Genomic DNA, 144179 nt, shown 5'->3' with positions numbered 1-144179 from the left:
CTAGATGGTGATGATGGTTGTACAGGGTTACTAGATGGTGGTGGTGGTGGTGGTGGTACAGGGTTACTAGATGGTGGTGGTGGTGGTACAGGGTTACTAGATGGTGGTGGTGGTGGTACAGGGTTACTAGATGGTGGTGGTGGTGGTGGTACAGGGTTACTAGATGGTGGTGGTGGTACAGGGTTACTAGATGGTGATGGTGGTGGTACAGGGTTACTAGATGGTGGTGGTGGTGGTACAGGGTAACTAGATGGTGGTGGTGGTGGTGGTACAGGGTTACTAGATGGTGGTGGTGGTGGTTGTACAGGGTTACTAGATGGTGGTGGTGGTGGTGGTACAGGGTTACTAGATGATGGTGGTGGTGGTGGTGGTACAGGGTTACTAGATGGTGCTGGTGGTGGTACAGGGTTACTAGATGGTGGTGGTGGTGGTACAGGGTTACTAGATGGTGGTGGTGGTGGTGGTGGTACAGGGTTACTAGATGGTGGTGGTGGTGGTGGTGGTACAGGGTTACTAGATGGTGGTGGTGGTATAGGGTTACTCGATGGTGGTGGCGGTGGTACAGGGTTACTAGATGGTGGTGGTGGTACAGGGTTACTAGATGGTGGTGGTGGTGGTACAGGGTTACTAGATGGTGGTGGTGGTACAGGGTTACTAGATGGTGGTGGTGGTACAGGGTTACTAGATGTTGGTGGTGGTGGTACAGGATTACTAGATGGTGGTGGTGGTGGTACAGGGTTACTAGATGGTGGTGGTGGTGGTACAGGGTTACTGGATGGTGGTGGTGGTGGTACAGGGTTACTAGATGGTGGTACAGGGTTACTAGATGGTGATGGTGGTGGTACAGGGTTACAGATATTTTATAGTTCAGTGTTATTAAATTCTGTGCAGACAACCACCAACCACCTCTCTCTTCTCCTCACTGCCCGTTAGCGACCCACAAGCCCCTCTCGGTACTTAACAGCAGTAGCAGTAGCAGTAGCGCACGCACGCAGGCAGGCAGTTAGGCAGGCAGGCAGGCACACACACACTGCCACCGTCAACATTCTTCTGATCCAGGGAACAGGAAGTGTGTTTCGTACAGCTGAATCCTATCCATAGGGACGTGCAGCCATTTCATGTTACAGCCATGTCAATAAGTCCAGCTCGGTTAGACTCATCCTAAATGACACCCTATTCTTTATACAGTGCACTACTTTTGACCAGGTCCCACAGGGCCCTCATAGATTCAGCCCTTGGGGAGGAAGTGAATAGTTTGCCTTGACTCAGGATGGAGTTGTGGGTTCTCTTCAGACTCTTCTGAAGACAGTGAGTGAAGGGGCAGATGTTGAATTTTGAGACAGAACACTAAAGGGATCGGAGGAAAACGGGATGGGAACAAGATTTATGTTGAGTTTGGGATATGCATGTAGGACAGGATTCAGCTGGAGAGGAAGTGGATGATATATGCCTTAGACCCAGGGTGGCTGTATGAGTCATGGTCTTCCAGACTCTTCTCTCAACAGTAGCCTATGTCAGTGTCATTGAGCTGGCTGGCTTGGTGTTGGAGTCTCCTATAGACGAGCAGCAGCAGTAGAGGCTCTAGATCCTCCCCCTATAAGACAAAAGTCTTTGTTAGTTTATTTCCAATCAGGATGTGATTAATGGAGATGTTGACTAGGATTTTACCCCAGCTCCCTGCTCTACTCCACTGTACCCTTTGTGAATGAATACACCCCCTACACCCCCATCAGGCCCTGTCCTGTTAATAGTACTAAATGACTTCCTGTCTGTGTCCTCATTACCCCCTCATAGTGAGGTGGAATTACATTACTCTGAGTGTGTGTGTCTGAACATGCAAGATACAGAGCTCGTCTTTCATACAGATACTATCCCCCTCTATACACGCACACACACGCACACGCACACACACACACACACGCGCACGCACACTCGCCTGTTTCCTGTCAGCTGTTGTTCCTCACACAGAGAACTGCCATGATCCCATGTATGACAAACATGTCTCAGATACACACCACTACTGAACCAATCTACTCTGCTGTCCTAAACACACACCACTACTGAACCAATCTACTCTGCTGTCCTAAACACACACCACTACTGAACCAATCTACTCTGCTGTCCCAAACACACACCACTACTGAACCAATCCACTCTGCTGTCTCAGACACACACCACTACTGAACCAATCTACTCTGCTGTCCCAAACACACACCACTACTGAACCAATCTACTCTGCTGTCCCCGACACACACCACTACTGAACCAATCTACTCTGCTGTCCCCGACACACACCACTACTGAACCAATCTACTCTGCTGTCCCCGACACACACCACTACTGAACCAATCTACTCTGCTGTCCCCGACACACACCACTACTGAACCAATCTACTCTGCTGTCTCAAACACACAGCACTACTGAACCAATCTACTCTGCTGTCCCCGACACACACCACTACTGAACCAATCTACTCTGCTGTCCCCGACACACACCACTACTGAACCAATCTACTCTGCTGTCCCAGACACACATCACTACTGAACCAATCTACTCTGCTGTCCACGACACACACCACTACTGAACCAATCTACTCTGCTGTCCCCGACACACACCACTACTGAACCAATCTACTCTGCTGTCCCAAACACACACCACTACTGAACCAATCTACTCTGTTGTCTCAGACACACACCACTACTGAACCAATCTACTCTGCTGTCCCAGACACACACCACTACTGAACCAATCTACCCTGCTGTCTCAGACACACACCACTACTGAACCAATCTACTCTGCTGTCCCCGACACACACCACTACTGAACCAATCTACTCTGCTGTCCCCGACACACACCACTACTGAACCAATCTACTCTGCTGTCCCAGACACACATCACTACTGAACCAATCTACTCTGCTGTCCACGACACACACCACTACTGAACCAATCTACTCTGCTGTCCCCGACACACACCACTACTGAACCAATCTACTCTGCTGTCCCAAACACACACCACTACTGAACCAATCTACTCTGCTGTCTCAGACACACACCACTACTGAACCAATCTACTCTGCTGTCCCAGACACACACCACTACTGAACCAATCTACCCTGCTGTCTCAGACACACACCACTACTGAACCAATCTACTCTGCTGTCCCCGACACACACCACTACTGAACCAATCTACTCTGCTGTCCTAAACACACACCACTACTGAACCAATCTACTCTGCTGTCCCCGACACACACCACTACGGAACCAATCGACTCTGCTGCCCCCGACACACACCACTACTGAACCAATCTACTCTGCTGTCCCAGACACACACCACTACTGAACCAATCTACTCTGCTGTCTCAAACACACAGCACTACTGAACCAATCTACTCTGCTGTCCCCGACACACACCACTACTGAACCAATCTACTCTGCTGTCCCAGACACACACCACTACTGAACCAATCTACTCTGCTGTCCCAGACACACATCACTACTGAACCAATCTACTCTGCTGTCCACGACACACACCACTACTGAACCAATCTACTCTGCTGTCCCCGACACACACCACTACTGAACCAATCTACTCTGCTGTCCCAAACACACACCACTACTGAACCAATCTACTCTGCTGTCCCAGACACACACCACTACTGAACCAATCTACCCTGCTGTCTCAGACACACACCACTACTGAACCAATCTACTCTGCTGTCCCCGACACACACCACTACTGAAACAATCTACTCTGCTGTCCTAAACACACACCACTACTGAACCAATCTACTCTGCTGTCCCCGACACACACCACTACTGAACCAATCTACTCTGCTGTCCCAAAAACACACCACTACTGAACCAATCTTCTCTGCTGTCCCCGACACACACCACTACTGAACCAATCTACTCTGCTGTCCCAGACACACACCACTACTGAACCAATATACCCTGCTGTCTCAGACACACACCACTACTGAACCAATCTACTCTGCTGTCCCCGACACACACCACTACTGAACCAATCTACTTTGCTGTCCTAAACACACACCACTACTGAACCAATCTACTCTGCTGTCCCCGACACACACCACTACTGAACCAATCTACTCTGCTGTCCCCGACACACACCACTACTGAACCAATCTACTCTGCTGTCCCAAAAACACACCACTACTGAACCAATCTACTCTGCTGTCCCCGACACACACCACTACTGAACCAATCTACTCTGCTGTCCTAAACACACACCACTACTGAACCAATCTACTCTGCTGTCCCCGACACACACCACTACTGAACCAATCTACTCTGCTGTCCCCGACACACACCACTACTGAAACAATCTACTCTACTGTCCCCGACACACACCACTACTGAACCAATCTACTCTGCTGTCCCCGACACACACCACTACTGAAGCAATCTACTCTGCTGTCCCCGACACACACCACTACTGAACCAATCTACCCTGCTGTCCTAAACACACACCACTACTGAACCAATCTACTCTGCTGTCCCAAACACACACCACTACTGAACCAATCTACTCTGCTGTCTCAGACACACACCACTACTGAACCAATCTACTCCGCTGTCCCAGTCACACACCACTACCCACCCAATTGTCCTTGCTATCACAGACACACACACATATTGTGGATCCAGAGTTACCTATCTAACAGAACACAGAGGGTGTTTTTTAACGGATACCACTGTGGAGCCAGAGTCACCTATCTAACAGAACACAAAGGGTGTTTTTTAACGGAAACCACTGTGCTTTTGGTTCACCAATATATTTAGTCTGCAAAGACTGTCCAAACCTTTTTGTGTTTTTTATTCAGAAATACTTTCCTAACCCTAAAAAACATACAAGAATATATATATATATATATTTTAAATCTACCAATTGGTATTTAAAAGGAGACAAATATGCGTGTATTTACATGGCTTCCTGTCATTGGTCCCTAATATTCTTTACTTAGTCTGTTGAGAAAATTCCAATTAAAGGTACACCAAATTTAAAGGGATGGCTTTAGATAAAGGTACTGAAATACCTATTGAATGAAAACTCCATGAGAAAATCTGTTGAATTACAACGCCTGCAAAGCCGGTTACGCACCTGCGTAAGGTAAGTCTGAATACCAAATACTGAGAAGTGTGTAGGAAAGGTGTGCTTAGGAAAGGTGTGCTTAGGAAAGGCGTGCTTAGGAAAGGCGTGCTTAGGAAAGGTGTGCTTAGGAAAGGCCTACATTTGTTGTTCCTGAAAGTCTGAATTGGGCCCGTAATGAATAATGTGGTAATTGAGCAAGTTAAGGAGACTTATCTGCTTGGTATGACCCTAGATTGTAAACGGATTTGGTCAAAACATATTGACGCAACAGTAATGTATTTATTTAACCTTTATTTAATTAGGCAAGTCAGCATGTATGCCCAAAGCAGGAGGCAAAAAATATATATAATTCCAGTGCTTTATCAATTGACCTTATTTTGCTTACCGTTACTTTGGACAAAATCAAGACGTCAATATTCTTATAATGCTTTCTGAATAACAAATCGTGAATTACAGCTCTTAATTTCCAATGGATCTCAGCAAATCCTACAATTAACTTGATTATATATCTTTTTTATTGTTTGATAGCCTTAATATGTGTTCATCACAGTCTGTGTATGTAGACTGTCTATGTGTTCATCACAGTGTGTGTATGTAGACTTTCTATGTGTTCATCACAGTCTGTGTATGTAGACTGTCTATGTGTTCATCACAGTGTGTGTATGTAGACTTTCTATGTGTTCATCACAGTCTGTGTATGTAGACTTTCTATGTGTTCATCACAGTCGGTGTATGTAGACTTTCTATGTGTTCATCACAGTCTGTGTATGTAGACTTTCTATGTGTTCATCACAGTCTGTGTATGTAGACTGTCTATGTGTTCATCACAGTGTGTGTATGTAGACTTTCTATGTGTTCATCACAGTCGGTGTATGTAGACCTTCTATGAGTTCATTACAGTGTGTGTGTGTAATGTAGCCTTAATATGTGTCTGTGTGTGCTGTATGTATGTTTTATCTGTTACTACTCACGTGAGTTATATGATGTGGAATAGAGTTCCATGTAGTCATGGCTCTATGTAGTACTGTGCATTTCCCAGTGTCTGTTCTGGATTTGGGGACTGTGAAGAAGAGACCCCCCCTGGTGGCATGTCTTGTGGGGTATGCATGGGTGTCCCGGATTTGTGTTCAGCTGTTTGAATAGACAGACACTTCAATGCCTCTCACAAAGACAAGTAGTGATGCAGTCAATCTCTCCTCTACTTTGAGCCAGGAGAGATTGACATGCATGTTATTGATGTTAGCTCTCTGAGTACATCTAAGGGCCAGCTGTGCTGCTCTTTTCTGGGCCAACTGGAATTTGCCTATGTTCTATTTTGCAGCACTTGACCATATAACTGGACAGGAGTCCAGGTGGGATAAAACTAGGGACTGTAGGACTTGTTTAGTTAATAGTGATGTCAAGAAAGCCGAGCAGCACTTTATTACAGACAGACCTCTCCCCATCTTAGCTTGGGGCTCCCGAATGGCGAAGCAGTCTAAGGCACTGCATCTCAGTGCTTAGTGGCATCACTACAGACCCTGGTTTGATTCCAGGCTGTATCACAACCGGCCGTGATTGAGAGTCCCAAAGGGCGGCGCACAATTGGCCCAGCGTCGTCCAGGTTAGGGTTTGGCTGGGGTAGGCCGTCATTGTAAATAAGAATGTGTTCTTAACGGACTTGCCTAGTTAAATAAAAGTTAAATAATATTATTTATATTAATCTATGAGCGGAATTACCTCAATTAGCCACAAAATCCCTAGTTTGAAAGTGACTGTTTTTCTAGAAGCTGTGCTGCACCATCTCCCCTACATTTTCCCCCACGTGCGCCAGCTGTCCAGCAATTAGAGTTCAACCAATGAGCTTCAGCCTCTCGCCGTATGAGTGACAGCTAGTAATAAGCATATGATGCACCCACAGCAGAGCGAGAGAAAGAGCAATGACGCGGTGCACAAATCTGAACACATATGCAACGTAGTACGCAATTTCCGGGGACCACATTTTGGCTCGTGAGCCACAACTTTCACTATCTTTAAAAAGTATACAAATGTACCAGAGAATCTCTTTAACCTCAATGTCAACTTGTTATAACATCGCATTGCTGTTTTTTGTTGTATAGATCATGTAATTGGGATGTTTTCAGTGTATTTTGATTGTAAAAAAATAAATAAATGTGTGCACTAAAATTACAAAAAGTGAACTGGAATGAACTGATTGACTCTGACAGCCCTAACACATCCAGTATACCATACATGACATACACTGCTATATACTACTAGTACACAAGCATGTGCTATCCCTCCAGCACACAGTGTACATGCATGCACAATGCTCTCACAGACAAGGGGCAACGTCCTCCAACAGACCATAGATCATTGTCAAGGGACAACGTCCTCCAACAGACCATAGATCATTGTCAAGGGACAACGTCCTCCAACAGACCATAGATCATTGTCAAGGGACAACGTCCTCCAACAGACCATAGATCATTGTTAAGGGACAACGTCCTCCAACAGACCATAGATCATTGTTAAGGGACAACGTCCTCCAACAGACCATAGATCATTGTCAAGGGGCAACGTCCTCCAACAGACCATAGATCATTGTCAAGGGGCAACGTCCTCCAACAGACCATAGATCATTGTCGTGGATCGATGATCGTGGACTTCAGGAAACAGCAGAGGGAGCACCCCCCTAGCCACATTGACGGGACAGTAGTGGAGAGGGTGGAGAGTTTTAAGTTTCTCGGCGTACACATCACGGACAAACTGAAATGGTTCACCCACACAGACAGCGTGGTGAAGAAGGCGCAGCAGCGCCTCTTCAACCTCAGGAGGCTGAAGAAATTCGGATTGTCACCAAAAACACTCACAAACTTTTACAGATGCACAATCGAGAGCATCCTGTCAGGCTGTATCACCGCCTGGTATGGGAGCTGCTCCGCCCAAAACCGGAAGGCTCTCCAGAGGGTAGTGTGGTCTGCACAACGCACCACCGGGTGCAAACTACCTGCCCTCCAGGACACCTACACCACCCGATGTCACAGGAAGGCCAAAAAGATCATCAAGGACAACAACCACCCAAGCCACTGCCTGTTCACCCCGCTATCATCCCGAAGGCGAGGTCAGTACAGGTGCATCAAAGCTGGGACCGAGAGACTGATAAACAGCTTCTATCTCAAGGCCATCAGACTGTTAAACAGCCATCACTAACATTGAGTGGCTGCTGCCAACATACTGACTCAACTCTAGCCACTTTAATAATGGAAAAATGGATGTAATCAGTTTATCACTAGCCACATTATATTATATAATGTTTACTTACCCTACATTACTCATCTCATATGCATATACTGTACGCTTTACCATCTACTGCATCTTGCCATCTGATGTAATTAAATGTATCACTAGCCACTTTAAACAATGCTACTTTATATGTTTTCATACCCTACATTATTCATCTCATATGTATATACTGTACTCTATACTCCATCTACTGCATCTTGCCTATGCCGTTCGGCCATCGCTCATTTATATATTTGTATGTACATATTCGTATTCATTTACACTTGTTTACATCTTTACACTTGTGTGTATAAGGTAGTTGTTGTGGAATTGTTAGGTTAGATTACATGTTAGATATTACTGCATGGTCGGAACTAGAAGCACAAGCATTTCGCTACACTCGCAATAACATCTGCTAACCATGTGTATGTGACAAATACATTTGATTTGGTCAAAGGGCAACGTCCTCCAACAGACCATATATCATTGTCAAGGGGCAACGTCCTCCAACAGACCATAGATCATTGTCAAGGGGCAACGTCCTCCAACAGACCATAGATCATTGTCAAGGGGCAACATCCTCCAACAGACCATAGATCATTGTCAAGGGGCAACGTCCTCCAACAGACCATAGATCATGGAGGAATGCTGGAATGAAGACTCTCAGCCAGTTTGTGATCAGAGTCCTATAGCTCCCCCTACTGGATTAACGCTTTAACAGCTGGGAAGGAGATCACCATGAGCTGGCACGTCTACACTACATCTACAGGGGTGTTGGGCCAGTAACTGAAAGGTTGCTGGATCGTTCTGAGCAAGGCAGTTAACCCACTGTTCCCTGGGGCGCCAAAGACGTGGATGTTGATTAAGGCAGCCCCCCCCCACCTCTCTGATTCAGAGGGTTAAATGAGGAAGACACATTTCAGTTGAAGGCATTGAACTGAAATTAGTCTTCCACCTTTAACCCAACCCTTCTGTTGGCCAGCAAGTGGGAGGGTTTTCAGAGGTTAAAAGAAATGTATTCGGTATGCACAAGGGAACCACACCTGCAAAGCCCATTACAACTGCCTAAGGTACTGAATGGGGAACGGGAAATACCTAACCTGGGGGGGGGGGGTTGGAGACCCCAGTCTGCCCCTGAAGTGTCTCCAGGAGGGCATGTTGAGACAACCCCTAGAACCTCCTGTCCTTCCCCTTATCTCCACCCTTTCCACATGGACACTCCTTCTTCTGGACTCTCTGACTGGTGTTCAGAGACAACCCCTAGAACCTCCTGTCCTTCCCCTTATCTCCACCCTTTCCACATGGACACTCCTTCTTCTGGACTCTCTGACTGGTGTTCAGTGACAACCCCTAGAACCTCCTGTCCTCCACCTCATCTCCACCCTTCTTCTGGTCTCTCTGACTGGTGTTCAGTGCATCTTTAACCATTAAAACACTAGGACTTCTACTAGTCTCCTCTTGCTGTGTGTGTGTGTGAGAGTCTGGTGTGTGTGTGGTGATAACTTGTGAATTGTATCCCCGTCTCTTACTGGTTCTCCCTAACTGGATAGTTGTACCTATATTTGAACTGCCACTTCTTTTGGAGACCACCACATGGGGATGCTCTTTCTCAGGGTGAATAGCATGCTACATGTTTCTCAGATTTGATTCTCTCGAAAATCGGCAGACACACAAGTCAGTCTATTGAATGTTTATTGACAGAATCAATGGGGTGAGTATACTTCAACTGATCAAGCTAGCAGACAGAAGTTGATCAAGTTCTAAATTAATAGTCCTACGGGTAAAAAAAAAATTACTCCAAGGTCAAGAAAGGTTTATCAAATCAGACAACAAAAAGAAAAGCCTAAATATAAAACAAAAACCTTAATTCAAAGTTTAAAAAAAATACATGAATTTAATTCTGAATGATTTACTGTACATAAAAAAATTCTGGTCCAAAATGGATCTTTTCTCAAAAACAAGGACGTTTTTCTTCTTAAAAAAAAAATAAAATAAAAAAATAACAGAACCCAGCTTCTGTTATTTAAATTTGCTCTTCACTCACAGAAAATGGTTACATAACCCTGATTAAAAAAAATATTTGTTAATACAAAATGGTTCATTTCTTAAACGTGTATGTTTGTCTTCTGAAGGAAAATGAGATATTTACGTGAAAGCCGTCATCACAAAAAAGATGAAAAGCTTCAGAGTAACTCACAACCGACAAGATGCCACAATCAACATAAAATTCATAACAAAGTATTCTGTTTGTCATCAAAAGACAATTGTAAACTAAGACTTTTTTTGCCAATATGGGAGGTGGATTATTGGAGCACAGCCCCTTAAAAAGCAGTGATCCACTAGAATCAGCAGAGGGATGATTTGTTTTTTGAGTGTATTAAGGGGGGGGATGGGGGGGGGGTCGCAACATAATTACAAATCATTTGTAGACTGAAAATTGACAGCAAGAAGACCAAACAGATATACTATTTAACTTAAACTTAATCATTTCAAAGCTTGTTTAGATTTGTATACAGTCACATATATCCCTCTATTATGCGTGGGAATACTATGGAACAGATTTCCAAAATTAAAATCACTTGGAGCGGATTCATTTATATCTAGCTCAGAAAACTTGGGCCGGTAAATAAAAATCACCCGCGGGACACCAGTTGGGGAACCCCCCCCTACGAGCCAAGCCCCCCCCCCACTTTAAAGTAGCAGAATCTTGGTCCTCTTTAGTATCTCATTATTCCTATCATTTTAAACAAAATTATCAAGAAAAATAATCTAAAACTGCACCAAAAAAAATGAAATACATGAAAAAGAAAACATGCAATGAAAAAACCTTTTGAAAAACAAGGAGTAAACCACATCTTCACAAAAACGTGGATTCAGAGGCTCACAAAATACCAAACTAAATTATATACAAGGTACTATAACAAACAAAAATGCATAACAACTCAAAACAATGTCGTTTATTTTCCAGGAGTCCAATAACCCGAACCCTTCCTCTTCTAGTCAGGTCTACTCAATAATGACCGTTAACCTAACTTGAGATCTGTGAACACAACTCACATTTTCACAACTCTCCCAATTAAATTCTCCAACTGAAAATCTCATATTTGACATTTTCAATACATGAAAGTTACCCATGCATATCTGAAGTTAGGATTGGACCCTACGAGAGCTGACAAACAATGACAATCATGATTCACTCCTGATGATAAAATGTATCTTCTCCAGAAGTCAAGGATGTGGTAGACCGCATCTGCCGAGGACAGGAGACGAGACTCCATCTCTTTCTACATCCTCATCTTCTCTGTCCTCTCTTCACACTTCCTGTCCTACTTTCTCCACATCTCTGTTGTCTCTGTGACCCGGTCTGCTCTCGTCCCGTCTTCCGCTCTAATCCATAACTACAGTCTCTAAAGTGCTCCAATGGAAACTGGACTGACACAAAAGACACAAGTGCCTCCAAAAAAAATACAAAACAAAAACGAAACAAATTAAACAAAAATGAAAGCAAATAAACATCTGCACCGAACGCGTTTCTCCAAATAAAGGGAGGGAGAGAGAGAGAGAACATATGTGTGTGTGTGTGTGTGTGTCATAGCGTCCCCTGTCGTCATCTTCAGTACTTTGGCACTTTGGTGTAATCCTCAGTGTGTATGCTCTTACACAGCCCTATGGACAGGATCATACCCAGGAGCTGTAGAAAGCAGAGGTTAGAGGTTAGGGTAACAGTATCACTACATCTAAAGCCTTTCAGGAGGGTTCTCTCAATAGCTGTGATCAGTGTACGCTCCCGTAGCAGGAAGTGTCTACATACACTGAAAAACAAGAGCTGCAGTCTTGGAAGTCACACGGATTAAGTCAAGAGGTCAGAAGCTGTTTCTGACAGGCTTTTATTCCTCTTAATGATAAACATCTGTCTGGCTGAGAGACCTGCCTGACAGATTATGTAGAATGTATGTGTTGTTCTGGTCCAGTAGAATGTATGTGTTGTTCTGGTCCAGTAGAATGTATGTGTTGTTCTGGTCCTATAGAATGTATATGTTGTTCTGGTCCTATAGAATGTATATGTTGTTCTGGTCCAGTAGAATGTATATGTTGTTCTGGTCCAGTAGAATGTATATGTTGTTCTTTACCTCGATGACGGCCACTCCCAGGCAGACCCCCAGGATCACTCCAACGTTGGCAAACAGCCAGCTCTCTACACTGGAGTTACAGCCCTGAGAGACAGAGAGACGTATATTAAACACAGTCCAATATATTAACAGATGATGGTGGTGTTTAGTGATGTTCATGTTGCAAGTAACTCAGTTATGGAGTCAAACACTGTGACCATATTTCAATGCCATTTGAAGTTGACACAGACTTACGTGGAGTACTGATACATGTGTAGCACAAGTACTATGAGAAGCCTCTCTGTAGGAGTGTTCTCTTAATCAATCAATCAACCAATCAATCAATCAACCAATCTTAAAACTAATATAATATATATCTGGAGTATTTCTCCTGTCTTATCCGGTGTCCTGTGTGAATTTAATTCTCTCTTTCTTTCTCCCTCAGGACTACCTGGACTGATGACTCCTTGCTGTCCCCAGTTCACCTGGTGGTGCTGCTGCTCCGGTTTCAACTGTTCTGCCTGCGGCTGTGGAACCCTGACCTGTTCACCGGACGTGCTACCTGTCCCAGACCTGCTGTTTTCAACTCTCTAGAGACAGCAGGTGCGGTAGAGATACTCTGAATGATCGGCTATGAAAAGCCAACTGACATTTACTCCTGAGGTGCTGACATGTTGCACCCTCTACAACCACTGTGATTATTATTATCTGACCCTGCTGGTCATCTATGAACATTTGAACATGTTGGCCATGTTCTGTTATAATCTCCACCCGGCACAGCCAGAAGAGGACTGGCCACCCCTCATAGCCTGGTTCCTCTAGGTTTCTTCTTAGGTTCCGGCCTTTCTAGGGAGTTTTTCCTAGCCACCCTGCTTCTACACCTGCATTGCTTGCTGTTTGGGGTTTTAAGCTGGGTTTAAGTACAGCACGTTGAGATATCAGCTGATGTAAGAAGGGCTTTATAAATACATTTGATTTGAAATTTGATTAATATATAGAGTGTTCTTACCCTGTTGTAGACGGGCCAGTGAAGTGACTGTGCCTCACAGAAACCACTGTCAGAGGAGGAATCACCCTCAACCAGAGACACGTTCTGGCAGGAACACGGGAACAACAGCTGGGAACTGTTCACTACGACAGCATTACCATGCCAGTCCATATGACCACTCCATCCACAACACTCCATCTGGAGAGAGAGGGGGATGGATGGAGGAAAGGAGAGAGAAGATGAGAGAGAGGGAGAGAGAGAGCGAAAGGGGAGACGGAGACAAAGCGAGAGAGATGAGAGACAGAAAGCGAGAGCGATGAGAGAGAGTGAGAAACAAAGTGAGAGAGAGGTAGAGAGGGGGGAGAGAGGTAGAGAGGGATTAGAGGTAGAGATAGAGATAGAGGGAGGAGGGAGAGAGAGCGAGAGAATGAGAGCGAGAGGGAGGGGAGGAAGGAGAGAGAAGGGGGGGTAGAGATAAAGGTGATAAAACAATGGTGATTAAAGGTTGACAATAATAGTGAGGAAACATGTCCAGAAAGAGAATGGAAGAAGGGGAAACCCAAGAAGTCCAGTCGTTTTCAGATAGATTAACGCTGACTAGCAACCCTATACTGTAAGTATTGCTTTACAATGAACTAGGACAAAGAAATGTTCACGCTGCTGAAGGGGTTTACAAGGAGCTGAGAGGTGAAGTATTCTCCACTTCCTTTGTTTGAAATAACTTTTCCAGACGGACGGAGCTTTAAGAGCTTGGCGTAAGGCCTTTGTGTCAATCCATTTCTAACAGCTACGGTTTGGCTCCACTTAACAATCCATTTCTAACAGCTACGGTTTGGCTTCACTTAACAATCCATTTCTAACAGCTACGGTTTGGCTCCACTTAACAATCCATTTCTAACAGCTACGGTTTGGCTTCACTTAACAATCCATTTCTAACAGCTACGGTTTGGCTCCACTGAACAATCCATTTCTAACAGCTACGGTTTGGCTCCACTGAACAATCCATTTCTAACAGCTACGGTTTGGCTTCACTGAACAATCCATTTCTAACAGCTACGGTTTGGCTTCACTGAACAATCCATTTCTAACAGCTACGGTTTGGCTCCACTGAACAATCCATTTCTAACAGCTACGGTTTGGCTCCACTTAACAATCCATTTCTAACAGCTACGGTTTGGCTCCACTGAACAATCCATTTCTAACAGCTACGGTTTGGCTCCACTGAACAATCCATTTCTAACAGCTACGGTTTGGCTTCACTGAACAATCCATTTCTAACAGCTACGGTTTGGCTTCACTGAACAATCCATTTCTAACAGCTACGGTTTGGCTCCACTGAACAATCCATTTCTAACAGCTACGGTTTGGCTCCACTGAACAATCCATTTCTAACAGCTACGGTTTGGCTCCACTGAACAATCCATTTCTAACAGCTACGGTTTGGCTTCACTTAACACTCCATTTAGATGTCTTTTACGACTGCGTCAAATGACACCAGTGTAATTTCTGTACAGAGAGCCTTATACCAAGCACTAGACTACTTACATCAGACCGTTTGTTTCACTTCAGGTAACTGACAATTCTATGCAAATGAACGGTCAACATTCATTGTATTTTATTACATTTTACACCACTTGCCACTTTACCGTAAAACTACAGGTAATGTTAAATCTCTTTTGGTCGACTGGTGTGTTGACTTTTGAACTGGTTGAATTGACCTCCGTTCCAAGTCAAAATAACACCCCTTTTCCCCTCTTTGTTCAAAATGGTTCGAGTTAAGGGAAGATGATCCTAGATCTGTGCTCCCAACTCACCGTCCTCTGTATATAATCCCAGGCCTGCTCTGTGGTGCTGTTCTTTCCAGGGTAGTTGCTTAGGATCTGGGTCACGATGTTGGACATCTCCTTATTTAGCTGAGACAGAGAGACAGAGAGAGACAGACAGAGAGAGACAGACAGAGAGAGACAGACAGAGAGAGACAGACAGAGAGACAGACAGAAGGGGGAAACCAGTCAGTAAACCAGTCATTCAATGAGTCAAATCAGACAGTGATGGTTTCTAAACTACTCTAAAAAAGTTTCTAAACACAAACACAAAACCTGGAGAGAAAATACAATGCCCAGAACTAGAGATACAAATCAGTTGAATAAATCTGAGTAAATTCCTGGAGAGAAAAATCCCTGATCATTCAAAACTAGTATTGTTTTGTAATGTGTAGATCTTATGGCCCCCACTCATCTCTGACCCCTCCCCATTCCTTCTCTGTTGAAACAGGTCATATAAAGTGCTGTTTTTGTCTCCTAAATGGCACCCTATTCCCTTTATAGTGCGCTACTTTTAACAAAGGTGCATAGGGCTCCAGTCAAAGGTAGTGCACTATATAGGGAATAGGGCTCTGGTCTATAGTAGTGCACTATATAGGGAATAGGGCTCTGGTCTATAGTAGTACCACTATATAGGGAATAGGGCTCTGGTCTATAGTAGTACCACTATATAGGGAATAGGGCTCTGGTCTTTAGTAGTACCACTATATAGGGAATAGGGCTCCAGTCTAAAGTAGTGCACTATAGAGGGAATATGGCTCCATTTGGGATCAAGTTTTTTCTGCCACCCTAAAAACTTTGAGGTGTGTGTCGTTAAAGAGCAGAACCACACGAAGTTCACGTTCGATGGTTGTTGAAACACGTTTTGTTGTGAACATTTATTGAACCAGGAAGTCCCATTGAGGTCAGAAGGGAGACCTGGCATGTCTTCCTATGGTGAGACAAGGGCTCTCTCAATGAGCCTTTCCACCATTCCTCGCTTCCCACCTCCTCACTTCCTACATGCTCACCTCCTTCTCAACCGTATTGGAGGAGAAGGTTCAAGGTCCCTCCCTTCTGACCTCATTGTCTAATGCGTTTTGAGAAGGAAATGAGGAGAGTGGAAGGGAGGAATCGACGGAAAGAAATTGAAAAAGAGCGCTGGCATGTCCTTCTGTGGGGAGACTCTAGCAAAAGTATCAGGCCCCAGCGACAGGCCCCAGCGACAGGCCCCAGCGACAGGCCCCAGACGTGGTTAGCTACATGATTTGGACATGTCTGTTGTGTTGAAATGCTTAGTTAGAGTGAACAGAGTATTACTGAGAAATGTGATATTGTTTAAAGTACTGAAGCAACATGTAGAGTCTTGAAAGTCCACTTGGCAGAGAGGCTGCTGCCGCTGGCTGATGTTGAAAAATGTACGAATTGCAAAAACATTACTGAAGCTGGAGACGCATATCTCCCTCACTAACTTTAAGCACCAGCTGTCAGAGCAGCTCACAGATCACTGCACCTGTACATAGCCCATCTGTAAACAGCCCATCCAACTACCTCATCCCCATGTTATTTTTTATTTTTTGCTCCTTTGCACCCCAGTATCTCTACTTGCACATTCATCTTCTGCACATCTATCACTCCAGTGTTTAATTGCTAAATTGTAATTATTTCACCACTACGGCCTATTTATTGCCTTACCTCCCTAATATTACTTTATTTGCACAGACTGTATATAGATTGTTCTATTGTATTATTGACTGTATGTTTGTTTATTCCATGTGTAACTCTGTGTTGTTGTTTTTGTCGCACTGCTTTGCTTTATTCTTGGCCAGGTCTCAGTTGTAAATGAGAACTTGTTCTCTACTGGCCTACCTGGTTAAATAAAGGACTTGTTCTCTACTGGCCTACCTGGTTAAATAAAGGACGTGTTCTCTACTGGCCTACTTGGTTAAATAAAGGACTTGTTCTCTACTGGCCTACCTGGTTAAATAAAGGACTTGTTCTCTACTGGCCTACCTGGTTAAATAAAGGACTTGTTCTCTACTGGCCTACCTGGTTAAATAAAGGTGAAATAAAAAAAATAATACATGTTGGATCCAGACTTCCAACGATGGTTCTATTTCAGATTCAAAAAGCAGGAAGCAGCAGGGATACATCAGGGATATGGCTGTCCCAAATGGCACCCTCTTCCCTATATAGTGCACTACTTCAGGGATACATCAGGGATATGACTGTCCCAAATGGCACCCTCCTCCCTAAGTAGTGCACTATAGAGGGAATAAGGTGCCATTTGGGACTCATTCAATATTTGGGTCTGAGTGGTGAATTCCAGCTTTACGGCATTTCCTAGTCAGATGGTTCCCTTCAGGTCCTCTGGGAGAGACAGACAGTGTGTATGTGTGTGTGTGTGTGTGTGTGTGTGTGTTGTTGAGGTGGCTGAACCAAGCCATTGAACTATCCTATCCAGCCAGGATGGGTTCTGTTCCATTCCAAGTCTATAGATTCTGCTACAATCTGCTAGGTCATTCCAAACCAGCTAGAAACTTATAGAAGGTGTGTGTGTGTGTGTGTGTGTGTGCGCATGTTTCTCCAATTATCCACATCGGTGTTTACACATCTCTCCAGCTGGTGTGCGTGTGTTCCTACCAGCAGCAGTCACCCTCTCTCTGACCCATCTTCTCACTCACATACACACCTCTCTCTCTCTGACCCATCTCCCCACTGACAAACGTATCTCTCTCTGACCCCTATGCTTACTGCCCCTCACTGACAGACACACACCTGGCCAGGCTTTCCTCTGGTCCTCCTGGGGCCAAGGCCTCCTAAACAACAATAACCACCACTACACTAGTGCCCTGCACTTTTCATAGTGAACAACAGTTGGCACTGAGATACCAAAACACTGCTCAATCAGCTTGACATTTACATTTACATTTACATTTAAGTCATTTAGCAGACGCTCTTATCCAGAGCGACTTACAAATTGGTGGATTCACCTTATGATATCCAGTGGAACAACCACTTTACAATAGTGCATCTAAATCTTTTTTTGGGGGGGGGTTAGAAGGATTACTTTATCCTATCCTAGCTATTCCTTAAAGAGGTGGGGTTTCAGGTGTCTCTGTCAGGAAGAATGGGCCAAAATTCACCCAACTTATTGTGGGAAGCTTTTGGAAGGCTACCCAAAACGTTTGACCCAAGTTAAAGAATTTAAAAGGCAATGCTACCCAATACTAATTGAGTGTATGTACACTTCTGACCCACTGGGAATGTGATGAAAGAAATAAAAGCATAAATAAATCATTATCTCTACTATTATTCTGACATTTCACATTCTTAAAATAAAAAGTGGTGATCCTAACTGACCTAAGACAGGGAATTTTTACTAGGATTAAATGTCAGGAATTGTGAAAAACTGAGTTTAAATGTATTTGGTTAAGGTGTATGTAAACTTCCGACTTTAACTGTAAGTTCACTTTAACCGCAAGCAATTCAAAATGTTTGGCTTTGGTCATCGAGAGAATTTCAGGTGTTAAACTTGGATTTGACAAATTGCGACCCCTCCTCCTCTACTCATCCGATCCGTTCTAAAAATGTTGTACCCATCAATAGAAATCGGGTTATGACACCGATTTCCATAGCCAAGTTTCTGATAAAACCATTGTCTGCATTTGTCGTATTGGCCCATATTCTAAATCATGTCTATTTTTGGAAATAGACTTCTGACATTAACATGCAAGAGGCCAAAACCTGCTCTGGTTTTTAAAATCCTAGGGAGCCGGTAGAGATTGCATGGTATCTACCGGCCCAGGGTTTGGTCCCACATTACAAGAGATCAATAATAAAAGCATAACATATATCTCAGTTGTCCAATGCGTGAGGACTTGGCGGAACCAGCACCATTGTACATTTTTTGAGATTTTGGAAGTATAAGTGTAAGTCCACTTGTGTTTGAGAGTGGTGCAATTGCAGAGAGAGACCAAGTTCCTGGTGGTATTGACATGATGGTCTCGTCAGAGTGTTAGCAAATTGTAGGGCATAAGGCGAAGATAATTCACTCACTGACATGACACCGGATATGTCCCAAATGGCCCCCTGTTCATTTCTTTTGATCAGGGCCCGTAGGGATAAGGAATGGCCCCCTGTTCATTTCTTTTGATCAGGGCCCGTAGGGATAAGGAATGGCCCCCTGTTCATTTCTTTTGATCAGGGCCCGTAGGGATAAGGAATGGCCCCTTGTTCATTTCTTTTGATCAGGGCCCGTAGGGATAAGGAATGGCCCCCTGTTCATTTATTTTGATCAGGGCCCGTAGGGATAAGGAATATAGTGACATATGGGAAACAGCCTCTCTTTGGGCTTGTCAGGGTTTTTTATTATCAGAAACTCATCTTAGCTAAATGAAACCAACAGGGGGAAATTCTTTACACTGTTATTGACAACCGACACATACAAAGTCCCAGAGAAGCTGGGAACACTTTTTATTCCATGGAAATCACTGTCTTTTCTTGGAAGATGTGCTCCAACACAGTCATGTACAATGTACAGCACCAGTCATGTACAATGTACAGCACCAGTCATGTACAATGTACAGCACCAGTCATGTACAATGTACAGCACCAGTCATGTACAATACCAGTCAAAAGTTGGGACACACCTACTCATTCAAGGAGTGTGCAAAGCTGTCATCAAGGCAAAGGGTGGCTACTTTGAAGAATCTCAAATATAAATATATTTTGATCTCTTTAACAATTTTTTGGTTACTACATGATACCATATGTGTTATTTCATGTTGATGTCTTCACTATTATTCAACATGGATATGTTGTTCTGGTCCAGTAGAATCTTTTTCTGGTCCAGTAGAATGTATATGTTGTTCTGGTCCAGTAGAATGTATATGTTGTTCTGGTCCTGTAGAATGTTGTTCTGGTCCTATAGAATGTATATGTTTACCTTTACCTTTTACCTTTTAGTCATTTAGCAGACGCTCTTATCCAGAGCGACTTACAGTAGTGAATGCATACATTTCATACATTTTTTTCTCCGTACTGGTCCCCCATGGGAATTGAACCCACAACCCTGGCGTTGCAAACACCATGCTCTACCAACTGAGCCACACGGGACAATGCAACAACAATAAGAAATAATACAATATAAGAACACGACCAAAGAAAATGGCTCAGATTAAACAGAAAATAGAAGCAAAGATAAAATGTTATGTGCCCAGTCATTATGAAACCACTACTTCTACTGATGCATTTCACATCAGCGATCTTATTGTATGATAACTGTAAATATGTTGTTCTGGTCCTATAGAATGTATGTGTTGTTCTGGTCCAGTAGAATGTATGTGTTGTTCTGGTCCAGTAGAATGTATGTGTTGTTCTGGTCCTATAGAATGTATGTGTTGTTCTGGTCCTATAGAATGTATGTGTTGTTCTGGTCCTATAGAATGTATGTGTTGCTCTGGTCCAGTAGAATGTATGTGTTGCTCTGGTCCAGTAGAATGTATGTGTTGCTCTGGTCCAGTAGAATGTATGTGTTGCTCTGGTCCAGTAGAATGTATGTGTTGCTCTGGTCCAGTAGAATGTATGTGTTGTTCTGGTCCAGTAGAATGTATGTGTTGTTCTGGTCCAGTAGAATGTATGTGTTGTTCTGGTCCTATAGAATGTATGTGTTGTTCTGGTCCTGTAGAATGTATGTGTTGTTCTGGTCCTGTAGAATGTATGTGTTGTTCTGGTCCAGTAGAATGTATATGTTGTTCTGGTCCAGTAGAATGTATGTGTTGTTCTGGTCCTATAGAATGTATGTGTTGTTCTGGTCCTGTAGAATGTATGTGTTGTTCTGGTCCAGTAGAATGTATGTGTTGTTCTGGTCCAGTAGAATGTATATGTTGTTCTGGTCCAGTAGAATGTATGTGTTGTGCTGGTCCTATAGAATGTATGTGTTGTTCTGGTCCAGTAGAATGTATGTGTTGTTCTGGTCCAGTAGAATGTATGTGTTGTTCTGGTCCAGTAGAATGTATGTGTTGTTCTGGTCCTATAGAATGTATATGTTGTTCTGGTCCAGTAGAATGTATATGTTGTTCTGGTCCTATAGAATGTATATGTTGTTCTGGTACTATAGAATGTATATGTTGTTCTGGTCCAGTAGAATGTATATGTTGTTCTGGTCCAGTAGAATGTATATGTTGCTCTGGTCCTATAGAATGGATAAATACAGCTTTTGGTAGCGTGTTCTGACTGAAAGTAAAAAAGGCGTAATCAGTCTCAAAACAAGGTGTAGTCAAGGGTGTAGTGAGTCATTTTCTACAGAACAGGTTGTGTTCAGGCGGGTTCAACATCCTGGAATGTTCAGGTACACATACACCGTGTAGAACAGACGTTGGCAGGTAGTCTAGTGGTTAAGAGCAGCGGCAGTTAACAGGTTTGGGCCAGTAACCAAAAGGTCGCTGGTTCGAATCCCCGAGCTGACTAGGTGAAACACTTGAGCAAGGCACTTGACCCTAATTGCTCCTGTAAGTCATTCTGGATAAGAGTGTCTGCTAAATGACATACTTTTGGTATTTCTATCTGCTACATTCAGTAATTTTCTCTTTCCTGAACACGACCAACAACAGGTGTAAACAGGAAGTGACATCACTCACCAGGTCCTTCTGGAAGTAGATGAGTACACCGGCTGCCACCTGACCAATCAGAATCAGCAGCAGGCAGGTGAAGTACTGGGGAAGAAGAGAGGATCATGGGATATGAGATGACATCGCCGTGGCAACAGTCCATCATAACAATGCATAAACACATCCACCCAATCCCCAACCCACATACCAGACATCCTCACCTGCAGTATCATTCTGACATCAATACCCACTTGCCTTCAAATAGAAATGCATTATGTATTCAACTATGTATGTAAATAATTGACTAGGATGTGAACTTCCAAACAAAAACTACAGTAGTAACCCTGGAGAGAGGATCTGATGTTGCTACAATATCCACTGGACCAGCCACAGGGCTTTATGTTGCTACAATATCCACTGGACCAGCCATGGGGCTTTGTGTTGCTACTACAATATCCACTGGAACAGCCACGGGGCTTTGAGTTGCTACTACAATATCCACTGGAACAGCCACGGGGCTTTGAGTTGCTACTACAATATCCACTGGAACAGCCACGGGGCTTTGAGTTGCTACAATATCCACTGGACCAGCCATGGGGCTTTGTGTTGCTACAATATCCACTGGAACAGCCACGGGGCTTTGTGTTGCTACAATATCCACTGGACCAGCCACGGGGCTTTGTGTTGCTACAATATCCACTGGACCAGCCACGGGGCTTTGTGTTGCTACTACAATATCCACTGGAACAGCCACGGGGCTTTGTGTTGCTACTACAATATCCACTGGAACAGCCACGGGGCTTTGTGTTGCTACTACAATATCCACTGGAACAGCCACGGGGCTTTGTGTTGCTACTACAATATCCACTGGAACAGCCACGGGGCTTTATGTTGCTACAATATCCACTGGACCAGCCACGGGGCTTTGTGTTGCTACTACAATATCCACTGGAACAGCCACGGGGCTTTGAGTTGCGACAATATCCACTGGACCAGCCACGGGGCTTTGTGTTGCTACAATAACCACTGGAACAGCCACGGGGCTTTGTTCTACTACAATATCCACTGGACCAGCCACGGGGCTTTGTGTTGCTACAATATCCACTGGAACAGCCACGGGGCTTTGTGTTGCTACAATATCCACTGGACCAGCCACGGGGCTTTGTGTTGCTACAATATCCACTGGAACAGCCACGGGGCTTTGAGTTGCGACAATATCCACTGGACCAGCCACGGGGCTTTGTGTTGCTACAATAACCACAGGAACAGCCACGGGGCTTTGTTCTACTACAATATCCACTGGACCAGCCACGGGGCTTTGTGTTGCTACAATATCCACTGGAACAGCCACGGGGCTTTGTGTTGCTACAATATCCACTGGACCAGCCACGGGGCTTTGTGTTGCTACAATATCCACTGGAACAGCCACGGGGCTTTGTGTTGCTACTACAATATCCACTGGAACAGCCACGGGGCTTTATGTTGCTACAATATCCACTGGACCAGCTACGGGGCTTTGTGTTGCTACTACAATATCCACTGGAACAGCCACGGGGCTTTGTGTTGCTACAATATCCACTGGAACAGCCACGGGGCTTTGTGTTGCTACAATATCCACTGGAACAGCCACGGGGCTTTGTGTTGCTACAATATCCACTGGAACAGCCACGGGGCTTTGTGTTGCTACAATATCCACTGGAACAGCCACGGGGCTTTGTGTTGCTACAATATCCACTGGACCAGCCACGGGGCTCTGTGTGCAACTCCTCCCTGTACAGTAGCAGTAGTTTGTAATGCATTCACACTAGCATACACTGAGTGGACAAAACATTAGGAACACCTTCCTTATATTGAGTTGCACCCCTTTTGCCCTCAGAACAGCCTCAATCGTCGGGGCAGGGAATCTACAAGGTGTTAAAGCGTTCCACAGGGATGCTGGCCCATGTTGACTCCAATGCTTCCCACAGTTGGGTCAAGTTGGCTGGATGTCCTTTGGGTGGTGGACCATTCTTGATACACACAGGAAACTGTTGAGTGTGAAAAACCCAGCCCCTGTTGCAGTTCTTGACACAAACCAGTGTGCCTGGCACCTACTACCGCGCGTCTGTGCGTGCGTGCTCTGTGCGTGTGCGTGCGCGCTCTGTGCGTGTGCGTCTGCGTGTGTGTGTGCTCACCAGGCCCAGCAGACAGCGGATCTCGTAGATAGCCCCCAGGCAACCCAGGAAGCCCATCAACATGGAGAGACCACCTACACCTATCAGGATGTAGGAAGCTATCTTCAGCACTGTGGAGGACTCTTCTGTAGAGAGAAACAAGCACACTCTCAGGTTAGCACATTAGCATCGCTATGGTAAAAGCCATATATAGGCTAGCATTTTAGCATACCTACAGTACACCATGGGGGACTCCTCTGTAGAAGTGGGAACAAGCAGACTCGTTAGCATATCTGCTGTGAACACATATAGGTTAGCAGTTTAGCAATCGACTACTGTGCAGGCTTGTATTTAAGCAGTCTGATGTAGGCTATACACAGGCTAGCATTTTAGCACACCTACTACACAGTGACAGGCATTTTAGCCCATTCATCCCTTAGCAGACACGATGTTCTACCTCACGTCTGATAGATACAGACAGACATCTTCCTCTAAGGCAACTCATTCCCACAAAACCAAAAGGGGAGCTGATCTCACACCAACATATCTGTTCATGGAAACAGTTCTGTGAATTCTGGCTTCTATTTTAATTTTTTTTTAATTTTTTTTTAAGTATACTGGAGCCAGAGAGAGATTAGGTCTGCATTTCAAATGGCACCCTTTTCCCTATTTAGTGCACTACTTTTGACCAAAAAGTCCACTAAAAACAGTTAAAATATTGTGCACTATATAGGGAACAGAGTGCAATTTGGGACATAGATTGTCTGGCAAGAGGAGGAATGATATATGTTACTCTGAGGACACTGTTCTCAATGTGTGTGTGTGTGTGTGTGGCACTGCCAAACATTCTGAGGCTTTCAAAGGAAAGAGAGAAGCATGTTTCTGTGGATCACTCCAGAGGTCTGGAACCAACACTGTGCCATCATGGAGGCCCAACTCTCTGCAAAGCCCAGAAACCACCACTGAGACAGAGAGAGAAAGGACAGTCAACCTCATCTAAAGTCTTTAGTTTAAGGAGACGTCCTCCTTGGAGACAGTCTAGCTCCTGAGATACCCAGAGGTTTTCACTATAATGGCAGAAACATCTGGCACACCATGCATATCAAAGTGTTTCTGTCAGCGTACTGTAGTGTCACAGTACAATGAAATACTTACTTGCAAGAAATGCTTATGCAAGATGTGAGACACGGCCAAATGTATATGGTCAGAGACAAAGTGGAGTAAAAACACAGAAAAAACTATCCTATTTAATACTGTGATGAAATAGCTGTTAGTGCTGGTTAGTGCTATACTCTAGCATGTGACTATTATGGAATACAGGAAGTTCAGTAACGCCATGCTGGCTGATTTCTTCTTCTTCTAAGTGGGATGACTGTGGCAATATTACTGAAGGAATATGTAAAACGCTGGTTGGTAACCCTCATTCCCAGCAAAAGCAGTTTAACAAGACACGTATCTGGTTAATAGAGACAGACCCTGCAGCACAGACAGAGAGGAACGGCTAGAGAACAGATCTTCTCCTCATTACCATTCCTCTAACGTTGGAACAGCTAGAGAACAGATCCTCTCCTCATTACCGTTCCTCTAACATTGGAACAGCTAGAGAACAGATTCTCTCCTCATTACCGTTCCTCTAACGTTGGAACAGCTAGAGAACAGATCCTCTCCTCATTACCGTTCCTCTAACATTGGAACAAGTCCAATAAAACGGCTAAATGAATGGGTCTGCTACTCTGCTTCTGAAGAGGGTTAAAGACCTACAGGAAGTCATCATCATAGCTAGGTTATAGGGCTCCACTAGACTAGAGCAGTCATATGTTGTAGTGTGTTGACTTTGAGGAACGTTGAAGAACGTGCTGTGAGGTTAACGCTCCCCTCAGGACTCCACTGTGGGTGTAGGAAGTGGCCTGGGACCCCTGCAATAACCCCCGGACACACACACACCTCCAAACTTTTAAATCGTTAGGCACCAAACAGAATTTAAGTAGCTCAAGAAAGAGATAGTTATTTTATAGTTTAGTCTCCCATTAGGCCTATATGAATCCTATATAGTTTACTCTCCCATTAGGACTATATGAATCCTATATATACTGCTCAAAAAAATAAAGGGAACACTTAAACAACACAATGTAACTCCAAGTCAATCACACTTCTGTGAAATCAAACTGTCCACTTAGGAAGCAACACTGATTGACAATACATTTCACATGCTGTTGTGCAAATGGAATAGACAACAGGTGGAAATTATAGGCAATTAGCAAGACACCCCCAATAAAGGAGTGGTTCTGCAGGTGGTAACCACAGACCACTTCTCAGTTCCTATGCTTCCTGGCTGATGTTTTGGTCACTTTTGAATGCTGGCGGTGCTTTCACTCTAGTGGTAGCATGAGACGGAGTCTACAACCCACACAAGTGGCTCAGGTAGTGCAGCTCATCCAGGATGGCACATCAATGCGAGCTGTGGCAAGAAGGTTTGCTGTGTCTGTCAGCGTAGTGTCCAGAGCATGGAGGCGCTACCAGGAGACAGGCCAGTACATCAGGAGACGTGGAGGAGGCCGTAGGAAGGCAACAACCCAGCAGCAGGACCGCTACCTCCGCCCTTGTGCAAGGAGGAGTAGGAGGAGCACTGCCAGAGCCCTGCAAAATGACCTCCAGCAGGCCACAAATGTGCATGTGTCTGCTCAAATGGTCAGAAACAGACTCCATGAGGGTGGTATGAGGGCCCGACGTCCACAGGTGGGGGTTGTGCTTACAGCCTAACACCGTGCAGGACGTTTGGCATTTGCCAGAAAACACCAAGATTGGCAAATTTGCCACTGGTGCCCTGTGCTCTTCACAGATGAAAGCAGGTTCACACTGAGCACATGTGACAAACGTGACAGAGTCTGGAGACGCCGTGGAGAACGTTCTGCTGCCTGCAACATCCTCCAGCAAGACTGGTTTGGCGGTGGGTCAGTCATGGTGTGGGGTGGCATTTCTTTGGGGGGCCGCACAGCCCTCCATGTGCTCGCCAGAGGTAGCCTGACTGCCATTAGGTACCGAGATGAGATCTTCAGACCCCTTGTGAGAACATATGCTGGTGCGGTTGGCCCTGGGTTCCTCCTAATGCAAGACAATGCTAGACCTCATGTGGCTGGAGTGTGTCAGCAGTTCCTGCAAGAGGAAGGCATTGATGCTATGGACTGGCCCGCCCGTTCCCCAGACCTGAATCCAATTGAGCACATCTGGGACATCATGTCTCGCTCCATCCACCAACGCCACGTTGCACCACAGACTGTCCAGGAGTTGGCGGATGCTTTAGTCCAGGTCTGGGAGGAGATCCCTCAGGAGACCATCTGCCACCTCATCAGGAGCATGCCCAGGCGTTGTAGGGAGGTCATACAGGCACGTGGAGGCCACACACACTACTGAGCCTCATTTTGACTTGTTTTAAGGACATTACATCAAAGTTGGATCAGCCTGTAGTGTGGTTTTCCACTTTAATTTTGAGTGTGACTCCAAATCCAGACCTCCATGGGTTGATAAATTGGATTTCCATTGATTATTTTTGTGCGATTTTGTTGTCAGCACATTCAACTATGTAAAGAAAAAAGTATTTAATAAGATTATTTCATTCATTCAGATCTAGGATGTGTTATTTTAGTGTTCCCTTTATTTTTTTGAGCAGTGTAGTTTAGTCTCCCATTAGGCCTATATGAATCCTATGTTTATAGGCCTCCTGGGCCATATGCAGTGTTCCTCACTGAGTTCCCTGAATTCCTATCGGATCTTGTAGTCATAGCAGATAATATTCTAATTTTTGGGGACTTTAACATTCACATGGAAAAGTCCACAGACCCACTCCAAAAGGCTTTCGGAGCCATCATCGACTCAGTGGGTTTTGTCCAACATGTCTCTGGACCTACTCACTGCCACAGTCATACTCTGGACCTAGTTTTGTCCCATGGAATAAATGTTGTGGATCTAAATGTTTTTCCTCATAATCCTGGACTATCGGACCACCATTTTATTACGTTTGCAATTGCAACAAATAATCTGCTCAGACCCCAACCAAGGAGCATTAAAAGTCGTGCTATAAATTCTCAGACAACCCAAAGATTCCTTGATGCCCTTCCAGACTGCCTCTGCCTACCCAAGGACGTCAGAGGACAAAAATCAGTTAACCACCTAACCGAGGAACTTAATTTAACCTTGCGCAATACCCTAGATGCAGTTGCACCCCTAAAAACTAAAAACATCTGTCATAAGAAACTAGCTCCCTGGTATACAGAAAATACACGAGCTCTGAAGCAAGCTTCCAGAAAATTGGAACGGAAATGGCGCCACACCAAACTGGAAGTCTTCCGACTAGCTTGGAAAGACAGTACCGTGCAGTATCGAAGAGCCCTTACTGCTGCTCGATCATCCTATTTTTCCAACTTAATTGAGGAAAATAAGAACAATCCGAAATTTCTTTTTGATACTGTCGCAAAGCTAACTAAAAAGCAGCCTTCGCAAATGGAGGATGGCTTTCACTTCAGCAGTAATACATTTATGAACTTCTTTGAGGAAAAGATCATGATCATTAGAAAGCAAATTACAGACTCCTCTTTAAATCTGGGTATTCCTCCAAAGCTCCATTGTCCTGAGTCTGCACAACTCTGCCAGGACCTAGGATCAAGGGAGATACTAAAGTGTTTTAGTACTATATCTCTTGACGCAATGATGAAAATAATCATGGCCTCCAAACCCTCAAGCTGCATACTGGACCCTATTCCAACTAAACTACTGAAAGAGCTGCTTCCTGTGCTTGGCCCTCCTATGTTGAACATAATAAACGGCTCTCTATCCACCGGATGTGTACCAAGCTCACTAAAAGTGGCAGTAATAAAGCCTCTCTTGAAAAAGCCGAATCTTGATCCAGAAATTATAAAAAACTATCGGCCTATATCGAATCTTCCATTCCTCTCAAAAATTTTAGAAAAAGCTGTTGCACAGCAACTCACTGCCTTCCTGAAGACAAACAATGTATACGAAACGCTTCAGTCTGGTTTTAGACCCCATCATAGAACTGAGACTGCACTTGTGAAGGTGGTAAATGACCTTTTAATGACGTCAGACCGAGGCTCTGCATCTGTCCTCGTGCTCCTAGATCTTAGTGCCGCTTTTGATACCATCGATCACCACATTCTTTTGGAGAGATTGGAAACCCAAATTGGTCTACATGGACAAGTTCTGGCCTGGTTTAGATCTTATCTGTCGGGAAAGATATCAGTTTGTCTCTGTGAATGGTTTGTCCTCTGACAAATCAATTGTAAATTTCGGTGTTCCTCAAGGTTCCGTTTTAGGACCACTATTGTTTTCACTATATATTTTACCTCTTGGGGATGTCATTCGAAAACATAATGTTAAATTTCACTGCTATGCGGACGACACACAGCTGTACATTTCAATGAAACATGGTGAAGCCCCAAAATTGCCCTCGCTAGAAGCCTGTGTTTCAGACATAAAGAAGTGGATGGCTGCAAACTTTCTACTTTTAAACTCGGACAAAACAGAGATGCTGTCCGGGGGTATCATCGGATGGGGCCACAGTGTCTTCTGATCCCTCCTGTCTCAGCCTCCAGTATTTATGCTGCAGTAGTTTATGTGTCGGGGGGCTAGGGTCAGTCTGTTACATCTGGAGTATTTCTCTTGTCTTATCCGGTGTCCTGTGTGTATTTAAATATGCTCTCTCTAATTCTTTCTCTCTTTCTGTCTTTCTCTCGGAGGACCTGAGCCCTAGGACCATGCCTCAGGACTACCTGGTATGATGACTCCTTGCTGTCCCCAGTCCACCTGGCCGTGCTGCTGCTCCAGTTTCAACTGTTCTGCCTGCGGCTATGGAACCCTGACCTGTTCACCGGACGTGCTTGTTGCACCCTCGACAACTACTATGATTATTATTATTTGACCATGCTGGTCATTCATGAACATTTTAACATTTTAACATTTTGACCATGTTCTGTTATAATATCCACCCTGCACAGCCAGAAGAGGACTGGCCACCCCTCATAGCCTGGTTCCTCTCTAGGTTTCTTCCTAGGTTTTTGGCCTTTCTAGGGAGTTTTTCCTAGGGAGTTTTTCCTAGCCACCGTGCTTCTTTCACATGCTTTGCTTGCTGTTTGGGGTTTTAGGCTGGGTTTCTGTACAGCACTTTGAGAATATCAGCTGATGTACGAAGGGCTATATAAAAATAAATTTGATTTGATATGTAGTTTACTCTCCCATTAGGACTATATGATTCCTACCATTGAATCACATCTCATGAGTAGCAGACCCTTTTCCTTTCTTCCTGGGCCAATCAGATGTGACTAAACCTAGTGTGAAGTTACCAGGTTGTTAGCTAGCTAGGTAACATGACTGAACAACGTTGCTTGTTATCAAGCCAATAATTAGCGACCCGGGATTAGTTTAAAACGGCCAGCGACATGGTTTTGTGAAATGATATCAAATGCGCACAAATCCCAGCAGAAAGAGAAAAAAAAACTTGCCTCTGGTAATATGGGTCATATTATATAACCATTTAGGCTATAGAGACAAGACCTCTGGTAATATGGGTCACATTATATAACCGTTTAGGCTATAGAGACAAGACCTCTGGTAATATGGGTCATATTATATAACCGTTTAGGCTATAGAGACAAGACCTCTGGTAATATGGGTCATATTATATAACCGTTTAGACTAGAGACAAGACCTCTGGTAATATGGGTCACATTATATAACCGTTTAGACTATAGAGACAAGACCTCTGGTAATATGGGTCACATTATATAACCGTTTAGACTAGAGACAAGACCTCTGGTAATATGGGTCATATTATATAACCGTTTAGACTAGAGACAAGACCTCTGGTAATATGGGTCATATAGAAAAGAGTAGAGGGCCTAGAGAGCTGCCCTGCGGTACACCACACTTTACATGTTTGACAGAGAAGCTTCTACTAAAGAAAACCCCCTGAGTTCTATTAGATAGATAGCTCTGAATCCACAGTATGGCAGAGGTTGAAAAGCCATAACACATTTGTTTTTTCAACAACAGGTTATGGTCAATAATATCAAAGGCTGCACTGAAATCTAACAGTACAGCTCCCACAATCTTCTTATTATCAATGTCTTTCCACCAATCATCAGTCATTTGTGCCAGTACTGTACATGCTGAGTGCCCTTCTCTATAAGCATGCTGAAAGTCTGTTGTTAATTTGTTTACAGAGAAATAGCATTGTATTTGGTCAAACACAATTTTTTCCCAACAGTTTGCTAAGAGCTGTAAGGTCTGCTGTTAGAACCAAACCAGTAAAGGCCGCTTTACCACTATTGGGTAGCGGAATGACTTTGGCTTCCCTCCAGGCCTGAGGACAAAGACTTTCCTCTAGGCTCAGATTAATAATATGACAGATAGGACTGGCTATAGAGTCAGCTACCATCCTCAGTAGCTTTCCATCTAAGTTGTCAATGCCAGGAGGTTTGTCATTATTGATCAATAACAATTTTTCCATCTCTCCCGTACTAACTTTACACAATTCCAACTTGCAATGCTTTTCTTTCATAATTTTTTTATGCATGAATACAATTGCTCACTGTTCGTTGTTGGCATTTCCTGCCTAAGTTTGCCCACTTTGCCAATGAAGTAATCAATCAAATAATTGGCAACATCAAATGGTTTTGTGATGAATAAGCCATCTGATTCGATGAAAGATGGAGTTGAATTCTGCCCATCATTTCATTTAAAGTACTCCAAAAAAAATTCCATCATTCTTTATATCAATGATTGATCTTGGCTTCATAATAAATGTTTCTTCTTCTTTTAGTTGAGTTTAGTCACAATTTCTCAATTTGACAGTGAACTTGCAAAGTCAACTCAGACTGGCCTGAGCTCTTGGTTACAACAGGTGATGAACTATACAGCGTATCAACATTGGAGCAGTGCAAGAAAAGCCAGCAATGTAACAAATGTACACTTCTAACAGAAGACTCATCAGGGTCTGCATCCCCGCTCGCCATCACGGCTACATTATAATAGAAAACAGAAGAATAGATGGGTATGAAGAGCGGATGTAGACGTAAAGAAGCAGGTGAGTGAGGGCTGGTAGGGTATGCTGAGAGAAGCAGGTGAGTGAGGGCTGGTAGGGGATGCTGAGAGAAGCAGGTGAGTGAGGGCTGGTAGGGGATGCTGAGAGAAGCAGGTGAGTGAGGGCTGGTAGGGGATGCTGAGAGAAGCAGGTGAGTGAGGGCTGGTAGGGGATGCTGAGAGAAGCAGGTGAGTGAGGGCTGGTAGGGGATGCTGAGAGAAGCAGGTGAGTGAGGGCTGGTAGGGGATGCTGAGAGAAGCAGGTGAGTGAGGGCTGGTAGGGGATGCTGAGAGAAGCAGGTGAGTGAGGGCTGGTAGGGGATGCTGAGAGAAGCAGGTGAGTGAGGGCTGGTAGGGGATGCTGAGAGAAGCAGGTGAGTGGGGGCCGGTAGGGGATGCTGAGAGAAGCAGGTGAGTGGGGGCCGGTAGGGGATGCTGAGAGAAGCAGGTGAGTGGGGGCCGGTAGGGGATGCTGAGAGAAGCAGGTGAGTGGGGGCCGGTAGGGGATGCTGAGAGAAGCAGGTGAGTGAGGGCCGGTAGGGGTTTGCTGAGAGAAGCAGGTGAGTGAGGGCCGGTAGGGGTTTGCTGAGAGAAGCAGGTGAGTGAGGGCCGGTAGGGGTTTGCTGAGAGAAGCAGGTGAGTGAGGGCCGGTAGGGGTTTGCTGAGAGAAGCAGGTGAGTGAGGACCGGTAGGGGTTTGCTGAGAGAAGCAGGTGAGTGAGGGCCGGTAGGGGTTTGCTGAGAGAAGCAGGTGAGTGAGGGCCGGTAGGGGTTTGCTGAGAGAGGCAGGTGAGTGAGGGCTGGTAGGGGATGAGGCTGGCTGATCCCTGCTGCCTCACCTGATATGAGCAGGAAAGTGAAGCGGATATTATTAGACCTGCTCATACAAAAGACTAGAGACTGTTGCTTAAATTCAACTAAATATGGAGAGTGGAGAGCTAGAGGGGAGGGGAGAGCTAGAGGGGTGGGGAGAGCTAGAGGAGAGAGCTAGAGGGGAGGGGAGAGCTAGAGGAGAGTGGAGAGCTAGAGGAGAGAGCTAGAGGGGAGGAGAGAGCTAGAGGGGAGGGGAGAGCTAGAGGGGAGAGCTAGAGGGGAGAGCTAGAGGGGAGGGGAGAGCTAGAGGGGAGAGCTAGAGGGGAGAGGAGAGCTAGAGGGGAGGGGAGAGCTAGAGAGGAGAGCTAGAGGGGAGGGGAGAGCTAGAGAGGAGAGCTAGAGGGGAGGGGAGAGCTAGAGGGGAGGGCTAGAGGGGAGGGGAGGGCTAGAGGGGAGGGGAGAGCTAGAGGGAGGGGAGAGCTAGAGGGGAGGGGAGAGCTAGAGGGGAGGGGAGAGCTAGAGGAGAGAGCTAGAGGGGAGGGGAGAGCTAGAGGGGAGGGCTAGAGGGGAGGGGAGAGCTAGAGGGGAGGAGAGAGCTAGAGGGGAGGGGAGAGCTAGAGGGGAGGGGAGAGCTAGAGAGGAGGGCTAGAGGGGAGGGAGAGCTAGAGGGGAGGGAGAGCTAGAGAGGAGAGCTAGAGGGGAGGGCTAGAGGGGAGGGGAGAGCTAGAGGGGAGGGGAGAGCTAGAGGGGAGGGCTAGAGGGGAGGGGAGGGAGAGCTAGAGGAGAGAGCTAGAGGGGAGGGGAGAGCTAGAGGGGAGGGCTAGAGGAGAGGGCTAGAGGGGAGGGGAGAGCTAGAGGGGAGGGGAGAGCTAGAGGGGAGGGCTAGAGGAGAGGGCTAGAGGGGAGGGAGAGCTAGAGGGGAGGGGAGAGCTAGAGGGGAGGGGAGAGCTAGAGGGGAGGGAGAGCTAGAGGGGAGGGAGAGCTAGAGGAGAGAGCTAGAGGGGAGGAGAGAGGCTAGAGGGGAGGGCTAGAGGGGAGGGCTAGAGGGGAGAGCTAGAGGGAGGGAGAGCTAGAGGGGAGGGGAGAGCTAGAGGGGAGGGCTAGAGGGGAGGGAGAGCTAGAGGGGAGGGGAGAGCTAGAGAGGAGAGCTAGAGGGGAGGGGAGAGCTAGAGGGGAGGACTAGAGGGGAGGGGAGAGCTAGAGGGGAGGGGAGAGCTAGAGGGGAGGGGAGAGCTAGAGGGGAGGGGAGAGCTAGAGGGGAGGGGAGAGCTAGAGGGGAGGGGAGGGAGAGCTAGAGGAGAGAGCTAGAGGGGAGGGAGAGCTAGAGGGGAGGGCTAGAGGGGAGGGGAGAGCTAGAGGGGAGGGCTAGAGGGGAGGGCTAGAGGGGAGGGGAGAGCTAGAGGGGAGGGAGAGCTAGAGGGGAGGGCTAGAGGGGAGAGCTAGAGGGGAGGGCTAGAGGGAGAGCTAGAGGAGAGAGCTAGAGGGGAGGGGAGAGCTAGAGGGGAGGGGAGAGCTAGAGGGGAGGGCTAGAGGGGAGGGAGGGCTAGAGGGGAGGAGAGAGCTAGAGGGGAGGAGAGAGCTAGAGGGGAGGAGAGAGCTAGAGGGGAGGGCTAGAGGGGAGGGGAGAGCTAGAGGGGAGGGGAGAGCTAGAGGGGAGGGCTAGAGGGGAGGGGAGAGCTAGAGGGGAGGGGAGAGCTAGAGGAGAGAGCTAGAGGGGAGGGAGAGCTAGAGGAGAGAGCTAGAGGGGAGGGAGAGCTAGAGGGGAGGGAGAGCTAGAGGGGAGGGGAGAGCTAGAGGGGAGGGGAGAGCTAGAGGAGAGAGCTAGAGGGGAGGGGAGAGCTAGAGGAGAGAGCTAGAGGGGAGGGAGAGCTAGAGGGGAGGAGAGAGCTAGAGGGGAGGAGAGAGCTAGAGGGGAGGAGAGAGCTAGAGGAGAGAGCTAGAGGGGAGGGGAGAGCTAGAGGAGAGGGGAGAGCTAGAGGGGAGAGCTAGAGGAGAGGAGAGAGCTAGAGGGGAGAGCTAGAGGAGAGGAGAGAGCTAGAGGGGAGAGCTAGAGGAGAGGAGAGAGCTAGAGGGGAGAGCTAGAGGAGAGGAGAGAGCTAGAGGAGAGGAGAGAGCTAGAGAGCTAGAGAGGGGAGAGCTAGAGAAGAGGGGAGAGCTAGAGAAGAGGGGAGAGCTAGAGAAGAGGGGAGAGCTAGAGAAGAGGGGAGAGAGAGAGACTGCCTTGTTCGTTCTGCCCCTGAACAAGGCAGTTAACCCACTGTTCCCCGGTAGGCTGGTCATTGTAAATAAGAATTTGTTTACCTGACTTGCCTAGTTAAATAAAAGGTTAAATAAATAAAACATAAAACCTAGTGGACTAGAGAAAGAGCACTGACAATGTTTTCCACTAAACATCAGCCAACTATAAAACTATCAAATGGCTTCTTTTTTAAATGGTTTAGTGATCCGTTGTTTTAACATGTTAAAGAAAAAGGAACAGGCTTTAACTATACATACAGTTAGACAATAATTCTACCATTCCTCTGGTGAAATGACTGCCACATTACTACCATTCCTCTGGTGAAATGACTGCCACATTAGTATGTATAGATTGATAAACTTACGCAGGATGACCATGAAGCTCTCATTGTCCAGAAGGACCCACAGTCCGAACCCCATGATGAGGGCGCCAAACAGCTGCAGAGGGAGAGAGCCAAATAAAGAGAGAGAGAGAGAGAGAGAGAGAGCCAAATAAAGAGAGAGAGAGAGAGAGACAAATAAAGAGAGAGAGAGAGAAATAAAGAGAGAGAGAGAGACAAATAAAGAGAGAGAGAGAGAGACAAATAAAGAGAGAGAGAGAGAGACAAATAAAGAGAGAGAGAGAGAGACAAATAAAGAGAGAGAGAGAGACAAATAAAGAGAGAGAGAGAGACAAATAAAGAGAGAGAGAGACAAATAAAGAGAGAGAGAGACAAATAAAGAGAGAGAGAGACAAATAAAGAGAGAGAGAACAAATAAAGAGAGAGAGAGAGACAAATAAAGAGAGAGAGAGAGACAAATAAAGAGAGAGACAAATAAAGAGAGAGACAGACAGACAGACAGACAGACAGACAGACAGACAGACAGACAGACAGACAGACAGACAGACAGACAGACAGACAGACAGACAGACAGACAGACAGACACACACAAATAGACAGAGAGACAGACAGAGAGACAGAGACAGAGAGAGAGACAGAGAGAGAGACAGAGAGAGAGAGAGAGACAGAGAGAGAAAGAGTCAATACAACATGCTAAATAAGACCAAGTTTAAATCTTTACCAAGTTCTGTAAATGAGTCTTTGGGTGCAGTTGGCCAGGAGTAATGTTCCATAGACAACCAGGAGAGATCACTGGGGGGGCTGGGGTCTATGCATGGCAGGGGGTGTGTCGTAGCTCTAGTGATGCTGACACCACTTCATAATCCACATGGCCTGCTGCTTTTTAAGCACGCCACAGTCCATGGCAGCCTATTCCCTATATAGTGCACTCTTTTTTTCACTATATAGGGGATAAGGTTCCATTTGGAATGCAAGCCCACATTCCTCCTCAACACCGGAGCAGGTCTGTCTGTCTGCCCCTCAACACCGGAGCAGGTCTGTCTGTCTGCCCCTCAACACCGGAGCAGGTCTGTCTGTCTGCCCCTCAACACCGGAGCAGGTCTGTCTGTCTGCCCCTCAACACCGGAGCAGGTCTGTCTGTCTGCCCCTCAACACCGGAGCAGGTCTGTCTGTCTGCCCCTCAACACCGGAGCAGGTCTGTCTGTCTGCCCCTCAACACTCAATGCTTCCATTCTAGTTTCTCTACATCAGTCCTGTTAGTAGTGACCTTCCATTCTAGTTTCTCTACATCAGTCCTGTTAGTAGTGACCTTCCATTCTAGTTTCTCTACATCAGTCCTGTTAGTAGTGACCTTCCATTCTAGTTTCTCTACATCAGTCCTGTTAGTAGTGACCTTCCATTCTAGTTTCTCTACATCAGTCCTGTTAGTAGTGACCTTCCATTCTAGTTTCTCTACATCAGTCCTGTTAGTAGTGACCTTCCATTCTAGTTTCTCTACATCAGTCCTGTTAGTAGTGACCTTCCATTCTAGTTTCTCTACATCAGTCCTGTTAGTAGTGACCTTCCATTCTAGTTTCTCTACATCAGTCCTGTTTGTAGTGACGTCCATTCTAGTTTCTCTACATCAGTCCTGTTAGTAGTGAGATCACACCATATATTCACATGCAGTGTAACTTAAGTCTTAAGCTCTGGATCGAACTTTTAATTTACTTTGTTCAGAGATGGGAATGAGGGATGAGAGAAAGGGGGAGAGAGAGAGAGAGGGATTGTGGGAGCCTTGGACTGAGCGGATGAGTATCTCCGTGGTAACCAGTCCACAATGACTTAATCTGCTCTCTAATGAAGAAACCAGGGAGAGAGAAAGAGAGGGATGGAGGGAGGGGGGTGAGTGGGAGAAAAAGAGGGCATGAGAGAGAGAGAGGGCATGAAAGAGAGCGCGAGATAGGGGGCATGAGAGAGAGAGCGAATGATGCCATAGAGAATGAGAAAGCAAGAGGGCATGAAAGAGAGAGCGCGAGAGAGGGCATGAAAGAGAGAGCACGAGAGAGAGGGCATGAAAGAGATAGAGCACGAGAGAGGGGGCATGAGAGAGAGAGCTAAAGGGAGAGAGAGCGAGAGTGAATGATGTCAGAATGAGAGATTGAATGATGCCATAGAGAATGAGAGAGTGAAACAGAGGACAAGGATGACAGAGTAGTTGGTGTGTGTTGGTGAGTTCACATTCCATCCCACCGACTCGATCTCAAACCGGTCCAACATGGCCATAGAGCTGTGGCGGTCATGCCATTTTATCAGACAGTTATTGTCATGCATGTTTCATCCACTCAGAGTGGAGGCTGAGGTCCTGCACTGTATAGGCATGTTATCTGTGTCTAGGAAATAAGATACTTACGAAGAAGAGGACATTGAAGAGGAACAGGAAGTACTTGATTGCCTTCATGCAGCCTTTCCCCATTGTGATCGCTCTGTGAACAGAATACAAATATTTAGTAATACTTTATTTGAAGAGTACTTAAGCATTAATATAATAAAATCATGAATATAATCACAGGTCAGTCAGACATCCCTGTGGTCTACTAAAGAGTTTAACACGATGGCATCAACGTACAGAGGGGACATGATCCACATAGTGTGTGTGTGTCTGGATTTGTTGTAGTGTGTGTGTGTGTGTGTGTGTGTGTGTGTGTGTGTGTGAAGCCTCTGACCTGCTGGCTAAGCTGCTGAGATGATAGGGACCTGGATCTCTAGGAGACAGATGCCTGGAACCCTCTGACCTGCTGGCTAAGTTGCTGAGATGATAGGGACCTGGATCTCTAGGAGACAGATGCCTGGAAACATCTGACCTGCTGGCTAAGCTGCTGAGATGATAGGGACCTGGATCTCTAGGAGACAGATGCCTGGAAACATCTGACCTGCTGGCTAAGCTGCTGAGATGATAGGGACCTGGATCTATAGGAGACAGATGCCTGGAAACATCTGACCTGCTGGCTAAGCTGCTGAGATGATAGGGACCTGGATCTATAGGAGACAGATGCCTGGAAACATCTGACCTGCTGGCTAAGCTGCTGAGATGATAGGGACCTGGATCTCTAGGAGACAGATGCCTGGAAACATCTGACCTGCTGGCTAAGCTGCTGAGATGATAGGGACCTGGATCTATAGGAGACAGATGCCTGGAAACATCTGACCTGCTGGCTAAGCTGCTGAGATGATAGGGACCTGGATCTATAGGAGACAGATGCCTGGAAACATCTGACCTGCTGGCTAAGCTGCTGAGATGATAGGGACCTGGATCTATAGGATTACTGGTATACAACCAGCCAGTGGTGGAAAAAAAGTACCCAATTGTCATACATGAGTAAAAGTAATGATACCTTAATAGAAAATGACTCCAGTAAAAGTCAAAGTCACCCAGTAAAATACTACTTGAGTAAAAGTCTAAAAAAATGTGGCTTTAAATATACTTAAGTATCAAAAGTATAAACCATTTTGAACAAACCAGGCGGCATGATTTTCTAGTTTTGATAAATGTACGGACAGCCAGGGACACACTCCAACATCATTTACAAATAAAGCGGTTGTGTTTAGTGAGTCCACCAGTGACCATGTGTTCTCTTGATAAGTACGTGAATTGGACCATTTTCCTGTCGAAATGTAACGAGTACTTTTGGCTGTCAGGGAAAATGTATGGAGTAAAAAGTATATTATTTTCTTTAGGAATGTAGCGAAGTAAAAGTTGCCAAAAAAAGAAATAGTAAAGTACAGATACCCCCAAAACTACTTAAGTAGTACTTTAAAGTATTTGTACACCACTGCAACCAGCAACACACCCTCCATCAGACTGTACAACCAGCAACACAACAACCTCAATCAGGGTGTACAACCAGCAACACACAACCAACACCCTCCATCAGACTGTACAACCAGCAACACAACCAACACCCTCCATCAGACTGTACAACCAGCAACACAACCAACACCCTCCATCAGACTGTACAACCAGCAACACAGCCTGAAGCTCTAAAACACAACCTGAACCAGACTGTACAACCAGCAACACAACCAACACTCTCCATCAGACTGTACAACCAGCAACACCCTCCATCAGACTGTACAACCAGCAACACACAACCCCAACACCCTCCATCAGACTGTACAACCAGCAACACAGAGCACAAACTGAACAGCGAGCATAACATCAATCTACCACAGCAACACAGCCTGAAGCTCTAAAACACAACCTCAAAACACAGCTGACCTCAATATCGCACAGCAGAGCATGAGGGGCTCAAGATCCTCTCTCTCTACCTCTCTCTACCTCTCTCCTTTCCACAAAGTAATGGCCTCTTCCAGTCAAATAAATCTATGGAAATTTCAGTAGAATGTGTGGACTAGGGCTGGCAATTGCCAGGGACCTCATGATATGATGCCGATGCGATATGATGCTGATGCCGATGCCGATGCATATTGGCGATTCTATGTATTATGATTCAATACTGAGATTTTATTGCGATTCGATGTTCCAAACATAATGATCACTACATGTCTGCTGCAGAAAGACACAGAGTCATGAGAAAACTAGTTTTGATCCGTCATGGAAATAAAAGTGCTGAAAACAAATTGCCTCTCTATTTAAAAAGAACAAGCTATGAAGGAAAAAAAAATACTGGATTTTGTTGTTGTTGCAGGTACAGCCAATTAGCGCTAAAATAATATTGTGATATTGTCAAAATGATACAATATATTGTCACAAATAATATTCCAATATGTAACTGTGTAGATTTTTTCCCCCCATCAGTAGTGTGAGCTGCTCAATACTTCCTGCTGTCAGCGAAGCAATGCCGTGGGGGATTGAGAGATACAGTAGATAGTAGCAGAGAGAGATGGAGAGTAACACAGAGAGAGATGGGGAGCGTAACACAGAGAGAGATGGTAGAGAGTGTAACACAGAGAGAGATGGTAGAGAGTGTAACACAGAGAGAGATGGTAGAGAGTGTAACACAGAGAGAGATGGTAGAGAGTGTAACACAGAGAGAGATGGTAGAGAGTGTAACACAGAGAGAGATGGTAGAGAGTGTAACACAGAGAGAGATGGTAGAGAGTGTAACACAGAGAGAGATGGTAGAGAGTATAACAGAGAGAGATGGAGTGTAACAGAGAGAGATGGAGAGTAACAGAGAGAGATGGAGAGTAACAGAGAGAGATGGAGTAACAGAGAGAGATGGAGAGTAACAGAGAGAGATGGAGTGTAACAGAGAGAGATGGTAGAGAGTGTAACAGAGAGAGATGGTAGAGAGTATAACAGAGAGAGATGGAGAGTATAACAGAGAGAGATGGAGAGTAACAGAGAGAGATGGAGAGTAACAGAGAGAGATGGAGAGTAACAGAGAGAGATGGAGTGTAACAGAGAGAGATGGTAGAGAGTGTAACAGAGAGAGATGGTAGAGAGTGTAACAGAGAGAGATGGTAGAGAGTGTAACAGAGAGAGATGGTAGAGAGTGTAACAGAGAGAGATGGTAGAGAGTGTAACAGAGAGAGATGGTAGAGAGTGTAACAGAGAGATGGTAGAGAGTGTAACAGAGAGAGATGGTAGAGAGTGTAACAGAGAGAGATGGTAGAGAGTGTAACAGAGAGAGATGGAGAGTGTAACAGAGAGAGATGGAGAGTGTAACAGAGAGAGATGGAGAGTGTAACAGAGAGAGATGGAGAGTAACAGAGAGAGATGGTAGAGAGTATAACAGAGAGAGATGGTAGAGAGTGTAACAGAGAGAGATGGTAGAGTATAACAGAGAGAGATGGTAGAGAGTATAACAGAGAGAGATGGTAGAGAGTGTAACAGAGAGAGTATAACAGAGAGAGATGGAGAGTATAACAGAGAGAGATGGTAGAGAGTATAACAGAGAGAGATGGTAGAGAGTGTAACAGAGAGAGTATAACAGAGAGAGATGGAGAGTATAACAGAGAGAGATGGTAGAGAGTATAACAGAGAGAGATGGTAGAGAGTATAACAGAGAGAGATGGTAGAGAGTATAACAGAGAGAGATGGTAGAGAGTATAACAGAGAGAGATGGTAGAGAGTATAACAGAGAGAGATGGTAGAGAGTATAACAGAGAGAGATGGTAGAGAGTATAACAGAGAGAGATGGTAGAGAGTATAACATGAGAGAGATGGTAGAGAGTATAACATGAGAGAGATGGTAGAGAGTATAACATGAGAGAGATGGTAGAGAGTATAACAGAGAGAGATGGTAGAGAGTATAACAGAGAGAGATGGTAGAGAGTGTAACAGAGAGAGATGGTAGAGAGTGTAACAGAGAGAGTATAACAGAGAGAGATGGTAGAGAGTATAACAGAGAGAGATGGTAGAGACTATAACAGAGAGAGATGGTAGAGAGTATAACAGAGAGAGATGGTAGAGAGTATAACAGAGAGAGATGGTAGAGAGTATAACAGAGAGAGATGGTAGAGAGTATAACAGAGAGAGATGGTAGAGAGTATAACAGAGAGAGATGGTAGAGAGTATAACAGAGAGAGATGGTAGAGAGTATAACAGAGAGAGATGGTAGAGAGTATAACAGAGAGAGATGGTAGAGAGTATAACAGAGAGAGATGGTAGAGAGTATAACAGAGAGAGTATAACAGAGAGAGATGGTAGAGAGTGTAACAGAGAGAGTATAACAGAGAGAGATGGTAGAGAGTGTAACAGAGAAAGTATAACAGAGAGAGATGATTGAGAGTGTAACAGAGAGGGGGAGAGTGTAACAGAGAGAGTAACACAGAGAGAGATGATTGAGGGTGTAACAGAGAGAGGGAGATGATGAAGTTAAGATAACGTAGGTCATTACAACGACCCGGTGTCAGGGAGAGAGAATCTACATCCCGGTTCTCAACAACAAAATGTGCACTTGGACACTCCCATCATCCAATTCTTAAACCAATCCGATACTTTCAAATCCATGACAGGGAGTGTGCGAGTGCCCGCTTGGGGAAAAGAGCGGGAAATCTGGACGCAGACCAAAGAGGATACACGACGGCTAACACTGGTCAAACATTGAACTTAAACGGTCTGAAAGCCAAGAGGCCCGAACGTGAATATATATTGAAACAAGGCTGTTCCATTATGTTGACTAGTTAACATAAGATCAGTTTACTGCCATGTTAACCATGTGTTCAAAGAGCCCCTTCAGCCACAAGACAGTCCAGTCGTTACAGTAGTCTGAGTCAGACAGTTAAACCAGGATAAATGGTCTCAACATACTGTTTAAACACAGGGACACATACAGTGGAAAACATGGCAGGACTATAATATATAAGTGGACACCAACTTGCACACCAAGGCTGCATCCTAAATGCCACCCTATCCCCTATACAGTGCACTACTTTTAACCAGGGTCCTACATAGTGCACAAATTTTGACCAGGGCCCCACATAGTGCACTACTTTTGACCAGGGCCCCACATAGTGCACTACTTTTGACCAGGGCCCCACATAGTGCACTACTTTTGACCAGGGCCCAATAGAGAAAGGGATGCTATTTGTAAAACCTCTGAAGAATGAGGGATTCTCCAGACACTGCAACTTCACTAGCTACAGTGTTGACTCAATGTTAAGTTGGGGGCATTTCCATGTAAAAGGACCCATGAGCACCAACATGTGAAGTTCATAGGAACATATCAAATTGGGTGTAAAAAGGACCCATGTGAAGTTCATAGGAACATATCAAATTGGGTGTAAAAGGACCCATGAGCACCAACATGTGAAGTTTATAGGAACATATCAAATTGGGTGTCAAATGAAAGCTAACACACTGGGCACAGACGTCAATTCAATGTCTATTCCACATTGGTTCAACGTATTTTGTAGAAATGATGTAAAAACAACATTAATTCAACCAGTGTGACAGGGTGAAATGTAAAGCGGGCTTTTCAAACCGCTCTTACACTAAAAAGGGCATTAGCATCATTTTTCACAATTTCAGTGGTATTCCAACCTCAAAAACATAGAAATAGCTTGTTTTTGACTGCAAAGGTATTAGAAATAAAGTGAAGTCCAAAAGTATTGGAACCCATGATAAAGATGAGCAAAAAAAGACTGCATAAAATAAATAATTACAAATATTTAGTTATATTGTATGCTAAAAAAATTAAAAAAAATAATTAAATAAATAAATGAGAAATTATATTATTTTATACTAACACTCAAAAAGTTAGGGGTCAAAATGATTGACCACAATGTTTTCAATAGCTCACTTTGTGAGGATAAGGGCACTGAGACTTTTCTAAAATGTTTTATGAGATTGGAGAACACATTGGGAGAGATGTTGGACCATTCCTCCAAAGAGAATATTTCCAGATCGTTGATATCCTTATGGACTGTCCTTGTTCAATTCAAACCACAGGTTTTCAATGCGTTTCCAGTCTGGAGACTGAGATGGCCATTGAAAAATGTTGATTGTGTGACCATTTCTTGGTTGATTTTAATGTGTTGCTTGGGGTTATGGTCTTCCTAGGAGATCCACTTGCGGCCAAGTTTCAGCCTCCTGGCAGAGGAAACCAGGCTGTTGGCAAAAATGTCCTGGTACTGGGTACAGTTTATGATGCTGTTGACCTTAACAATGGCCTCGGGACCAGTGGAAGCAAAATATCCACAGAACATCAAAGATCCACCCCTGTATTTTACAGTAGGTATGGGGGTTCGTTCTCATTTGGATGCCAACCCCACCGCTTGGCCAAACAGCTCTATTCCCATCTCATTTGACTAAAGCACCAGTTCCAATGGCGTTTAACAAACTCCAGGTGTTTACATTTGTTGGGTGACAAGAAAATACTGCTCTTATACTTAGTTCAGCAGAAATGCCTTGTTTAAGATTAAGAAATATTACCTAGTGTCTTGTCATTCTGTTACCAAACCCAATCTGCACTGTTCTTAAGAGTAAATGTGTTAATGTAAAATGCTCAGTGGAAGTTGTTAAAAGTAGTCCCCGTGTATATGTTGTACGGTTTGTTAAAACTTTCCAATCAAATGTTTGTATTTTTTTTAAAGTTTTTTTTAAGATCATACTTTGAAAGTGAAAATTCTGAGTGTAAGCATCATTTTGTTATGGTGGAATTACCCTTCGTCAATCACAGGGCTATAAAGTTAAAGAGCCCCCGCGAAGACCATGGACTTAAAACAGCGAGTGGCCGGGCTATCGCCCCCTGACGCAATTTTCAGAAAATTCTATATGTTAAAAACACCACCGTTCACCGCCACCCAGCAGGTGAGCGTGAACTCACTGTGGCCTCCGCTGCGTGTGGCCATTTGTCTTCGCGGTGCGTCTCTTCTCTTAGCGGGCATCTCTCATATCCAGAGAGGCACAGTGACAAAGGTCAAATGAAGTCTCCTAGCCTCTAACCTCAAAGCTGCTGTTGATGACGTTACTGCAGCGATTTATTTTAAATCAACCAGAGTTACTGATAAGTGTTGTCTAGAGGCCCAACAAACACACACCTATTTAGGAGAGGTGCTGGCTAGCGGAGTGGAGAGCAGCACACTCTAGGAGCTCAGATGCAACAAAAAATGTGCATGTCCAACATTTCGACAGACAAGCCGGTCTGTTACAACCCGAACGAAGACAGCCGGTCTGTTACAACCCGAACGAAGACAGCCGGTCTGTTACAACCCGAACGAAGACAGCCGGTCTGTTACAACCCGAACGAAGACAGCCGGTCTGTTACAACCCGAACGAAGACAGCCGGTCTGTTACAACCCGAACGAAGACAGCCGGTCTGTTACAACCCGAACGAAGACAGCCGGTCTGTTACACCCCGACCGAAGACAGCCGGTCTGTTATACCCCGACCGAAGACAGCCGGTCTGTTATACCCCGACCGAAGACAGCCGGTCTGTTACACCCCGACCGAAGACAGCCGGTCTGTTACACCCCGACCGAAGACAGCCGGTCTGTTATACCCCGAACGAAGACAGCCGGTCTGTTACACCCCGACCGAAGACAGCCGGTCTGTTATACCCCGACCGAAGACAGCCGGTCTGTTATAACCCGACCGAAGACAGCCGGTCTGTTACAACCCGAACGAAGACAGCCGGTCTGTTATAACCCGGACGAAGACAGCCGGTCTGTTATACCCCGACCGAAGACAGCCGGTCTGTTACACCCCGACCGAAGACAGCCGGTCTGTTATAACCCGGACGAAGACAGCCGGTCTGTTATACCCCGACGAAGACAGCCGGTCTGTTATACCCCGACGAAGACAGCCGGTCTGTCGAAACGTTGGAAATGTTTTTTTTACATCTGAGCTCCTAGAGTGTAACTCTCCTTTATGTTTTGAACTGATAAGTGCTGTAACATTATCTGTGATAACTACTAACAAGTGAGTGATTCAGAGCATTATATTCTGTTGAGTTGAGGCCTCCATCTCCAAGACAAAGTGAAAGCAGAGAATAAAGGTCCCCTCTTTCAAAATATTTTGTCTCCAACCTCATTGGTTAATAAAAACACACTAGACACTTTCAGAGAGTCCAGTAGCATAAAGACTTTACATAGTCAAATCGATGTTTCTGTCTCAAATACAAAGTCCTGTCTACTAACCCTCCGCTCAGGCACGGCCTTGTGTGTGTGTGTGTGTGTGACAGACATCTGTCGCCATTCAAAGAGGCCGTAAACATATTGCTACACACATCTTACAGAAGACCCATCAGTAGTTAACACACTACCGTAGCCGACCAATCACAGACCAGGGCCCACATTCACAAAGGTTCTCAGAGTTAGGAGTGCTGATCTAGGATCAGTTTCTGTCTTTTAGATCAGAATGAATACGACAATATGGACAGGGGAACCTAGTCCTACTCTGGACACGGAATACAGGCACAGCCCCCCCCCCCCCTAACCTACACCAACCCCTCTTCCTCTCTACACCAACCCCTCTTCCTCTCTCCTAACCTACACCAACCCCTCTTCCTCTCTCCTAACCTACACCAACCCCTCTTCCTCTCTCCTAACCTACACCAACCCCTCTTCCTCTCTCCTAACCTACACCAACCCCTCTTCCTCTCCAACAACCACCCCTCTTCCTCTCTCCTAACCTACACCAACCCCTCTTCCTCTCTCCTAACCTACACCAACCCCTCTTCCTCTCTCCTAACCTACACCAACCCCTCTTCCTCTCTCCTAACCTACACCAACCCCTCTTCCTCTCTCCTAACCTACACCAACCCCTCATCTCTCCTAACCTACACCAACCCCTCATCTCTCCTAACCTACACCAACCCCTCATCTCTCCTAACCTACACCAACCCCTCTTCATCTATTTTCTTCCACCTCATGTTTTTTTTTTCTCCAAATCCTAAAATATCCCAGGAGCCTCCAGAGCAGAGGGCTTTAGGATCATATGACAGCCTTTCCAAGTGGCACCCTATTTCCTATTTCCTATGGAATAGGGTGCCATTTGGGACGCAGACCTTTTCTTCTGCTTTCACTTCAGGGTGTCAAACAAGTCAGTTCAGTCCTCTCTCCCTTTCACTTCAGGGTGTCAAACAAGTCAGTTCAGTCCTCTTTCTCTCTCTTTCACTGAACTTGCTCTTTTCCCCACTAGTTGTTCTGCTTTTCCTCTCCTCCTCCCGTTTCTATCTGTACCAGGCACTACTGAGAGAACACATTGGGGTCGGCTGATACAACACTCAGTAAAGTGAGATAAGAGTGTATGAGAGGGAGACAGAGCGAGAAGAGAGAGAGAAAGAGCAAGAAGGGGAGAGAGAGAGAGAGAGAGAAAAGAGAGACCGCGAGAAGGGGAGAGAGGAGGGGAGAGAGAGAGAGACCGCGAGAAGGGGAGAGAGGAGGGGAGAGAGAGAGAAAGAGAGACCGCGAGAAGGGGAGAGAGGAGGGGAGAGAGAGAAAGAGATCAGAGTTTGAAGTCAGAGTGAGAACTTGCAGGTCACTTTGCTTCCACTTTCTGTCTAGTTTGTTTGCATCAGAGGCGGCTGGTGCCGTTTAAGATGAGGGAGGATATTTATATTTTTTATGAACATGGCCTTATTTCTATGACAGCATATTGGATGACTGTCATTACGTACTCCAGTAACCCAGTTCAATGTAACATTGATAGGTTTAGGCTCCCACATGATTCTCAAATTTTCCCTGTACCCATCATGAGGTTTCTACAACCTAGCCTATGAATGAAGGTTTACAATGTAGGTACGCACAGGTCAAGCGAATTTTGAGTAATCAAGGTGACAGACAGTGACACATTCAATAGCGCTTTGCAGACTCTTGCCTGCATCTAGCTGATCTAGGGTGTAACCAAGTAGTCCAACAGTTGCAAAACGAGAGCTTCTATTGGACTCATTCAGGTATGTTTATCCCAGTTTTGTTATGTTTGCTTCCGTTGAGATAAAACACTTAAAACAGAATCGATGCAATGAATACATCCCCTGATCACATGCAAATACATGTTCACTTTCATAGCAGCTAGATACATACAACAGGCTGTTTGTATGTATAATTCCTTCTGGCATCTACGCGCTCTCCTCCTCTCACCTTTTCCCTTCATTTATCGACTTGAGTTCACAACACATCAGCAGTCTGTAACCAAGCCAACCGCTACACACAGCCTACATCGTTGTCACCATCGTAACGTCATTGTCAATACAGCTACTAGAACTAACGCGTTAGTAAACCTGCTACAATCATGCAGTAAAGTGCACAGTCAGCAGCAAGCGGGTTTAGCAGTTACACCGGCGGGCCGCCCCCTCCCCTCCCCTCCATGGCAAAACATTTATAATTAATAAAACCAAAAGCTTACCTTGACTTGGAAGAGTTCCAGCCATAGCCAGTTAGCGAACATAGCATCCCTCTCTGTTTGAGACGGTAGTTTGAGTAGGCTAAACTAGCTTGCTGCATTCAATGATAGCTAATTAAGTGAAAAATAATATACTACAAAATCTCTCTCATCGACTCACCACATTGTATATACTGCACTGCTAACTAGCTGTAGCTTATGCTTTCAGTACAAGATCCATTCTCTGATCCCTTGACTGGGTGGACAACATGTCAGTTCATGCTGCAAGAGCTCTGATACTGTAGATTGGAGGACGTCCTCCGGAAGTTGTCATAATTAATGTGTAAGTCTATGGAAGGGGGTGAGAACCATGAGCCTCCAAGGTTTTGTATTGAAGTCAATGTAGCCAGAGGAGGATGGAAGCTAGCTGTCCTCCAGCTACACCATGGTGCTAATCTACAGAGTGCTGTAGGGTAGTGCTGTTTGTTTACTTGCTGTCTGTGGTGAATTATTTTTTACTTTGAGACATTCCACAGTGGTGGTGAGTTAAGACAATCAGACATACTATCAGATCCACAAATGGGCACATTTATAGACCCACATTTATAAGCCTACATTTGTGTGCAGGCCAGGTAGCCTAGACCTACTGATATGTATAATCAGGTGCACGTCCATTTAAGTGGAACAGAGAGAATAACTAGCCGTTTTACAGCTCATTTAGCCATGGAACAGAGAGAATAAGTAGCCGTTTTACAGCTCATTTAGCCATGGAACAGAGAGAATAACTAGCCGTTTTACAGCTCATTTAGCCATGGAACAGAGAGAATAACTAGCCGTTTTACAGCTCATTTAGCCATGGAACAGAGAGAATAACTAGTCGTTTTACAGCTCATTTAGCCATGGAACAGAGGGAATAACTAGCCGTTTTACAGCTCATTTAGCCATGGAACAGAGAGAATAAGTAGCCGTTTTACAGCTCATTTAGCCATGGAACAGAGAGAATAACTAGCCGTTTTACAGCTCATTTAGCCATGGAACAGATAGAATAACTAGTCGTTTTACAGCTCATTTAGCCATGGAACAGAGAGAATAACTAGCCGTTTTACAGCTCATTTAGCCATGGAACAGAGGGAATAACTAGCCGTTTTACAGCTCATTTAGCCATGGAACAGAGAGAATAACTAGCCGTTTTACAGGACATTTTCCTACAATTCTTCGCATTTTGTCACAGGCTGGAGGCAAACGTTTACAGTTTTTAATATGATAAGTGATGATCAATGGGCTCCACCCCGGTCGGTAATTCAACCATGCTGACTACAAGTTTAGATAGCTGGCTGCTAGACTCATTTACCCCCAAAATGGCCGACTGCTGATGCACAACCGCTTTTCTAAATGTCACCTTGTGTATTCTATTATTCTAACTGTCAAACAGTAAGTTGAGACGCCGACTGAGTCCACCTCCACAGGCCTACAAAAAGGGGCTGCCAGTTTCCCATCCCCGATTTAGACATTGTGTGTAAAAGGGTAAGAATCTGCTTTTGTTTACAGTATGTGTGTGTCAAGACACGATACTTCCATTACTACTGGACTCTTCTTCAAATGTTAGTCTCTCTCTCCCCTGGTAACATAGCAACTAAAACTAGGAGGAAATAAGGACATTCCATGAGAGACTGTATCTAGAGTGCCTACAGAGAGATAAGGAAAGAAATGTGCTTCCATTTGTGTGTTAAAAAGGTGAAAGTACAAAGATAAGATGACTTGTGACATTTGTTGTTCTGTCTGCAGGGTGACATTAGCGCTCATTCTGACACACGATCCCGTGCACAACTTAGACAGACTCCTCTCACACTCCTGAGCTGGTTAGAGCCGTGCAGGAGGCGAGAAGGACGAGACAATTGGTTTCTTTGGGAAATACATACCCTCTCTGGAATGGATGGATGGAAATAGACACACACACACACACACTTGAAGTCAAAAGTTTACATACACCTTAGCCAAATACATTTAAACTCAGTTTCACAATTCCTGACATTTAATCCTAGTAGAAATTCCCTGTCCCTTTTGTACCCGTTTACGCCAGCATCTTCACAAGGTCCTTTGCTGTTGTTCTGGGATTCATTTGCACTATTCGCACCAAAGTACGTTCATCTCTAGGAGACAGAACGCGTCTCCTTCTTCAGTGGTATGGCGGCTGCGTGGTCTCATGGTGTTTATACTTGCATACTATTGTTTGTACAGATGAACGTGGTACCTTCAGGCGTTTGGAAATTGCTCCCAAGGATGAATCAGACTTGTGGAGGTCTACAATCTTTTTTCCTGAGGTCTTGGCTGATTTCTTTTGATTTTCCCATGATGTCAAGCAAAGAGGCACTGAGTTTGAAGGTAGGCCTTGAAATTCATCCACAGGTACACCTCCAATTGGCTAAAATGATGTCAATTAGCCTATCAGAAGCTTCTAAAGCCATGACATCATTTTCTGGAATTTTCCAAGCTGTTTAGAGGCACAGTCAACTTAGTGTATGTAAACTTCTGACCCACTGGAATTGTGATACAGTGAGTTATAAGTGAAATAATCTGTCTGTAAACAATTGTTGGAAAAATTACTCGTGTCATGCACAAAGTAGATGTCCTAACCGACTTGCCAAAACTATAGTTTGTTAACAAGAAATGTTTGGAGTGGTTGAAAAACGAGTTAATGACTCCAACCTAAGTGTGTAAACTTCCAACTTCAACTGTATATAATGTTGTGTTTATTAGCAGCCAATAAGAAAGCCAAACGTATATAAAATATGTTTATTAGTAGCAATATGTTTATTAGTAGCAATAAGCAATAAGTAGGCAAAACAAATATGTTTAAATTGACAAATCAGTGGAGTAGGGTTGTCACTCTTCCAGTATCTTGATACCAGGAAGTAAGAAAGCAAAGGAAACAAAACATGCAGGGGACTTCATTTCAGGAAAAACACTCCTAATGTTGTCATCCAGAGTCACAATATTTGACATAAAGTAGGTTTTTAAAAAGGACCAAAGTGTTTCATCTGCTTTACGTTTTATTTTGTTGCCAAAGAAAGTCTGGTCTGGTAGTACGGTCATACTGGGATTGTGACCACCCTACAGTGTTCTCATGTGTACAGTCAAAGAGGCTGAGTGTGGACGTGTTTAACACCAGTCGTATTAGTCACTCCCATCCTACAGGCACTGGGCTGTCATCACACATCATCCTAATGGTTTGACAATGAAGCTAGAATACAGGCTTCCCCTGTTAGAGGACAAATCACACACACACACACACACACACACCACACACACCGTTTTAATGGAGCTGTCGTCCACTTGAACAAGCCTGTTCCCCAAGCAAGGCAAGGTTAAGTTTCATCAGCGTTCAGCTGGTCTAGCCAGTCTCTGGTTAACACTACACACATACGCAAAACACACACAAACTTTTCTCCAAACCCACACAACACGTCCCTTAACACCTGCCCTCCTTAACAAAACCCTTACACCCACCGGCCCCCACCTTCTACAGCTCTGTCACACACCAGAGCCAACATCCTCCAGCAACCATCCTCTAGCCTCACAGACAGACAGGACAAGACAGGCAGACAGACGGGATAGACAGACAGAGCCCTGCTTTGAGTTGGCCACCAAAACAAAGGCAGCTTTCAGCCACTCTGATCCCTGAACAAAAGGAGAAAATCAACCCGGAGAGGAGGAGAGAGGACCACTCCACTCCAGCCGTACATTCAAACAGCGTCCCAGATAACACCCTATTCCCTATGTAACTCACTACTTTGGACCAGGGTGCATAGGGCTCTGTTCAAAAGTAGTGCACTATATAGGGAATATGGCATCAGTTGGGACACAGACCTCTTCACTACAACAACAGACAGATATGAAAGATGTCCCTTTCTCACCAGAACAATGATTAGTTATGACCAAGTGACCTGAGGATGTTTTTAAAGGGGTTTAACAGGTGTAAAACTATCCCTGCCTGGTTGAGGTAACTGGGCTGGGAGGACCAGAGAAACAAGGGGGTTGAGGTAACTGGGCTGGGAGGGCCAGAGAAACAAGGGGGTTGAGGTAACTGAGCTGGGAGGGCCAGAGAAACAAGGGGGTTGAGGTAACTGGGCTGGGAGGGCCAGAGAAACAAGGGGGTTGAGGTAACTGGGCTGGGAGGACCAGAGAAACAAGGGGGTTGAGGTAACTGGGCTGGGAGGACCAGAGAAACAAGGGGGTTGAGGTAACTGGGCTGGGAGGGCCAGAGAAACAAGGGGTTGAGGTAACTGGCCTGGGAGGACTAGAGAAACAAGGGGTTGAGGTAACTGGCCTGGGAGGACTAGAGAAACAAGGGAGTGTAGGGTGAGGATAAGAGAGGAGGTGAGAGGTGTCAACAGTGAGGGGTGCTGCCTGGACTTGTTAGCAGTGTGAGCCCCAACAGTCATGGGCTGACTCCCAAATGGCATCCTGGCCATAGGGCTCTGGTTAAAAGTACTGTAATATATACTGCTCAAAAAAATAAAGGGAACACTAAAATAACACATCCTAGATCTGAATGAATGAAATAATCTTATTAAATACTTTTTTCTTTACATAGTTGAATGTGCTGACAACAAAATCACACAAAAATAATCAATGGAAATCCAATTTATCAACCCATGGAGGTCTGGATTTGGAGTCACACTCAAAATTAAAGTGGAAAACCACACTACAGGCTGATCCAACTTTGATGTAATGTCCTTAAAACAAGTCAAAATGAGGCTCAGTAGTGTGTGTGGCCTCCACGTGCCTGTATGACCTCCCTACAACGCCTGGGCATGCTCCTGATGAGGTGGCGGATGGTCCCTGAGGGATCCCCTCCCAGACCTGGACTAAAGCATCCGCCAACTCCTGGACAGTCTGTGGTGCAACGTGGCGTTGGTGGATGGAGCGAGACATGATGTCCCAGATGTGCTCAATTGGATTCAGGTCTGGGGAACGGGCAGGCCAGTCCATAGCATCAATGCCTTCCTCTTGCAGGAACTTGACACACTCCAGCCACATGAGGTCTAGCATTGTCTTGCGTTAGGAGGAACCCAGGGCCAACCGCACCAGCATATGGTCTCACAAGGGGTCTGAGGATCTCATCTCGGTACCTAATGGCAGTCAGGCTACCTCTGGCGACCACATGGAGGGCTGTGCGGCCCCCCAAAGAAATGCCACCCCACACCATGACTGACTCACCGCCAAACCGGTCATGCTGGAGGATGTTGCAGGCAGCAGAACGTTCTCCACGGCGTCTCCAGACTCTGTCACGTCTGTCACATGCTCAGTGTGAACCTGCTTTCATCTGTGAAGAGCACAGGGCGCCAGTGGCGAATTTGCCAATCTTGGTGTTCTCTGGCAAATGCCAAACGTCCTGCACGGTGTTGGGCTGTAAGCACAACCCCCACCTGTGGACGTCGGGCCCTCATACCACCCTCATGGAGTCTATTTCTGACCGTTTGAGCAGACACATACACATTTGTGGCCTGCTGGAGGTCATTTTGCAGGGCTCTGGCAGTGCTCCTCCTGCTCCTCCTTGCACAAAGGCGGAGGTAGCGGTCCTGCTGCTGGGTTGTTGCCCTCCTACGGCCTCCTCCACGTCTCCTGATGTACTGGCCTGTCTCCTGGTAGCGCCTCCATGCTCTGGACACTACGCTGACAGACACAGCAAACCTTCTTGCCACAGCTCGCATTGATGTGCCATCCTGGATGAGCTGCACTACCTGAGCCACTTGTGTGGGTTGTAGACTCCGTCTCATGCTACCACTAGAGTGAAAGCACCGCCAGCATTCAAAAGTGACCAAAACATCAGCCAGGAAGCATAGGAACTGAGAAGTGGTCTGTGGTCCCCACCTGCAGAACCACTCCTTTATTGGGGGTATCTTGCTAATTGCCTATAATTTCCACCTGTTGTCTATTCCATTTGCACAATAGCATGTGAAATGTATTGTCAATCAGTGTTGCTTCCTAAGTGGACAGTTTGATTTCAGAGAAGTGTGATTGACTTGGAGTTACATTGTGTTGTTTAAGTGTTCCCTTTATTTTTTTGAGCAATGTATAATGGCACCCTGGCCATAGGGCTCTGGTTAAAAGTACTGTAATATATAATGGCACCCTGGCCATAGGGCTCTGGTCAAAAGTACTGTAATATATAATGGCACCCTGGCCATAGGGCTCTGATCAAAAGTAGTGTACTATAAAGGGAATACTGTGCCGTTTAGGTTGTACCCCTGGACTCAGTAATCTATTCAACCAAAGACCGTTCCACTGATGGTAACAGAACCAGTTTGCACCTCCCAGACAACTTCATTAAGACTCCTTCTGTGACGTTCCCATGACAACCGACCGGGGGGGAAGGGTAGGAGAATGGGGAAGGGTGTTTGTGTGAATGAGGGAAGCTCCTGCTGAGAAAGAAGTCTCATGCTTGGCCCCCTCTAAACCCCCCCCCCTTCTCACATAGTCACTCCCCAACTACCAGGAACATTTAAACAGAGGAGGAACACATGGTTCAGACTATAGAGTCTAGTAGTTACAGGGGTGCAATGTTCTCTACTGTGGCTGCAACGATAAGGGACTATTTAGAGTTTTCGGTTCAACGTTTGAGTTGAGGGCTCATTGGTTGAATTTGAAGAGTAAATCTGATTCAATGATGTCCTTTTGAAGAAACAACCTGTTGGGTCAAACCACTACAGACATCCTCCCATTGGTAGAGCAGCCGGTGACTGGTGGGCCGTCCCCACTGGTAGAGCAGCCGGTGACTGGTGGGCCGTCCCCACTGGTAGAGCAGCCGGTGACTGGTGGGCCGTCCCCACTGGTAGAGCAGCCGGTGACTGGTGGGCCGTCCCCACTGGTAGAGCAGCCGGTGATTGGTGGGCTTGATTTATCAACAGTTCATGTAGTCTACCACCAACAAGCCTAGAAAACCAGTAACCTGGGTCCCAGACTGGCACCAAGGCTACATGAACAACATCTCCCTCAGCAGATACTACAGTTTCTGTGAACAATGTCCCAGTCTGACACACCACCTACAGCGTCGGTGTGACACACACACATGGAATGCAGGCAAACTGCAATCATGTTCATAAGAAACTGTTTGAAATGATTGACTGTGTGAGTCTACGCAAAACATAAACAAATTAAAAAAACAAGAATTAAAAACTTTATGCATTCGGGTCTTTCCATCAGAAAGGACCCATGAGCACCCAGAAGCCTCGTAAACAGAGGGCCCATCCCCCCGGAGATTTGTCCTTGATTCAACTGGAGCCAACTTCATAAAATTGCTATCAATCAAGTTAGAGTAGCTATCTTGTCTAACTATCTTAGCTGGCATGCCTGCTGGCAAGCTTGGTAGACTTTAGAAAAAAAGCAAACTAACTACAATGTAGTGAATAACTCACATTCCTTTCAGTCTTTTACCCAGATTTGAGCAGAGGTGCACAGAAACATATTTATCTTCTTTAATATAAAATAATCAACAGTCAGGAGGATACAGACAGATCAAGAGGTATGCTTAGATATGCAGAAAAATAGACATTCAAATCCATAATTATGCATTTCTGTTTATAACAGATAAGGGATTAATTATGTACTTTTGTTACCGTAATTCCCGTTAATGGGTGTAAATCCACTTCACATATTGTAGTTCAATAACAAAAAACCAAAAAAAAGAGATTTTCAAACTCAAGGTGCCATGTCATAGCTGACAGCCAGTTCTATCTGCAGACATCTTTGAATCTTAATTCAGAGCAGATATTTAACAGGGTGTTTGGGATAATGTGGTCATAAAACCCAGAGGGAGATTTTACAGTAATTATGTTACCAAACTCTACATCTGCACAGTTCTTCCACTAAGTTAGTTTTGCTACATTTACCAGTAGAACTTGTTCAACGTAGTCCTGGTGCATAGACTTGTATGGTTTGTTAAACTTTCAAATAAAGTTTGTGTTTGGCATGTATTTTAAAGTGATTTTTTTTTTTAACTGAGTCAAACTGTAATTTCGTTACCGTGGAATTGCCCACTCGTAGTACAATGATCCCATTCAACACACAATTCACAATCAACTAAACTTGATAAGTAACAACAACAACAAAACACATGAATTTATATTTATTCTGGGTATTTATTCTGGGTATGGGAGCAGATCTTAAGGTTTGGGCCAGTAACAACTGTTGGCCACATCTTTCCTTCTAGCTCTAAAACACAGGGGGAAAAACCAAAAGTCCAGCGATGTGATCAGATCAACAACTCTAAAGTAAAAGTGAAAGAAAGTCTCTCAGCCAGTCATCTCTGGCATCGATGAGAGAGGCGGGGGTGGGGGGGGTGGGGGGGGGGGGCAAGGCACACCCACAATGAGAGACTGGCCAACTGATGTCATCGGTGCACTCACCACCCACACGCTGGCGTGATACCATTAGGGTGCCCGCCAGTCACATACAGCTAGCCCTGCCCGCCAGTCACATACAGCTAGCCCTGCCCGCCAGTCACATACAGCTAGCCCTGCCCGCCAGTCACATACAGCTAGCCCTGCCCGCCAGTCACATACAGCTAGCCCTGCCCGCCAGTCACATACAGCTAGCTCTGCCACAGAGCTACATACATCAACTGTAATAAAAGAAACATACACTATTGTGTTTAACCAACATCGTATTTATAATGACCCATGTCGACATTGTCCTGTATAACTGCATTTAAATACACAGAGAGGAGGAGATATGAAACAAGACTGAGTCTGATGTTACAGAGAGGAGGAGATATGAAACAAGACTGAGTCTGATGTTACAGAGAGGAGGAGATATGAAACAAGACTGATAGTCTGATGTTACAGAGAGGAGGAGATATGAAACAAGACTGAGTCTGATGTTACAGAGAGGAGGAGATATGAAACAAGGCTGATAGTCTGATGTTGGTAGTTACATACAGTGCTACCAGTATGTAGGTTGAGTTTGCAGTGTGTCTGTATCTGTGTGTGTGTTAGAACAGTTACCGTACTGTAAACACACACACTAGTCTGATGCTGCCCTGAAGGTCTCCCCTGCTTCCCCTGATCTGCTACTAAGTTGCGTCCCAAATGGCAGACTATCATGTATATAGCACCCTACGGGGTCTGGTCAACAGTAGTGTAGTATGGAGGGAATAAGGTGCCATTTGGGACACAGTTAAACTCTCCAGCAGGGAGACGGTTTTGAACACACAGCCTCTGCTTTAGCCATCACTGGTCTGGTAGAACAAGTTACTAAACAACCCCTCTTCTGGGCCCGTGTTCAAAACAGGAGTTCTGATCTAGGATCAGGTCCCCCTCTGTCCATGTAATATTATCCATTACAACTAGAAGACAAAACAGATGTGAGATCAGCCTTGAGATAATATATAATGGCTGGTGAATGCTACTTGTAATGTACTGGCAGTATGTTCCATGTGTTGGAAGTATAATCTACACAACAGAATGTGTGGAGGTCAGTGGATGGAACGATATCACACTGTTCAACCCTCCGTTTTACTTTCAACGTTCAACACACACACACACACACACACACACACACACACACACACACACAACAGGAAACAAGGTAACTTATACCAACGTGGTTGACCATTCCAGACCCGCTAATGGAAGAAGAAAAACCAAGAACAAATGCTTTGTTTTTTCATAACAATAGGATAAACCCTTAGTATGTCAGAGACTGAAAAGGCATGTTACAAGAAACGTTGCAATGTTGAACAACAAAGTGTGTATATTTATATCATGATACATCAACAATGATGATTCAACATATAAGTTCGCTACAAAATGTATCCACATCATCAGAACAGACGATGGTAACGTTATGGTTAGAACGTTTCAATGCCTGGGATACGACTGGTCTCAATTACAGACGTTAATGCTTGAGCCCTGGTGTTAAACCAACAGCTCCACACACGCACGCCACATCACCAGTAACTGAAGAAAACACAGGACCATTGCTTTTACCATTCCAAAAGTTTATATCCCCAGAATTCTGTTTAAATTCATAATTCTACATACACCTCCATTTCCACTTTTTTACTCTTCCAATTGGCTCATCAAAATGTCAAGCGTGTCACCCCCAAAAACAATTGCACTTCTATCCAAGGAAAAACGTAGGCTAACCATTTGCAAAGAACTACAATTCATATTGTGCAATACCAATGCGCAAAGTTTGCCTGGTATAATTACTTACGGTTTGGCGTAAAGTTTGTAGGGGGGGAGAAAAAGTTGGTGCAACGGAGTGGTCTGTCTCCTTGTCCTGTTGCGTGTGAGCTGTCTGTCTGTTGGACTTTGGACTGGTAATAACAAAGCCAAACCAAGAGTGAACAACACGACGCGGTGCGGAGCGCGGACGGGACGGAGAAGCGTGGAGATCCCAGCTCTAGTCCCGGGCGTTACGTAACCAGCTGTTAACTTTTAGAAAGGCTCCGCGTCAGCAACAAGCATGTAGCGTAACGGCTCGGAACAGAGCTAGGGAATCCTCTGCAGTCTCCCACCATTTTAGCGAGCTTGCGCGCAATGCCCTTCTTTAACCCCTAAATCCCCGTGACGCTCGAGTGTAATTATCATGTCTGTATAGAACAAACACCAAATGCATTGATTTGAAATTGTATTTCTTTCGTATAACATTGCACGTTGACTTACATTGAGGCATAAGTCAACGCGGATATTGTAGTGAAGAGACGTTTGACTTTATAGATGGGTTTTATTGCAGGTTGAAAGTAGGTTGATGCTGTCGGTTGGGGCTATTCTGTCATGAAACCATTAAGCTGTGGTCCCAAAGCTGCAGCTACTAATAGCAATGATACCATGTGGCGCAGAGGCTATTCAGATCATCTCATTGGACAGATAAAGGCAGTACCCCCATGATCAGCAGGTAGACTAGAGGTTAGAGCGTTGGACTAGTAACCGAAAGGTTGCAAGATCGAAGCACCTGAGCTGACAAAGTAAAAATCTATCATTCTGCCCCTGAACAAGGCAGTTAACCCACTGTTCCCCAGTAGGCCATCATTGAAAATAAGAACTTGTTCTTAACTGACTTGCCTAGTTTAATAAAGGTAAAATAAAAAAACCACACATATGGTATCATCTCAGAAAGCATGGCCTTCTAACTCGCTCCAATACCCAGTCTGTTTGTGGTAACATTGCATGACAAGGAGGGTATTGACAGCAAAACAGACCGGTTAATGTGCTACCTAGACTACTGCTACTCTCTGTTTATCATCTCTGCATCTTAATAACTCTACCAACATGTACATATTAACTCAACTAACCGGTACCCCCTGTATATAGTCTCACTATTGTTACTTCACTGCTGCTCTTTAATTACTAGTTATTTTACTTTAAATGTTTTACCTAACACTTATTTTTCTTAAAACTGCATTGTTGGTTAAGGGCTTGTAAGTAAGCATTTCACTGTAAGGTCTACACCTGTTGTATTCAGCATTTCACTGTAAGGTCTGTTGTATTGGGCACAGGTGACAAATAACATTTGATTTGCTAATTGTTCTCTAAGGAGTGTAATGAACGTTAAATGGACGGGTACCCAGGCTAGGGTTAATGTGCTAACGAAGTAAACATATACAGTGAAGAGATGTAGCAGACGTTCTCTCAGAGCCTGGTGTTTTACCTTCCCCAACGTCACATGTACTACTGAAGGTTCAGCTTCATGTGTTCCTCTCACACAATAACACAAAGGACTTGGTCTGATAGGAGCTTTCGTAACCAAGCGGGAAGGTGGTATTTACCACATCCCACTGGGAGAAACCCACATGAACGCCCCTCCAACTGGTATTACTAGTGGGGAAACTCATCTATCATCTCTGACTTCTCCCACATACTGACCTCTGATGTCACATCCCACTGGGAGAAACCCACATGAACTGCCCTCCAACTGGTGATTACTAGTGGGGAAACTCACCTATCATCTCTGACTTCTCCCACATACTGACCTCTGATGTCACATCCCACTGGGAGAAACCCACATGAACGCCCCTCCAACTGGTATTACTAGTGGGGAAACTCACCTATCATCTCTGACTTCTCCCACATACTGACCTCTGATGTCACATACTAAGGAAATGACCTGGATAACAGCATTTTTGGCAGTTAAATGTAACAACACAACGTTATTTATAAAAAGCAATCTATTCATATGGTTTTTGAACATTATAATTGGTTTACAAGCATGACAGCTGTACTGTTAGTTTATGGTTGACGCAGTTTGTTAGCCATTAGCCAATCAGCATTTCTCAACGAGTTCAAAGCACGTCGATGCATCCAATCTAACTGATATTTATAACTTCACAACTGGTAATTACCACTTTCCCACTTGGTTATGAACGCAGACACAGACATCCTATTAAAAGATATCATTCTGTTGGTCAGAGAGGTATTATGTTGGAAGCCAGGAGGAGGGCTTCCCCATAGAAATATAATGATTCTATTGATCACCGTCATGATCATTGTAATTGTGTGGGCTGGCCGGCCCTGCACCGTGCGTTAGGCAGTGACACATAGCACCGTGCGTTAGGCAGTGACACATAGCACCGTGCGTTAGGCAGTGACACATAGCACCGTGCGTTAGGCAGTGACACATAGCACCGTGCGCTAGGCAGTGACACATAGCACCGTGCGTTAGGCAGTGACACATAGCACCGTGCGCTAGGCAGTGACACATAGCACCGTGCGTTAGGCAGTGACACATAGCACCGTGCGTTAGGCAGTGACACATAGCACCGTGCGTTAGGCAGTGACACATAGCACCGTGCGTTAGGCAGTGACACATAGCACCGTGCGCTAGGCAGTGACACATAGCACCGTGCGTTAGGCAGTGACACATAGCACCGTGCGCTAGGCAGTGACACATAGCACCGTGCGTTAGGCAGTGACACATAGCAGCACTTAGTAACAACAGAGAGAAGCTACACAGGAGAGGCCACTGTACTCAGCCTTGCATGCTACCATGCACCAGGCCAGGCGGCTAGCTAACACCATCCACTATTGATTGACCTGCCTGGGTAGAGTAGTGAGGTCAGGCTCAGACCAGGGCCAGGCCAGGCGGCTAGCCAACACCCTCCGCTATTGATTGATCTGCCAAGGAGGGGGGGGGGGGGGCAGCAGAGTAGTGATGTCAGGCTCAGACCAAGATCAGGCAGGGCATTAAATAACACAATACAATACAATCGTCCATTCACCTCCAACGTACACAGATGGTACATACAGTATGGCGCTATACTTGTGATTCAATGGGATGCTGTGTTCTAACACGGTAATGTAGGATTGTATGAAATGGTCCAGGACAGGGCTCTCTGGTCCCTACAATGGAGAACTGTGTCTGTCACATAGGCCCCTGTCTGTCTGTCTCTCTGTCTGTCTGTCAGTCAGTCAGTCAATACACACTACTGAACAGGCCTCAGGTTCTTCTAAAGCAGAGTTGTTCATCAGCTGTGTCTCACCACCCTGTCAGAGAGCCTAGGAGCCACGAGGGTATTTGTAAAGAGTCCCTCATCTTCAGTGACCTCTTCTCCCTCTTCTCGCTCCTCTCCCTCCTCTCGCTCCTCTCCCTCCTCTCCCTCTTCTCGCTCCTCTTCTCCTAGTGCCACTGACCTAAGACAACGTCAGACCAGAGCTCAGGGCTCCGTATCCACAAAGAATCTCAGAGTAGGAGTGTTGATCCAGGATCTGTTCATATACATGGTATTCATTATAATCTAAAAGGCAAAACTGATCTTAGATCAGCACTCTTTACTCAGAGACGCTTTGTGGATACGAGCTCTGCTGTCCCCAGGTTGCTGTAAATTCATGTACTTCTAAAGTAGTCTGGTTTCCCCTTGAACTGCGTGTCTGAAGACAACACTTGGAGAGGAGAGGAGTGGAGGAGGGAGAGGAGAGCTTAGGAGCCTGGTATGAGAGACTACTTCTAGGAGAGGAGAACTTAGAAGCCTGGTATGAGAAACTACTTCTAGGATAGGAGAACTTAGAAGCCTGGTATGAGAAACTACTTCTAGGATAGGAGAACTTAGAAGCCTGGTATGAGAAACTACTTCTAGGAGAGGAGAACTTAGAAGCCTGGTATGAGAGACTACTTCTAGGTAGTGTCCCAGATTGCACCCTATTCCCTATAGTGTATAGTTCACTACTTTTGACCAGAGCACTATGGGCCCTGGTCAACACTCGTGCACTAAATAGGGAATAGGTTGCCATTTGGGACACAGGCTTAGTCATTCTTCCCCCATAATGACTTCTATGCCCGCATAGAAACAGAGTTCTGCTAACATTCTAGAATTCCATGTCTTACTCATAGAAACAGAGTTCTGCTAACATTCTAGAATTCCATGTCTTAATCATAGAAACAGAGTTCTACTAACATTCTAGAATTCCATGTCTTACTCCTCCTAGTGACAATGACCTTCGATGACATCATACTGGCAGAGATCGTGGTGTATTCAATCTCACTACCCCGGATTATCCACTTGCACACTTCCTGCCATTGATTTAAAAGTATTGCATTGGTGGAAGAATTGGCTGGAGGGAGTTTCCGCCATTGTTAAATCCATGCGAGAAAATGTGCAAGTGAATACTTTGGGTGAAGGGTAGAGAATCAGGACGCAGCCTTTCTCTCCCTGCTCTCCCACTAGGGAACTTCTGTTGAGACTTAATGAACAGAAACACTAGCATACTAACACACAGTCTAGTGTTGTGATGCCGGAAATAAAAAAAACATTGTTCCGGGGCCTCCCGAGTGGCGCATCGGTCTAAGGCACTGCGCTAGAGGCGTCACTACAGACCCAAGTTCGATCCCGGGCTGTATCACAACCAACCGTGATCGGGTGTCCCATAGGGCGGCATACAATTGGCCCAGCGTCGTCTGGGATAAGGGAAGGGTTTGGCCGGGGGGGAGCTTTACTTGGCCTATCGCCCTCTAGCAACTCCTAGTGGCGGGCCAGGCACCAGCAGGCTGACTTGGGTCGTCAGTTGAACAGTGTTTCCTCCGACACATTGGTGCGGCTGGTTTCCGGGTTAAGCGGGTGGGTGTTAAGAAGGTGATTTGCCGGGTGATGCTTCGGAGGAAGTATGACTTGACCTTCGCCTCCCGAGCCCGTTGAGGAGTTACAACAAGACAACATCATAATTGGGGAGAAAAAGGGGGGGTACAAATGTTTTTTTTTTTTTAAGGTTCCTAATATAAGAACACTGTGACACACAATGTCCTCTGAACTGGGGCAGATGTGTGAAATATGAAGAACCACTCTGTCTATTATTGTGATGCTGGGGAAGAAAGCCTAGTAGTTCAGTTCAGTCCCAATATAAAAAACAATGACCTCTGAACTGGGGAAGAATGTGTGAATCAATGACCTCTGAACTGGGGTGGAATGTGTGAATCAATGACCTCTGAACTGGGGCAGAATGTGTAAAACAATGAACTCTGAACTGGGGCAGAATGTGTGAAACAATGACCGCTGAACTGGGGCAGAATGTGTGAAACAATGACCTCTGAACTGGGGCGGAATGTGTGAATCAATGACCTCTGAACTGGGGCAGAATGTGTAAAACAATGACCTCTGAACTGGGGCGGAATGTGTGAAACAATGACCTCTGAACTGGGGCAGAATGTGTGAAACAATGACCTCTGAACTGGGGCTTTATTACCCCTGGACTACTGCTGTAGGGATCATTGCTTTATTACCCCTGGACTACTGCTGTAGGGAGTCATTGCTTTATTACCCCTGGACTACTGCTGTAGGGATCATTGCTTTATTACCCCTGGACTACTGCTGTAGGGAGTCATTGCTTTATTACCCCTGGACTACTGCTGTAGGGATCATTACTTTATTACCCCTGGACTACTGCTGTAGGGAGTCATTGCTTTATTACCCCTGGACTACTGCTGTAGGGAGTAATTGCTTTATTACCCCTGGACTGCTGATGTAGGGAGTCATTGCTTTATTACCCCTGGACTGCTGATGTAGGGAGTCATTGCTTTATTACCCCAGGACTACTGCTGTAGGGATCATTGCTTTATTACCCCTGGACTACTGCTGTAGGGAGTCATTGCTTTATTACCCCTGGACTACTGCTGTAGGGATCATTGCTTTATTACCCCTGGACTGCTGATGTAGGGAGTCATTGCTTTATTACCCCTGGACTACTGCTGGAGGGAGTCATTGCTTTATTACCCCTGGACTACTGCTGTAGGGAGTCATTGCTTTATTACCCCTGGACTGCTGATGTAGGGAGTCATTGCTTTATTACCCCTGGACTACTGCTGGAGGGAGTCATTGCTTTATTACCCCTGGACTGCTGCTGTAGGGAGTCATTGCTTTATTACCCCTGGACTACTGCTGTAGGGAGTCATTGCTTTATTACCCCTGGACTACTGCTGTAGGGATCATTGCTTTATTACCCCTGGACTACTGCTGTAGGGAGTCATTGCTTTATTACCCCTGGACTACTGCTGTAGGGAGTCATTGCTTTATTACCCCTGGACTGCTGCTGTAGAGAGTCATTGCTTTATTACCCCTGGACTGCTGATGTAGGGAGTCATTGATTTATTACCCCTGGACTACTGCTGGAGGGAGTCATTGCTTTATTACCCCTGGACTACTGCTGTAGGGAGTCATTGCTTTATTACCCCTGGACTACTGCTGTAGGGAGTCATTGCTTTATTACCCCTGGACTACTGCTGTAGGGATCATTGCTTTATTACCCCTGGACTACTGCTGTAGGGAGTCATTGCTTTATTACCCCTGGACTACTGCTGTAGGGAGTCATTGCTTTATTACCCCTGGACTGCTGCTGTAGAGAGTCATTGCTTTATTACCCCTGGACTGCTGATGTAGGGAGTCATTGATTTATTACCCCTGGACTACTGCTGGAGGGAGTCATTGCTTTATTACCCCTGGACTACTACTGTAGAGAGTCATTGCTTTATTACCCCTGGACTGCTGCTGTAGGGATCATTGCTTTATTACCCCTGGACTACTGCTGGAGGGAGTCATTGCTTTATTACCCCTGGACTGCTGCTGTAGGGAGTCATTGCTTTATTACCCCTGGACTGCTGCTGTAGGGATCATTGCTTTATTACCCCTGGACTACTGCTGGAGGGAGTCATTGCTTTATTACCCCTGGACTGCTGCTGTAGGGAGTCATTGCTTTATTACCCCTGGACTGCTGCTGTAGGGATCATTGCTTTATTACCCCTGGACTGCTGCTGTAGGGAGTCATTGCTTTATTACCCCTGGACTACTGCTGTAGGGAGTCATTGCTTTATTACCCCTGGACTACTGCTGTAGGGATCATTGCTTTATTACCCCTGGACTACTGCTGGAGGGATCATTGCTTTATTACCCCTGGACTGCTGCTGTAGGGAGTCATTGCTTTATTACCCCTGGACTACTGCTGATGTAGGGAGTCATTGCTTTATTACCCCTGGACTACTGCTGTAGGGAGTCATTGCTTTATTACCCCTGGACTACTGCTGGAGGGATCATTGCTTTATTACCCCTGGACTGCTGCTGTAGGGAGTCATTGCTTTATTACCCCTGGACTACTGCTGTAGGGATCATTGCTTTATTACCCCTGGACTACTGCTGTAGGGATCATTGCTTTATTACCCCTGGACTACTGCTGGAGGGATCATTGCTTTATTACCCCTGGACTGCTGATGTAGGGAGTCATTGCTTTATTACCCCTGGACTACTGCTGGAGGGAGTCATTGCTTTATTACCCCTGGACTGCTGATGTAGAGAGTCATTGCTTTATTACCCCTGGACTGCTGATGTAGGGAGTCATTACTTTATTACCCCTGGACTGCTGATGTAGAGAGTCATTGCTTTATTACCCCTGGACTGCTGATGTAGGGAGTCATTACTTTATTACCCCTGGACTGCTGATGTAGGGAGTCATTGCTTTATTACCCCTGGACTACTGCTGTAGAGAGTCATTGCTTTATTACCCCTGGACTGCTGATGTAGGGAGTCATTACTTTATTACCCCTGGACTACTGCTGTAGAGAGTCATTGCTTTATTACCCCTGGACTACTGCTGTAGGGAGTCATTGCTTTATTACCCCTGGACTGCTGCTGGAGGGATCATTGCTTTATTACCCCTGGACTACTACTGTAGAGAGTCATTGCTTTATTACCCCTGGACTGCTGATGTAGGGAGTCATTGCTTTATTACCCCTGGACTGCTGCTGTAGAGAGTCATTGCTTTATTACCCCTGGACTACTGCTGTAGGGAGTCATTGCTTTATTACCCCTGTACCGAGACAGTGTGTTGACTATTATACAGAGAAGGAGAGGTGAGACAGTGTGTTGACCTTTATACAGAGGAGGAGAGGTGAGAGAGCGAGACCCATCCAGACAGTAACTCTTTCTAAACATATCAACATCACCCTCTGGAGGCGAACTACTGCACAACAGGGCTGCTTACAGCAGGGCACAACGACGTGGCGTGTTCAGAAAGAAATAGATTACGTTAAACAAAACAGGAATAACAGACAATAGGAATAGCTTGGAGATAAGAACTGTTAGTGATGAGAAGTTAGAGCATCTCTTGGGCATAACAAGACCACTCAAAGAAAAACAGAGGGAAAAAATAGTCAATTTATTGTTGTCTGTTGATACATATACAAATCAAATACAGCATGTCTATACCTTTATGCACAATGTACATTTAAGATAGACACAATAATAACATCTATCACATTTCCTAAAGCATTGATGCCGTTCATGATGACAAATCCACCGTGGTCCCAAATGCTGAAAGATAAAGATGTGCCTGGATGAAGAGATAGTAAACTTCCTCTATTCTAATAAGAGATATTCAAATTGCTTGGTGTTCAGAGAAAGTTAAATCAGACGTGATACCGTACCCCCAAAAAAGTACATCTCTGTAGAAGTGTCAAAACACAACGATTTTTTTTTTAAAACATGTCAGGTCCAACGTGTTACACAAAGTGTCCTAAACCTTCTATTGTATCTGAAGAATGCATCTAGTATGTTCTCTCTACCTCAATGCAAAAGCAAACAGCCCAGTTTCCACGACCCAAGCTTCAGTACATAACGATGATTAAAAATGACCCTTTGATGCACTGCTGAACATAAAATAACTGTTCAGTGGGAGTATTAAAATGATACATCGGCCTGATTGATTCCTTTTCCTTCTGTCACATTTTCCCAGACTGAAGGATTATCCTTCAGTCAGTCCAGCAAAAAACGTAAACACATGGAAGAATGCTTGAGTCCCACAAAACAAAAGAGGTGGAGTGTTTCTTTAATACAACATATATTAGTACAGAACAAAACCAGTGTTGTGTCCATCAGGGAACGCAACGGGAAGAAACTGACATGAGCGTTTCTTATTGGACAGGTAAGTACCTCACTGTTTCACTCTGGGGTTTTTTCTTACTGTTTTCACCGATATGAACATGACCCAAACCAACATAAAGCAGAACATTAGACAACACTCTCTGAACCAGACCAACATAAAACAGAACATTAGACAACAGTAGTCGTTCTCTGACCCAAACCAACATAAAGCAGAACATTAGACAGTAGTCGTTCTCTGACCCAGACCGAAACACAGGTTCTACCTCCTAACCCAGTGTTTCCCAAACAGGCTTATACAGGTTCTACCCCCTAACCCAGTGTTTCCCAAACAGGCTTATACAGGTTCTACCCCTAACCCAGTGTTTCCCAAACAGGCTTATACAGGTTCTACCCCCTAACCCAGTGTTTCCCAAACAGGCTTATACAGGTTCTACCCCTAACCCAGTGTTTCCCAAACAGGCTTATACAGGTTCTACCTCCTAACCCAGTGTTTCCCAAACAGGCTTATACAGGTTCTACCTCCTAACCCAGTGTTTCCCAAACAGGCTTATACAGGTTCTACCCCCTAACCCAGTGTTTCCCAAACAGGCTTATACAGGTTCTACCCCTAACCCAGTGTTTCCCAAACAGGCTTATACAGGTTCTACCCCTAACCCAGTGTTTCCCAAACAGGCTTATACAGGTTCTACCTCCTAACCCAGTGTTTCCCAAACAGGCTTATACAGGTTCTACCTCCTAACCCAGTGTTTCCCAAACAGGCTTATACAGGTTCTACCCCCTAACCCAGTGTTTCCCAAACAGGCTTATACAGGTTCTACCTCCTAACCCAGTGTTTCCCAAACAGGCTTATACAGGTTCTACCCCCTAACCCAGTGTTTTCCAAACAGGCTTATACAGGTTCTACCTCTTAACCCAGTGTTTCCCAAACAGGCTTATACAGGTTCTACCTCCTAACCCAGTGTTTCCCAAACAGGCTTATACAGGTTCTACCCACTAACCCAGTGTTTCCCAAACAGGTTTATACAGGTTCTACCCCTACCCAGTGTTTCCCAAACAGGCTTATACAAGTTCTACATGAGTCACGAGACTAGGTATCTACAGAAAAGACCCACAGTCTGAAAACAACACTGTTCTCTTTCTGCGGGTACATGTTCAGTAACTAGCAAATATGTATTGACATGTTTTATAACACATGGCATACTGCAAAATACAATCACCTTCTTTGGCAATCACATTTAAAAGCTCCTTTCCTAAAAAAAAATTCAACCAGAGCTTTACCTATTAACACAATGGATTTAAGTGGTTGGGGCAGTCTCAATGAAACTGTGATCGAAGTGTCCATGAAAAATGGCACCTTATTATGCCCTATATAGTGCACTACTATAGACCAGAGCCCTATTCCCTATATAGTGCACTACTTCTGAACAGAGTCCTATGTGGGGTAAGTATAGACTAGGGTGCCATTTGGGCAGGGTAAGCACTAAGCAGTCACGTTGACTGGAGTGTTGCTTTGGAGCCACAATCTAAACCCGTCAAGCTTTTTATCTTAACTGACCGTAAAGGGGCAATCTGTAGTTCAAACAATAACAAAGTGTCCACCCCACCACTGTTTTGGTCAAAAGCTGAGGGATGGGGTTGGAGATTTGTAAACACTCAAATTCATAGACAGAGCTATGGATGCAAGGACTGACCAGCCATGATATCAAATTGATAGTTATAACACTGTTTTGGGAGAGGGGGTCTAATCAGAACTAGATCTATGGTTCTGGGTCTTCTGGGTCTAATCAGAACTAGATCTATGGTTCTGGGTCTTCTGGCTCTAATCAGAACTAGATCTATGGTTCTGGGTCTAATCAGAACTAGATCTATAGTTCTGGGTCTAATCAGAACTAGATCTATGGTTCTGGGTCTAATCAGAACTAGATCTATGGTTCTGGGTCTAATCAGAACTAGATCTATAGTTCTGGGTCTAATCAGAACTAGATCTATGGTTCTGGGTCTAATCAGAGCTGCTATATCTATGGATCTGGGTCTAATCAGAGCTGCTATATCTATGGTTCTGGGTCTAATCATAACTGCTATATCTATGGTTCTGGGTCTTCTGGGTCTAATCAGAGCTATGTGTATGGTTCTGGGTCTTCTTGGTCCTGCGACCCAGGTGGTAGTAGTAGAGGAGTGTGATGATGAGGAAGAGGACTTCACTGAGGAGGAGGAGGATGGCAGAGTTTGACATCCGACCCAGCTCCACCAGGGTGATGATGGTCACTGCAACGAGAGAGAGGACAGGCACGTTTTACAACTAGGGTTAAGTACCTTGCTCTACGGCACATGGACAGAATTTACACCTAGTCGGCTAAGGGATTCATAACCAGCGGCCTTTCAGTTACTGGCCCAATGCTTTTAAGCGCTAGGCGTGTTTCCCAACACTGATATAGGGGACACGGTGACATCTGGGATGCAACCTATACAAATGTAATATGTGTACTCATACAGAGCAATCGGAAAGTATTCAGACTGCTTGACTTTTTCCACATTTTGGTAGGTTAAAGTCTTATTCTAAAATTGATAAAATCGGGTTTTTTTCCTCCTCATCAATCTACACACAATACCCCATAATGACATCACAATACCCCATAATGACATCACAATACCCCATAATGACATCACAATGCCCCATAATGACAAAGCAAACACAGGTTTTTAGAAATTGTTGCTAATTAATCATTTTAAAAAAAGCTGACATACTACATTTTACATAAGTATTCAGACCTTTTACTTAGTACTTTGTTAAAGCACCTTAGGCAGCGATTACAGCCTTGAGTCTGGGGTATGACTTTACAAGCTTGGCCACCTGTATTTGGGGAGTTTCTCCCATTCTTCTCTGCAGATCCTCTCAAGCTCTGTCAGGTTGGATGGTGAGCGTTGCTGCACAGCTACTTTCAGGTCTCTCCAGAGATATTAGATCAGGTTCAAGTCCGGGCTCTGGCTGTGCCACTCAAGGACATTCAGAGACTTGTCCCAAAGCCACTCCTGCGTTGTCTAGGCTGTGTGCTTAGGGTCGTTGTCCTGTTGGATGGTGAACCTTCGCCCCAGTCTGAGGTCCAGAGCGCTCTGGAGCAGGTTTTCATCAAGGATCCCTCTGTACTTTGCTCCATTCATCCTTGCCTCAATCCAGACTAGTCTCCCAGTCCCTGCCACTGAAAAACATCCCCAGAGCATGATGCTACCACCACCATGCTTCACCGTAGGGATGGTGCCAGGTTTCCTCTAGACGTGAGGCTTGGCATTCAGGCCAAAGAGTTCAATCTTGGTTTCATCAGACCAGAGAATCTTGTTTCTCATGGTCTGAGAGTCTTTAGGGGCCTTTTGGCAAACTCCAAGCAGGCAGCCATGTGCCAGTTTACTGAGGAGTGGCTTCCGTCTGGCCACTCTACCATAAAGGCCTGATTGGTGGAGTGCTGCAGAGATGGTTGTCCTTTTGGAAGGTTCTCCCATTGCACAGATGAAATCTAGAGCTCTGTCAGAGTGACCATCAGGTTCTTGGTCACCTCCCTGACCAAGGCCCTTGGTCACCTCCCTGACCAAGGCCCTTCTCCCCCGATTGCTCTAGTCTTGGTGGTTGCAAACTTCTTCCATTTAAGAATGATGGAGGCCACTGTGTTCTTGGGGACCTTAAATGCCACAGAATTGTTTTGGTACCCTTCCCCAGATCTGTGCCGTGACACAATTCTTATCTCTGAGCTCTACGGACAATTCCATGGCTTGGTTTTTACTCTGACATGCACTGTCCACTGTGAGACCTTACATAGACAGGTGGGTGCCTTTCCAAATCATGTCCAATCAACTGAATTTACCACAGGTGGACTCCAATCAAGTTGTAGAAACATCTCAAGGATGATCAACGGAAACAAGATGCACCTGAGATCAATTTTGAGTCTCATAGCAAAGGGTCTGAATACTTTTGTAAAGAAGGTATTTCAGTTTTATTTGTTATAAATTTGCAAAAGATTTCTAAAAACCTGTTTACGCTTTGTCATTAAGGGGTATTGTGTTTAGATTGGTACGTTTTTTATTTATTAATCAATTTTAGAATAAGGCTTTAACGTAGCAAAATGTAGAAAAAGTCAAGGGGTCTGAATACTTTCTGAAGCCACTGTATATGTGATCATCTTGACCATAGATTGAACTTCACTCTCAATTCAATTCAATTCAATTCAATGGGCTTTACTGGCACGGGAAACACATGTGTTCATTGCCAAAGCAAGTGAAATAGATAAACAAAACAATCAATCAAAAATGAACAATAAACATTACACTCACAAAAGTTCCAAAATAATTTCAAAATGTCATTATGTCTATATGCAGTGTTGTAACAATGTGCAAATAGTTAAAGTACAAAAGGGAACATAAATAAACATGAATATGGGTTGTATTTACAATGGTGTTTTTTCTTCACTGGTTGCCCTTTTCTCGTGGCAACACCCTTATCCTGCAGTTCACTTCAGGGCTCATATATATCAACCATCTCAGAGCAGGAGTGCTGATCTAGGATCAGATCCCTCGTTGCCTCTGTGATCTTACTCATTACACTCATTACATTAATCTGATCCTAGATCAGCAGTCCTACTCTGATATAGTACATACGGCTCCTGGTCCCCCCGTCCATGTAATGTTATTCATTACAATCTAAAAGGTTAATCTGATCCTAGATCAGCAGTCCTACTCTGATACAGTACATACGGTTCCTGGTCCCCCCCGTCCATGTAATGTTATTCATTACAATCTAAAAGGTTAATCTGATCCTAGATCAGCAGTCCTACTCTGATATAGTACATAAGGCTCCTGGTCCCCCCGTCCATGTAATGTTATTCATTACAATCTAAAAGGTTAATCTGATCCTAGATCAGCAGTCCTACTCTGATATAGTACATACGGCTCCTGGTCCCCCCCGTCCATGTAATGTTATTCATTACAATCTAAAAGGTTAATCTGATCCTAGATCAGCAGTCCTACTCTGATACAGTACATAACGACCCCAGACTTCACTTCAGTCGACACTGCAGGACTGAACAGAGATTGATTTCCCACTGATGTGTGAATGTCTCTTATTGAGGTACTAGAGGAGATAACATGGACTCGTCTGGACTCTCAGTCCCTCTCTAAATACACTCTCTGATCATAGACACTACTGTTACTGGAACCAACTGATCAAATCAAATCAAATTGATTTATAAAGCCCTTCTTACATCAGCTGATATCTCAAAGTGCTGTACAGAAACCCAGCCTAAAACCCCAAACAGCAAGCAATGCAGATGTAGAAGCACAGACACTACTGTTACTGTAACCAACTGATCACAGACACTACTGTTACTGTAACCAACTGATCATGGACACTACTGTTAGTGTAACCAACGGATCATGGACACTACTGTTACTGTAACCAACTGATCATAGACACTACTGTTACTGTAACCAACTGATCATAGACACTACTGTTACTGTAACCAACTGATCATAGACACACTACTGTTACTGATCATAGACACTACTGTTACTGTAACCAACTGATCATAGACACTACTGTTACTGATCATAGACACTACTGTTATTGATCATAGATACTACTGTTACTGATCATAGACACTACTGTTACTGATCATAGACACTACTGTTATTGATCATAGATACTACTGTTACTGATCATAGACACTACTGTTACTGATCATAGACACTACTGCTATTGATCACAGATACTACTGTTACTGATCATAGACACTACTGTTACTGATCATAGACACTACTGTTACTGACCATAGACACTACTGTTACTGACCATAGACACTACTGTTACTGACCATAGACACTACTGATCATAGACACTACTGATCATAGACACTACTGATCATAGACACTACTGTTACTGACCATAGACACTACTGTTACTGACCATAGACACTACTGTTACTGACCATAGACACTACTTATCATAGACACTACTGTTATTGATCATAGACACTACTGTTACTGATCATAGACACTACTTATCATAGACACTACTGTTATTGATCATAGACACTACTGACCATAGACACTACTGACCATAGACACTACTGTTACTGATCATAGACACAACTGTTACTGATCATAGACACAACTGTTACTGATCATAGACACTACTGTTACTGACCATAGACACTACTGTTACTGATCATAGAAACTACTGTTACTGATCATAGACACTACTGTTACTGACCATAGACACTACTGTTACTGACCATAGACACTACTGTTACTGACCATAGACACTACTGATCATAGACACTACTGACCATAGACACTACTGACCATAGACACTACTGTTACTGACCATAGACACTACTGTTACTGACCATAGACACTACTGTTACTGACCATAGACACTACTGTTACTGACCATAGACACTACTGTTACTGACCATACACACTACTGTTACTGACCATAGACACTACTGATCATAGACACTACTGTTACTGATCATAGACACTACTGTTACTGACCATAGACACTACTGTTACTGATCATAGACAATACTGTTATTGATCATAGACACTACTGTTACTGATCATGGACACTACTGTTACTGACCATAGACACTACTGTTACTGATCATAGACACTACTGTTACTGACCATAGACACTACTGTTACTGACCATAGACACTACTGTTACTGACCATGGACACTACTGTTACTGATCATGGACACTACTGTTACTGACCATAGACACTACTGATCATAGACACTACTGTTATTGATCATAGACACTACTGTTACTGACCATAGACACTACTGTTACTGACCATAGACACTACTGATCATAGACACTACTGTTACTGACCATAGACACTACTGTTACTGACCATAGACACTACTGTTACTGATAAGACACTACTGTTACTGGTCATAGACACTACTGTTACTGATCATAGACACTACTGTTACTGATAAGACACTACTGTTACTGGTCATAGACACTACTGTTACTGATCATAGACACTACTGTTACTGATCATAGACACTACTGATCATAGACACTACTGTTACTGACCGTAGACACTACTGTTACTGACCATAGACACTACTGTTACTGATCATAGACACTACTGACCATAGACACTACTGACCATAGACACTACTATTACTGATCATAGACACTACTGTTACTGACCATAGACACTACTGTTACTGACCATAGACACTACTGTTACAGATCATAGACACTACTGTTACTGATCATAGACACTACTGATCATAGACACTACTGTTACTGATCATAGACACTACTGTTACTGACCATAGACACTACTGTTACTGACCATAGACACTACTGTTACTGACCATAGACACTACTGATCATAGACACTACTATTACTGACCATAGACACTACTATTACTGATCATAGACAGTCCTGTAACCTACAGATAGTCTGTAAAGAACAACTCTGATGGCATGTTCCAATCATAAACCAATAGGTGAAGCCCGGTGCATCCTTACTGCATAGTTGTTAGTTTGTGTTGTTAGTAAATTGATATAAAGACAGAACAACGGATCCCTCACCCAGGAACTGGACAGACAGGAGGCAGGCCTCGGTGAGCAGGGTCCACTGGATAATGGCTTTCTCTGCCGTGTACAGACCTTTCCACATGATCAATGAGACACCTGGTGAGAGAGAGAGAGAGAGAGAGAGAGAGAGAGAGGAGCGAGAGAGAGGGATGTTTAGCATTAGGGTGAGGCCTACAGTAGTCTAGTGTAGCAAGCCTTCTAAAACCCTGTTGTCTCCATCACTCCACTATTGGAAGTACTGTGAAAAGCCTGGGTTTCCGAGTTCAGGTCTACATAGGTTCACATCAGAACTGAACCAGACAACCAAATCTCTCAGCCACAATTCCTTCCTTACAGATGTGGAATCAGAGCAGTATGTTGGAAGTGGCTGATTTTAACACTGTACTAGAGTAGAACGTACATCCTCTCCATCAGGAAGTAGTGAGCCCTTCTGATGACCCCAGCACACACAGAGAGGGTAGATGCAGTATAATACTATATTTAAAACTATATAGTACATCTATGGCTCCGTTCTAACCCAGGCTGTTACTGAACAGACAGTAGAGGAACTGTGTCTGTGTTGCAAATGGCACCCTATTCCCTATTAGTGCACACTACTTTTAACCAGAGCTCAATGGACGCAGGACAAAAGTAGTGCACTATAAAAAAGGGAATAGGGTGCCATTTGGGACAAACGCCGTATCTTCACCCCTGTTGCCTACAGCCTTCCGCTGTTAAGGGATTATCCTCTCTTCCTTCCTGCCTTTCTCAGTAGGGTTCCTCCTTCCATCCTTCCCTCTCTCTCTCCCTCCATCAGAGGGGGACTGTACAGTCACGCCTTGCTGTACCCAAATGCACTCATCATGTAATACTGTAAAACATGGCAGACTGAATACAGACCTCTAAAAAATATTAAAGCATTCATGATTATTAATATCTTATTTAGCTAGGTAAGAACTAAGCTGGTTCTGGTCCTACCTGTTATTTAGCTAGGTAAGAACTAAGCTGGTTCTGGTCCTACCTGTTATTTATCTTGGTAAGCCCTAAGCTGGTTCTGGTCTTTCCTGTTATTTAGCTAGGTAAGCCCTAAGCTGGTTCTGGTCCTACCTGTTATTTAGCTAGGTAAGCCCTAAGCTGGTTCTGGTCCTACCTGTTATTTAGCTAGGTAAGCCCTAAGCTGGTTCTGGTCTTTCCTGTTATTTAGCTAGGTAAGCCCTAAGCTGGTTCTGGTCCTACCTGTTATTTAGCTAGGTAAGCCCTAAGCTGGTTCTGGTCCTACCTGTTATTTAGCTAGGTAAGCCCTAAGCTGGTTCTGGTCCTACCTGTTATTTAGCTAGGTAAGCCCTAAGCTGGTTCTGGTCCTACCTGTTATTTAGCTAGGTAAGCCCTAAGCTGGTTCTGGTCTTACCTGTTCCATCTAAAAGGAGATACAAAGTGTGATTGCATTGTATTACATAATGTATTCTCATTGTGATTTAGAGATGGAAATGTTTAATGTATAATGGAATAAGGTTATAGGAGGTGGTCTTTTCAATCCAGTTAAATAGATTAGTTTCTTTACTGGCAGAAAACCCTCTAGACATCTGAATGTTATCCTCTTATCATACCTGGTGCCTCTTCCTGGGCCAACAAGTCACTCAACATGAACTACAGGATCCAGAATGCACTGCTTCAGGTCCTCACTTTAACACTGTTCATCAACAACAAGTGTACTCTACCCTAGAGGAGTTAGTCAGGAACGAGGCAGGACCATTAAATATTAAGAAGTACAGTTTTTAAATCATTTATAGCTGGTGAGACTGAGCGGTTTCCCTGGCAGAGAAGTGGCAGTAGACAGCCCTTACTGAGTACTGCTCCTCCATAGAGTCTGATACTGTCACAGTAGACAGCCCTTACTGAGTACTGCTCCTCCATAGAGTCTGATACTGTCACAGTAGACAGCCCTTACTGAGTACTGCTCCTCCATAGAGTCTGATACTGTCACAGTAGACAGCCCTTACTGAGTACTGCTCCTCCATAGAGTCTGATACTGTCCCAGTAGACAGCCCTTACTGAGTACTGCTCCTCCATAGAGTCTGATACTGTCACAGTAGACAGCCCTTACTGAGTACTGCTCGTCCATAGAGTCTGATACTGTCACAGTAGACAGCCCTTACTGAGTACTGCTCCTCCATAGAGTCTGATACTGTCACAGTAGACAGCCCTTACTGAGTACTGCTCCTCCATAGAGTCTGATACTGTCACAGTAGACAGCCCTTACTGAGTACTGCTCCTCCATAGAGTCTGATACTGTCCCAGTAGACAGCCCTTACTGAGTACTGCTCCTCCATAGAGTCTGATACTGTCACAGTAGACAGCCCTTACTGAGTACTGCTCCTCCATAGAGTCTGATACTGTCACAGTAGACAGCCCTTACTGAGTACTGCTCCTCCATAGAGTCTGATACTGTCCCAGTAGACAGCCCTTACTGAGTACTGCTCCTCCATAGAGTCTGATACTGTCACAGTAGACAGCCCTTACTGAGTAGTGCTCCTCCATAGAGTCTGATACTGTCCCAGTAGACAGCCCTTACTGAGTACTGCTCCTCCATAGAGTCTGATACTGTCACAGTAGACAGCCCTTACTGAGTAGTGCTCCTCCATAGAGTCTGATACTGTCACAGTAGACAGCCCTTACTGAGTAGTGCTCCTCCATAGAGTCTGATACTGTCACAGTAGACAGCCCTTACTGAGTAGTGCTCCTCCATAGAGTCTGATACTGTCACAGTAGACAGCCCTTACTGAGTAGTGCTCCTCCATAGAGTCTGATACTGTCACAGTAGACAGCCCTTACTGAGTACTGCTCCTCCATAGAGTCTGATACTGTCACAGTAGACAGCCCTTACTGAGTAGTGCTCCTCCATAGAGTCTGATGGAGATCCTGGTGGTCCTGAGCTCAAACACAAATTCATAGAGCTGACTGGGGAACACTAGAGCCTGTAGTGACAGACAGGGAGGAAGAGAGAGAAAGAGAGAGAGGGGAAAGAGAGGTGGGAGAGAAAGGGAGAGAGAGGTGGGAGAGAGAGTGCGCAGGAGAGCGGGAGAGAGAGAGAGAGGGAAGAAGTGCTCAGTGTTACATATGTTGTGAAATAATAATAACAACATAGTATAATAAGGATTTTGATAGACCCAGAGACAGTTGACAACCCACACAGCAGTAGTGTCTTCTGTCCTGGTTCTGGGTATATACACACACCGGGGTTACAGGCCTTTTCCCCAACCAGGTAATAACACTCCTGATTCAACTAATCAACAAGCCCTTGATGAGTCAAATCAGATGTGTTGTTGTTAGTGTGGGGCTGGAGAACAAGCCTGCACCCCCTGTCCATCCCCAGGACCAAGGTTGAACCATGCTGTCAAAGCAATTGGACTGGGAGATATCTATACAGTACAGGAGAGGTCAAGCTAAGCCCAGTTGACTAATGTACAGTACTTACTATTAAGGCTATGGTAGAAGTCCAGTTGACTAATGTACAGTACTTACTATTAAGGCTATGGTAGAAGCCCAGTTGACTAATGTACAGTACTTACTATTAAGGCTATGGTAGAAGCCCAGTTGACTAATGTACAGTACTTACTATTAAGGCTATGGTAGAAGCCCAGTTGACTAATGTACAGTACTTACTATTAAGGCTATGGTTGTGAACAGAACAGCAGACATGAGAATCCATATCCTAGAAAGAAAACACAGAAGAGAGACATAAATACATGTATTGATCAGAAACACAGGAGAGGAATAAACACAGATATTGATCATCAGAAACAACCTAGAGAGAGATCAGAGAACAATGGGATCCATTGGGCCATTCAGGATGCAAACAGAGTGACTGATCCAGCTGTCAGTATGAGACCTGTACTTCTGTATTCTCTCACAGTACAACTATCATATCAAATAGGTTACAGGAAGTAACTCATGTACTCCTGTATTCTCCCACAGTACAACTATCATATCAAATAGGTTACAGGAAGTAACTCATGTACTCCTGTATTCTCTCACAGTACAACTATCATATCAAATAGGTTACAGGAAGTAACTACTGTATATTCTGTCTGCTGATGGTTCTATAAGGATCCTATATTCTGATGATGGTTCTATAAAGATCCTATATTCTGTCTGATGATGGTTCTAATAAAGATCCTATATTCTGTCTGATGATGGTTCTATAAGGATCCTATATTCTGTCTGATGATGGTTCTATAAAAGATCCTATATTCTGTCTGATGATGGTTCTATAAAGATCCTATATTCTGTCTGATGATGGTTCTATAGAGATCCTATATTCTGTCTGCTGATGGTTCTATAAAGATCCTATATTCTGTTGATGGTTCTATAAGGATCCTATATTCTGATGATGGTTCTATAAGGATCCTATATTCTGTTGATGGTTCTATAAAGATCCTATATTCTGTCTGATGATGGTTCTATAAGGATCCTATATTCTGTCTGATGATGGTTCTAATAAAGATCCTATATTCTGTCTGATGATGGTTCTATAAGGATCCTATATTCTGATGGTTCTATAGAGATCCTATATTCTGTCTGCTGATGGTTCTATAAAGATCCTATATTCCGTTGATGGTTCTATAAAGATCATATATTCTGTCTGATGATGGTTCTATAAGGATCCTATATTCTGTCTGATGATGGTTCTAATAAAGATCTTATATTCTGTCTGATGGTTCTATAAAGATCCCATATTCTGTCTGATGATGGTTCTATAAAGATCCTATATTCTGTCTGATGATGGTTCTAATAAAGATCCTATATTCTGTCTGATGATGGTTCTATAAAGATCCTATATTCTGTCTGATGGTTCTATAAAGATCCCATATTCTGTCTGATGATGGTTCTATAAAGATCCTATATTCTGTCTGATGATGGTTCTAATAAAGATCCTATATTCTGTCTGATGGTTCTATAAAGATCCCATATTCTGTCTGATGATGGTTCTATAAAGATCCTATATTCTGATGATGGTTCTAATAAAGATCCCATATTCTGTCTGATGACGGTTCTATAAAGATCCCATATTCTGTCTGATGATGGTTCTATAAAGATCCTACATTCTGATGATGGTTCCATAAAGATCCGATATTCTGATGATGGTTCTATAAAGATCCTATATTCTGTTGATGGTTCTATAAGGATCCTATATTCTGTCTGATGATGGTTCTAATAAAGATCCTACATTCTGATGATGGTTCCATAAAGATCCGATATTCTGATGATGGTTCTATAAAGATCCTATATTCTGATGATGGTTCTATAAAGACCCTATATTCTGTCTGATGGTTCTATAAGGATCCTATATTCTGTCTGCTGATGGTTCTATAAGGATCCTATATTCTGTCTGATGATGGTTCTAATAAAGATCCTACATTCTGTCTGCTGATGGTTCTATAAGGAACCTATATTCTGATGATGGTTCTAATAAAGATCCTATATTCTGTCTGATGATGGTTCTAATAAAGATCCTACATTTTGATGATGGTTCCATAAAGATCCGATATTCTGATGATGGTTCTATAAAGATCCTATATTCTGTTGATGGTTCTATAAAGATCCAATATTCTGTCTGATGATGGTTCTAATAAAGATCCTATATTCTGTCTGTTGATGGTCCTATAAGGATCCTATATTCTGTCTGATGATGGTTCTAATAAAGATCCTATATTCTGTCTGAAGATGGTTCTAATAAAGATCCTATATTCTGTCTGATGATGGTTCTAATAAAGATCCTATATTCTGTCTGCTGATGGTTCTATAAAGATCCTATATTCTGTCTGTTGATGGTTCTATAAGGATCCTATATTCTGTCTGATGATGGTTCTAATAAAGATCCTATATTCTGTCTGAAGATGGTTCTAATAAAGATCCTATATTCTGTCTGAAGATGGTTCTAATAAAGATCCTATATTCTGTCTGATGATGGTTCTAATAAAGATCCTATATTCTGTCTGCTGATGGTTCTATAAAGATCCTATATTCTGTCTGTTGATGGTTCTATAAGGATCCTATATTCTGTCTGATGATGGTTCTAATAAAGATCCTATATTCTGATGATGGTTCTCTAAGGATCCTATAATCTGTTGATAGTTCTCTAAGGATCCTATATTATGTTGATGGTTCTCTAAGGATCCTATATTCTGATGATGGTTCTAATAAAGATCCCATATTCTGTCTGCTGATGGTTCTATAAAGATCCTATAGTCTGTCTGATGGTTCTAATAAAGATCCTATATTCTGTTGATGGTTCTATAAAGATCCTATATTCTGATGATGGTTCTATAAAGATCCTATATTCTGTCTGATGATGGTTCTATAAAGATCCTATATTCTGATGATGGTTCTATAAAGACCCTATATTCTGTCTGATGATGGTTCTAATAAAGATCCTACATTCTGTCTGATGATGGTTCTAATAAAGATCCTACATTCTGTCTGCTGATGGTTCTATAAGGATCCTATATTCTGATGATGGTTCTAATAAAGATCCTATATTCTGTCTGATGATGGTTCTAATAAAGATCCTATATTCTGTCTGATGACGGTTCTAATAAAGATCCTACATTCTGATGATGGTTCCATAAAGATCCGATATTCTGATGATGGTTCTATAAAGATCCTATATTCTGTTGATGGTTCTATAAGGATCCTATATTCTGTCTGATGATGGTTCTAATAAAGATCCTATATTCTGTCTGATGATGGTTCTAATAAAGATCCTACATTATGATGATGGTTCCATAAAGATCCGATATTCTGATGATGGTTCTATAAAGATCCTATATTCTGATGATGGTTCTATAAAGACCATATATTCTGTCTGATGGTTCTATAAATAAACTTCAGTTAGTGCTAAATACGGCTGCTAGAATCCTGACTAGAACCAAAAAATTTGATCATATTACTCCAGTGTTAGCCTCCCTACACTGGCTTCCTGTTAAGGCAAGGGCTGATTTCAAGGTTTTACTGCTAACCTACAAAGCATTACATGGGCTTGCTCCTACCTATCTTTCCGATTTGGTCCTGCCGTACATACCTACACGTACGCTACGGTCACAAGACGCAGGCCTCCTAATTGTCCCTAGAATTTCTAAGCAAACGGCTGGAGGTAGGGCTTTCTCCTATAGAGCTCCATTTTTATGGAATGGTCTGCCTACCAATGTGAGAGACGCAGACTCAGTCTCAACCTTTAAGTCTTTACTGAAGACTTATCTCTTCAGTAGGTCCTATGATTAAGTATAGTCTGGCCCAGGAGTGTGAAGGTGAACGGAAAGGCTGGAGCAACGAACCGCCCTTGCTGTCTCTGCCTTGCCGGTTCCCCTCTTTCCACTGGGATTCTCTGCCTCTAACCCTTTTACAGAGGCTGAGTCACTGGCCTACTGGTGTTCTTCCATGCCGTCCATGGGAGGGGTGCGTCACTTGAGTGGGTTGAGTCACTGACGTGGTCTTCCTGTCTGGGTTGGCGCCCCCCCTTGGGTTGTGCCATGGCGGAGATCGTTGTGGGCTATACTCGGCCTTGTCTTAGGACGGTAAGTTGGTGGTTGGAGACATCCCTCTAGTGGTGTGGGGGCTGTGCTTTGGCAAAGTGGGTGGGGTTATATCCTGCCTGTTTGGCCCTGTCCGGGGTATCATCGGATGGGGCCACAGTGTCTTCTGATCCCTCCTGTCTCAGCCTCCAGTATTTATGCTGCAGTAGTTTATGTGTCGGGGGCTAGGGTCAGTCTGTTACATCTGGAGTATTTCTCTTGTCTTATCCGGTTGTCCTGTGTGTATTTAAATATGCTCTCTCTAATTCTCTCTTTCTCTCTTTCTGTCTTTCTCTCGGAGGACCTGAGCCCTAGGACCATGCCTCAGGACTACCTGGTATGATGACTCCTTGCTGTCCCCAGTCCACCTGGCCGTGCTGCTGCTCCAGTTTCAACTGTTCTGCCTGCGGCTATGGAACCCTGACCTGTTCACCGGACGTGCTTGTTGCACCCTCGACAACTACTATGATTATTATTATTTGACCATGCTGGTCATTTATGAACATTTTAACATTTTAACATTTTGACCATGTTCTGTTTTAATATCCACCCTGCACAGCCAGAAGAGGACTGGCCACCCCTCATAGCCTGGTTCCTCTCTAGGTTTCTTCCTAGGTTTTTGGCCTTTCTAGGGAGTTTTTCCTAGGGAGTTTTTCCTAGCCACCGTGCTTCTTTCACATGCTTTGCTTGCTGTTTGGGGTTTTAGGCTGGGTTTCTGTACAGCACTTTGAGAATATCAGCTGATGTACGAAGGGCTATATAAAAATAAATTTGATTTGATTTGATTTGATATAAGGATCCTATATTATGTTGATGGTTCTCTAAGGATCCTATATTCTGATGATGGTTCTATAAAGATCCTATATTCTGATGACGGTTCTATCAAGATCCTATATTCTGTTGACGGTTCTATAAGGATCCTATAATCTGATGATGGTTCTATAAGGATCCTATATTCTGATGGTTCTATAAGGATCCTATATTCTGATGATGGTTCTATAAGGATCCTATATTCTGATGATGGTTCTATAAGGATCCTATATTCTGTTGATGGTTTATAAGGATCCTATTCTCTTCACACTACAACAACCATATGAAAGGCCTACTGGTATTAGAGAATGTAACCGTACCAATTGGCACTCCTATTCCCTTATGAAGTACACTACTTTTGAACAGGGTTCTTGTCAAAAGTAGTGCAGTATATAGGGAATAGGGTGCCATTTGGGACACAGATTGTGAGAAGGAACTAAATGAGAGAGGAAATCTAATGTCTGTTCCCTGTCTGTATAATGAAGCTTCTGTTAAGATCACAACACCTTTTATGTCTGGCTTTTGGGAGCAGTAAACACTGGCTGCATCCCAAATGGAATCCTATACCCTACATAGTCCTTTTGGGTCCTGGTCTAAAGTGGTGCACTATATATGGAAAAGTGTGGCATTTGGCCTGGAGTCAGTGGACATTCATTTTCTTCTCATGTCCTGCTTCTCCATCACTCACGCTTTGATGTGTACACTTTCCATTACCTCAGTCCGGGGGGGGGGGGGGGGGGGAATGGCAAAGTACGGCCCGCGAGACATTTTTTAAATATAATAAATATTATAATATTTGAGTTAAGATTTTTGGCCTAAAATGACTCATTCCATGATACACAAACAACCCCCAATAGATGGCGCTGTAGCCTGGCAAGCACGCACTGTATTTCGGCCTACAGTCTGATTCAGAATGCGCTCAGTCATCATAGCCACTTCATTGCTTGACGACTTTTGACGTGAAAAATAAGTGCTGCGAAAATTAGAAAAGTGGACTCTGAATGTTGTGTGTTTAAAGAAGAATGGATAGCAAAATACTTTTTTTTATATATACTAATATGGGACATAAGGCGGTACTGTCTGATATGCCAAGAAAGTGTTGCCGTTTTTAAGGAATATAATCTCAAATCGTCATTTTTCAAGCAAGCATGCTAACTACGCTAGCTATCTGTCCTCTCAGGAAAAGGCAAGGAAGGCTTCAAAACTTGCCACAAACTTAAAAGCCCAACAAAATACACTTACGAAACGGTGCTCTACTCCAGACTCCGTAACTAAGGCAAGCTACGTAGCGGCACATAAAAATCTAAGTATAGCAAACATTTTACTGAAGGGGACTTTGTGGTGGAGACTGCTGGTATATTTTGTCCTGAGAGAAAAAGCCAATTTGAGAAAATTAGTTTATCACGCAGAACCATCACCAGGCGCGTAGAAGTGATAGGTGAGGAGCTAATCTCCCAGTTGAAGAAAAAAAAAGCAGATGGCTTTGATCTGTTTTTTTCTATAGCACTGGATGAGAGCAGTGACATCAGAGACACCGCTCCACTTAACATGTTTCTCAGAGGAATAAACGACAACTCTCAATTCTTGCGATGGAATCAATGATGTGAACAACCAGGGGCTCTGATTTATCTGACAGGGTGTCTGCCTGCATGGGAAAAAAATGTATCTACTGTGGAGCAAACTGACAAACGTCACAACAGATGGATCACCAAATCTAACCGGTAAAAACATTGGGCTACTAAAAAGATTATAAAGACAAAAGTAAAAGAAGAAATATTGATATTTCTTCACTGTATTATTCGTCAGGAAGCCCTGTGTAAAAGTGTGTTAAAGCTGGAAAATGTTGTCAAAGTGGTTGTAAAACTTGTCAACTTTATACGGGCAAGGAGGCTTAACCATCGTCAGTTCAACTTTATACGGGCAAGGAGGCTTAACCATCGTCAGTTCAACTTTATACGGGCAAGGAGGCTTAACCATCGTCAGTTCAACTTTATACGGGCAAGGAGGCTTAACCATCGTCAGTTCAACTTTATACGGGCAAGGAGGCTTAACCATCGTCAGTTCAACTTTATACGGGCAAGGAGGCTTAACCATCGTCAGTTCAACTTTATACGGGCAAGGAGGCTTAACCATCGTCAGTTCATTCAGCTGCTCAATGACTGCGAGGCAGAGCACCAGGACTTGTTGTACCATGTTCTCTGGCTAAGCCTGGGAAAAGTATTTTGCCATGTGTGGGAACTGAGATCAGTATGTTCCTTGATATGGTTGGTAAAGCTGACGACTTCTCCGAGTTGAAAGACACCGACTGGCTGGGCGTCTTTGTTTTCGGTGTGGACATACTGGGGCATGTGAAAGATCTGAATGTGAAACTGCAGGGAAAAATTGTGTTTTTGTGCTTCAATAAGCATTCAAGACCAAACTTATGTTGTTCTCCAGACAAATGAGAAGCCGGTCTCTCGCTCATTTTCCGACACTGGCCGCGCAATGAACGCGCCCACATCGCAGTGCCGCACTGAGACATACAGCAGCACTTTGATCAACCTGCATGAGTTTTCCCGCCGCTTCTCAGACTTGAGAAAGCACCATCAAATCAAATCATATAACAGGTGTAGACCTTACAGTGAAATGCTTACTTATAAGCCCTTAAACAACAATGCTTTAAGAAGTTTTGAGAAAGTGTTAAGTAAAAAAAATAGATAGGTACAAAAAAATTGAAAATATAAGTTACAAATAATTCAACAGCAGCAGTAAAATAACAATAGAGAGGCTATATACAGGGGGTACCAGTACAGAGTCAATGTGGAGGCTATATACAGGGGGTACCGGTACAGAGTCAATGTGGAGGCTATATACAGGGGGTACCGGAACAGAGTCAATGTGGAGGCTATATACAGGGGGTACTGGTACAGAGTCAATGTGGAGGCTATATACAGGGGGTACCGGTACAGAGTCAATGTGGAGGCTATATACAGGGTGTTACGGTACAGAGTCAATGTGGAGGCTATATACAGGGGGTACCGGTACAGAGTCAATGTGGAGGCTATATACAGGGGGTACCGGTACAGAGTCAATGTGGAGGCTATATACAGGGGGTACCGGAACAGAGTCAATGTGGAGGCTATATACAGGGGGTACCGGTACAGAGTCAATGTGGAGGCTATATACAGGGGGGTACCGGTACAGAGTCAATGTGGAGGCTATATACAGGGGGTACCGGTACAGAGTCAATGTGGAGGCTATATACAGGGGGTACCGGTACAGAGTCAATGTGGAGGCTATATACAGGGGGGTACCGGTACAGAGTCAATGTGGAGGCTATATACAGGGGGGCACCTTTACAGAGTCAATGTGAGGGGAGCACCGGTTAGTGGAGGTAATTGAGGTAATATGTACATGTAGGTAGAGTTATTAAAGTGACTATACATAGATAATAAACAGAGTAGCAGCAGCGGAAAAGAAGGGTCTGGGTAGCCATTTGATTAGATGTTCAGGAGTCTTATGGCTTGGGGGTAGAAGCTGTTAAGCCTTTTGGACCTAGACTTGGTGCTCCGGTACCCCTTGCCCTGCAGTAGCAGAGAGAACAGTCCATGACTAGGGTGGCTGTCCTCCACTTCGACAATTAATCCACACATAAAACGGTCAACTGAATCGTTTCAAGTCATCTCTCCTCTTTCTAGGCTTTTTCTTCTCTTGACTTTATATTGCAATTGGCAACTTTCATAAACTAGGTGCATTACCGCCATCGACCTTGTTCGTCTTTCAGTCACCCACGTGGGTATAACCAATGAGGAGATGACACGTGGGTACCTGCTTCTATAAACCAATGAGGAGATGGAAGAGGCAGGACTTATAGCGTGATCTGCGTCACAAATAGAACTAACTTCTATTTTAGCCCTTGGCGACGCAGACTCATTGACTCGCGCGAGCAGTGTGGGTGCAATAATTGAATAATATAGATTTCTACATTTATTTTGCGACGCGAGCGGTGTAGTCAGCCTGTTAGACTATACCACCGTGATCAACACACTTCATTACCTTCCTTACCACACCTTTCCCAGGGACATGAAACAAGCTAAAGTTATTCCTCTGTATAAGAAGGGGATAAAGTCTGACCCTGGGAATTATAGGCCTGTATCTATCCTCTTTGTAATATCAAAGATCCTGGAGAGAATTGTACATGAGCAAATGTATGAATATGTTAACAAACAGGGTCTAATGTCTGATTTTCAGTCGAGTTTTTAGAAAAACATACTCCACTGATTCATGTCTACTTTACCTGACTGACTTCATCAGGAAAGAGATTGATGAGGGAAATCTGTGTGGAATGGTACTGCTTGACCTACAGAAGGCCTTTGATTCAGTTAACCACTGTCTCCTAATCTCCAAACTGGAGGCACTGGGGTTAAGCAGTATCCCTCTAGGCTGGGTAAAGTCCTATTTATTAGGAAGGGAGCAAGTAGTAGAGGTTAATGGTTCACTGTCTCAGGCAAAACCAATGAGTTGTGGCGTTCCGCAGGGGAGCGTGCTTGGGCCTCTTCTGTTTTTATTGTATATTAACGATATGAAAGATGCATGTTCTTGCCGTCTTTTTCTTTATGCGGATGACTCTACACTTCTGGTGTCTCACAAAAGTAAAACTATGTTGGAGAGCATACTTAGCACAGAGCTTACTAACATTAGCAAATGGCTTGGAGATAATAAGCTATCTCTGCACTTAGGGAAAACTGAAGCAATTATTTTGGGATCCAGACCTAAATTGTGTAGGTCGTCTGAAATCAGAGTGGAGTTAGGGGGTGAGGTGCTGACTACTAAAACCTCTGTTAGCTACTTAGGATGTATCCTTGATGGAAGCTTGGGAGGTGTGAGCATGGCCAATAAGGTGCTAGGGAAGGTTAATGCCAGGACTAAGTTTTTGGCTAGAAAGTCCAAGCTGCTTGATAAGGACTCCATGAAAGTGCTAGCTACTGCCCTCATTCAATGCCATTTTGACTATGCTAGTACTTCCTGGTTTGGGGGCTTATCTAAACTTATGAAGCTCCAGATAGCCCAGAATAAGTTGATCAGGGTAGTATTGAAGGTGAGTCCATGTACTCACATAGGCAGGAGCTGCTTTCAGGAACTAAACTGGCTGCCTGTTGAAGCTAGGGTGTCCCAGATTAGACTAGGTTTGGTTTACAGGAGTATTTTTGGTCCTGCGCCCAGATATCTAAGTGATTACTTTCCTCGTGTTAGGGATGCACACAATCACAGCACCAGATCAGGTGTTGCTGATGTGTGCTTATACAGGTTCAGGAGTAATGCTGGGAAAGGTACTTTCTTGTATACTGGAGCCTCAGAATGGAATGAGTTGCCTCTGCCTATAAAAACAACGTCCTCTCTGGGCAGCTTTAAAAATAAAGTAAAAATATGTTTGATGTCCTCTGTGCCCATATGAATAACCCCTATGATGTAACTGGAATGATGAGATAGATGATGTTCTTCTCTGTTTTTGTTTGATTATTTCGCTGCCATAATGTGTTGGATCTTGTCTAGCCATCTTGTCTCAAGAGGACCACAATGGAAATAAGTCCCAGACTTTATTGTGTTATCCTCCATGATTTTATTCATGTGCATGTATGGCTTTTATGTTTTGTGTGCTTGTTTTTTAAAATGGTCGAATTAATAAACTACAACACACACACACACACACACACACACATCTAAATCACTCCCCATAAAATGCAGCATTAACACTGCATGCTTCTCATCAAGGTTTATAATCTGCTGAAGAGTATAAGGATGTACGGTAAGCAGTGAGCACTATGCACCCTACACCAATTCCATCTGGACAAATCTCAACGATACATGGAACTTAAAGTTCTCAACCTGCTCCACTGCAGCCCCGTCAATCATCTCCTTTGTCTTGATCACGTTGAGAGAGAGGTTGTTGTCCTGGCACCACACGGCCAGGTCTCTGACCTCCTCCCTATAGGCTGTCTCGTCGTTGTTGATGATCAGGCCTACCACTGTTGTGCCATCGGCAAACTTAATGATGGTGTTGGAGTCGTGCCTGGCCATGCAGTCATGAGTGAACAGGGAGTACAGGAGGGGAACTGAGCACGCACACTTGAGGGGCCCCCGTGTTGAGGATCAGCGTGGCAGATGTGTTGTTACCTACCCTTGCCACCTGGGGGCGGCCCGTCAGGAAGTCCAGGATCCAGTTGCAGAGGGAGGTGTTTAGTTCCAGGGTCCTTAGCTTAGTGATGAGCTTTGATGGTACGATGGTGTTGAACGCTGAGCTGTAGTCAATGAATAGCATTCTCACGTAGGTGTTCCTTTTGTCCAGGTGGGAAAGGGCAGTGTGGAGTGCAATAGAGATTGCATCATCTGTGGATCTGTTGGGGTGGTATGCAAATTGGAGTGGGTCTAGGGTTTCTGGGATAATGGTGTTGATGTGAGCCATGACCAGCCTTTCAAAACGCTCCGTGGCTACAGACGTGAGTGCTACGGGTCGGTAGTCATTTAGGCAGGTTACCAATACCACATGTTGGTATTACAGACTCAGACAGGGAGAGGTTGAAAATGTCAATGAAGACACTTGCCAGTTGGTCAGCACATGCTCGGCGTTCACGTCCTGGTTATCCATCTGGCCCCGCAGCCTTGTGAATGTTGACCTGTTTAAAGATCTTACATCGGCTACGGAGAGCATAATCACACAGTCATCCGGAACAGCTGATGCTCTCATGCATGCTTCAATGTTACTTTCCTCAAATCGGGCATAGAAGTAATTTCACTTGTCTGGTAGGCTTGTGTCACTGGGCAGCTCGCAGCTGTGCTTCCCTTTGTAGTCTGAAATAGCCCTGCCACATCCGCCAAGCGTCGGAGACGGTGTTGTATGATTCAATCTTAGTCTTGTTTGACGCTTTGCCTGACACACAAGCTCATCGACACGCAACGAGACAGTGCTTTGAAGAAGTACAAAACAGCAACAATAGACCAGTTCTATGGCTCACTGAATTAAACAATGTTTCCAAACATTAAAAAGCCCAAAGGATGTTTGTTTCATTCAGGTCCACATTTGTGTGTTTCAACAGAATTTTTCAGTCATGAATTACAACAAATCCCGTCACAGGTCAAATCGAACAAATGACCACTTGTCAGCTGTTTTGAGAATCTCTACATCAAAGATGACAGCAGACTTTGATGCCCTTGCCAAGATAGGTAACCAAACCCATTGTTCACATTAAGACTTGAATAACTGTGACTGGTGTAGGCAAGGATTAATGTTTTTTCATGGTGATGGTTATGCAGTGAGAATTATCCAACAATGCACTTGGATACAGGTCATAACTAAAATCAGTCAGATTTGGGCTGAGGTGATTAGATAACTGTAACTATGGCTCACGATGGAGATGAGAATTGTTCATTAATATGCTTTCAGAAACAGACCATTCCAAATGAAACGGATGCTCTTACCATGTTTCACTACCATTTACATATATTTACATTTACACATATATACATACATATATATATATATACATACATATATACACATACATATATACACATACATATATACATATATACATACACATATATACATATATATATATATATATATATATATATATATATATATATCATACACATATATAATATATATATATATATATATATATATATATATATATATATATATATATATATATATATATATATATATATATAAATATAAAACACATCTGCTGTTACATTTGTCATGTCTCCAGTCATATAATATATATATATATATTTTTAAGTTTGCATATTGTGACTGTAAGTTTGATTGTACTTTACAAGGGTAGAGATGCAGGATCTGTGTTTGACTGTCTGTGATGTTATAAATTATGTCCATTTTGTGAATAATTTGCTCACAAAAAACAAAGGTAGAGATGGTACACGGGTAGAATTGTTCAGCAAGCGTATGTACCCCTACAGTACACTAGTAGTTACGTGTCCATGTGAAAATGAATAAAGGCTTCACATGTTTTGTCATATATACATATAGTATGTGGCCTTTCAATTGGTTTCAAAAAGTCAATGTGGCCCTTGAGCCAAAAGGTTTGCCCACCCCTGCCTTAGACTATACCACTATGATCAATACACTTGATTACCTTAGACTATAACACTGTACACTTCATTACCTTAGACTATACCACTGTACACTTCATTACCTTAGACTATACCACTGTACACTTCATTACCTTAGCACTTCATTACCTTAGACTATACCAGTATACACGTCATTACCATAGACTATACCACTATACACTTCATTACCTTAGACTATACCACTGTGAAAAAACACACTTCATTACCTTAGACTATCACACTGTGATCAATACACTTCGGGGGAGTCTCTGTTCTGACCTGAGGCCTATTGACTACAGTAGATCAGGACTCTTACTCAGAGATGTTTGATCCATACAGTCTCTGTTCTGACCTGAGGCCTATTGACTACAGTAGATCAGGACTCTTACTCAGAGATGTTTGATACATACAGTCGCTGTTCTGACCTGAGGCCTATTGACTACAGTAGATCAGGACTCTTACTCAGAGATGTTTGATACATACAGTCTCTGTTCTGACCTGAGGCCTATTGACTACAGTAGATCAGGACTCTTACTCAGAGATGTTTGATACATACAGTCTCTGTTCTGACCTGAGGCCTATTGACTACAGTAGATCAGGACTCTTACTCAGAGATGTTTGATACATACAGTCTCTGTTCTGACCTGAGGCCTATTGACTACAGTAGATCAGGACTCTTACTCAGAGATGTTTGATACATACAGTCTCTGTTCTGACCTGAGGCCTATTGACTACAGTAGATCAGGACTCTTACTCAGAGATGTTTGATACATACAGTCTCTGTTCTGACTTGAGGCCTATTGACTACAGTAGATCAGGACTCTTACTCAGAGATGTTTGATACATACAGTCTCTGTTCTGACCTGAGGCCTATTGACTACAGTAGATCAGGACTCTTACTCAGAGATGTTTGTTATATACAATCTCTGGTCTTACCTGAGGCCTATTGGCTCTCGTACGCCAAACCTCATCTGATTTCCCAGCATCTGACTGATCTGTAAGATAAATAGAAAACACAATACATCTCAATTCAATACATCTTGATTTAATAAACCATTTAACCATTATACAAGCAAAGGGACTCATAAGCCCAAAGTCAAGCACTTGGTGACAACTGTATCAGTTGAAAGTGCTATACAAACATACATTGATTGATGGATTTTCCTTACACTGCAGCAAACAGTAATATTATTGTTATCTCTTCACTATTCAGTATCCCTTTCAGCTCACATCAACAGGGTTGAAACCCAGCTAGTAAGGATCAGGGTTCAGCTGGAGAGACAGAGACAGAGTAACAGAGACAGAGTAACACATACACAGACAGAGTAACACAGACAAAGTAACAGAGTAACACAGACAAAATAACACAGGCAGAGTAACAGAGTAACATGGGCAGAGTGACAGAGTAACACAGGCAGAGTAACAGAGTAACATGGGCAGAGTAACACAGGCAGAGTAACAGAGTAACACGGGCAGAGTAACAGAGTAACACAGGCAGAGTAACAGAGTAACATGGGCAGAGTAACAGAGTAACACGGGCAGAGTAACAGAGTAACACAGGCAGAGTAACAGAGTAACATGGGCAGAGTAACAGAGTAACATGGGCAGAGTAACAGAGTAACACAGGCAGAGTAACACAGGCAGAGTAACAAAGTAACACAGGCAGAGTAACACAGGCAGAGTAACAGAGTAACATGGGCAGAGTGACAGAGTAACACAGGCAGAGTAACAGAGTAACATGGGAAGAGTAACAGAGTAACACAGGCAGAGTAACAGAGTAACACAGGCAGAGTAACATAGGCAGAGTAACACAGACAGAGTAACAGCACAACACAGACAGAGTAACACAGACAGAGTAACAGCATAACACAGGCAGAGTAACATGGGCAGAGTGACAGAGTAACACAGGCAGAGTAACAGAGTAACACAGGCAGAGTAACAGAGTAACACAGGCAGAGTAACAGAGTAACACAGGCAGAGTAAGAGTAACACAGGCAGAGTAACACAGGCAGAGTAACAAAGTAACACAGGCAGAGTAACAGAGTAACATGGGCAGAGTGACAGAGTAACACAGGCAGAGTAACAGAGTAACATGGGCAGAGTAACATGGGAAGAGTAACAGAGTAACACAGGCAGAGTAACAGAGTAACACAGGCAGAGTAACAGAGTAACACAGGCAGAGTAACAGAGTAACACAGGCAGAGTAACAGAGTAACACAGGCAGAGTAACACAGACAGAGTAACAGCATAACACAGACAGAGTAACACAGACAGAGTAACAGCATAACACAGGCAGAGTAACATGCGCAGAGTGAGAGAGTAACACAGGCAGAGTAACAGAGTAACACAGGCAGAGTAACAGAGTAACACAGGCAGAGTAACACAGGCAGAGTAACAAAGTAACATGGGCAGAGTAACACAGGCAGAGTAACACAGGCAGAGTAACAAAGTAACACAGGCAGAGTAACAAAGTAACATGGGCAGAGTAACACAGGCAGAGTAACAGAGTAACACAGGCAGAGTAACAGAGTAACATAGGCAGAGTAACACAGACAGAGTAACAGAGTAACACAGACAGAGTAACAGAGTAACACAGACAGAGTAACAGCATAACACAGACAGAGTAACAGCATAACACAGACAGAGTAACAGAGTATTGGAACCAGGGACTGTAGTGACGCCTCTTGCATTGAGATGCAGTGCAGTGCCTTAGAAAGCTGTGCCACTCAGGAGCCCAGGGTTCCCTCCACCCCTGGTACAATCTAATACACCTGGTACAGGTCCCCCCCAACAGTGGTGCAATCTAATACACCTGACGCAGCCCCCCCCCCCCCAACAGTGGTACAATCTAATACACCTGGCGCAGCCCCCCACCCCCCAACAGTGGTACAGTCTAATACACCTGGTACAGGTCCCTCCCCCCCAAAAGTGGTGCAATCTAATACAGGTCCCCCCCCCAACAGTGGTACAACAGTGGTGTCATGAGCTGAAATAAAAAGATCCCTGAAATGTTTCATTCGCACAAAAATATTCTCTACATCCCTGTTAGTGAGCATTTGTCCTTTGCCAAAATAATCCCTCACCTGACAGGTGTGGCATATCAGGAAGCTGATTAAACAGCATGATCATTACACAGGTGCACTTTGTGCTGGGGACAATAAAAGGCCACTCTCTAAAATGTGCAGTTTTGTGACGCAACACAATGCCACAGATGTCTCAAGTTTTGATGGAGTGTGCAATTGGCATGCTGACTGCAGGAACGTCCACCAGAGCTGTTAGACAATGTTTACTACAAGTTTAGATAGCTGGCATGCTGACTGTAGGTATGTCCACCAGAGCTGTTAGACAATGTTTACTACAAGTTTAGATAGCTGGCATGCTGACTGCAGGAACGTCCACCAGAGCTGTTAGACAATGCTTACTACAAGTTTAGATAGCTGGCATGCTGACTGCAGGAATGTCCACCAGAGCTGTTAGACAATGTTTACTACAAGTTTAGATAGCTGGCATGCTGACTGCAGGAATGTCCATCAGAGCTGTTGCCAGAGAATTGAATGTTAATTTCTCTACCATAAACTGCCTCCAACATCATTTTAGAGAATTTGACAATATGTTCAACTGGCCTCACAACCTCAGACCACGTGTAACCACGCCAACCCAGGACCTCCACATCCAGCTTCTTCACCTGCGGGATCGTCTGAGACCAGCCACCCAGACGGCTGATAAAACTGAGGAGTATTACTGTCTGTAATAAAACCCTTTTGTGGGGAAAAACTAATTCTGATTCTCACCCTCCCCTCCCGGAGGACCTGAGCCCTAGGACCATGCCTCAGGACTACCTGGCATGATGACTCCTTGCTGTCCCCAGTCCACCTGGTCGTGCTGCTGCTCCAGTTTCAACTGTTCTGCCTGCGGCTGTGGATCCCTGACCTGTTCACAGGAAGTGCTACCTTGTCCCAGACCTGATGATTTTTACTCTCTCTCTCTACCACACCTGCTGTCTCTTATTCTCAATGATTGGCTATGAAAAGCCAACTGACATTTACTCCTGAGGTGCTGACCTGTTGCACCCTCTACAACCACTGTGATTATTATTATCTGACCATGCTGGGCATCTATGAACATTTGAACATCTTAGCCATGTACTGTTATAATCTCCACCCGGCACAGCCAGAAGAGGACTGGCCACCCCTCAAATCAAATCAAAGTTTATTTGTCACGTTCACTGAATACAACAAGTGTAGACCTTACAGTGAAATGCTTACTTACAGGCTCTAACCAATAGTGCAAAAAAGGTATTAGGTGAACAATAGGTAAGTAAATAAATAAAACAACAGTAAAAAGACAGGCTGTAAAAGTAGCGAGGCTATAACAGTAGCGAGGCTACATACAGACACCGGTTAGTCAGGCTGATTGAGGTAGTATGTACATGTAGATATGGTTAAAGTGACTATGCATATATGATGAACAGAGAGTAGCAGTAGTGTAAAAGAGGGGTTGGCGGGTGGTGGGTGGGACACAATGCAGATAGCCCAGTTAGCCGATGTGTGAGAGCACTGGTTGGTCAGCCCAATTGAGGGAGTATGTACATTAATGTATAGAGCCTGGTTCCTCTCTAGGTTTCTTCCTAGGTTCCTGCCTTTCTAAGGAGTTTTTCCTAGCCACCGTGCTTCTACACCTGCATTGCTTTCTGTTTGGGGTTTTGGGCTGGGTTTCTGTACAGCACTTTGTGACATCTGCTGAAATAAGAAGGGCTTTATAAATACATTTGATTGATTGGGCCTGGCTCCTCAGTGGGTAGGCCTATGACCAGGTCCCCTCCGACCGTGGCACAATCCAATAGACCTGATACAGGTCCCCTCCGACCGTGGCACAACCCAATAGACCTGATACAGGTCCCCTCCGACCGTGGCACAACCCAATAGACCTGATACAGGTCCCCTCCGACCGTGGCACAACCCAATAGACCTGATACAGGTCCCCTCCGACCGTGGCACAATCCAATAGACCTGATACAGGTCCCCTCCGACCGTGGCACAATCCAATAGACCTGATACAGGTCCCCTCCGACCGTGGCACAACCCAATAGACCTGATACAGGTCCCCTCCGACCGTGGCACAATCCAATAGACCTGATACAGGTCCCCTCCGACCGTGGCACAATCCAATAGACCTGATACAGGTCCCCTCCGACCGTGGCACAACCCAATAGACCTGATACAGGTCCCCTCCGACCATGGCATGGTTGCTGTTGTATTCGTCCCCTGGTCTGCTCTACCCTTTAAAGGGCCCATCTGCAGTTGAAACAATAACAAAGTGTACTGTTTCGGTAAGAAGCTGAGGGATGGGGCTGGAGAAATGTACCCACTCTCAAATTCATAGACCCGAGCTATGGATGCAGGGACTAACCTGATCATTTTAACCATGTTTTGAGTCTATACAGCGTTTGTTTACATTAACTTTGTCTACCAACATTGGAGTAAAACAAGCTTGTATTTTGGGTTGAACTAGGCTGATGAGGCATTTATAAAAGTTATGTTCTTTAAGAATCAATGGGTACATGTCATTAATGTATACAAGTCCACAATGGATGTAGCAACACTATTGAAGGCCAGGTCCAAAACCCCCAGCATGCATCTCTATCTGACTGGGCTAAATCTCTTGTTTAGTCAATCTTCTCCTCCCATTTCCTCCATAATGTTTATTTCCAGATTTGGTGCCTGACATAAAACTCTGATATCAGGGTCAGAGTCTTTCTCAAGAGCCACGTGAAGAGATTCAGACACAGTAGTCAGATGGACCAGGATTGACATGATATCCTCACAATAGGTTGTGAGGCTGAGAGAGAAAATAGTGTACAGGAAGAGACACAAACAGTAAAAACTATAAACTCAGAGCTGTTTGGCTTTGCGGACATGTTCACACTCCCGTTAGATATGTATTTATTTACAATGAGGTTTGCAGCAAAGTATAATACCACATTTGTTTTATTTAACCTTTATTTAACTAGGCAAGTCAGTTAAGAACAAATTCTTATTTAGAATGACGGACTACACCGGCCAAACCAGGACGACGCTGGGCCAATTGTGTGCCGCCCCATGGGACTCCCAATCACGGCCGGTTGTGATACAGCCTTGTGACTTGGAAGGGTGAGAAAATGAAATAGTTTGTGTTGAAAAGGGCCCCATCTCTCACAAAATAGAAGGAAACAGATGTTTTGGCCTGAAATAAGAGCCAAGAACATCTCCAGCTCTCAGACAGAGAGAACTACAGCATGTCAAAACACATGTGATTCCTTAAGTGAATGTAAACATGTCCCCAAAGTCAATGCATGTATTGTAGGCCTATCTGGGCGACTAAATATATTGTAGGCCTATCTGGGCGACTAAATATATTGTAGGCCTATCTGGGCGACTAAATATATTGTAGGCCTATCTGGGCGACTAAATATATTGTAGGCCTATCTGGGCGACTAAATATATTGTAGGCCTATCTGGGCGACTAAATATATTGTAGGCCTATCTGGGCGACTAAATATATTGTAGGCCTATCTGGGCGACTAAATATATTGTAGGCCTATCTGGGCGACTAAATATATTGTAGGCCTATCTGGGTGACTTAATATATTGTAGGCCTATCTGGGTGACTTAATATACAGTAGGCCTATCTGGGCGACTAAATATACTGTAGGCCTATCTGGGTGACTTAATATACAGTTAGCCTATCTGGGTGAATAAATGTATCATAGGCCTATCTGGGTGAATGAATGTATTGTAGGCCTATCTGGGTGAATTAATGTATTGTAGACCTATCTGGGTGAATAAATATATTGTAGGCCTATCTGGGTGAATGAATGTATTGTAGGCCTATCTGGGTGAATAAATGTATTGTAGGCCTATCTGGGTGAATAAATGTATTGTAGGTCTATCTGGGTGACTGATGGATTCTGACAAGTGAAACAGACTATCTGGAAAACAACGTCACGTCTTCAGCACGTATGATTGAGAGTAGAGGCTTGACTGTGACAGGCAACATGGTTGCCTTGGCTACCTGGTCTTTAACACTCCGGGTTCTATTTTCCTCTGGAGTGAAGGAGGCGCAAGTGTCAAACGCACGTTAGTTTGCAATTTCATCGTGTAAAAAAACTGCCGCACTTGCATTTTCCAGCCTTTACCCCAGGTTCGGAAATTCATCTGTCTAATATCAGCTTTCTTCCGCTGAGGTGGGACAGGTAGAAATATTTGAGATATCTCCTAAAAATATCTATATATTTCAGTCAGAGCAACTAGAGATATTTAAGAACGACCCCAGCTGGTCTTAGCGGTAACCGGGTAGTTACGTCATTGGTTTAGCCAGCGCAGGCCCACGCAGTATCCTTATGTTCATCACAAATGTTTTCTTAAAACATCACTAGCAGCAAAACAGTCAGACATTCCCCTTTTTCATTCATATATTGGACATTATGTTTGTCCAGCAACTGTGAAGAGTTTCGGATTCATTATGTGCGACGCCCATTGCATGAAAGGTGTGTCAGTGACTGTCGGAAGCCTGTTCACGAACATCAGACGCCTTATTGTGTTTAGTTTTTCCTCTGTCAAATCGCAGGAATTCTGATCTCTGTCCGTGGTGCTGAAACCACTTGTAGGCCTCAACTGGCAGCCTCATTAAATAGTACCCGCAAAACACCAGTCTCAACGTCAACAGTGAAGAGGTGACTCCGGGAAGCTGGCCTTCTCGGCAGAGTTGCAAAGAAAAAGCCATATCTCAGACTGGTCAATAAAAAGAAAATATTAAGATGGGCAAAAGAAAACAGACACTGGACAGAGGAACTCTGCCTAGAAGGCCAGCATCCCGGAGTCGCCTCTCCATTGTTGACATTGAGACTGGTGTTTTGCGGGTATTATTTAATGAAGCTGCCAGTTGAGGACTTGTGATGCGTCAGTTTCTCAAACTAGACACTCTAACGTACTTGTCCTCTTGCTCAGTTGTGCACCGGGGCCTCCCACTCTTTCTATTCTGGCTAGAGGCAGTTTGCGCTGTTCTGTGAAGGGAGTAGTACACCGCGTTGTACGAGATCTTCAGTTTTTTGGCAATTTCTCGCATGGAATAGCCTTAGTTTCTCAGAACAAGAATAGACTGACGAGTTTCAGAAGAAAGGTCTTTGTTTCTGGCCATTTTGAGCCTGTAATCGAACCCACAAATGCTGATGCTCCAGATACTGAACTAGTCTAAAGAAGACCAGTTTTATTGCTTCTTTATATCAGGACAACAGTTTTCAGCTGTGCTAACATAATTGCAAAAGGGTTTTCTAATGGTCAATTAGCCTTTTAAAATGATAAACTTGGATTAGCTAAAACAACGTGCCATTGGAAAACAGGAGTGATGGTTGCTGATAATGGGCCTCTCTACGCCTATGTAGATATTCCATTAAAAACAAAATCTGACGTTTCCAGCTACAATAGTCATTTGCAACATTAACACCATTTGCACTGTATTTCTGATCAATTTCATGTTATTTTAAACGGACAACAAATTTGCTTTTCTTTCAAAAACAAGGACATTTCTAAGTGACTCCAAACTTTTGAACGGTAGTGTATATATTTTTTGGTTTAAGTTGGTTGAGTGCCTTCTAGTCCTTTCCTAATCTAATGCATTTACACTGTTGAGGAACAGCTGTAGTAAGTATTTCACTGTACCATTACACCCTCTGTGTTCTGTGCATGTGACAAACAAACTTAGATTGTGTCATAAAGACTTGATCTCCAGAAATATTTCAATAATAATTATGTAACGAATTCAAAATCACACCATGCTGACCAGAGCATGAATATTCCTCCCAAAACTGTGTTCAGCATTTCATTTACTTAATACCTGCAATGTCTTTGACCCTAGGAAGCTTTCATCATCGCATGGTAGGAAGACATGTTTGTACTGTCAACAACATAATCCATAGGAGAGAGGGAGCGAGAGAGAGAGAGAAACACAGAGAAAACAGAGAGAGAGAGAGAAACAGAGAGAGAAATGGAGAGAAAGACAGAGAGAGATGGAGAGAGAAAGAGAGGAGAGGAGAGAGAAAGAGAGAGAGGAGAGAGAAAGAGAGAAACACAGAGAGAGATGGAGATAAACAGAGAGAGAGAGAAACACAGAGAGAAAGAGAGAAAGAGAGAGAGAGAAACAGAGAAACAGAGATAAACAGAGAGAGAGATTAAGAGAGAAACAGAGAGAGAGAGAGAGAAAGAGAGAAACAGAGAGAGAGACAGATGTAGAGAAACACAGAGAGAGAGTGTATGTACGTCCAGCAATAGAGGTGAGGTGACATGGAGTCAGGTGTTGGATGCCTGATCAAAGGCCATCTCTGTACACAGAGAGCCAGTTCAATTCTGTACCAGGTTGCCATCTGCTGTGTCTGCTGTTGACACTATGAACATGTGTCCACGGTATCAAATTCACTTTCAAAGGCTGTCTCTACAAACAAGGCCCCTGGATTGAATTCTATACCAAGTCTCCATGTCTGCTATGACTCTAACATGCTGACCACACCGCTCGCGTTGCAAAATAAATGTACCCATGTTATTCAAATCATTGCACCCACACTGCTCGCGAGCGTCTGCGTGGCCAGGCACTAAAATAGTCATTGGTTCTATTTGTGACGCTCAACGCGCTGCAAGTCTGGCCTCTCCCATCTCCTCATTGGTTTTTAGGAGCATATACCCACATGCCATCTCCTCATTGGTTTTTAGGAGCATATACCCACATGACATCTCCTCATTGGTTTTTAGGAGCATATACCCACATGCCATCTCCTCATTGGTTTTTAGGAGCATATACCCATGTGGGTGATTGAAAGATTAACTTAGGTCCTCACTCCAGGTGGGTTGTAGTAATGCTGTAAAGTTGGTTGCCAACCGCCATATAAAGTCCAAAGAAGAAACAGAAGCCAGAAGGAGGAGAGATGACAAGAAACGAATTCGGTTGACCATTTTATCTGTGTATTAATTGTCGGAGTAGAGGACCTTGTGCATTTCAGGTAAAATAACAACCCAATATTTATATCCCAGGACAAATTAGCTGGCAACAGCTAGCTAGCTAAATTGCCATAAATGTTTAATGCTTTTTGACCTGTCCCCAAATTAATAATTGGTTCAGAGTTTGTTTTGATATTTCAACCTACGTGTCCTGATCTCTTCTGGTGTGGGTGAATAAAATCAACTTGCGTGCGGTTTGGTCAGCATGTAAGTAGGCAGGTAGCCTAGCGGTTAGAGCGTTGCGCCAGTAACTGAAATGTCGCTGGTTTGAATACCCAAGTCGACAAAGTGAAAAATCTGTCGATGTGCCCTTGAGCAAGGCACTTAACCCTTATTTGCTCCAGGGGTGACGTGCTACTATGGCTGACCCTGTGAAACAACATTTCACTGCACCTATCGGGTATATGAGACAACAAAACACGTTGAGTTTTTCTATTGACACATTCTTACCGTAGTAAGTGGTTTTTAAATAAAATAAAATGTATACGGTGCCTTCAGAAAGTAATCACACCACTGGACTTATTTCACATGTTGTAGTGTTACAGCCTGAATTCAAAATATAATACTTTAAAAATATATATGTTTTACTCATCTACACACAATACCCCATAATGACAAAGTGAACACATTTTTTAAACATTTTTTGCACATTTATTTTAGAAGCACCTTTGGCAGCGATTAAAGCTGTGAACCTTTTGGCTAAGTCTCCTGGATTGTGCAACATTTGCCCATTATTCTTTTTAAAAATTCTTCAAGCTCTGTCAAATTGGTTGTTGATCATTGCTAGACAACCATTTTCAGATCTTATCGTAGATTTTCAAGTAGATTTAATTGAAAACTGTAATTTGGTCACTCAGGAACATTCATAGTCTTCTTATTTATCCTGAAAAACTCCCCAGTCCTTAACGAAAAGCATGCCCATAACAAGATGCAGCCACCACTATGCTTGAAAATATGGAGAGTGGTACTCAGTAATGTGTTATATTGGATTTGCCACAAACATAACACTTTTTATTCAGAACAAAAAGTTCATTTCTTTGCAACATTTTTTTGCAGTATTACTTTAGTTCCTTGTTCCAAAACAACAGGATGTATGTTTTGGAATATTTTTATTCTGTACAGGCTTCCTTCTTTTCATTCTGTTAATTAGGTTAGTATTGTGGAGTAACTACAATGTTATTGATCCATCCTCAGTTTTCTCCTATCGCAGCCATTAAACTCTGTAACTGTTTTAAAGTCACCATTGGCTTCGTGTTGAAATACCTGAGCAGTTTCCTTCCTCTCCAGCAACTGAGTTAAGAAGGACGCCTGTATCTTTGTAGTGACTGGGCATATTGATACACCATCTAAAAAGTGTAATTAATAACTTCACCATGCTCAAATGGATATTTAATGTCTGCTTTTTTTTACCCATCTACCAATAGGTGCCATTCTTTAAGAGGCATTGGAAAACCTCCTTGGTCTTTGTGGTTGAAACTGTGTTTGAAATTCACTGCTTACTGAGGGACCAGATAATTGTATGTGTGGGGTACAGAGATGAGGTAGTCATGTTAAAACACTATTATTGCATAGTGTTAGTCCATGAAACTTATTATGTGACTTGTTAAGCACATTTTTACTCCTGAAGTTATTTAGGCATTTCAGCTTTTCATTGTGTGTGTAGGCCAGTGACCCCAAAAAATATAAATTTGATCCATTTTAAATTCAGGCAGTAACAAAACAAAATGTGGGAAAAGAAAAGGGGGTGTGAATACTTTCTGAATGCCCTGAAGAATCTGTGTGTGTGCCTGCATACTACTGACCTTTGACCTGTGTATCTCGCCGTCATCGTCCTCTCCTCCGACGCCCAGTATCTTCCTGGTCTTCAGCCGGCTCACCAGATCTGTCTGGCTGTGCTTCTTCATCAGAGGGGGTTGGGGTTTGCTGCTCATGGCTGATAGGGGGGGTGGTTACGACCTATGACTCCTAAAAACCACAACATAACAAGAGAAAGATGGAGAACGTGGGTTGTGTTCATTAGGGCACGCCGTAGCAAAACAGTTTGCATCAAAAAATTCTAAACGAGCGTATCTTATTAAAGTTCAGATAGTTCACTCCTGAAAACCACAACATACACATGGAATACAAAATCAATCCAATCCAAAGTAGTGCACTACATAGGGAATAGGGTACCATTTGGGAATTAAACTTCTGTCCCTCTCAGATGTAATGCTACGGTGCCGAGGTGTGACGTTACGGTTCTGAGGTGTGACGCTACGGTTCTGAGGTGTGACGCTACGGTTCTGAGAGGTGACGCTACGGTTCTGAGGGGTGACGCTACGGTTCTAAGGTGTAACTCTACGGTGCTGAGGGGTAACGCTACGCTACGGTTCTGAGGGGTGTCGTTACGGTTCTGAGGGGTGATGCTACGGTTCTGAGGGGTAACGCTACGGTTCTGAGGGGTGAGGCTACGGTTCTGAGGGGTGAGGCTACGGTTCTAAGGTGTAACTCTACGGTGCTGAGGGGTAACGCTACGCTACGGTTCTGAGGGGTGTCGTTACGGTTCTGAGGGTGACGCTATGGTTCTGAGGGGTAACGCTACGGTTCTGAGGGGTGAGGCTACGGTTCTGAGGTGTGACGCTACGGTTCTGAGGGGTAACGCTACGGTTCTGAGGGGTGACGCTACGGTTCTGAGGGGTGACGCTACGGTTCTGAGGGGTGACGCTACGGTTCTGAGGGGTGACGCTACGGTTCTGAGGGGTGACGCTACGGTTCTGAGGGGTGACGCTACGGTTCTGAGGGGTGACGCTACGGTTCTGAGGGGTGACGCTACGGTTCTGAGGGGTGACGCTACGGTTCTGAGGGGTAATCAACTGTGTGAATTCCATCTTTTCCCCTTCATCCCCTCTTTTCTTTCTCTTACATTCCTTTTAACCCCCCTTCCTGCTGATTGTTTTATACAACCATGATCTGCCTTGTAAAATGTGTTCACAAGAAAAAAAATGCAACAGTTTAATTTAACTTAAACATAATGCACTAAGTGCCTGGTCAATGTTTCAACTCCAGGAAGTTCCTCCATAGAAATGATTACCCAAGCCAGAGAACACAGTAGAGTAAATTCAACACACACTAGCAGCTTGCCAGCCCTGTCCTTGGTCCGTGAGGGGTATGCAAGATATAACAAAGATATAAATAGGAGATCCAGTTTGTGATGGTGGGGGGGTGAGTGTCTTCCCTTCCCCTCTCTGTCACCTGAGGTCCAGCACGGTTGTTTTCAAGTCCTTTATAACAACACGCCTATAGATGCTGAAGAGCGGCAGGTCCTTGGAGTGTGGGTGAAAGCCCTTCAGTCTGCAGCAGGCTACCTCCCCCATGCCAGAGCTGGTGAGTCTGAACACTCCCGTATCGTTGTGTTTGGGCGAGCAGACGATGGCGATGGCTTCAGGCAGCATGAGCTGGTAGGAGCCATGTGTGAGGGGTAACGCTACGGTTCTGAGGGGTAACGCTACGGTTCTGAGGTGTGACGCTACGGTTCTGAGGGGGGACGCTACGGTTCTGAGGGGTAACGCTACGGTTCTGAGGGGTAACGCTACAGTTCTGAGGAGTAACGCTACGGTTCTGAGGGGTGACGCTACGGTTCTGAGGGGTGAGGCTACGGTTCTGAGGTGTGACGTTACGGTTCTGAGGTGTGACGTTACGGTTCTGAGGTGTGACGCTACGGTTCTGAGGTGTGACGTTACGGTTCTGAGATGTGACGTTACGGTTCTGAGATGTGACGTTACGGTTCTGAGATGTGACGTTACGGTTCTGAGATGTGACGTTACGGTTCTGAGATGTGACGTTACGGTTCTGAGATGTGACGTTACACTTCTGAGATGTGACGTTACAGTTCTGAGATGTGACGTTACAGTTCTGAGGTGTGACGTTACGGTTCTGAGATGTGACGTTACGGTTCTGAGGTGTGACGCTACGGTTCTGAGATGTGACGTTACAGTTCTGAGATGTGACGTTACAGTTCTGAGATGTGACGTTACAGTTCTGAGATGTGACGTTACAGTTCTGAGGTGTGACGTTACAGTTCTGAGGTGTGACGTTACAGTTCTGAGGTGTGACGTTACAGTTCTGAGGTGTGACGTTACAGTTCTGAGGTGTGACGTTACGGTTCTGAGGTGTGACGTTACGGTTCTGAGGTGTGACGCTACGGTTCTGAGGTGTGACGTTAGTTCTGAGGTGTGACGTTACGGTTCTGAGATGTGACGTTACGGTTCTGAGATGTGACGTTACAGTTCTGAGATGTGACGTTACAGTTCTGAGATGTGACGTTACAGTTCTGAGATGTGACGTTACAGTTCTGAGATGTGACGTTACAGTTCTGAGATGTGACGTTACAGTTCTGAGATGTGACGTTACAGTTCTGAGATGTGACGTTACAGTTCTGAGATGTGACGTTACAGTTCTGAGATGTGACGTTACAGTTCTGAGATGCGACGTTACAGTTCTGAGGTGTGACGTTACAGTTCTGAGGTGTGACGTTACGGTTCTGAGGTGTGACGTTACGGTTCTGAGGTGTGACGTTACAGTTCTGAGGTGTGACGCTACGGTTCTGAAATATGACGTTACAGTTCTGAGATGTGACGCTACAGTTCTGAGGTGTGACGTTACAGTTCTGAGATGTGACGTTACAGTTCTGAGGTGTGACGCTACAGTTCTGAGATGTGACGCTACAGTTCTGAGGTGTGACGTTACAGTTCTGAGGTGTGACGTTACAGTTCTGAGGTGTGACGTTACGGTTCTGAGGTGTGACGCTACGGTTCTGAGGTGTGACGGTACGGTTCTGAGGTGTGACGTTACGGTTCTGAGATGTGACGTTACAGTTCTGAAATATGACGTTACAGTTCTGAGATGTGACGTTAAAGTTCTGAGGTGTGACGCTACGGTTCTGAAATATGACGTTACGGTTCTGAGATATGTCATGGTCCTGAGGTATAATGTTCCAGTTCTGAGATTTACTGTTATGTTTCTGTACAGATAGTAGAATACCTGGGGTGAGGAGGATAAGGACACAGGGCCGACATGAGCTCTTTATCTCTCTGCTGTAGAGCAGAGCAGGCCCAGTATAGGCATAGGCCAGGCATTTCTCTTGAGGGAAATGTAGTACAGTACTAACATGGATTTATGTGCAGAGAAAAATGGATCAATCTGGAGTGTTGGTTTGTGTAATCCTAAATAGAGCCCATCCCAACTCCAGATAAGGCTGTGTGTGTGTCAGTGCTTTCTGTAAAAACAGAGCCAGAGAGACGAGTTGTTTCACGCTTCAGTCTGATCTCTCTCTCTCTCTCTCTCTCTCTCTCTCTCTCTCTCTCTCTCATCAAACTGTTTCTATACAAAGCAAGTAACAGCCTGTTTCCACTACTAGAATAACAGAGGAACTACAACACATATCTATAGTTGGAGATTACTCATCTGTCATCAGATTCCCTCTGGAAAGCCAGTAACACCATGTTTACATCAGGACAACAGGTAGCAGCTGACATAACTACCATGTAGTTATTAGGGATGCAAAGCTCTTATTTACTAAGTAAAGTTCTCATTTCAATAATTCATGTTCAGTACCATTACCGACGGGGGAAAGTCTTTTTGGAGACTGGTGGATGTTTATGAGAGTGGCTCTGAGGTAAATGGATTGTAACCAACCTTGAACTGCTCTCAACTAGACGAAGGAAGGAAACTATTTCCATTTCTAGAGACATTTTTTTTTCTCAGAAACCATTTATTTTACTCGCATTCAGCCATCTACACCTTTTCATAAAGCAGAGTTTTTTTTTGTTTTTTTTAAAGGTTTCAAGTGCATGGAGTTGCTGGAATGGTTATGGAAACTATTGTAATTCAAAATGTAATACATTGTACTGTGAATGATGAAAGGAGTGTTTCTTCTGCCTTAGTTGTTGAAATGTCGGAGACGTTTCTAGATTACTCAGAGTAAACCTGCCCTTTAGGCTCTGTGTCTTTTCAACCCTCAACACGTACGAGAACAAGCCTCTGGACATGCTCCAAATACTGGTTCTCCTGCCTGGTATCATTTAGAACACACACACACACACACACACACACACACACACACACACACACACACACACACACACACACACACACACACACACACACACACACACACACACACACACACACACACACACACACACACACACACACACACACAGAGAGAGAGAGAGAGCCCATGCAATATGCATGTCCCTGAATCCACCCAGATCAACGCTGACCTTTCAGCTGAGCGGAAACAGTAGTTGCCATGGTGTCGAGGGCGGTATGTGTGTGTGGTTTGGGATTGGGAACAGAGAATTTGACACATTAAAAGATTAGGCCTAAAAATTCCAATGTTTTCTCTTCTTAGTAAAATTTAGTATAGCCGTTGCTTTAGTATTCGTTTTTCAAAGCATACAAGAAGACATCGTTATGGTCCTGATGTTTTCCAGAAGTTAATCTGACTGACTTCCTAGGTCGGCAGCCGTGTTTAATTAAAACAGCAGCAGGAGGTTAACGACCAGATTACTGCCAACCTGTTTACTCTGGGTCAAGGGGCCAATGGCACTAGGACGGCCAGTTACCAAACAACCACAACGCCAAAAAAAAGGGAACGCAGCACTCGTTCCTGTCCACCCTGACCCCCCGTACCCTCTTTCCTCCCTGACCCCCCGTACCCTCTTTCCTCCCTGACCCCCCGTACCCTATTTCCTCCCTGACACTCCGGAACCTACTTTCCCCCCTTGCCCCCCGCGTACCCTCTTTCCTCCCTGACCCCCCCGTACCCTCTTTCCTCCCTGACCCCCGTACCCTCTTTCCTCCCTGACCCCCCGTACCCTCTTTCCTCCCTGACCCCCCGTACCCTCTTTCCTCCCTGACCCCCCGTACCCTCTTTCCTCCCTGACCCCCGTACCCTCTTTCCTGCCTGACCCCCGTACCCTCTTTCCTGCCTGTCCCCCGTACCCTCTTTTCGCCCCTGTCCCCGTACCCTCTTTCCTCCCTGACCCCTCGTGCCCTCTTTCCTCCCTGACCTCCCCGTGCCCTCTTTCCTCCCTGACCCCCCGTACCCTCTTTCCTCCCTGACCCCGCCCCCATACACCATGACCCTCTGGTACCCTTTGACCCCCCTTTGCTGTAGTAACTACTAACACTGCGGTCTTTAGTGAATGGATTGATCCATCGAGGAAATGGCTGTTAGTCCATGGATCATTACACCTAAAGAGGATCCACGCGGACTCTCAGATTGGAACAATATATTGACCAAATGACTGAGGGAGTCCCATATGGCGCCCTATTCCCTATATAGTGCACTACTTTTGACCAGGGCCTAATATGACTCAGGTCAGAAGTAGTGCACTATATAGGGGATAGGGGGCCAGTTGGGACGTACCATGTACACAGACTGTAAATAGACTGCCATTAGTTGGTTCAGCAGCGTGACGTATAGCCACTACCACCCAGCCATACTGTATGGAGAATAGAAGGCTGCCATAGCTTGTATCTCAAATAGCACCATATTACCTATAAAACTAAACTGCCTTGATCCAATGTAGTGCACTATAAAGAGAAAAGGGTGCTATTTGGAACACAGCCACTGGTTTAGTACACATGCATATTAATAATGCCCATCTAAACGCATGTTAGAGTGTTGAGCCGTCCATCGCACCTTGGCCTCCCGGGTGGCGCAGCGGTCTAAGGCACTGCATCTCAGTGCAAGAGGCATCACTACAGTCCCTGGTTCGATTCCAGGCTGTATCACAGTCCCATAAGGCGGCTCACAATTGGCCCAGTGTCATCCAGGTTTGGCCCAGTAGGCCGTCATTGTAAATAAGAATTTGTTCTTTACTGACTTGCCTAGTTAAATAAAAGGTTCAATAAATTAAAAAATATTGAGTAAAAAATATTAAGTCCTAATTATTATCGTTGAACCAAAATGTATTTCATTAAGGAGGTATCTAAAGCTAGAATCAGAATGACAATTATAGACATGTAGTCCACCAGAACATTGTGTGTGTGTGCGTGTGTGTGTGTGTGTGTGTGTGTGTGTGTGTGTGTGTGTGTCTCTCTCTCTACCTGGGATGTGAATGGGCTCAGAGGGAAGGTAATGCATGTGGTTGGAGATGAATCACAGTGATGCTTCTGTTAATGTTCTTCTCCTTGTTTAGAATCACCATCATACACAACATGAACAAAAGTCCAAGGTGTTCCATGGGGTTGAGGTCAGGGCTTTGTGTAGGCCAGTCAAGTTCTTCCACAACGATCTCGACAAACCATTTCCGTATGGACCTCGCTTTTTGCACGGGGGGCATTGTCATGCTGAAACAGGAAAGAGCCTTCCCCAAACTGTTTCCACAAAGTTGGAAGCACAGAATCGTCAAGAATGTCATTGTATGCTGTAGCGTTAAGATTTCCCTTCACTGGAACTAAGGGGCATAGCCCGAACCATGAAAAACAATCCCAGACCATTATTCCTCTTCCACCAAACTTTACAGTTGGCACTATGCATCGGGGCAGGTAGCGTTCCGACAGACAAACCCATATTTGTCCATCGGACTGTCAGATGGTGAAGCGTGAGTCATCACTCCAGAGAATGCATTTCCACTGCTCCAGAGTCTAATTGCGGTGAGCTTTACACCACTACAGTCAACGCTTGGCATTGCACATGGTGATCTTAAGCTTATGTGCCGCTGCTCAGCCATTGAAACCTTTCATGAAGCTCCCGACTAACAGTTATTGTGCTGACGTTGCTTCCTGAGGCAGTTTGGAACTTGGTAGTGAGTGTTGCAACCGAGAGCAGATGATTTTTACTCGCTATGCGCTTCAGCACTCGGTGGTCCCGTTCTGTCAGCGTGTGGCCTACCACTTCACAGCTCAGCCGTTGTTGCTCCGAGATGTTTCCACTTCACAAATAACAGCACGTCCAGTTGAGGGGGCAGCTCCAGCAGGGCAGATATTTGATGAACTGACTTGTTGGAAAGGTAGCATCCTATGACGGTGCCACATTAAAAGTCACTGAGCTCTTCAGTAAGGCCATTCTACTGCCAATGTTTGTCTATGGAGACTGCATGGCTGTGTGCTCGATTTTATACACCTGTCAGCAAACGGGTGTGGCTGAAATAGTCAAATCCACTCATTTGAAGGGGTGTCCAAATACTTTTGTATATATAATGTATGTAAAACTTTTTGAGCTAGATTGCCTGTCTTTGCAATTTGTTTATTTTTGTTTCTGCTCATTAGCGTATTTAGTTAGCAGCCTCCATTGAAATTCTATATTACTTATGCTAATGTTGTTAGCATTCTGGTAATAGATGCCCAATTGTGTGTGTTTTTATTTTCGGTATGAGAGAAGGAACATCTGGATACCACCTCACACACCCACACCTGATAATAAACACTAGCTGCAGGTAGGGAGGTTGGAAGGCAGAGAGGAAGGGAGGTAGGGAGGGGAGGGAGGAAGGTAGGGAGAGAGGGGAAGGAGGCAGAGAGGGAGGGGAATGAGATAGGGAGGCAGAGAGGGAGGGAGACAGGCAGGGAGGGGAGTGAGGAAGGTAGGGAGAGAGGGGAAGGAGGCAGAGAGGGAGGGGAATGAGATAGGGAGGCAGAGAGGGAGGGAGACAGGCAGGGAGGGGAGTGAGGAAGGTAGGGAGAGAGGGGAAGGAGGCAGAGAGGGAGGGGAATGAGATAGGGAGGCAGAGAGGGAGGGAGACAGGCAGGGAGGGGAGTGAGGAAGGTAGGGAGAGAGGGGAAGGAGGCAGAGAGGGAGGGGAATGAGATAGGGAGGCAGAGAGGGAGGGAGACAGGCAGGGAGGGGAGTGAGGAAGAGGAGGGAAAGAGGGACTGAAGAGGCATGCATGTGAATCTCCTCTTGAAACAGACAAATCTGGGACCAATGACGTCTCATAAACGTATGACTGACTGAAGAGGCATCTTTCTGGGTGAAGTGAACATGTCATTGTAGCAGACGTCTTTATCCATAACGTTTAGTACACCTGACCCCAGACGGAATCAAACCACGACCCTGGCCTTGATGCCTTCATCCATAACGTTTAGTACACGTGACCCCAGACGGAATCAAACCACGACCCTGGCCTTGATGCCTTTATCCATAACGTTTAGTACACCTGACCCCGGAGGGAATCAAACCCACGACCCTGGCCTTGCTAACGCCTCGTGCTTACCGTCAAAGCTACACAGGAGCACTGTTGAATCCAGGAGTTGACTACAGTGAATGTGATAGAAGAGTTGCCACACAGTTCCACACTTCGGCCTAATGGGTTTGGCATATGAATATTTGGTCCATTAATATGGGCCATTAACAATGCATTTTCACTGTGAATTTATTCTTAACAAAACGAATGCATTTTCACTGTGAATGTCTTGCTTAGAAAGTCTCCTGCCCCTCCCTCTCTACCTAACTTAAATCCATTGGTTTTTAGATGGAGAGGCTAGCCAGGGCTAAGGCTCCAGATGGAGAGGCTAGCCAGGGTTAAGGCTCCAGATGGAGAGGCTAGCCAGGGTTAAGGCTCCAGATGGAGAGACTAGCCAGGGCTAAGGCCCCAGATGGAGAGGCTAGCCAGGGCTGAGGCCCCAGATGGAGAGGCTAGCCAGGTCTAAGGCCCCAGATGGAGAGTCTAGCCAGGGCTAAGGCTCCAGATGGAGAGTCTAGCCAGGGCTAAGGCTCCAGATGGAGAGTCTAGCCAGGGCTAAGGCCCCAGATGGAGAGTCTAGCCAGGGCTAAGGCCCCAGATGGAGAGTCTAGCCAGGGCTAAGGCTCCAGATATACCACTTTGCATACATCTCAGTATGTCATTTTTCATCTCAGTAGGTCTTCTGTATGCTGCATGACGATATTGCCACTCCTATTTTCCATAACTTCGTCAATCTAAGCCTACTAGAAAGTGTGTGCCCTCAGGCCTGGAGGGAAGCTAAAGTTATTCCCCTACCTAAGAATAGTAAAGCCCTTTTACAGTCTCAAATAGCCAACCAATCAGCCAGTTACCAACCCTTAGTAAACGTTAGGAAAAAATGGTGTTTGACCAAATACAATGCTATTTTACTGTAAACAAATTGACAACGACTTTCAGCACGCTTAAAGGGAAGGACATTCAACAAGCACAGGATTTACACAAATGACTGATTAACTGAGAGAAATGTATGATAAAAAGTTTGTGGGGGCTGTCTTGTTAGACATTTTAGTGGGGCTTTTGACATTATCGATCATAGTCTTCTGATGGAAAACGTATGTGTTATGGCTTTACACCCCCTGCTATATTGTGGATAAAGAGTTACCTGTCTAACAGAACACAGAGGGTGTTCTTTAATGGAAGCCTCTCCAACATAATCCAGTTAGAATCAGGAATTCCCCAGGGCAGCTGTCTAGGCCCCTTAGTTTTTAAAATCTTTACTAATGACATGCCACTGGCCTTAGGTAAAGCCAGTGTGTCTATGCATACGGATGACTCCACACTATACACGTCAGCTACTACAGCGACTGAAATGACTGCAACACTTAACAAAGAGCTGCAGTTCGTTTCAGAATGGATGGCAAGGAATAAGTTAGTCCTAAATATTTCTAAAACTAAAAGCATTGTATTTGGGAACAAATCATTCACTAAACTCTAAACCTCAACTAACTCTTGTAATAAATAATGTGGAAATTGAGCAAGTTGAGGTGACTAAACTGCATGGAGTAACCCTGGATTGTAAATTGTCATGGTCAAAACATGTTGATACAACAGTAGCTAAGATGGGGAGAAGTCTGTCCATAATAAAAGCACAGCTCTGCCTTTTTAAACAACACTATCAACAAGGCAGGTCTTACAGGCTCTAGTTGTGTCGCACCTGGACTAGTGTTCAGTCGTGTGGTCAGGTGCTACAAAGAGGGACCTCTGAAAATGACAATTGGCTCAGAACTACATAGATCCATGACTACATGGAACTATATTCCACATCAGGTAACTGATGCAAGCAGGAGAATCATTTAGAAAACAGATAAAAATACAACTTATGGAACAGCGGGGACTGTGAAGAGACACAGACACATACAGACACAGACACACACACACACACACACACACACACGATAAGACACGCACTCTACACACACATACACATGGATTTTGTATTGGGCATTCAGTTAGTCTGCTCTGCTGGGCATTCAGTTAGTCTGCTCTGCTGGGCATTCAGTTACCTATTGGATTAACCCTGTGTGTGGGCAGGGTTAATCCACACACAGTATCAGCACCTTTTCTCTCTCACTAACACTGTCACACTTCACTCTCCTCAGAGAGCCTTCAAAACCGGTCAGAATAACAGGTCTGCCAAGCACCACCATCCTGGCAGACACCTTGTGATTCACCTGACAACATTACCAACACCTCGGAGAAATAGAGAGACAGAGAGAGAAGGTGTCAAAGAGAGACTTCACCAGAGAGAGAGAGATAGATATGAAAAGAGAGAGAGATAAAGATGGAAAGAGAGAGATCAATATGGAGAGAGAGATATGAAAAGAGAGAAATAAAAAGAGAGAGAGACATGAAGAGATAAAGAGAGCGAGAGAGAGACATGAAGAGATAAAGAGAGCGAGAGAGAGAGAGAGAGAGGAGAGAGCAAGAGAGCCAGGGAGAGCGAGACAGAGAGAAGGAGAGAGAGACAGGGAGACAGAGAGAGGAGAGAGAGCGAGACAGAAAGTGAAAGAGAGAGCAAGGAGAGAGATGCCACACAGCACTACTCAGTCACTAAATTACTCTCAATAGGTTTGTCAAGTGGCAGAACTAGCAGCACTTGAATTGATACGTCCTACTGTCTGTGAATGATAAAGACCTTTGTAAAGGGCAGTGACTACACAACTACTAGCCTAAACAGAGATCAGAATTATTTTAGTTGGTCCGATTCTAACCCACATTCACACTGGTAGGTAGGTATGTATGTACACTGAGTGGACAAAACATTAGGAACACTTGATTTTTCCATGACATAGACTAACCAGGTGAATCCAGGTGAAAGCTATGATCCCTTATTGATGTCACTTGTTAAATCCACTTCAATCAGTGTGGGGTGAATGGGCAAGACAAAATATTGAAGTGCCTTTGAACAGTGTATGGTAGTAGGTGTCAAGAGCACTGGTTTGTGTCAAGAACTGCAACGTAGCTGGGTTTTTCACGCTCAACAGTTTTCCGAGTGTATCAAGAATGGTCCACCGGGGGATCACGTGACCCTTGAACGAGATGGCCGCATGAACTAAGAGATCCGCACAAGTAATTTCCAATTCCTAATCTTACCTCCACTTCAAGTTTAAACTCCGTTAGCTTTAGTCAAAAAGTAATGGCGGCTACAAAAGGCAACATTACAGGTGACATTTTTACCCGGACTCGAGCATTAGCGACAGAAAAAGCCTCCAAGAAGCAGCTAGCTTCAGTATGAACATCCTCCCTAGACTGAACTATTTATTTCAGATGCTCCCATGTTATCTCCCAGTTTCCTTTTTCAAAACAACATCACCAAATTTATATGGGGCAATAAAAAAACCTAGGATCAAGTACTCCACTCTAGCGAAACCTGAATCTAAGGGTAGTCTTGCCCTTCCCTCCCTTCAATTGTACTACTGGTCTGCCCAAATCCGCAACATGCTAACATGGATCACAAACAGACAAGAGTCAACGTGGATTCAGATAGAAGCCCAATCCTGTGGTTCATTGCCCCTAAACTCAATTATATTCATTAATAACTTTAGTGAAGTGGGCAACATAGCCAAAACCTTTGTGATTTACAGCACCCTACAAGTGTGGAAGGACTGTAAGAAATACCTGGGCATTTCCTCCCAAATATGTTGTCACTCGCCTACAGTAGGCAACCCAGACTTGCCAAAACCCCTGAGGGATGCCAACTTTAATCTTTGGCATACTCTAGGAATCAGGACCTTTTCAGATCTATTTCATCAGAAAACCACTACACTGAAACCCTTTCAAGAGCTCTGCAGTGAATTCAATGTGCCAAGATCCCTTTTTTTTTTTTTTTTTTTATCTTCAAATTAGACATGTCACTTCCTCATTTACTTCCAAGAGGAGGTTTAGAGCTCAGCTGAAAGAAGTTGAAACCCTTCTTGTCACAGCACAATCCATTAAAGGCAAAATCTCCTATATCTATAGACTCCTTTCTGAGAAAGGGGGCTCCTCCTTTACTCCTTTGAAAATAATCTGGGAAAAGGACCTTGGTCTGACTATCAGTGATGAGTTATGGGCGGAGGTCTGACTATCAGTGATGAGTTATGGGCGGAGGTCTGACTATCAGTGATGAGTTATGGGCGGAGGTCTGACTATCAGTGATGAGTTATGGGCGGAGGTTTGACTATCAGTGATGAGATATGGGCGGAGGTCTGACTATCAGTAATGAGTTATGGGCGGAGGTCTGACTATCAGTGATGAGTTATGGGCGGAGGTCTGACTATCAGTGATGAGATATGGGCGGAGGTCTGACTATCAGTGATGAGTTATGGGCGGAGGTTTGCCACAGGGTATACTGCTCCTCTACTAATGTAAAAATGAAAGAATCTAATTACAAATTATTGTACACATTTTATTACACTCCTTTGAGACTCCATAGAATGAAAACAGACATTTCTCCTAACTGTAAAAGATGTACCTCTGAAAGTGGAACCTATATGCATGTATTTTGGAGCTGTAGAGAGATCTATACATACTGCTGCACAGAAAATACTAGATGTACAGTTTGATATGACCCAGTGTATCTATATTCTTAATGCCCAGCAGGACTTTGTTCTTGATCCTGGCAAAGACAATTTGCTTATGACTATTACATACTTTGCTAAGAAATGTATTGTGGGACTCTAATACCTCTAGTACATTTAAAATGTGGATTGACCAGATTGTTGACTTTCTCCCTCTTGAAAAGCTCACTTATGACCTCAGCAAGAGACAGCCCAAGTTTGATAGACTCTGGTCTCCACTACTCAACTATATTTCAAATTGGACAGAGTGAATGGGGTGATTAGGGGAATGAGCAGATACATGTTGTGTAAGGTGCTGTAAACAACAACTAATTATTTGCTCGTCGTCTCAGCTAAGGCTGGAAATAGCTAATAAGAACCTTGATAGTGCTGCTGCAAGTTTATATATATATATTTCTTTTTTAATAATTATTCTTTGTGCGTATGTATATTTTTTTATTTTAATATTTTATTTTGGATTTTATTTTGATTTTATTTTTGTCTGTCACATGGATCTGGATCCTCCTTCGGCCGCCTCTCCTTCCAGTTCTCTGCTGCCAATGACTGGAACGAACTACAAAAATCTCTGAAACTGCAAACACTTATCTCCCTCACTAGCTTTAAGCACCAGCTGTCAGAGCAGCTCACAGATCACTGCACCTGTACATAGCCCATCTATAATTTAGCCCAAACAACTACCTCTTCCCCTACTGTATTTATTTATTTTGCTCCTTTGCACCCCATTATTTCTATTTCTAATTTCTTCTACTACAAATCTACCATTCCAGTGTTTTACTTGCTATATTGTATTTACTTTGCCACCATGGCCTTTTTGCTTTTACCTCCCTTATCTCACCTCATTTGCTCACATTGTATATAAACTTATTTTTCTACTGTATTATTGACTGTATGTTTGTTTTTACTCCATGTGTAACTCTGTGTTGTTGTATGTTGTCGAACTGCTTTGCTTTATCTTGGCCAGGTCGCAATTGCAAATGAGAACTTGTTCTCAACTTGCCTACCTGGTTAAACAAAGGTGAAATAAAAAAATAAATGAATAAAAAAACATCTGTGAATGTGGAATGTGTTTTGTTGATTGATTGAAAAACAAGAAAATTTTTAATTTAAAAATTTAAAAAAAGAATGGTCCACCAACCAAAGGACATTCAGCCAACTTGACACAACTGTGGGAAGCATTGGAGTCAACATGGACCAGCATCCCTGTGGAACGCTTTAGACACCTTGTAGAGTCCCTGCCCTGACGAATTGAGGCTGTTCTGAGGGCAAAAGGGAGAAGGTGTTCCTAATGTTTTGTTCACTCAGTGTAGATGTCCACACTATGAGGTTGGAATAATATTATGAATTGTAAAAATTATGATAATGCCCTTTTGGTTTAAGTGCTGTTTGAGCCTGGGATGGAGTTCTGGCCTGCCGGTAACATCCTCTTTAACCATGATGAGACCATGCTGTTTGAGCCTGGGATGGAGTTCTGGCTGCCCGGTAACATCCTCTTTAACCATGACTTAGACCATGCTGATGCTTCTTGTTCTCCGCTCCTTCAACACTGTAATATTTCAGTTCTAGAAGCTGCAGAGGGAATCGGTTAGGGACCAGGGATACTACAGTTCACCTGAGAAGGGTGGGCAGGACAGACAGACAGAAAGAGAGACAGACACAGACAGAGTAATGGGACAAACACCAAATTGAGACTCTGCATTGCAGAATTCTGTAAAATAACATCCTCTGTGTACAACGTGAAACACCAAGTAATGCATACAGAGCAGAATTAGGCCGATACCTGCGAATGATCAAAATCCAGAAAAGAGACGTTAAATTCTACAACCACCTAAAATGAAGTGATTCCCAAACCTTCCATAACAAAGCCATCATCTGCAGAGAAATGAACCTGGAGAAGAGCCCCCTAAGCAAGCTGGCCATGGTGCTCTGTTCACAAACACAAACAGACCCCCAGGACAGCAACACAATTAGACCCAACCAAATCATGAGAAAACAAGAAGATTATTACTTGATACATTGGAAAGAATTTACCAAAAAAACTGAGCAAACTAGAATGCTATTTGGCCCTAAACAGAGACTACACAGTGGCAGAATACCTGACCACTGACTAACCCAAAATGAAGGAAAGCTTTGACTATGTACAGACTCAGTGAGCATAGCCTTGTTCTCAGGCTATGTGCACACTGCCCACAACATGAGGTGGAAACTGAGCTGCTCTTCCTAACCTCCTGCCCAATGTATGACCATATTAGAGACACATATTTCCCTCAGATTACACAGATACACAAAGATTTCAAAAACAAACCCAATTTTGATAAACTCCCATAACTACTGGGTGAAATACCACAGTGTTCCATCACAGCAGCAAGATGTGTGACCTGTTGCCACAAGAAAAGGTCAACCAGTGAAGAACAAACACCATTGTAAATACAACCCATATTTATGCTTATTTATTTTCCCTTTTGTACTTTAACTATTTGCACATCGTTACAACACTGAATATAGACATAATATGACATTTAGAATGTCTTTATTCTTTTGGAACATTTGTGAGTGTAATGTCTACTGTTAATATTTGATATCTTATTTCACTTTTGTTTATTATCTATTTCACTTGCTTTGGCAATGTTAACATACGTTTCCCGTGACAATAAAGCCCTTAAATTGAAAATGAGACAGACAGACAGACAGACAGACAGACAGACAGACAGACAGACAGACAGACAGACAGACAGACAGACAGACAGACAGACAGACAGACAGACAGACAGACAGACACAGAGAGCTAGGCTTTGTTCCTGATCAAAGCTAATCAACAACAAAAGGTTATTTTTGTACTGCCAGTTTTAACGTATTTACTACCAGTTCTTTGATGTTTTGACAGTGTTACTGTAGTTCTAATACATTAATCTATTCAAGCTTCGACTACATGGTTCTCAGAGAGCTCAGAGAAAAGCACTCAGGACGAGATGAGTAGGCAGACAGGACGTGCGAGTCAATCAGAGAGAAGCTCTCTCAACTCTCTATTACCTTCTCCCTCTTTTACTCGTCTCCTGTCTCTCTGTCCTTCTACCTTCCTCCCTGTGTCTTTCTCTCCCCTCCCCCCATCCCTCTCCCTGCTCTGAATGACGTGGCAACTTCAGCCCGCCAGACACCCGGCTAGTTGGCTCTATCAGAGACATAATGAGTGCCATTGTGAGAAACACAAAGCCAAACACATTACTAGCTATGTAAGAACCAGTGGGAGATGAACAGAACTGGCTCAGTTGGAACCAGAATACTGCTGCTATTGAGATTAAATACTACCCGAGTCTGAGTCGGGTCCATTTTTTAAAAACCTTTAAATTAATGATGTCTAGCCTAATAGATTCTTAAAGAATATGACTTCATAATTCTTCACGAGCTTAAACTGTATTTCTCCACCAGAACCCATTATGAGCTTAGTTCAACTGTATTTCTCCACCAGAACCCATTATGAGCTTAGTTCAACTGTATTTCTCCACCAGAACCCATTATGAGCTTAGTTCAACTGTATTTCTCCACCAGAACCCATTATAAGCTTAGTTCAACTGTATTTCTCCACCACAACCCATTATAAGCTTAGTTTACTAAACAAACACAGTACAGCCTCAAAACAAGGTTAAAAGTAGCATTCAGTCCTTGCATCCATAGTTCTGTCCTTACCTTTCTCCAGCACCATCCCCCCAGCTGTTTACCAAAAAGAGTGTCCGGGTGGCAACTTTACTGTTGCTTGAATCCGTGATGAGCCCCTTTCAAGCCCGGCGCAGCTCGCTACCGTAATTAGGGCCTTATTTCAGGCCCTTTAGCAGCCATGAAAAAGCACATTATCTGTGAGAGGTGGAGAGATCAGCAGAGCAGAGGTGTGCATTGAAAATGGCACCTTATTCCCTATATAGTGGTACTACTATAGACCAGAGCCCTATTCCCTATATAGTGGTACTACTATAGACCAGAGCCCTATTCCCTATATAGTGGTACTACTATAGACCAGAGCCCTATTCCCTATATAGTGGTACTACTATAGACCAGAGCCCTATTCCCTATATAGTGGTACTACTATAGACCAGAGCCCTATTCCCTATATAGTGGTACTACTATAGACCAGAGCCCTATTCCCTATATAGTGGTACTACTATAGACCAGAGCTATATTCCCTATATAGTGGTACTACTATAGACCAGAGCCCTATTCCCTATATAGTGCACTACTATAGACCAGAGCCCTATTCCCTATATAGTGCACTTCTTTTGACCAGATCCCTATTCCCTATATAGTGCACTTCTTTTGACCAGAGCCCTATTCCCTATATAGTGCACTTCTTTTGACCAGATCCCTATTCCCTATATTTACATTTAAGTCATTTAGCAGACGCTCTTATCCTATATAGTGCACTTCTTTTGACCAGGGCCCTATTCCCTATATAGTGCACTTCTTTTGACCAGAGCCCTATTCCCTATATAGTGCACTTCTTTTGACCAGATCCCAATTCCCTATATAGTGCACTAGTTTTGACCAGGGCCCTATTCCCTATATAGTGCACTTTTTTTGACCAGGACCCAACTATGAGAACTGATATCGTATACTCGTTGATCAAATTATATTTCAATAAAATAAATGTTTGCAGGAATGCAAATCGTATCTGTTTCTAACTCCAGAAATGATGTCAGAGCAATCTGAGATGGTGGGTGAGGAACCCATCTTACTCATGAGATGGGATGACACTACTACCATCCTGTCACCATGATGTTGGAGGAGTGGGTCATTATGTACACACACACACAGTGGTTTCTTAGTTACAAGGCTCCAGATGTCTCCTTTAATATTAGTTATATTACTATCCTGCACCAGCAGCCCAACCACCTTACACACACACACACACACACACACACACACACACACACACACACACACACACACACACACACACACACACACACACACACACACACACACACACACACACACACACACACACACACACACACACACACACACACACACACTTCCTTTGCTGCTCCTACTCCGTTCTTTATTTTACTGTTATTATCTATCCTGATGTCTAGTCACTTTACCCTGCCTTCATGTACATATCTACCTTAAATACCTCATTATTATCTATCCTGATGCCTAGTCACTTTACCCTGCCTTCATGTACATATCTACCTCAAATACCTTATTATTATCTATCCTGATGTCTAGTCCCTTTACCCTGCCTTCATGTACATATCTACCTCAAATACCTCATTATTATCTATCCTGATGTCTAGTCCCTTTACCCTGCCTTCATGTACATATCTACCTCAAATACCTCATTATTATCTATCCTGATGTCTAGTCCCTTTACCCTGCCTTCATGTACATATCTACCTCAAATACCTCATTATTATCTATCCTGATGTCTAGTCCCTTTACCCTGCCTTCATGTACATATCTACCTGTATATAGCTGCACAGAGATCTGGTACTCCCTGTATATAGCTCCACATTGATCTGGTACATCCTGTATACAGCTCCACATTGATCTGGTACTGGTACTCCCTGTATATAGCTCCACATTGATCTGGTACTCCCTGTATATAGCTCCAGTCTTGTGTATTTTATGTATTCAGTGAGGGTGAACAGCAGAGAGAGAGAGCTATAAAGCCCTGAACAGAGAGGGTGAACAGCAGAGAGAGAGAGAGAGAGAGAGAGAGAGAGAGAGAGAGAGAGAGAGAGAGAGAGAGAGAGAGCTTTAAAGCCATGAACAGAGAGGGTGAACAGCAGAGAGAGAGAGAGAGAGCTATAAAGCCCTGAACAGAGAGGGTGAACAGCAGAGAGAGAGAGCTATAAAGCCCTGAACAGAGAGGGTGAACAACAGAGAGAGCTATAAAGCCCTGAACAGAGAGGGTGACCAGCAGAGAGAGCTATAAAGCCCTGAACAGAGAGGGTGAACAGCAGAGAGAGAGAGAGCTATAAAGCCCTGAACAGAGAGGGTGAAAAGCAGCGAGAGAGAGCTATAAAGCCCTGAACAGTGAGGGTGAACAGCAGAGAGAGAGAGCTATAAAGCCCTGAACAGTGAGGGTAAACAACAGAGAGAGAGAGCTATAAAGCCCTGAACAGAGAGGGTAAACAACAGAGAGAGAGAGCTATAAAGCCCTGAACAGAGAGGGTGAACAGCAGAGAGAGAGAGAGAGAGCTATAATGCCCTGAACAGTTAGGGTGAACAACAGAGAGAGAGCTATAAAGCCCTGAACAGAGAGGATGAACAGCAGAGAGAGATAAAAAGCCCTGTACAGTGAGGGTGAAAGGCATAGAGAGAGATAAAGCCCTGAACAATGGGGGGATAATGTAGTATGACTTCACTCCCAGTCACAGTAACAGCCAGTCTCACAAAAGGGACATTGATTTGAGATGTAACCAATGAAAGGACTCCGCTCAGCATGGTACAACAGTAGCCTACACTGTGACAATCTCAGAAGGTGCAACTGTTTGTTTGCGTCCCAAATGGAACAATATTCCCTATATAGTGCACTACTTTAGACCAGAGCCCTATTCCCTATATAGTGGTACTACTTTAGACCAGAGCCCTATTCCCTATATAGTGGTACTACTATAGACCAGAGTCCTATTCCCTATATAGTGGTACTACTATAGACCAGAGTCCTATTCCCTATATAGTGGTACTACTATAGACCAGAGCCCTATTCCCTATATAGTGGTACTACTATAGACCAGAGCCTTATTCCCTATATAGTACACTACTATAGACCAGAGCCTTATTCCCTATATAGTGGTACTACAATAGACCAGAGCCCTATTCCCTATATAGTGGTACTACTATAGACCAGAGCCCTATTCCCTATATAGTGGTACTACTATAGACCAGAGCCCTATTCCCTATATAGTGGTACTACTATAGACCAGAGCCTTATTCCCTATATAGTGGTATTACTATAGACCAGAGCCCTATTCCCTATATAGTGGTACTACTATAGACCAGAGCCCTATTCCCTATATAGTGGTACTACTATAGACCAGAGCCCTATTCCCTATATGTACACTACTATAGACCAGAGCCTTATTCCCTATATAGTGGTACTACAATAGACCAGAGCCCTATTCCCTATATAGTGGTACTACTATAGACCAGAGCCCTATTCCCTATATAGTGCACTACTATAGACCAGAGCCCTATTCCCTATATAGTGGTACTACTTTAGACCAGAGCCTTATTCCCTATATAGTGCTGACTAAAAGGAGAGGCACGACTCACTACCTGACTAAAAGGAGAGGCAAGACTCACTACCTGACTAAAAGGAGAGGCACGACTCACTACCTGACTAAAAGGAGAGGCACGACTCACTACCTGACTAAAAGGAGAGGCACGACTCACTACCTGACTAAAAGGAGAGGCACGACTCACTACCTGACTAAAAGGAGAGGCACGACTCACTACCTGACTAAAAGGAGAGGGAAGACTCACTACCTGACTAAAAGGAGAGGCAAGACTCACTACCCGACTAAAAGGAGAGGCAAGACTCACTACCCGACTAAAAGGAGAGGCACGACTCACTACCCGACTAAAAGGAGAGGCAAGACTCACTACCCGACTAAAAGGAGAGGCACGACTCACTACCCGACTAAAAGGAGAGGCACGACTCACTACCCGACTAAAAGGAGAGGCAAGACTCACTACCCGACTAAAAGGAGAGGCAAGACTCACTACCCGACTAAAAGGAGAGGCAAGACTCACTACCCGACTAAAAGGAGAGGCAAGACTCACTACCCGACTAAAAGGAGAGGCAAGACTCACTACCCGACTAAAAGGAGAGGCAAGACTCACTACCCGACTAAAAGGAGAGGCAAGACTCACTACCCGACTAAAAGGAGAGGCAAGACTCACTACCCGACTAAAAGGAGAGGCAAGACTCACTACCTGACTAAAAGGAGAGGCAAAACTCACTACCTGACTAAAAGGAGAGGCAAGACTCACTACCTGACTAAAAGGAATCCACGGATTACGGTACATACTTTTGCGCGCGAAATCCTCTTGTCATACCTGAACAGCAGACATTTTGAACATACATGCAATAGTTCATTGGATCAGTCTAAAACGTTGCACATACACTGCTGCTATCTAGTGGCCAAAGTCTAAATTGCGCCTGGGCTGGAATAATACATTATGGCCTTTCTCTTGCATTTCAAAGATGACGGTACAAAAAAAATTGAAAAAAAATCATGTTTTTTTTCTTTGTATTATCTTTCACCAGATCTATTGTGTTATATTCTACTACATTAATTTCACATTTACACAAACTTCAAAGTCTTTCCTTTCAAATGGTATCAAGAATATGCATATCCTTGTTTCAGGTCCTGAGCTACAGGTAGTGAGATTTGGGTTATGTCATTTTAGGTGAAAATTGAAAGAAAGGTACGGATGCTTGGTTAATGTACATGATATTATGTGATGACTGTATAGTGTTAATGTATAGGCAGCTGTCCAACATCATTGGATGTGGATGAGAGGACGACGACAAGGGGGAGGAGGACGACAAGGGGGAAGAGGATCACAAGGAGGACATACCACATTAACCCGGAGCTATCTGCCTCCTGGATGTTCTAAGACAAGTGGGAAAGAGAACAATTCAGGCTGCGTAGTCTGGTGTAGTAAAGAGTAGACGCTTCTCCATAGTAAGAATTAGCCATACAATTACAGGGCAACAGAAAACAAGTGTACTGTAGCGTGTACTGTATCCTACACATGGGGGACAACAGCCAAATGCGGATGAAAAGCTAAATAACATGTTGAAATCAATGAAAACATAACAAATATATTTTCTCTGTCATATTTAGGAGGATTTGATATATATTTACAAGTTGTTCAATGCGTAAATGCAATCATTTAGCCCATGTCGCCCAGTCTGTATGAAAGTTAAGTCATGTGTGCAAAAATACAACATTGTTTACATAAATCTTCAGTCCACTGCACTCGTGTCTATAAATGAAACGTTGTAACGTTTCATAAAATAACGTACCCACAATAACACCAAGAACACCTACTCTATTTAAAAAAAGTTGTAAACGTAGTTGTTTTTCGAGCGCCTTACCTTGTTGACAATGAACTTTCCTTAGAATTGTTTAAAAATCCAAGGCAGTGTGTCTCTCACAAAACATCACGCTGACTACAGTCCCCAACAGAATCAACACATTTACCGTAAAGGTAGGACAAGAGGATTCCCCGCGCAAAGGGATGTACCGTAATCCATGGACTACACAACGCCTTCAAATAATTATTGATTGACAGGTTGAATTAATGCCATATATTTCATGAATCCATGAAGTCCATTTTAGTTTTTAATCTGAATATATACAGTTATAATACAGAAATAATAGTACAGGTATATGCAATATATAGAGCTTACTTTACACAAAAATATATTTTAACATTGCTATGATTAACATATACAATATTATAGCTCGTTTTTTCAGTTCGCTGCTGCTAGAGACAGGAAAGCGCTGTAACAAACACTCAAACTGGACACTTTTATCTCAATCTCTTCAATTCAAAGACTCCAATCATGGACACTCATAATGACAGTTGTGGCTGCTTTGTGTGATGTATTGTTGTCTCTACCTTCTTTCCCTTTGTGCTGTGGTCTGTGACCAATAATGTTTGTACCCTGTTTTGTGTTGCTACCAGGCTGTGTTGTCATGTGTTGCTGCCTTGCTATGTTGTTGTCTTAGGTCTCTCCTTATGTAGTGTTGTGTTGTCTCTCTTGTCGTGATGTGTGTTTTGTCCAATATATATAATTTTTTTTTTTAAATTGTATTTATTTATTTTATCCCAGCCCCGGTCCCGCAGGAGGCCTTTTGCCTTTTGGTAGGCCGTCATTGTAAATAAGAATTTGTTCTTAACTGACTTGCCTAGTTAAATAAAGGTTAAATAAATAAAATAGCTCGTTGGGGAAAATTGATGTTGAGTGTGAGTGAGAAAGGGTAATGAAGGGAAGGTAGAAATATATATAATAGATACCATAGATATAATATACAATATAGACCATAGATAAAATATGCGATATAGATATAGACAATATATATAATAGATACAATATAGACAATAGTGATGATATACATACAGACAATAGATATAATATACGATATAGATATAGACAATATATACAATATAGACAATAGATATAATATACGATATAGATAGACAATATATATAATAGATACAATAGCGATAATATACGAAATAGATATAGACAATAGATATAATATACGATATAGATAGACAATATATATAATAGATACAATATAGACAATAGCGATAATATACGAAATAGATATAGACAATAGATATAATATACGATATATAGACAATATATATATAATATACGATATAGATATAGACAATATATACAATATAGACAATAGATATAATATACGATATAGATATAGACAATATATACAATAGATATAGACAATAGATATCATTTACGATATAAATATAGACAACACATACAATAGATATATAGATATAATATTCGATTTACACTACCGGTCAAAAGTTTTAGAACAGCTACTCAAGGGTTTTTCTTTATTTTTACATTGTAGAATAATAGTGAAGACATCAAAACTATGAAATAACACATATGGAATCATGGTCCCAGGTTCCCAAGCTTGGTGATGAGCTTGGAGGGGACTATGGTATTGAACGCTGAGCTGTAGTCAATGAACAACATTCTCACATAGGTGTTCCTCTTATCTAGGTGGGTGAAGGGCAGTGTGGAGTTGCAACTGAGATTGTATCGTCTATGAATCTGTTGGGGCGGTATGCAAATTGGAGTGGGTCTAGGGTATCTTGGATGATGGAGTTGATGTGTGCCATAACCAGGCTTTCAAAGCACTTCCTGATTACAGATTGTGAGTGCTACAGGGCTGTAGTCATTGTGGCAGGAATGAGGGTGGTCAGCTTGAGGATGTGGGGATTACAGACTGGGACAAGGACAGGTTGAAAATGAACATGAATATGCCTGCCAGCTGTTTTCTTCGCATGCTCTGAAAACGCGCCCTAGGAGACCGTCCGGCCTCGCGGCCTCGTGAGTGTTGACCTGATTAAAGACTTAGGACACGTCGGCCTCTGAGAGTGAGATCACCCAGTCCCCCGGGTCGGCGCCGGGGAGGCCCTCATGCACGGTTCTGTGTTTTTTGTCAAAGTGTGCATAAAATTAGTCTGGTAGAGAAGCATTTTGGTAGATTACGGCTGGGTCTTCCTTTGAAATCCGTAATGGACTGTAGCCCCTGCCACATGCGTCGGGCATCAGAGCCTGTATAATAGGATTCCACCCTTGTTCCTATACTGTTCTTTTGCTTGTTTGATGGCTCTGCGGAGGACGTAGCGGGACTTCTTGTACCTGTTCGTATCTTCAGCCATAGCCTCTGGGTTGGCTGCGATAGCCCTGTGTGCAGTAGCCTTGTCCCTTTAGCTTTTTGCGCAAACCTCTGTGTTAATGCAAAGCTTTTGACTGGGGAAACAGCAAACCTTGACTTTGGGGACAACGTCGGGGATGCATATCCTAATGAAGCCAGTGATGGAGGTTAGCTCGTCAACGCTATCGGCAGAGTCACAGACCATATTCCAGTCAGCTCCAGCAAAGCAGTCCTGTAGCGTAAGCTCCGATTCAGAGGACCATTTCTCCACGGAACATGTCACGGGTACTTCCTGTTTGAGCTTTTGCTTATAGACAGGAAGCAGGAGACATGGTCATGATCTAATTTGCCCAAGGGGAGACAAGGGAGGGCCTAACAGGACTTTATCGTCCCTAGAGGCGTTGGAGACGAGGGAGGGCCTAACAGGACTTCATCGTCCCTAGAGGCGTTGGAGACGAGGGAGGGTCTAACAGGACTTCATCGCCCCTAGAGGCGTTGGAGACGAGGGAGGGTCTAACAGGACTTCATCGTCCCTAGAGGCGTTGGAGACGAGGGAGGGTCTAACAGGACTTCATCGTCCCTAGAGGCGTTGGAGACGAGGGAGGGTCTAACAGGACTTCATCGTCCCTAGAGGCGTTGGAGACGAGGGAGGGCCTAACAGGACTTTATCGTCCCTAGAGGCGTTGGAGACGAGGGGAGGGCCTAACAGGACTTCATCGTCCCTAGAGGCGTTGGAGACGAGGGGAGGGTCTAACAGGACTTTATCGTCCCTAGAGGCGTTGGAGACGAGGAGGGCCTAACAGGACTTCATCGTCCCTAGAGGCGTTGGAGACGAGGGAGGGTCTAACAGGACTTTATCGTCCCTAGAGGCGTTGGAGACGAGGGAGGGCCTAACAGGACTTCATCGCCCCTAGAGGCGTTGGAGACGAGGGAGGGTCTAACAGGACTTCATCGTCCCTAGAGGCGTTGGAGACGAGGGAGGGCCTAACAGGACTTTATCGTCCCTAGAGGCGTTGGAGACGAGGGGAGGGTCTAACAGGACTTTATCGTCCCTAGAGGCGTTGGAGACGAGGGGAGGGTCTAACAGGACTTTATCGTCCCTAGAGGCGTTGGAGACGAGGGGAGGGTCTAACAGGACTTCTTCGTCCCTAGAGGCGTTGGAGACGAGGGAGGGTCTAACAGGACTTCATCGTCCCTAGAGGCGTTGGAGACGAGGGAGGGTCTAACAGGACTTCATCGTCCCTAGAGGCGTTGGAGACGAGGGAGGGTCTAACAGGACTTTATCGTCCCTAGAGGCGTTGGAGACGAGGGAGGGTCTAACAGGACTTCATCGTCCCTAGAGGCGTTGGAGACGAGGGAGGGTCTAACAGGACTTCATCGTCCCTAGAGGCGTTGGAGACGAGGGAGGGTCTAACAGGACTTCATCGCCCCTAGAGGCGTTGGAGACGAGGGAGGGCCTAACAGGACTTTATCGTCCCTAGAGGCGTTGGAGACGAGGGAGGGTCTAACAGGACTTCATCGTCCCTAGAGGCGTTGGAGACGAGGGAGGGCCTAACAGGACTTTATCGTCCCTAGAGGCGTTGGAGACGAGGGAGGGTCTAACAGGACTTTATCGTCCCTAGAGGCGTTGGAGACGAGGGAGGGTCTAACAGGACTTCATCGTCCCTAGAGGCGTTGGAGACGAGGGAGGGTCTAACAGGACTTCATCGCCCCTAGAGGCGTTGGAGACGAGGGAGGGCCTAACAGGACTTCATCGTCCCTAGAGGCGTTGGAGACGAGGGAGGGTCTAACAGGACTTTATCGTCCCTAGAGGCGTTGGAGACGAGGGAGGGTCTAACAGTGGTCTACGATTTATTGCCCCTAGAGGCGTTGGAGACGTGTCCATGGAAGTGGTCTACGATTTATTGCCCCTAGAGGCGTTGGAGACGAGGGAGGGTCTAACAGGACTTTATCGTCCCTAGAGGCGTTGGAGACGAGGGAGGGTCTAACAGTGGTCTACGATTTATTGCCCCTAGAGGCGTTGGAGACGTGTCCATGGAAGTTGGGCATCACATGTCTGACGTAGAATTAAAATCACCAGCAACAAGGAAAACAGCCTCCAGGTGCATGGTTTCCTGCCTGCAGGCAGGCAGGCAGGCAGGCAGGCAGGCAGGCAGGCAGGCAGACAGGCAGCAAGAGGATATTGGACAGAATACAAGAGTGGGTGAAGTAAATCTATTTGCTTAATTTGCCCAGCTGCATCTTTACACTTCACAATAATTCTACACAGGTCATTTACCAGCACTCTCCCCATGGATGAGTTCTGACAAGCAAAGACTTGTGTTTGTTTTTTATTGTGTGTGTGTGTGTGTGTGTGTGTGTGTGTGTGTGTGTGTGTGGTATCCTCTAGGAGATGCACTGTGATTTGAGTAGCCCCTCTTAATTGCATTTCACCGTTCGTCTGTGTCCCAAATGGCACCCTATTCCCTATATAGTAGTACTACTATAGACCAGAGCCCTAGTCTCTATATAGTGGTACTACTATAGACCAGAGCCCTAGTCCCTATATAGTGGTACTACTATAGACCAGAGTCCTATTCCCTATATAGTGGTACTACTATAGACCAGAGCCCTATTCCCTATATAGTGGTACTACTATAGACCAGAGCCCTAGTCCCTATATAGTGGTACTACTATAGACCAGAGCCCTAGTCCCTATATAGTGGTACTACTATAGACCAGAGTCCTATTCCCTATATAGTGCAATACTTTAGACCAGAAGCAGTGCACTACATATGGAATAGGGTGCCATTTGGGAAGCACCCCCATTGGGTCATCTGTAGGGGTAAATATGAGTTGCTGTTTTAAACCCATAGATGTTAAAATGTGATTTGTCACATGCGCCGAATACAACAGGTGTAGACTTCATCACTGTCATGTTCCAGGCAATGATTTTTCACTTCTCAATTATCCAGCGTTGGTGATGGAATTCCCACTGGAGCCTCTTCTTCTTCTTGTTTTTAGCTGATAGGAACCCGGTGTGGTCGTCTGCTGCAATAGCCAATCCCTGACGAGGATCGACGAGTTGTGCGTACCGAGACGTCATTCTACACATCACTCTGTGTACTACGCCGTTGTTTGTCTGTTTGTGACTCGTCTGTCAGCCTGCACCATTCCTGCCATTCTCCTTCCACCTCTCTCATCAACGAGCTGTTTTCACCCACAGGACTGCTGCTGACTGGATGCTTTTGGTTTGTTGCTCACCATTCTGGGTAAAACCCTGGAAACTGTCGTGCGTGAAAAGCCCAGGAAGGTGGATGTTTCTGAGACACTGGATCCGTCACGCCTGGCACCGACGATCGTACCACACTCAGAGTCGCTTAGGTCAAAGTCGCTTAGGGGAGGGGGGGGTGTACCTAATAAACTGGTCGGTGAGTGTACTGGAGGTAGGGGTTAAAGGGACTAGCCAATCAGGATAGATAATAAACAGAGTAGCTGCAGCGTGAATAGTGTGACAGAGTGTGTGTGTGTGTGTGTGTGTGTGTGTGTGTGGCGTCAACATACATGTGTGTGTGTTTTATGTAAATGAGCGTATGTAGTGGATGTGTGTGTGTGTGTGTGTTGGAGTGTCAGTGTAGTATGTGTGAGTGTCAGTGTAGTGTGTGTGAGTGTCAGTGTAGTATGTGTGAGTGTGTGCATAGAGCCGGTGGAAGACCAGCCTGGGGGGGCGGCCCCTCAGGAAGTCCAGAATCCAGTTGCAGAGGGAGGTGTTCAGTCCCCAGGGTCCTTAGAGGGAGGTGTTCAGTCCCCAGGGTCCTTAGAGGGAGGTGTTCAGTCCCAGGGTCCTTAGAGGGAGGTGTTCAGTCCCAGGGTCCTTAGAGGGAGGTGTTCCTCGTGGTCCCGTGTGGCTCAGTTGGTAGAGCATGGTGTTTGCAACGCCAGGGTTGTGGGTTCGATTCCCACGGGGGACCAGTACGGGAAAAAAAATGCATTCACTACTGTAAGTCGCTCTGGATTAGAGTGTCTGCTAAATGAGTAAAATGTAAAAATGTGTTCAGTCCCCAGGGTCCTTAGCTTAGTGATGAGCTTGCAGGGTACTAAGGTGTTGAACGCTGAGCTGTAGTCAATGAACAGCATTCTCACGTAGGTGTTCCTTTTGTGGCAGGTTGGGAAATGGCAATGTAGAGTTGGGGCTGTGGGCAGTCATGACATTTTGTCAGCCGGTTATTGTCATGCCCCTCTCACAGTAAATAATTTACCATTCATTAAAATAAACACGTTTAGCATCTCCAGGCCTCCATGCATACAAGCCACTGATTCACCCCTATGGAACATCTACATTTAAAAAAGTATAATAAATCAATGTAATACACACCATCACAATAAATCCATGATTTATTTTAGTCAGGTCTGAAGGAACATTATGATATGAAGAGAATGTATTTCAGAAGAACAGAATATGAGTTGGCCTTCTGTATGTTACCTGGCTATACTCCATGCCATAGGCTGTAGGCTGACAAGATATGCTTATAAGTCCTGTGCCATTATTTTACTGTACTTCCACCGGCACAGGAGTAGTTCTCTGTGTAGTTGAGTGTCAGAAGATGGGATGACCAGGGAGTAGTTCTCTGTGTAGTTGAGTGTCAGAAGATGGGACGACCAGGGAGTAGTTCTCTGTGTCGTTGAGTGTCAGAAGATGGGACGACCAGGGAGTAGTTCTCTGTGTCGTTGAGTGTCAGAAGATGGGACGACCAGGGAGTAGTTCTCTGTGTCGTTGAGTGTCAGAAGATGGGACGACCAGGGAGTAGTTCTCTGTGTCGTTGAGTGTCAGAAGATGGGACGACCAGGGAGTAGTTCTCTGTGTCGTTGAGTGTCAGAAGATGGGACGACCAGGGAGTAGTTCTCTGTGTCGTTGAGTGTCAGAAGATGGGACGACCAGGGAGTAGTTCTCTGTGTCGTTGAGTGTCAGAAGATGGGACGACCAGGGAGTAGTTCTCTGTGTCGTTGAGTGTCAGAAGATGGGATGACCAGGGAGTAGTTCTCTGTGTCGTTGAGTGTCAGAAGATGGGATGACCAGGGAGTAGTTCTCTGTGAAGTTGAGTGTCAGAAGATGGGATGACCAGGGAGTAGTTCTCTGTGTAGTTGAGTGTCAGAAGATGGGATGACCAGGGAGTAGTTCTCTGTGAAGTTGAGTGTCAGAAGATGGGATGACCAGGGAGTAGTTCTCTGTGTAGTTGAGTGTCAGAAGATGGGATGACCAGGGAGTAGTTCTCTGTGTAGTTGAGTGTCAGAAGATGGGATGACCAGGGAGTAGTTCTCTGTGTAGTTGAGTGTCAAATCAAATCAAATCAAATTTATTTATATAGCCCTCCGTACATCAGCTGATATCTCAAAGTGCTGTACAGAAACCCAGCCTAAAACCCCAAACAGCAAGCAAAGCATGTGAAAGAAGCACGGTGGCTAGGAAAAACTCCCTAGGAAAAACTCCCTAGAAAGGCCAAAAACCTAGGAAGAAACCTAGAGAGGAACCAGGCTATGAGGGGTGGCCAGTCCTCTTCTGGCTGTGCAGGGTGGATATTATAACAGAACATGGTCAAGATGTTAAAATGTTCATAAATGACCAGCATGGTCAAATAATAATAATCATAGTAGTTGTCGAGGGTGCAACAAGCACGTCCGGTGAACAGGTCAGGGTTCCATAGCCGCAGGCAGAACAGTTGAAACTAGAGCAGCAGCACGGCCAGGTGGACTGGGGACAGCAAGGAGTCATCATACCAGGTAGTCCTGAGGCATGGTCCTAGGGCTCAGGTCCTCCGAGAGAAAGACAGAAAGAGAGAAAGAGAGAATTAGAGAGAGCATATTTAAATTCACACAGGACACCGGATAAGACAAGAGAAATACTCCAGATGTAACAGACTGACCCTAGCCCCCGACACATAAACTACTGCAGCATAAATACTGGAGGCTGAGACAGGAGGGATCAGAAGACACTGTGGCCCCATCCGATGATACCCCGGACAGGGCCAAACAGGCAGGATATAACCCCACCCACTTTGCCAAAGCACAGCCCCCACACCACTAGAGGGATGTCTCCAACCACCAACTTACCGTCCTAAGACAAGGCCGAGTATAGCCCACAACGATCTCCGCTATGGCACAACCCAAGGGGGGGCGCCAACCCAGACAGGAAGACCACGTCAGTGACTCAACCCACTCAAGTGACGCACCCCTCCCATGGACGGCATGGAAGAACACCAGTAAGCCAGTGACTCAGCCCCTGTAAAAGGGTTAGAGGCAGAGAATCCCAGTGGAAAGAGGGGAACCGGCAAGGCAGAGACAGCAAGGGCGGTTCGTTGCTCCAGCCTTTCCGTTCACCTTCACACTCCTGGGCCAGACTATACTTAATCATAGGACCTACTGAAGAGATAAGTCTTCAGTAAAGACTTAAAGGTTGAGACTGAGTCTGCGTCTCTCACATTGGTAGGCAGACCATTCCATAAAAATGGAGCTCTATAGGAGAAAGCCCTACCTCCAGCCGTTTGCTTAGAAATTCTAGGGACAATTAGGAGGCCTGCGTCTTGTGACCGTAGCGTACGTGTAGGTATGTACGGCAGGACCAAATCGGAAAGATAGGTAGGAGCAAGCCCATGTAATGCTTTGTAGGTTAGCAGTAAAACCTTGAAATCAGCCCTTGCCTTAACAGGAAGCCAGTGTAGGGAGGCTAGCACTGGAGTAATATGATCACATTTTTTGGTTCTAGTCAGGATTCTAGCAGCCGTATTTAGCACTAACTGAAGTTTGTTTAGTGCTTTATCTGGGTAGCCAGAAAGTAGAGCATTGCAGTAGTCCAGCCTAGAAGTAACAAAAGCATGGATAAATTATTCTGCGTCATTTTTGGACAGAAAGTTTCTGATTTTTGCAATGTTACGTAGATGGAAAAAAGCTGTCCTTGAAACAGTCTTGATATGTTCTTCAAAAGAGAGATCAGGGTCCAGAGTAACGCCGAGGTCCTTCACAGTTTTATTTGAGACGACTGTACAACCATCCAGATTAATTGTCAGATTCAAGAGAAGATCTCTTTGTTTCTTGGGACCTAGAACAAGCATCTCTGTTTTGTCCGAGTTTAAAAGTAGAAAGTTTGCAGCCATCCACTTCTTTATGTCTGCAACACAGGCTTCTAGCGAGGGCAATTTTGGGGCTTCACCATGTTTCATTGAAATGTACAGCTGTGTGTCGTCCGCATAGCAGTGAAATTTAACATTATGTTTTCGAATGTCAGAAGATGGGATGACCAGGGAGTAGTTCTCTGAGTATATCCTTGTCTGGACGGATGGTTCTGATATCCTGGTCTGGACGGATGGTTCTGATATCCTGGTCTGGACGGATGGTTCTGATATCCTTGTCTGGACGGATGGTTCTGATATCCTTGTCTGGACGGATGGTTCTGATATCCTTGTCTGGACGGATGGTTCTGATATCCTGGTCTGGACGGATGGTTCTGATATCCTGGTCTCTGGATGAATGGTTCTGATATCCTGGTCTGGACGGATGGTTCTGATATCCTTGTCTGGACGAATGGTTCTGATATCCTTGTCTGGACGGATGGTTCTGATATCCTGGTCTGGACGAATGGTTCTGATATCCTTGTCTGGACGGATGGTTCTGATATCCTGGTCTGGACGGATGGTTCTGATATCCTGGTCTGGACGGATGGTTGTGATCTGAACAGCCAGTAGAATGCTGAGCTTTATGACCCAAGCCATTCTACTCAGAGATGTCTGTCTGCTGGTAACATACACGTCTGTCTCTCTGCTTCTGTTTAAGTTATAACACATACAAGCCAGTGGATCTTATATGAATGCTTCCTGTGACCTTTCCACCTTGAAAATGTAGTTTACCATCTCTATTCATCTGTTCTCCTCTGAGATGATGACAAATTGATGCTTTTTTTTTTTTACTTTGATGATTCTGTATCTACTGCTGGGTAAAGGCCATTTATTTGATTTAGTGTTCCTCTGTGTTAATCTGTTTTATTACATTTTACAAAGAAACATCTGCCGACGGTTTCCCCCAACCATTATTTTTACAGGTTACTCTACAGGGAGGGAGGGAGGGAGGGAGGGAGGGAGGGATGGTTAAGAGACAGGGAGGGAGGGAGGGTTAAGAGACAGGGAGGGAGGGGAGGGTTAAGAGACAGGGAGGGAGGGAGGGTTAAGAGACAGGGAGGGAGGGAGGGTTAAGAGACAGGGAGGTTTAAGAGACAGAGAAGGAGGGAATGTTAAGAGACAGGGAGGGTTAAGAGACAGGGAGGGAGGGAGGGTTAAGAGACAGGGAGGGAGGGAGGGTTAAGAGACAGGGAGGGTTAAGAGACAGGGAGGGAGGGAGGGTTAAGAGACAGGGGAGGGAGGGAGGGTTAAGAGACAGGGAGGGAGGGAGGGAGGGTTAAGAGACGGAGGGAGGGAGGGTTAAGAGACAGGGAGGGAGGGAGGGAGGGAGGGTTAAGAGACGGAGGGAGGGGAGGGTTAAGAGACAGGAAGGGAGGGAGGGTTAAGAGACAGGGAGGGAGGGAAGGTTAAGTGACAGGGAGGGAGGGAGGGTTAAGAGACAGGGAGGGAGGGAGGGTTAAGAGACAGGAAGGGAGGGAGGGTTAAGAGACAGGGAGGGAGGGAAGGTTAAGTGACAGGGAGGGAGGGAAGGTTAAGAGACAGGGAGGGAGGGAGGGATAAGAGACAGGGAGGGAGGGAAGGTTAAGAGACAGGGAGGGAGGAAGGTTAAGAGACATGGAGGGAGGGAAGAGTAAGAGACAGGGAGGGAGCGAGGGAGGTTAAGAGACAGGGAACGAGGGAAGGTTAAGAGACAGGGAGGGAGGGAGGGTTAAGAGACAGGGAGGGAGGGAGGGAGGGTTAAGAGACAGGGAGGGAGGGAAGGTTAAGAGACAGGGAGGGAGGGAAGGTTAAGAGACAGGGAGGGAGGGAAGGTTAAGAGACAGGGAGGGAGCGAGGGAGGGTTAAGAGACAGGGGAGGGATGGAAGGTTAAGAGACAGGGAGGGAGGGAAGGTTAAGAGACAGGGAGGGAGGGAGGGTTAAGAGACAGGGAGGGAGGGAGGGAGACAGGGAGGCAGGGAAGGTTAAGAGACAGGGAGGGAGGGAAGGTTAAGAGACAGGGAGGGAGGGATGGTTAAGAGACAGGGAGGTTTAAGAGACAGAGAAGGAGGGAATGTTAAGAGACAGGGAGGGTTAAGAGACAGGGAGGGAGGGAGGGTTAAGAGACAGGGAGGGAGGGAAGGTTAAGAGACAGGGAGGGAGGGAAGGTTAAGAGACAGGGAGGGAGGGAAGGTTAAGAGACAGGGAGGGAGGGAAGGTTAAGAGACAGGGAGGAGGGAGGGAGGGAGGGAGGGAGGGTTAAGAGACAGGGAGGGAGGGAAGGTTAAGAGACAGGGAGGGAGGGAGGGTTAAGAGACAGGGAGGGAGGGAGGAGGGTTAAGAGACAGGGAGGGAGGGAAGGTTAAGAGACAGGGAGGGAGGGAAGGTTAAGAGACATGGAGGGAGGGAAGAGTAAGAGACAGGGAGGGAGCGAGGGAGGGTTAAGAGACAGGGAGGGAGGGGAAGGTTAAGAGACAGGGAGGGAGGGAGGGTTAAGAGACAGGAGGGAGGGAGGGTTAAGAGACAGGGAGGGAGGGAAGGTTAAGAGACAGGGAGGGAGGGAAGGTTAAGAGACAGGGAGGGAGGGAAGGTTAAGAGACAGGGAGGGAGCGAGGGAGGGTTAAGAGACAGGGAGGGAGGGAAGGTTAAGAGACAGGGAGGGAGGGAAGGTTAAGAGACAGGGAGGGAGGGAGGGTTAAGAGACAGGGAGGGAGGGAGGGAGACAGGGAGGCAGGGAAGGTTAAGAGACAGGGAGGGAGGGAAGATTAAGAGACAGGGAGGGAGGGATGGTTAAGAGACAGGGAGGTTTAAGAGACAGAGAAGGAGGGAATGTTAAGAGACAGGGAGGGTTAAGAGACAGGGAGGGAGGGAGGGTTAAGAGACAGGAGGCAGGGAAGGTTAAGAGACAGGGAGGGTGGGAAGGTTAAGAGACAGGGAGGGAGGGAAGGTTAAGAGACAGGGAGGGAGGGAAGGTTAAGAGACAGGGAGGGAGGGAGGGAGGGAGGGTTAAGAGACAGGGAGGGAGGGAAGGTTAAGAGACAGGGAGGGAGGGAGGGTTAAGAGACAGGGAGGGAGGGAGGGAGGGTTAAGAGACAGGGAGGGAGGGAAGGTTAAGAGACAGGGAGGAGGGAGGGAGGGAGGGTTAAGAGACAGGGAGGGAGGGAGGGTTAAGAGACAGGGAGGGAGGGTTAAGAGACAGGGAGGAGGGAGGGTTAAGAGACAGGGAGGGTTAAGAGACAGGGAGGGAGGGAGGGATAAGAGACAGGGAGGGAGGGTTAAGAGACAGGAGGGAGGGAGGTAAGTACAGGGAGGGAGGGAAGGTTAAGAGACAGGGAGGGAGGGAGGGTTAAGAGACAGGGAGGGAGGGAAGGTTAAGAGACAGGGAGGGAGGGAAGGTTAAGAGACATGGAGGGAGGGAAGAGTAAGAGACAGGGAGGGAGCGAGGAGGGTTAAGAGACAGGGAGGGAGGGAAGGTTAAGAGACAGGGAGGAGGGGAGGGTTAAGAGACAGGGAGGGAGGGAGGGAGGGTTAAGAGACAGGGAGGGAGGGAAGGTTAAGAGACAGGGAGGGAGGGAAGGTTAAGAGACAGGGAGGGAGGGAAGGTTAAGAGACAGGAGGGAGGGAGGGAGGGTTAAGAGACAGGGAGGGAGGGAAGGTTAAGAGACAGGGAGGGATAAGAGACAGGGAGGGAGGGAGGGTTAAGAGACAGGGAGGGAGGGAGGGAGACAGGGAGGCAGGGAAGGTTAAGAGACAGGGAGGGAGGGAAGGTTAAGAGACAGGAGGGAGGGATGGTTAAGAGACAGGGAGGTTTAAGAGACAGAGAAGGAGGGAATGTTAAGAGACAGGGAGGGTTAAGAGACAGGAGGGAGGGAGGGTTAAGAGACAGGGAGGGAGGGAAGGTTAAGAGACAGGGAGGGTGGAAGGTTAAGAGACAGGGAGGGAGGGAAGGTTAAGAGACAGGGAGGGAGGGAAGGTTAAGAGACAGGGAGGGAGGGAGGGAGGGAGGGAGGTTAAGAGACAGGGAGGGAGGGAAGGTTAAGAGACAGGGAGGGAGGGAGGGTTAAGAGACAGGAGGAGGAGGGAGGGTTAAGAGACAGGGAGGAGGGAAGGTTAAGAGACAGGGAGGGAGGGAAGGTTAAGAGACATGGAGGGAGGGAAGAGTAAGAGACAGGGAGGGAGAGGAGGGTTAAGAGACAGGGAGGAGGGAAGGTTAAGAGACAGGGAGGGAGGGAGGGTTAAGAGACAGGGAGGGAGGGAGGGAGGGTTAAGAGACAGGGAGGGAGGGAAGGTTAAGAGACAGGGAGGGAGGGAAGGTTAAGAGACAGGGAGGAGGGGTTAAGACAGGGAGGGAGGGAGGGTTAAGAGACAGGAGGGAGGAAGGTTAAGAGACAGGGAGGGAGGGAAGGTTAAGAGACAGGGAGGGAGGGAGGGGTTAAGAGACAGGGAGGGAGGGAGGGAGACAGGGAGGCAGGGAAGGTTAAGAGACAGGAGGGAGGAAGATTAAGAGACAGGGAGGAGGGATGGTTAGAGACAGGGAGGTTAAGAGACAGAGAAGGAGGGAAAGTTAAGAGACAGGGAGGATTAAGAGACAGGGAGGGAGGGAGGGTTAAGAGACAGGAGGAGGGAAGGTTAAGAGACAGGGAGGGTGGGAAGGTTAAGAGACAGGGAGGGAGGGAAGGTTAAGAGACAGGGAGGGAGGGAAGGTTAAGAGACAGGGAGGGAGGGAGGGAGGGAGGGAGGGTTAAGAGACAGGGAGGGAGGGAAGGTTAAGAGACAGGGAGGGAGGGAGGGTTAAGAGACAGGGAGGAGGAGGGAGGGTAAGAGACAGGAGGGAGGGAAGGTTAAGAGACAGGGAGGAGGGAGGGTTAAGAGACAGGAGGGAGGGAGGAAGGTTAAGAGACAGGGAGGGAGGGAGGGTTAAGAGACAGGGAGGGAGGAGGGTTAAGAGACAGGAGGGAGGGAGGTACAGGGAGGGAGGGAGGGTTAAGAGACAGGAGAGGAGGAAGGGGTTAAGAGACAGGGAGGGAGGGAAGGTTAAGAGACAGGAAGGGAGGGAAGGAGGGTAAGAGACAGGGAGGGAGGGAGGTTAAGAGACAGGGAGGGAGGGAGGGTTAGAGACAGGGAGGGAGGGAGGGTTAAGAGACAGGGAGGGAGGGAGAGGGTTAAGAGACAGGAGAGGAAGGTTAAGAGACAGAGAGGAGGGAGGGTTAAGAGACAGGAGGGAGGGAAGGTTAAGAGACAGGGAGGGAGGGAAGGTTAAGAGACAGGGAGGGAGGGAGGGTTAAGAGACAGGAGGGTAGGAGGAGAGAGAGGAGGGAGGAGTTAAGAGACAGGGAGGAGGGAAGGTTAAGAGACAGGAGGAGGGAGGGTTAAGAGACAGGAGAGGAGGAAGGTTAAGAGACAGGAGGGAGGGAGGGTTAAGAGACAGGGGAGGGAGGAGGAGGTTAAGAGACAGGAGGGAGGAGGTTAAGAGACAGGAGGAGGAGGTTAAGAGACAGGGAGGGAGGGAGGGTTAAGAGACAGGAGGAGGGAAGGTTAAGAGACAGGAGGAGGGAGGGAGGGAGTTAAGAGACAGGGAGGGAGGGAGGAGTTAAGAGACAGGGAGGAGGGAAGGTTAAGAGACAGGGAGGGAGGGAAGGTTAAGAGACAGGGAGGGAGGGAGGTTAAGAGACAGGAGAGAAGGGAGGGAGGGATTAAGAGACAGGGAGGGTAAGAGACAGGGAGGGAGGTTAAGAGACAGGGAGGGAGGGAGGGTTAAGAGACAGGAGGGAGGGAGGGAGGAGGTTAAGAGACAGGGAGGAGGGAGGGTTAAGAGACAGGGAGGGGAGGGAAGGTTAAGAGACAGGGAGGAGGGAGGGAGGTTAAGAGACAGGGAGGGAGGGAGGGAGGTTAAGAGACAGGGAGGAGGGAGGGAGGGTTAAGAGACAGGGAGGGAGGGAGGAGGAGGCGAGGGAGGAGAGGAGGGAGGTTAAGAGACAGGGAGGGAGGGAAGGTTAAGAGACAGGGAGGAGGGAGGAGGGTTAAGAGACAGGGAGGGAGGGAGGTTAAGAGACAGGGAGGGAGGGAGGGTTAAGAGACAGGGAGGGAGGGAGGGAGACAGGGAGGGAGGGAAGGTTAAGAGACAGGAGGGAGGGAGGTTAAGAGACAGGGAGGGAGGAGGTTAAGAGACAGGAGGAGAGGGAGGGAGGGTTAAGAGACAGGAGGGAGGGAGGGTTAAGAGACAGGAGGAGGAGGGTTAGAACAGGAGGGACAGGGAGGGAGGGAGGGTTAAGAGACAGGGAGGGAGGGAGGGTTAAGAGACAGGGAGGGAGGAGGGAGGTTAAGAGACAGGGAGGGAGGGAAGGTTAAGAGACAGGGAGGGAGGGAAGGTTAGAACAGGAGGGAGGGAAGGTTAAGAGACAGGAGGAGGGAGGGAGGGTTAAGAGACAGGGAGGAGGGAGGGTTAAGAGACAGGAGGGAGGAGGGAGGGTTAAGAGACAGGGAGGAGGGAAGGTTAAGAGACAGGGAGGGAGGGAAGGTTAAGAGACAGGGAGGGAGGGAAGGTTAAGAGACAGGGAGGGAGGAGGAGGTTAAGAGACAGGGAGGGAGGAAGGTTAAGAGACAGGGAGGGAGGGAGGGTTAAGAGACAGGGAGGGAGGGAGGGTTAAGAGACAGGGAGGGAGGGAAGGTTAAGAGACAGGAGGGAGGGAAGGTTAAGAGACAGGAGGGAGGGAATTAAGAGACAGGGAGGGAGGGAAGGTTAAGAGACAGGGGAGGGAGGGAAGGTTAAGAGACAGGGAGGTTAAGAGACAGAGAGGGAGGAAGGTTAAGAGACGGAGAGGGAGGAGGAGACAGGAGGAGGGAGGGAGAGAGGGAGGAAGGAAGATTAAGAGACAGGGAGGAGGGAAGGTTAAGAGACAGGGAGGGAGGGAAGGAGGGAGGAGAGAGAGACAGGGAGGGAGGGAGGGTTAAGAGACAGGAGGGAAGGGTTAAGAGACAGGGGAGGGAGAGTTAAGAGACAGGGAGGGAGGAAGTTAAGAGACAGGAGGAGGGAAGGTTAAGAGACAGGGAGGGGAGGGAGGGAGGGGAGGGAATTAAGAGACAGGGAGGAGGAGGGAGGGTTAAGAGACAGGAGGGAGGGAGGGTTAAGGACAGGGAGGGAGGGAGGGACAGGGAGGAGGGAGGGTTAAGAGACAGGGAGGGAGGGAAGTTAAGAGACAGGGAGGGAGGAAGAGACAGGAGGAGGAGGTTAAGAGACAGGGAGGGAGGGAGGTTAAGAGACAGGGAGGGAGGGAGGAGGTTAAGAGACAGGGAGGAGGGAGGTTAAGAGACAGGGAGGAGGGAGGGTTAAGAGACAGGAGGAGGGAAGGTTAAGAGACAGGGAGGGTTAAGAGACAGGAGGAGGGAGGAGGGGAGGGAGGAGGGAGTAGACAGGAGGAGAGAGACAGGGAGGGAGGGAGGGTTAAGAGACAGGGAGGGAGGGAGGAGGTTAAGAGACAGGAGGGAGGGAAGGTTAAGAGACAGGAGGAGGGAGGGTTAAGAGACAGGGAGGAGAGGGATGTTAAGAGACAGGAGGAAGGAGGAGGGTTAAGAGACAGGGAGGGAGGGAAGGTTAAGAGACAGGGAGGGAGGGAGGGTTAAGAGACAGGGAGGGAGGGTTAAGAGACAGGGAGGGAGGGAGAGGTTAAGAGACAGGGAGGAGGGAAGGTTAAGAGACAGGGGAGGGAGGGAAGGTTAAGAGACAGGAGGGAGGAGAGGGTTAAGAGACAGGAGGGAGGGAGGGAGGAGGGTTAAGAGACAGGGAGGGAGGGAAGGTTAAGACAGGAGGGAGGGAGGGTTAAGAGACAGGAGGAGGGAGGTAAGAGACAGGGGAGGGTTAAGAGACGAGGAGGGAGGGAGGGAGGGGACAGGAGGGAGGGAAGGTTGAGACAGGGGGAGGAGGAGGGAGAGACAGGGGGGGAGGGAGGGTTAAGAGACAGGGAGGAGGGAGGGAGGGGCAGACAGGGAGGGAGGAGGGTTAAGAGACAGGAGGAGGAGGGAGGGTTAAGAGACAGGAGGAGGGAGGGAGGGAGGAGAGGGAGGGAGGAGGAGGGAGGGAGGAAGGTTAAGACAGGAGAGGAGGAGGGAGGGTTAAGAGACAGGGAGGAGTGGAGGGAGGGTGTAAGAGACAGGAGGAGGGAGGGAGGGAGGGTTAGACAGGGAGGTAAGGAGGAGGAGAGGCAAGACAGGGAGGGAGGGAGGTGAGACAGGGAGGAGGAGGAGGGAGGGTTAGAGAGAAGGGAGGGAGGGAGGTTAAGAGACAGGGGGAGGGTTAAGAGGACAGGGGAGGGAGGGAGGGGTAAGAGAGAGGGAGGGTTAAGAGACAGGGAGGAGGAGGTCTAAGAGACAGGGAGGGAGGGAGGGTTAAGAGACAGGGAGGAGGGAGGGAGGAGGAGGGTTAAGAAGACAGGGAGGGAGGCGAAGAGACGGGAAGGGAGGGAGGGTTAAGAGACAAAGGGGAGGGAGGGAGAGGAAGGAAGGGAGGGGAGGGAGGGCAAGAGACAGGAAGGGAGGGAGGGTTGAAGAGACAGGGAGGAGGAAGGTTAAGAGACAGGGAGGGAGGAGGGTTAAGAGACAGGGAGGGAGGAAGGAGGGGAGGGTTAAGAGACAGGGAGGAGGGAAGGTTAAGGACAGGAGGGAGGGAGGGTTAAGAGAGGGAGGAGGAGTTAAGAGACAGGAAGGGAGGGAAGGTTAAGAGACAGGGAGGAGGGAGGGTTAAGAGACAGGGAGGGAGGGAGGTTAAGACAGGAGGGAGGGAAGGTTAAGAGACAGGGAGGGGGAAGGAGGGAGAGAGGGAGGTTAAGAGACAGGGAGGGAGGGAAGGTTAAGAGACAGGAGGGAGGGAGAGGTTAAGAGACAGGAGGGAGGGAGGGTTAAGAGACAGGGAGGGAGGGAGGTTAAGGGAGAGGAGGGAGGGAGGTTAAGAGACAGGGAGGAGGAGGGTTAAGAGACAGGGAGGAGGGAGGGAGGGAAGGATTAAGAGACAGGGAGGGAGGGAGAACGCAGGAAGGTTAAGAGACAGGAGGGGGGAGGGAAGTTAAGAGACAGGGAGGGAGTGGAAGGTTGAGAGACAGGGGAGGGAGGA

At 45.1% G+C, this 144179-nt stretch overlaps 2 protein-coding genes across 3 annotated transcripts; both read right to left on the bottom strand.

The window, feature by feature from the left end:
- Nucleotides 1-10056: 10056 nt before the first annotated feature.
- Nucleotides 10057-58768, bottom strand: LOC106587947 (CD82 antigen). Its single transcript, XM_014176609.2, has 9 exons — nt 58517-58768; nt 37919-37991; nt 35551-35623; nt 24066-24190; nt 21922-21996; nt 15293-15391; nt 13500-13676; nt 12512-12595; nt 10057-12072 (listed from the first exon to the last, which is right to left on the bottom strand). The coding sequence occupies exons 2-9, from the start codon at nt 37979-37981 to the stop codon at nt 11995-11997; spliced, it is 774 nt and encodes a 257-aa protein (XP_014032084.1). The 5' UTR covers nt 37982-37991; nt 58517-58768; the 3' UTR covers nt 10057-11994.
- Nucleotides 58769-66914: 8146 nt separating this feature from the next.
- On the bottom strand, nt 66915-125745 carry LOC106587948 (tumor protein p53-inducible protein 11). 2 transcript variants are annotated; one of them, XM_045711330.1, is made up of 8 exons: nt 125629-125731; nt 125106-125140; nt 103561-103723; nt 92670-92728; nt 78904-78952; nt 78125-78215; nt 75256-75357; nt 66915-69923 (listed from the first exon to the last, which is right to left on the bottom strand). In XM_045711330.1, exons 3-8 carry the CDS (start codon nt 103687-103689, stop codon nt 69766-69768), a joined length of 588 nt encoding a protein of 195 aa, XP_045567286.1. In that variant the 5' UTR covers nt 103690-103723; nt 125106-125140; nt 125629-125731; the 3' UTR covers nt 66915-69765. The 2 variants fall into 2 exon arrangements, with proteins under 2 accessions (XP_045567286.1, XP_045567285.1); XM_045711329.1 differs by lacking the exon at nt 125106-125140 and having other exon boundaries at nt 125629-125745.
- Nucleotides 125746-144179: the final 18434 nt, after the last annotated feature.

The sequence above is a fragment of the Salmo salar genome, unplaced genomic scaffold, assembly GCF_905237065.1.
Source record: "Salmo salar unplaced genomic scaffold, Ssal_v3.1, whole genome shotgun sequence".
Lineage (NCBI taxonomy): Eukaryota > Metazoa > Chordata > Actinopteri > Salmoniformes > Salmonidae > Salmo > Salmo salar.
The sequence above is the reverse complement of the archived record's forward strand: the minus strand, read 5'-3'. Positions and strand labels throughout refer to the sequence as shown.

What these genes read in the sequence shown, in the direction of transcription:
- LOC106587947 (XM_014176609.2), bottom strand. Translation starts at nt 37,981, where the DNA reads ATGGGGAAAGGCTGCATGAAGGCAATCAAGTACTTCCTGTTCCTCTTC. An exon ending in TCCGCTGTCTGCTGGGCCTG is followed by an intron (nt 21,997 to 24,065) that starts GTGAGCACACAC and finishes CTTCTTCCCCAG; the next exon opens with TACTTCACCTGCCTGCTGCT. An exon ending in TGGGAGTGGCCGTCATCGAG is followed by an intron (nt 12,073 to 12,511) that starts GTAAAGAACAAC and finishes TGCTTTCTACAG; the next exon opens with CTCCTGGGTATGATCCTGTC.
- LOC106587948 (XM_045711329.1), bottom strand. Translation starts at nt 103,689, where the DNA reads ATGAGCAGCAAACCCCAACCCCCTCTGATGAAGAAGCACAGCCAGACA. An exon ending in TCACAACCATAGCCTTAATA is followed by an intron (nt 78,216 to 78,903) that starts GTAAGTACTGTA and finishes CTGTCACTACAG; the next exon opens with GCTCTAGTGTTCCCCAGTCA. An exon ending in CTATGGAGGAGCACTACTCA is followed by an intron (nt 75,358 to 78,124) that starts GTAAGGGCTGTC and finishes CTCTCTCACCAG; the next exon opens with GTGTCTCATTGATCATGTGG.